This window comes from Colletotrichum siamense (genome assembly GCF_013390195.1).
Source record: "Colletotrichum siamense strain Cg363 chromosome Unknown KSG_Cg363_contig06, whole genome shotgun sequence".
Classification (NCBI taxonomy): Eukaryota; Fungi; Ascomycota; class Sordariomycetes; order Glomerellales; family Glomerellaceae; genus Colletotrichum; species Colletotrichum siamense.
Genome location: NW_023501019.1, coordinates 4,766 through 144,263, shown reverse-complemented (window position 1 = coordinate 144,263; position 139,498 = coordinate 4,766). Strand labels below are relative to the sequence as shown.

Genomic DNA, 139,498 nt, shown 5'->3' with positions numbered 1-139,498 from the left:
AACCAATCTTTTCTCAAGTTACTGCGTACTCAATTTGGAAGTCAATAACGTTCCGGACTTCAAAGTATCTGGCAACCGGCTCAAGGAACCAGTACTTATGTTCCTAGCTTTCACAAGCTACCAATGTTCATAAGCATTATCAAGATTGTTGGTACTTGTGATATTCATTATAATCCAATTTTTAAATCTAATTCGAAGTCGTGTTTCAATATCGCCGTTGGATTGCAACTCCGTCAATGATAAGAAATACCATACAGAGAGAAACGACATAGGTTAGATGTCTTTTGATTCAGGAATGGAATTCAGTGGTTATTTCAAGGCCTCTTAGTAGAACTTCATGGCTCGCTGGCAGCGGCTGTGACAATGCCCTTTGGATATCATCACACAGAACTTTCCATCTATTCAACCCTCGAGTCAACATCCCCAAAGCCCCAGCAAACACTTCTTCTTCTTCACATGCCACCTCTCCAAAACGACCTCCAATGGCCACAATCCAGATCGTCCATCATCGCACAGACATCCCACACGTGTCCAACGCCAAAATCCCCCCAAGCCGTCTCTCACAACCGTGCCCTCCATCCCGTCGGCCGCCGCCAAACAGCCCAAAACCGAGCGCACTTGCCTAGCCTGCCGCCGGTCCCCTCCATCGCTGCTGGCATCCTACAACCCCCCCTTCCACCCAAAAACCCCGACTGCTCCCCGACTACTCCCCGAAGCCGGCGCTTTCCCAGGCATCACCTTGCCTCCCGTTCCTTTCCTCAATTCCAAAAAAGCAATGACGTCTGTCCGTCGCGATGACTAGCATACGCCGGCCGATAACATCAGCTGAACCCGAACTTCCCCCCAACACAACTGGTGTCGGAAGGCAAAAAGGAAAACAAGATGGTGGTGCGGAGGCATGCAGCATGCGGCTACAGCCGAAGCACATCATGACTGACCTCACGGACTTAAACTTCCCTACCCTGACGAGATGCTGCGGCCCTGAAGACATGGGAAGAAGCTGCTGCAGTCCCAGAAACAAGACCCAAAAGCAAGAAAGCCTGGACGGACTGCAAAAGCAAGCAGCCATCACCCCGGACGGCAAACAATTTGTAAAAAGAAGGAAAAGCAAAACGGCGCCCAGCCCAGAGGGAAAGAAGCTCGGTTCAGCTCACGCCACCGTTCGTTCGTTTCGACAAGAGGATCAACCCGGCAGACTGGACGCCGCAAAATAGCCCGTTTCTGTAAGGGAAAAGAAGCTCAGACCGCAGCCTAAGCCTCTCTTTCTCAGTCTCCCCCCCCCATCCATCCCCATCCAGCCCACCAAAAGCCTAAACGCCGTCTGTTCCTTCCCGCAGAGGCTGGGCTGGGAAATCCTCTCCATCCCTTCCGTCCACCTTCCCGGGCTGCGCGGACGGACGAACTGCCAAGGCCCAGTGACGATGGAAGACATTTGATTTCCCGCGGCCATGGAACCAGGGATTCCCAAGGACGTCGACGAACACCTCCCAGATCAAGTCTAGAACACATCTCGAAACTAAAGACCTCAGCCCCGTCGCAAGTGTCAAAGATATCACGCCAGAAAGGCTGAGGTGAACTTGTTCTGCTGCTGCTTCGGCATCGCCCCCCCGCCTCATGATACCATTGACCCCGCAGGACCAAACCTCACAAGAAACGACGCTATTCATCCTCTTGAGTGTGGGGTCCAGGCCGGCCGGTCTGGTCTGGTCTCGCTGCATTCTTCCAGCAAAAGAAGTCCCAGCCATAAATCCGAGACACTGCATACCAGCTCCCAGCGCCTCACAGGCACCTTCAGATGCAAGCCTCCCCCGACCTGGAAAACCGGTGAGGCAGGCACACACAGGTCAGCTCCTCGCGAGGTCGCGACAAGACGGCTGGCGACATGAAGCTTCTGCACGCCGACGCCACATCCCCGTCATCTCCTCCCCCAGGATCTCCATGAATGCCTACCCCGGCCGTGCTTTCGCAAAGGCAAGTAGGCCCGCGGGGCGGAAGACGTCGAAAAAAAAAAAGAAGCAGTTCAATTTGGTTTACCGCGCATGATGCTGAGACCGTCAAAGCTGGACGAGAAGAAACTGGAATAAGAAATGATTAGTTGCGTCAGAGAAACAAGGACGCAGGGGGCATGCGTTTGCGCCGCCCGGCAGGGTCTGGGGTCGTACGCCACAGTGTATGTAGCCTGGAAAGGAAGAAGAGCAAAGGGGAAAAAGGAACAAGGCAAAAGTTCGTCCGTCGATGCCTCATGACGGCGGTCCGGAGTATCACGGAATCGGCGTCCGATGTATGATGCCCGCCCGGGAGATGAAGTCGGCCAACTAGCCTTCTCTGCAAAGCAAACCTTCCAACGCCACCCACAAAGGTGTATGTCGCAATGACCTCGCACAGCCGGCCGGGGACGACGGAGTACAAGACGTGGTATCTGTCGTGCGCGGCGTCTCAGGGCTGCAGTACCTCATTGCCTTAGGGCTGCCTCGTTGCCGGGCTTTGGATGACGGGCCTGATGGTGTCGAGTCTCACAGACGGAAACGAGGTGCATGACGGACGCGGTCGCAGCCTGGATTTTTGAGGCAACATTTGGCACAGAGTTTGATAGCTTCACATGAGGACACCAATACGAAGAGGAAAAGAGAGACATTGGCGATTAGATGGTGTAACCCACAAATCAGGGGTAGGCAATGTCGTCAAGGCGTCGCGGCGATGGATCACCTGCCAGGTCAAGTGGACGGATGACTGAGCTGATTCAGGGCAGGAATGCGCCACCATCAAATTGGATAGAGAAAACCGACTTCGCGTTGAAGTTGGTTGCTGCACCCCGCCGGGGGTTCTCGGCGGCCTCGGAAGTTGATGATTACTCGATACGGCCATGATAAGGGAGTCTCGTAAGCAGAGACCAGGTTTGAGATCTGACAAGTCGCACTTGATAACCTCCGAACTACAACTTTTGTGTCACCCGAGAAGGCTGTCTTTCTCTGAACCCGCTGTCTCTGGTCGAATCAGATTCTTGGGTCATTCGCTGTGCCGTTCCCATAGGAAGACATGCTGACGGGCCATCACCGCATCGACTGCTGCGGACCCCGTCGAAAGAAGCAGCGGACAGTCGCACAGTCTCGGTGTGTTTGAATGGCAAGCTGCAGGGTCGGTGGAACGAGGAGCGTTCAGGGAAAGGGGTGCATACGGGCTTGTGACACCATGCTGACCTTCTCGCATCTCAGTTGGCTCGCGAGGCGCAAGCGATGCGCCATCCGACTTTCCTGCTTAGAGCCCGGCAGATCCATCATCATGCACATATTTCAGACGGAAGGTTGCTTGCAACCGTACCTCGTTCTGGGCCAGTCCAGGGACGCGTCGCTGACGCCTGATCAAGTTCGGTTCCACATGTGCGGTCAACAGATGGGCATCTGGAATTCCAGTTGTATGGAGAGGAGGGTGCGTTTGGTGGTGAAGTGCTCGTGCTAGTCAGCGGCCGTTTGGCGGCCGCTGCAAGCCCGTCGATCGTCCGTTTCAGTTGGTCAGCTCGAGTAGCTGTCTCCTAGCGACGTGACACACGCAAGCTTGCAAACGCCGCACTGAAGTACGTAAAATAAGGAAGCCATGCATGTGAACTCCCACCGCCCTGATTGTAACTGTTGATATGGCCAGTCGTTGGGCATCAGCCAGGTGAATACCTGTTCGGAGGGGGGGCGGAGAAGTGAGCCAGATGGCAGTGGACCCCCGAGTGTCGGTGATCGAGATTAGATCCTGTAGACTGCGGGAGATCTGCCGCATGATGCTGCGTGATTTGGATGGGCCAGACAGCATCATGTCGAGCATCAACGACTGGTTGGCAGACTCTCGGCCATTATCCGTAAAGTTTTCGTGCACATGTCCTTGAGATCATGTCGGGGCTGGATGCGATGTTGGGAGCAACGCGGTGAGGTAGCTTCCGAAGCAAGTTTGGGTGCTTTGGGAGCTAATGAGCAGCTAGTTCCTCGGGCACCACCTTCATTGACGAGCTAGAGGTGACTAAGACATGGCTGGCGGCTAAGAGGTACTCCTGGTGGCATTCTCTGACCCAGACGTGACAAGAACCTGGGAAGAAGCAAACTGAGGCCCCTCCAAGACCCGAACCAGCTGAGAGGAAGAGGACAAGCAAAAAGAAACAACCTGTTCTGGGGCCATGAGAACATGTCACCGCGGACTGTGTCTGTCTGTTGACTGTCTCCGCCATCGACATTACGTGGAGTGTGGTCGTTGAAGATAGCGGGGCGCAGCGGTGGTTAGGCGCTGTCAAGGGTGTCCTTTCCCCCAGGAATCTGGAATTGGCTTCTTCCTTGCTGCGAAACCAACGTGTTCGGGTTCTTGGGTTCAGACAGCAGACACCGACTTTTCCCGCCGGGACACTCCTGCTTCGTGAGGTCCCGACATTTCAAATGGCAAGACGAGGTGAACACCGCTCGATGCCTGTGCCCTGCCACTCCGTACGCTAGTCGTCGATCCAGCAAGGCTGTTGAATCTGAGAGATTCACAGACGAAGCTCTGGCGGCGGTGGTTGGCCAACTCGGCATGAATCACTTCTTCTAGTGACCCAGCTGATTGACAGCCCAATCCCTGCCCCCGTGAGCCTTGCGTGCCGCTCCCACAGCGGAGCTCGTGATGGCGCGGGTCTGTGCTGCAAATAGACTGTCCGAGGCGATGGAGAGGCACTGACTATCTCTCTGCTTGACGCCTTGCCAGAACTAGCATCGCCTCAGTCAACGTAGCCGATCGCCCAATCCGTCGTCATGACACTTGTGGCAAGCAAGGTGAGTAAACGATACCAGGCAATCCATGGGTCGACGCTGGCTGAAAGGTGGCTGGTGTCCACCTAAAGAAGCTTGCTACTCCGTGCGTTTGGAGCTGGTTCAAGGTTTGTTTCGATCTCGGTCTCAACGGCAGCTCGCGTGTTCTAACGGGGGTAGATCGGACGGTGTCGCCGCTAGAATGACATTTGTCTGCCTTGACAAAGACGCCTGTCCAGGAACATGGTACGCGCCCATTTAGCGGTGTGATGTAGCATCCGAACTGTGAAGCATGAGCTCTCCAATTAAGGGAGCGAGGATTTTCCCATTGTCTCTAAACACGGAGGCGATGGTTTATTACGTAGGAGATACCGAACCCACGAGAATAATGATGGGCAATGAAGCTGACGCGGTGGTCGGCCGAGATGTACATCAGAGGCCCGAACCCTTGAGCCAAACAGGCATCAAGCCTGCACGAAAATCCTGTTGCTGAAGATCTTCACGACTCGTGTGGAGATTAACAGGTGCAGTGAGCGATCGTGAAGTGGCATGACGAGACCAAGAGCTCGTTATTGCTCGTAGCTTTGGCCCCCAACTGCAGTGGCAATGAAGACAGTCAAGAGAACAAGACGGCCGCCGATGGATGCGAAGTTGGCAATATTTGATGAATCATCCACCTCTTCATTCCCTGCGAAAATCCCCGAGTCTGCAGCGGGCTCTGCAGCGGTATGGAGGGTCTCAGGCCCTCCAAGAGGACCCCTTTCGGTTGAGGATGGGGACGCTCAGAAGACGAGCGACGAACCACGATCAAGATGCCTGCCGGACAAGAAATGGGAACGAGACCCCACATTCTAAGTCCAGCAACCAAAGCCGCCAAGGGCAAGGAAGGTGAATCGCAGACGAGTCGAATGCGCACCAATGAGTAGAGGGTTGCGCCGAAGTGTTGGGGTGTGATTCAAAGTACCCCAAAGTACCTCCTGAGTGTCTCTTTCCCCCCGCTAACAGCTGTTTGGCTTAGCCTCTTCTTAACCCTGACAGGCGTGGTCAGGGATTGCGTTATTGGACCATGGATCTAGGGTTGAGCCAAGTGAAGACGCCAAAGGTGAGAAGAGTGCGGTTCCGCTGTGAGCCCGACTGAGGTTACAATGGGGGTTCCTCCAGCTCTATTTTCCGTCTCTGCGTGGAATTGGCCAACGAAGGTTGATTGCAGGAGCCCAACTATGGCTCTCAGATTCACTATGACCGACAGAAAGCAACGCGGGCTGCAGCGCTGCAAAGCACCGCACAGTAGTAGCCCCTCGCCGCCGTCGCCGCACCGCCTGCACATTCGCGGGCCCTGCAGTTGAGCCTTGAAATTCCATGGTCTAGGGGACCACCAGGAGAGGGGAAGAGACGCAGCATCGAGATTGACCTCGAACCAGTTCCAAACAAACAGCCATGATTCATCCATCGGATTTGTTGTGGACGGACGGGAAGTTGTAGATTGGAGTCGATTGCGCACTGATGATGATCCAATGTTGGTGGAGACCAGCCGTCGACGGCACGCACCGTCTCGCAAAGTCAAAAAAGAGACGGGAAGTAGCCAGATCCGACAACGGCCCAAGCCTCGCGCTCGGGCGTCACAATTCGCATTCATCGGTATCCTTTGTTGCTTCTCCAGTCGCACGCTGACGAGACGGTGCGCCGTAGCGTTTCCCGTTTCAACCCAGTAAATCGGTGTCAAGAGCATCGCCTCTTAGGGTGACCGACGGTTATGGTCCTTCCTCTAGCGAGAGAAAAACGCCTTTCCTGTCGGGCTCATGAGCATCATTGTCTAATTTTCTCTTCATCATCCAATTATTCGGTCGTATTCGCATGTTTGTGATATGTGACCATAGGCCGGGGGGTGCTGGCAAACTTGCGCTGGGAGGACTAACCTCGTCAATCCAGCCCAAAGACTAATGGTCACCATCGTGAGATGTGCACCACTATCCGGCATAGACAGTTTGAATGAGCCTCAGTGTAGACAAGGGGTCCCGACGTCTGGATTTCCGTCTTAGGCAAACCGACAGGCCGCTGTCAGATTTCGACGGGCGGGGGACAGACAGTGCACGGCGAGGTACCTCGTCGTCCGGGGTTGGGACGAGTGGCTGAGACATGCATGCAACTCCTGCCAACGGAGGGTGGGCGATGGCAGCCTCAGCCTGTGGCGCTCACATAGAGCTTCGGTCATGGTTCTGAAGCTGGAGGCGCGCGTCGATTGCGCCTGGAGGCTTACGAGTAATGTCTTGACGGAACAACAATATCGATAATCAATTCCAGGAGCAAAGAGATCCCAATTTGCGGTTGGTGACGCTGATGGGTTCTGCAATGGCCTTGTTGGATGAGCGGCGAGGTGTGCAGAGTACACAGGGATACGTGACAGGCCATCATGATGAGATGTGTGTGGTGCAGCTAGGCCGCCGGCAAGTCGAGCTACGGGTAGCTTCTTCTAGGTTAGAGACAATCCTTCTGCTTAGGCTCTTGGGCCTCTCCTACCCTGACGATTCATGAGAACGAGTGCGACGCAAATCGTACCTGGAAATCGGGTCGGAATGTCATGATCGTATTGTTTCTTTCTGGTGCCCGTCCCGTTGCATTGGACGCATCTAGCACCCGTAATACAACGCGTACGTCTCAGTGGCTTTTCCCTCCGTCAAGACCCGGATGAGCATGGGGAAAGGCCTGTCAATTGAAGCCATCGTGGACTACGACAGGCCATGCCATGCGGTCCATGGGTTGAGACCCTTGATGAGGAGGCCCCGACTGGCTTGCAGCATTCGTAAGCAGGGTAACGCGTAGTGGACGATCAGCGGGCAGCGCCATGTGCAGTGTGGAAGGATGGCCGAGCGCGTGTGGGTAACAGGAGCATCAGACTAACTCGATGTGCTTTGTTGCGATGCCCCGAGGCTCGGGAAAATGGGAGAGACGGGACATTCGGTAGTCGCATGCGCTCGAGGGAGATATGTCCTCTTCGTCGGGTCAATGGGCAACGTAAACGAAGGTTTGGAACCGATGCTTTTTGCATTCTGAGCGTGGGGGCGCACACTCTCATGAGCAGCGAAGAGAACAAGCGCCAGCGCCTGCTCCGAACATGACCGGGATCTGAAGGGCATTATGATTAAGACGACGGCCCTGTAACCCCTCCCCAGTCGAAGCAAACGGCTCGGCGCACATGCCGCTCAACGTGAGCGCTTTGCCGAGAGCGCATGAGAAGTGACCAATGGTTTGCCTAGCAGCCAATCAGGCAGAGCATAGGAGAATGCAGCGCCATCCGTTCCATGGTTGCGGATTGGCTGTTCTCACTTGTCAGACGGTGAGGTTGCTCTGATGGCGTCCAAAGTCATGTAGCTCCGGAGCTTGCAGTAGTCTGTCGGGGGGACTCGGTGATTAAGTTGCGACTATGCAAATATGCTTTGGGGGCAGAAATTGTTCAGTTGTAAAGGGCCATGCCCCGCGATATCGAACCTTATTAATCATGGGGGGAAAACGACATGGCGACTGGAGGTTGAGAAGAAGACCGACTGACCAGCGGCGGAGGTGATTTTTCCACGGCTTATTTCCGTCCTCTAGCTTGTGGGACTCTATCTGTAACATGCCTCGCAGTCGAGCAAGACGTCTTTCTCGGCGGCTCGGAAAGCGGGTGAAGGAAGAGCTGAGGCACGGCTGTTGCCGAAGTGGGAGGTGGCCAAGGGACTCTCTGCCTCGGTGGACAGTGGAGCGTTCTCCGTACTGTAGTGTAAGTACCTTACTCCAGACTCGGTACTCTACGGAGTATGTGATAAGACATGGTCTGTTGAATAAGGTCTCGTGGGCAGCCAGACAGTTTGCCAGTGTCTTGACGGGTACACACGGGCAGCTTGCTTTTTGGTCATGCAGCCCCAGGATTGCGATAAATAGCCGAGTTGGAGACGGCCAGAGAAACCGTGACGGGTCCATTGCCGGCCGAGGCGTGAGACATTGACAAGGTCCAAAGAGACAAAGATCTACTCGATCGGCGATTTACGGGAGCGAGAGACCAACGACGGCCGACGGCACGAGATGGGCGCGGCTGGATGACTCGAGCGCCTTGTCTGTCGTATTGCAAGACTGTAGGTCGAAGTAATTGGAGAGGGCCGTTGGATCATGGGACGTCATGGGCGTCAGCGAGCCTCTGGCAGCAGCAAAGCGACGGCGGGTCTTGTACGTGGTTTGTGCTCCCTCAGCGGTAAGCACAGGTCCGAGATGCTCAGGGAGAGATTGAGTCTCTGTGCCAACCTTGTTCGTTACCAGTCCTAAGCGCGTTCAGTGGTTTCCAGGGTCCGAATTGCGAAAAGCAGTGTCAGATGAGGCTCCAGATGCAGATCCAGGCGCAGAGGAGACCGGAGCGGGAATTGAGGGCGGGTTGATCCAGAGCATGGGGGCCCAGAGTGCGTGTACGAATAAAGCAAGAGTTCCTCGGCTTGGCGTGCGATGCCTGACAGAGTCAACAGGGCTCGTACGGTCCGATAATTGCCGGGATACTTCTGGGCAGAGTCTTGGTGGAAATGCAGCTCGGTCAATGGCCGTTGGGGAGGGAAAAGAGGAGGAAACTTGTCGTCGGGATGGAGTCCGGGTCCGACGAGATTGACACGAGATTGACGGGACGGCTGCTGGTTGTTGCTTTTATGGTTGCTGCAAAAGGCTGCATGATGCTTGCTGCTGTCTCTGTTTAGGGTGCTGATGGGTGACACGACAGGCAGGATTGGATGTGCTGAATGGATAGGATCAACGCCAACGACAGTGCAGCGGAATTCAGGTGAAGGGAGCATCAAGCCCAAGTCCAATCAGAGCACAGGGTGGCGGTCGACCCAGCGGCAACTCTTCCGTTGGAACCAGTCGACGACTCCTGTGGCATTGTCTCGTAATGAGGCATGCATCGTTGGTACGAATAAGCGCAAACATTCGACACGGGGCCTTTGCTTTGCTGCTTGCAGCAGGGGATGGGGGTAGAAACGAAGTTGTCGTGAGAGGCTGCCGTGCCGTGGCTTCGGAGAGTCAGGTACAGAACGGAGTTGTCTCCGGGGAGAAGGAAGCAAGGCACAGCACCGGCGAGACGCGGCGAGACGAGACGAGACGAGACGAGACGAGATGGATCATAGAGACGACGGGGAGGAAAGTACATACTCTCAAGTACCTACCTGCCTGCAGTTGTAGTATATTATGGATATTACCTTGCAGATGGTAAAGGAAGGCGCGAGGCGGACAAGTGGAAGAAGGCACAAGCAAGCAGTGCTTTCCAACCGTGCCAACATACCTTAACCTGGAAGGTATCTTATCCGTAGGCTGTCCACCCCACCTTCCCTTCATCTTCACCATCCACGTCCACGTCCACGTCCACATCCACTGCCACTGCCAACTTCTCAAGGAATGGAAGGAAGGGTCCTGACAGCAGCTCCACAGTGCGGAGGGGCTCCTGCTTGATCACGGACAATCATTCACTTCAGCGCTTGCCATTCGTAGGTACAGGCAAGGGAGGAGGCAGGCAGGTGCAAGGTATTGGGGCTGCCTGCTGGGGAAAGAGAGGTAAGGTACCTTAGGGGCAGGCGCAGGCAGGGGGGCGAGGACGGCCCATGCCAGACCACAGACCAGGGCTCCTTAGTGTTCTCCAGCCAGGGCCACCTCAGTGAGTGTGCAGTGTGGTGTCTGCACCGAGTGGCCTCCACTGTCTGATTGACTGTGGAACCCCCCATCGACAGCGGCTGACAGTGGGGCAGATTGGTCTTGGAGTCGCAGCCGAGTGCGCCAGGTGCACAGTGCATCGTCGCAAGAGACGCCGCCCTGCTGCCCTGCTGCCCTGCTGTCAGTGGCAGGGCGGGAAGGAAGACAGCGGAAGGGAACGCACGCACGCATGTAAATCTCTGCGATCGACTCTCGAGACGGGAGGTCACGGTTGCACGTTGTAGACTGCCTGCTGGGTGCTGTACTGGGCTGGCAACGGTCGCAAGCACGGGCGCATCTCCGTGGTAGGTGCTGCCCTACTAAGGTAGCTAAATGCCTTAGGTGCCTGCCCGTGTAAAGCATGCACCACGGAAGCTGCGGGAGAAGGAATGGGCAAGGACTGGGATGGGAAACACCCGACTTCAGGAGGTACTCGGGGCAATTGGAACATCCGATAACAATGAATTATACTGGACTCGGGCCTAACAGAAAGGAGCGGAGCGAGAGAAGAGGAAGCAAACATTGACACCGGCCCAGGCTGCCAGGAAATAAGAAGACGATGGGCGCATCTGCACTTTCCCATCCGGGTTACAGAAGGAACCTCAGGTATCGATCCAAGTCTAGTCAGATACAGATAGTACGTATCGGAACTTTATGGCACCGGCCTGCCTAAGCCATCTCAGGAAGGCGCAACCCGACCCGACCTCACCTCACCTCGATCCATTAGAAGTGTGAGCTGAGGCTGGGACCTGCCTTGCGAATGGAAGAATAGTAGAAGGCGCATAGAACAACTGGAGCGGCGGGAGGGCAAGAACGGAACGCAGCACCGACGATGGAAAGGGGAGGAGCCGATGCGGGAAGCTGGAACCACCGCAGTTTCCTCGCCTCGCCAGCCGATGCTTTGCTTTGGCGAGAGATGAAGAAAAAAATTTCTTCCATGGGTTTCTCTCTGGTGCAGCAGCAGCAGCAGCAGCAGCAGCAGCAACAACACAACGTGCATCGTCACCTCGCCATTGACAAGTCACGTCCCTCCCCGTCTTGCCTCCGTCCCCATCTGGGACGGGAGCTCCAGTGTCCTCTCCTCTCCATTCCCAAGGGATTCCTGTTTCCTGGCAGCTGCATCGATACGGCGCAGCCCTTTCTTCCTGCACCATTCTGCCCCTCTATTCGTACATCTCTGTCTCGCTCCTCTCCCCGCCGTCTTAGCTTCAAATGCTTCAATGGATTGTGGGATCAGGGTCGCCCGTCGGCCGGCGCACCCAGGCAATCGTCCACAGCATACAGCATACCTACAGCATACAGGATACAGGATACCGCATACCGCATACAATGGAAGACAAGAGTCACCAACCACACACCTGGACCACACAGGACACAGCATCGCGTCCGAAGGGCCCGCAAACCGCTCCGCAATGTACAATGTTCAACTTGTTGCCCGCTCTGCACCTCAGTGTCCCCTCCCGCACCACCGCCAAACTAACTCACCTCAGCACGCTACGGAGTCGATCCTCGCTCTAATTAAAGTGCCTTCCCACCGACACCGAGAGACTGACTCCAGCCTGCACTCTAATCACGGGGTCAAAGCTCGCCATTGTCGTTCGATTATTCCATATTGAACTCTGTCCGACGGAGACTCGGCCACTGACGGCCGCTACGGCACGGCGTCTACGGTCTTGTCTTGTCTTGCCCATGCTCCCTCCCAATTCCCAAGTCTATTCCCGACGAACCCCCAACGCAACGACCACGACCCCGACCGTTGATCCTGGCACATTTCCTGACCTCGACATCCTGGCCTAGTTTCCGATGGCTGTCGACAGCCCCAGCTCCTCCAGCCCAGAAGCAGCCAATGCAAGCCAGCCCAGCGCGGCGCATTGCAGTGACAACTCGACACGACGCGATGACAACGCAAAAATACTCTGCGCCTACGCCTGCGTCCACCCTGCCAGAGAGACTCAGAGACACACACAGAGAGGGAGACTCAAGCCGACAAATCGAGGTTTCAGGTTCCAATGACGCGGATCCTGCCCTTGACTCGACCAACGAAAGTTCTCCCAGCTTCTTGCAAGAGCAGATCAATGCATCGCCAGCAACAGCCTGCCTTGCCTCGCCTTGCCTTAACTTCCAGGTTGCTTGAAGGAGTCAATACCTACTGTCTGTCAGGATGAGCTCTGTCAGATCTCTCATCCTGACCGCGCTCCACCGAGCCGGCCATGTGTCTCTGCCCAAGGGCAATACCAATCATGCAGAGCTCAGGCACTTGCGACAGATTCTCCGACCTACCCAGTTGTAGCAGCCAACCTAGCGGCTGCACACCGCAGGCGTCTCCGTGGTTGGCTGTTGGTCGGACGGAATGGATCGAGAAAAGAACAGACGCATTGAACCCACCGGCCGATCCCTTCTGCCCATTCAACATCCACCGCACTCCCACGGCACGGCATTTGGGACGAGGCGACGACGAGACGACAGATCTTCCGGCACCGCCTAAACCTTCACCTATCCCTCTGACTGGTCGACTGCTGCTTGCCAGTGCCGTCCGTCACACACACCGTCACCTCAAACATGGCAACCATCATCATCATCATCATCACCGCCCTTCACCGCACCATCGGCCGTGATCCATCCCACCCTCCGTGAACAAGATTCCGCCCACAAGATCAGGCACACTGGCCTTGGTACCTACGCCGCTTGCTGCTGCTCGGGCGACTCACACGCTCCCAACACGCACCACGCCCGCCGCAGTCGAGAGACTCCGGAGAAGCTGAGCTCAGAGGAGTCAATCGTCTTTCCGAATCAGGCCGCCTGCATATGCACCAGACAGGCCTCAGAAGCGTGACCCTCTCTGCTAGAACCCACCATGATATCATGGTACAGCCAGCCTCTGCTACGCACTGCTCAGCACCACTGTTCCGACACATACGAACAAGTACCGGCCAACATTGACTCGTTTTGTGCCCGAAATGGAGCGCGCTACCACCGCGATTCCGCGAACCGAATCCTCGACGCTGGAGATTTTCAGCAAATCGAGACAAATCAAGACATGGCAACTTCAAAGTCCTTGACCCTCACCTTTGACCCTTTCTCCGAGTCCCGCTCGCTATCTCTGCCTCTGGAGTCGCCATCTCCTCTTTCCCCCACACTTCCTCGACACGACGCGACACGATACGATGCAACCTCCTTGTCTTACACCGTCAACGTTGTTCGCTTCGCCGTCTTTGGTCACGTCGTCCGTCGTTCAATGGCCCAAGAGACGCCGCAGCGCCGAACCATCCCTGTGGCGATGGCGCGACAGCCTCATCGTGGTCCTTGATGCGGATACTACCTGTCTTCCCTACGCATATGACCCATGAGTCGTGATTCAGGGTCGGCCATGGCTCATCTCTCTCATGTCTGCATCTCATCATCATGGTTGAGCAGGGCTCATCTCGCCGTGCACGCATCGCATCCATGCCCCATCGACATGCCATGTCTCTTTCTAACTTGAACCAAGCACTGCACCGCACGCTATTCGTACCCTCACCCTCCTCCTCACCTTGACCTCTCCCACTTTCGGTGGAGTCTCCGCGCTGCAACGCTCTTTCGAGCATGACTTGGATTGGGGGGTGCGCACAGTCCATCTTCTGGCTAAGATGATCCTTGTTAATAACAGAAGAAATTCTACGACGGCGAATCACAATGCCTTTGGACATCGTGGGGATGTGTCGTGCGGGTAGCGACCTAGGGTACATGACGGTACCTCACTGTCACTGGCAGGGATGGTAGGCCAGTCGACGCTAGCAACGACCAGGGCTGATGGACGGCAAGGGTACGGACTGGAGACGACCGGAGGCAGAGAGGGGCCTGAGGAAGAGGAGCGGGCTGGTCGCAGGAGCAAACAGGACAATGACCAGAGGCATCCATCGTGTCTCCTTCGCTCACTTGCTCGCTCGCCCGACTCGACCCTCTCTCACTCGACAGATCAGAAGAGGCACCGCAACGCATCGTACCGCACCACTGCATCGCAAGTGGGGAGATGTCGCCAAGGTCCCAAAAATCCACAGTGCCCATCCACCATCGACGACAGCCAAGCTGACAGCAATTCCGCTCTGCTTTCGCTCCCTCTGTTTCTTGTCCCATATACAACTGCTACTGGGCTGGCACTGGAGTTTTTATTAGCATCATCTACCTCACGGCACCGACGGCACAACAGCACCTGTCTGGTCTGGGGGCGGAGGAGCAGACGGGGTGGGCTGCTCTTGGCACAGTCGGTACGACGTGAGACCTCACCTCACATCCCACACCGTTCTTATCCGCCCATGTCCATCTACTATGTATCGTATGGGAAACAATACTCCCCTCCAACTCGTCGTCGTGCACACCTTGCATGTGGGGAGCTAAGGTGCTAGGGGACCTTTAGTGCGTGTGGGAGAAACATCGATTCTCTGCACGTCGTCCTCGCTCCTCCAGACAGACCCTGTCGCTGTCGAGACTTCCCACCCACTAGCAGCGCAGCTATCTGCAGATATGTATGTGCATATCCCGCCCCTCGAAAGCGGCTGGCCCATGTCTTGTCGTCCAACGACCCTCATCCTCTCTCTCCCACCTTGTCTCGACGGCAAGCTGGTTTCCAAATAAGACCCAGCGATCATCTCTCCACCCTCTTCAGCCCCTCCATTCCACGACGGCTCCTCAGTGATCAGCCTTTCCCTTCTTCTTGAGCGGTCCGCCACGGTCTTGATCTTCAACAACTTCGCCGACCTCGATATCCTGCCGTCTGTTGGTCTGCCCCCTCGAATCCGTTGTCGACTTGGTAGGCCACTTCTGCCACCTGCCTCCCCACCTCGTCTCCGAGGATATCCTATGGCCTTCTGGTCTTGATATCTGACTGGACTGCCCGGCTCCCGATTACCCGCCACCGCCTCGTCTGTCTACATACACAGCCGACTGGCACCGCAACCTTTATTTTGGTCCTTTCTGTGTTGGCATGGTCTCGTTATTGACGAGCCATGGATTCGAATGTTTTGCCAGTCGTGTCGGATGAAGGAGATATCTCTTGGTCGGATAACCACAGCAATTCTTCAGACGACAACATGAACGACAACACACTCTACCCACAATCGCCTCCCTCCCAAGCTGCGGCTTGGATGAACGCCACCACTACTCACTCGCACACTGGTCAGCTGTCTCCCATCAGCACCGGCATGGACAACGCAGCGATGGACCATTCTTGCGCCCCGACAATGGTACACTCCGCATCCTCGTCTTGCACTGATTCCTGGAGCACCGCCAACGCTGATGCCTTCGACGGAGACGACGCTGACAACGATGTCGTGTGGGAACAGGGCTCAGACGACATACTTACTGTACCCAAACTCGAACCACTTGACGATGATTTCAAGTTAGATGATGTAAAGGAAGCACCGCTCAACACGGCAGAGTCCTCGTTGATCTCACCTACAACTACCCAACCGAAGCAGAAGCGACCTAGAGGTCGACCTCGCAAGCACCCGCTGGCGCCCGTTGTGAACCCTAGCAAGGTTACCAAGGGAAGATCTAAGACTGGGTGCATTACTTGTCGAAGGAGAAAGAAGAAGTGTGACGAAGCCAAGCCAAGATGTGAGTAAACTGTTCGATATGTTGAGGGGCTAGCTAACGTCATGGCAGGCATGAACTGCGAAAAGAACGCCGTCGTCTGCGAGGGCTACCACGAGAAGAAGCTTTGGAGAAGCGGCAAGGAGAAGGCCTGTGATGGTGAGTGTCACTGATTGCCCTGGCTTTTATCGACACTAACAACCTCAAAGATCGCATCGAAGACTCGGTCGTTTTCACTATGCAGCCCCTGTTCAACGGCGTCGACACCACTGAAGACAAGATCTTCTGGAGACACTACGGCGTTCACCTCAGCAATGTTCTCACTGTGGAGGGCGAGGCAAAGAACGCCTTCAAAGACATTATTTTACCGCTGGCAAACCTCCACCAAGGTGTGATGCATTCGGTTCTTGCCATGAGCAGCAAGCACATCGACTTCGACACGCCCTATGGTGCCAAGTTGCTTCAGCAAAACCCAACGACCAGCCGCGAGGCACTACAGGAAAGATCTGACTATCACCACAACAAGGCGATGGAATCATTCTATGCCGACATCCGTCGCTCCGAGGAGGAGAACGCTGATGGGCAGACCATATCCACTGCTCGTTTCGCCCAGATGCTATGTCTTCTGGTCACCACCCTGATTGAAGGTAACCCTCATGGTGAACACCGGGTCCATCTCCGAGGGTACAAGGAGCTTATCCAGCAGACGCCCCCGGAGGACACGGTCTTTCTCAGCTTCATCCAGGAGTTTTTCCAATATCATATCTACGCCGACGAGCTGTTGTGGCATCCTGCTATGGACGGTCCTCGTCTGGCTTCCGAAGACTGGAGTCCCTTGGTTCCCATCGAGTCCCCTCGGCTCTTGGGTGTCGCCGATGGCCTTTTCCAATACCTTTGCCACATCACTACACTGAGGAACGCCATTCGCGAGAGCGTCTACCGAGGATCTGAGACGGTTGTGAACTACCACATCTTGTACCGGGCACAAGAGATTCAGGAGGCCATCGAGCAGTGGATGCCCATGTGGCCACCGGGCGACAGCAGGCATCGCGTGGGACATGTCTACAAGCACATGATGTTTTTGCATCTGTTCCGAACCATTTACCCTCCCACGTCAGCTGAGAGGAGACCATCCGTGTTTTCCGTGGCAACTTCGATTGCCACGTCGACCTCGTCGTCTTCTTCTCGCCGCCACTCGCAGATCTCGCGTCCATCGACCGCGACGAGCTGTGCGTCGTCCCCTGGACTCAGGCCTTCCACTGCGGCAGGATTCCCTTTGAGCATGCATCTCAAGCGTGATCCCAACTCTCGAGGTCCCTCTAGGACGAGCTCCATGCACGAGTCTGACGCCGGCTCTTCGAGTTGTGCCGTCATCGACGAGCAGCGTCCTGCGTCCCCGCCACCCATCCGTCGCCCCCCTCAGCACGATAACCGCATCACTTCAGCTGTTGAAGAGTCTTTGAAAATTATGGAGGGCTTCAAGCCTTCCGACCCTGCCTTGACTCTGCTGCTGATGCCTTGTCTCGTCATCGGAGCGACCTGTTTTGATCCAGCACAGCAGGAGCGAGTCCGGACTGTGGTCCGATCGATCCGTGGCTACACTGGTCTTCGCAACTGCGACCGTGTTCTCGACGTGCTCGAGGAGCTCTGGCGTCTCATGGACTTTGGCGACTGGCTCTCAGTTTGGGATTGGCAGACCGTCGCGAGAAACCAAGGCCTCGACTTCTTGTGCACTTGAGCATCTCACCGGACAAGAGGCCACGCTCAACCACCTCATCGCTACCCATCATCTCTCGCTCACTCTCGGGCACATGCCCTGCTCGTATTGCTTTTCCGCCGGTATACCCGTGTGCTGTATTCTCTCGCTATTTTTCCCTCAGTACTTTCATACCATCCATCTGGGTCGGCATTCTTGAGGTTGGAGTTATCGGACGAGGCATGTAACGGAGACGACATCATGTACAGGGGGGTCACTGCATTCCACACTTCATTCAATGGATGGCAGCCGAGGGTGAAGACACTCTCGGGCTGGAGAAGCCAGATTTCAACGGTCGGAACTTGCGGAAAGCATCGGGTTTGGTACTCTTTTGCGTGTCAGCTTGGTTGGACTCGGACTTGGACTTGGTTATCTTCGGCGGCTTGTTGCTTCGTTTGGCGTTATTGTGTTTTACTGCAATTTGGGAGGTTGGCTCTTTTTTCCACAGTCGGCATATCTTTTTCACTTTTTTTTTTTTTTTTTTTTTTTTTTTTTTTTTTTTGTTGGGGGGGTAATTGGGATAACAGGCAGGGGATCAGGTGATCGATCTATGGGTGGGCGGCTCGGACAGTGTCCGAATCTGATTTTATTGCACACATTTGTTAGCACATTTGCAAGGAGGACTCCAAGGCAATTGCGTCGTGGGTTCTGCGATGAGCAGGCCCGCGATGCAGATTCAATACACAAGCCGCGCGCAGGCTTTTTTCACTGCGCGCCTGTCCTCGACACAAGTTTTCGCCAATTGCCCTATCACAGTGCCTTGATTACACGCACGTGGCCCATGTTTGCCTGTCATTGAGAGGGGGTCCATCTGCAGATTACCGACTCATTGATGGGCATTCAGTCAAACGTCTCAGGTGGCCGTCTGCCGCCAGGAGGGAACCGAACCGGGGGGCGCAGAATCTCCGCGCAAAGAGACAGACCCCGGGCGGCGGACGGCACGTATCGCGACGTTGGGAAACGACGAGCCTCACTCAATCGGGCCGGTAGGCCGTTCGTGCATGTCCCGCGGCTTGTGCAAGAATGGGCAGATACGGACCTTGCGGCATCTCGGGTCTGTTGAGGAGGGCGGGCGGCCCAGCAAAGGTCAAGACAACGGACGGGAACCAGATGTCAAAACACCGTCGTGAGTTGAGCATCTCTCGTACGACGGACGCAGAAGGGTCCTCGAAGGGCGAAGATCTCCATGGTGCTAATGCGCGTCTGTGAGCCGACTTTCCACCGAGCTTTCTGCGTGTCTCCCTCGGTCTCCGTCTCTGTCTCTTCCATGTCCCAGTCTCTATCACTGTCCCTGTCTCTGTGTCTTTACCGCTGTCGCTATCTCCGAATCTGTGTCTATCGCTGTCTCCGTCTCTTTGTCTCTGTCTCTCACGGATCCCCTCCTCCTTTACTCTGCGTCTCGCATCTGCGGGATTGATTGCGATCGATTCTTTTTTGGGGGACGTACAGGCTGCAGACTCCGCTATGGAGCGAAACCATGCGGTACATACAGTTACTACTGCTACCTACCTAGCCTGCCTGCCTGCCTCCTCGCTCCTCTATCGTACAGCTCCAGTAGTGTAGAGACTGGAGAGTCCCAGTCCCAGTCCCAGTCCCAGTCCCAGTGTGCAGGGTCTAGCTATTATTTGCTTCTGTGGATGTGGCTCCACTCTGAGATTGGGGGGGGGCGAGGAGGGGAGTTGGAGAGATTCTGCAGGCGGACGGGGCCCTTTTTTCCTTCCTGAACCCCGAATTTAAAATCGCCTGCGCTGCACCGCGGCCTGTGGTTCTCTGCTGCAGCCAGGGTGCTTGTTCGTTCTCTTGTCTAGGTTTCTCTTACTTTTTACTGGTTTACTCGAGCTGGGGAGGGGGATACGGACGGAGTAGGGACAAGGGATGGAGTGCGTGCTTTTTTCTGCTTCTCTCTTCGCGTATGCGTGTCTTTTGGATGGAGGGTTTGGCCGATGGGCGTGGCCCCCAATCTTGCTTGGCCGTTGGCGAGCTCAAGCAAGGGGAGTGAGTGAGTGGTGGGCACGAATCGCATTGCGGATCGCGGGAGAGATGAAGAACTTGCTCGTGTTAGAACCCCGGGGTTGCGGGATGAGGGGACACGGAGACGGAGTGCACTCCGCAGAACCAGCTCATCTGGGGCGGGAGTTAGGTGGCACTTGGTGCGGATAGAGCTCTAAGCTCGGTCTCGCTGAAGAATCAATCAATCCCCCAGGGTGGGAAGACGCGGGATGGCGCGGGCTGGGCGGACGGATGGGTTCAGATCTGTCTGATTTCTGTTTGCCACTGGCGAGATGCTTAGACTGGTTCTATCGCGGTCTCGGCCTTAGTGGTGACGGCCTTCAGCGAGCGGGTGATGGGCGGTTGAGGGGATCTTCCCTTTCGCTCTGCCGGCCGGGCAGGACAGGGATCGGGAATCTGCGCCATCTTGATCTGAGGTGTGGCATGCGAGATGGAGCTCGTGATTGGGAGGATGCGAGTGGGCAAGGTTTAGGGTACATGAGACAGTCTGAACCACGTCTTGAGCCCATCTCTCGCTGAAATTCTTCCAAGATTCTATTTGACGTGGTTGGTGTACTTTGCTGTGTGTACTTCGTGGCTCCCGGGATTTGTCAAGGGCACGTTGAAGGAAGGATGGGAGGGTTACAGTGGCATACAATGCTGCGACATAGGAAATCTCTGATTTGTCGGTGACTATCGATCGGGATCGTACATGGGGTGTCCTCGCGGCATGCTGGAAATGTAACATCATCGCCCGAACACCGCCCCTGCTGCCCCCGTCTTGGGGGTTGAAAATCTATCTTACAAGTTTTTTTTGGAAGTATCGTGATGGACGATGAGCAGGTTTGGCACGTCAGTGCGGTGGCTTTGACGCCCTGCCGTCCCCGACTCATCGAATCTCATCTCATCTTTCTCTCTTTCTATCTTGCTCCCAACCCAGCGTGATCGATCATCGTCGGATCTCTGTCCGATCTCAGGGACATGCCCTGGACGACGGCGGTGTCTCCATCTACCAAGCCCGCAATCTCAAATTCCCGGGGCCGGGGGAAGAAGAGGAAGCTCAGCCTCAATGGATCCCACAAGCATGTGCCCATCCCCCGAATCTGGCTGTGAAGAAAAGCTTCAAACGTACATGCCGCGGTCCTCGCCCTCGACGAGCTTGACCACGACGCCGTTCTTGCCGTCGCGCTTGATCTCGTACTTGCCGCCGAGGACAAGGTCCTTGGCGACGAGCTCGCGCGTGCGGCCGAGGGACTCGATGTCGCCGATGCGGACGATGGTCTTCTCGAGGTGGTCGCGGAAGCCCTCCTCGGCGCAGATCTCCTTGAAGGCGCGGTGCATCGGGACGGAGGAGGCGCGGACCTGGGCGTCGGCGGCGATGGAGAAGAGATTGAGGCGGTCCATGTTGCGGATGAAGTCGGCGCGCGTCATGATCTGCTGCGCCTTGTGCATGGGGAACGACGGCATGATGTGGCCGCGCTCCGGGTCGTAGAGGCTGTCCATCTCTTCCTCTTCGTCGACGAGGGCTTGGGCCAGGACCATGGCGCCGGACTGTGGGCGTTTGTTAGTTTGTGCGCAAAAGGAAGGGAGAGACAGACAAGACTTACAGCCCACTTTTGCTGGTCCATGACATCGTCGTCCATCTCGGCGCCGAGGATCCAGCACTGGTTCAGGAACCACGTCTTCTCGACCGCGCAGATGGACTTGCACGTAGCAATCATGTCCTTGCTCTTGGCAACGCGGTTGAGGAAGGACAGGCGGCCGCCGACGAGGTCGTATACCTCCTCAAGCTTCTTCTGCTCGAGCTGCTCGCCAAAGTACTTGACGCGGTACTTCCACAGGGCGTTGATGGCCTGCTGCTTGGGCAGGTCGCGCACCGACATGACCTCCATGCGGGTGGCCAGCTGCTTGAGGCGCTCGTAGACCCAGTAGTCGTCGGTGTTGAAGACCATCGTGACGAGGTTGGAGGCGGCCCACTGCTCGGCGCGCTGCTGGAGCAGCTCGATGAGGTCCTTGCCGTCCTCGTCGTCGCGGATGAGGTGCATCTGGTTGATGATGACGACGAGGGGCTTCTTGCGGGTGGCGCGGTTCTTGAGGGCGACCTTTTCGAGCTTGTTGAGGGCGCGCTCGATGTCGAGGAGGGCGGTGGTGTCGCGGGGCCCGCGCTCGGAGAAGTAGCCGCCGATGTAGTCCTCGTGGAACTCGAAGTCGAGGGCCTTGCCGAGGCGGATGCGGACGATCTCGAGGTCGGCGTGGGCCTCGAACATGGCGACGCCGTCGCCGTCGATCTTGCGCATGGCCTCGATGAGCATGCTGCTCTTGCCGGTGCCCTTCTCGCCGAGGATGAGGAAGTAGTGACCGACCTCGGAGCCGTCGACGATCTTGTCGATGCGGGCCTGCTCGGGGCGCTGGACCCAGCGGTCGTCGGCCTCGGCGGCGGACTGGGGCACCTCCTTGCCGATGGCGGCGAGCTCGAGGACGGGGTCGCCCGGGGTGAAGGCGCGCGTCATCTTTTTGAGGACGATGCGCTTGTAGGTCTTGTGGTAGGCGTAGCCCGCGATGGCGAAGCCGGCGGCTAGGACGAGGATGGAGGCGAAGGATGTCGCGGCCGACTCGAGCATCTTCTTGGGGAGGGAGTCGCCGCCGCCGCCATGCTGGGATGTGTCCTTGGGGGGTTCTTGAGAGGTACGGTTTGTATCTGGGGATGTTAGTTATGGTCCTGCCTGGTGAAGTGAGGATGATGTGAGAGCACGAAGTCTTCGCTTGAAGGATTCAGCCAGATAATGACTTGTCTACGGCACCCATCTCATGACCTTCAAACTTTTCATGGATGAGGATGTAAGGCATGAGCTCGTCGAGATGTCCGGCTGCGATGTTCATCTCGCGATAGCCTCACCATATTGAGCATGGGTGAGAGCATCGCAGCCTGATCTGATGTGTACGGCATGCGCATGCAAAGACGGCCAGATCTGTCAGCCATCTTGGCTTGCAGCTTAAAACGCCAACCGAGAGTGAGATCCCTGCCTCTGCATTCCCAAAGGAGAGAACAGTGTCAGATGGCCGATGCCCAGCCAGCCTCGCGCATCGACGACCCGGGACTCCTCATCATCGCACCATCAATCACATGCACGGCACCAGATCGAGCAGAATTGATCAAATGGCGGCCACCAATCAGACGTAGACAGGACGAGAGAATGGGAACATACGCGCACCAACGTACCGGACCTTCGTGAGGAATATGTGGAGAAGCAGCTCCGCGCCGGTGCCGTGTTTGCCGTTGCCGTCGCTGCCGATGCTTGGAAGTAATGCGGGTGAGAGTGTGCTGCGCGTGCGTGTGCTGACGCCGACAGCCCCCAAGCACCACGCGTCCCGGTCCACCGGGCCCGAGAGGGTCGCAGCAGCAGCAGCCGACCACCCTTGCTCACCGAGGCCATGGTTGGGATCTGACGGGCATGCAGGGCCAGCTGCGGGCTCGTAATCTGGTGGTGATGTGTGTTTTTTGGAGGTGAGGATTAGAGTTGGCGATGGAGGGGGGAGGGCGGCGCCAAGTTTGGGTGACGGGGAAATAAATGAACGAGCAGAGAAGGGAAGGAAGGGACGGAGAGGGCGGAACAGACCAGCCAAGGTGCGAGATTTTGATTGTTATGGATCAAACTGACAGCAGACGCAAGCACTGACTGAGGTGACTGACTGGCGTAGCGTAGCGCAACGCAACGCAACACTGCACGAGCACACGCCCACACGCAGAAAACAAAACAATGGGAAAAAAGGGAAACGTCACCCAAATCGCATTCAAGCCACAGACAGTGACACGGCGGGAGGGGAGGGAGCCCTCTGTCGTTCCTCCCAATTTGAGACTAGAGATGGCTTCTCTGTCCTGATTCCTTGGCACGACCCATGCTCTGCTGAAATGTGCTGAAATCCGCTGCAAGAACCGGTTGTCTGCTGTGGCGCACCGACCGATGCCAAGACTTTGGGCCAATTGAAAGGCGGTCAGCGGGAAAGGGAGGTGGCTGATGCCCTGATTGGAACGGTGCACTGCAGTGGCCTGTGGGTGCCCTGCTCCACTCTTTTGGCAGTCACTGTTCCGGATTCAGGCTGCTGTGGGGCACTCAACGCTGGACACCCTCCCTGAGGTCACTGTGGCTCGGAACAACTCCGCGGGCTGAGTGACGATGTTGATGATGGCTTCAGAGACGTCCGAAACCTTCAAGTAGCTAGACAGTTCATGAATTGATGTTAAAAATGAAATTTACATAGTAGATTCTATCGTTCATATAATTTTTGTCAATGATTCTCACCTTGACTTGTTGAACTTACGCGGCATGCGATAAGCTGCTTCTTAAATAAGATGACGATATAAAAGCAGCAAAAAAATTCTCATAGGTCATGTTGTCTCCTTATGAAGTCGTCTTTAAGTCGAAAACCAGAGTTAGTGACGCCGGAATCATTCTCGACCATTTTCTGCCTTCAATAGTGGTCACAAACCTCATAATTCTCAAACTTACTCTTGAATGCTCTGCTTGTCGTGGAACTACGCAGTCACGAGGCTCCCTCCTGCCTCAAAGATCTTCAACACCCCCAGAGAATTAGAGGCCGTGGTTCGACAGGTCCAAACAGCCTTGAGTTTCCTCACATCACACCGGCAATCAAAAAGACTTGTTCCATCTGCAGAATAGCACTCCTCGGAACGACCCAAAGGGGGCAAGAGCGACAGCATACCTTAGGTATAACCCAGAACTCAATACAAGCAGTTCCCGTGTGAATATCGGCGCGACAACTCTCCAATCAAAAGTTACAGCCCCAACCAATGCAAAGCGTGCTTCATTTGTCTTGCTTATCACTCGATAGCGACGAACCCAAAGGTCAAGACCAAGAGGGAGGCCGGGACCCAGGGCTCGGGGCTTGGCCAAGGGCACACTCGGCTCGCTGTTCTGGAAGCTCATGGAATTCGACTCTTGAAAGAAGACCGAATTTGGCCTGTCTTTGAGTCTCTGCCTTACTGGGTAGGTACCCACCAGGTAGGTACCGTAGGTAGGTAGGTAAGGTAGGTAACCTCAATCGAGTCACGTGCCTTTGTTGTCAACCCTCGACAACAACTGATGGGAGCACCAATCAGAGGCTGGCAGCACAGCAGCATCAAGTTGTGAGAGAAGGAAGACGCGTCTCTTGGAACAGAATGGGATGCATCCAGGTCGGCAACGGCTCCCAGTCTGTGATGACATGCGCTGCTACTGGTTAAGGTAGTTGAATATCAAATGCACCATGAAACTTGAAGTTATATCTCATAGCTCCATATCCTCGAAAATGCCTATGATTCCGAGATGGATTGATTTCATTTTCATCTCAATCCATGTTGAACCAGCTCTTCGAGAGCGTTGTAGGGGTGGTTACTCGAACGTCATGCAGCAGCAACATCAACACCACCACCCACCCGCATCGAGAACATCACCAACTCCGGGTCCGTGCACCCACCCAGCTCGAGTTCCTTCCCAACTTCTCAACCCAGGCGCCCTTCTTCTCTCAGTCGTTGTTTTACATTTCGTGGCCGAGTGAAAATTCTTTCCTGGCGCGTTGAAAACACCAACTCTTTTCTTCCAAGCTCCCGACTTTGCTCCTTCTCAGCTTCACTTCCTCAACCACCTGGCCACCCTTTCGCCCCGTTCAACTCGCGTTAAAACCACAAGCTCTTCTCATTGAAAACAACAACAAGAAGACCACTTAGGTATTTTCATCTCATCTCATCGATTTCTCTCCAAAGACTAACGATCCGAAAGCGCGTTAAAACTCGGCGAATCTCATCCCCTCCCTCATCCCCCCTCACATCCCATCGCGCGTTCTATCCCAATTGGATCACGACTTCATCCCACTCCAAATCCCTTGATGATACAGCACTCTCTGGCTCTGACTTGGAGATCATGGAACCTCCTCGAGTGGCTTCTACTTCAAAGATGGATTCCGATTCCCCGATTGCTTCTCCAGGTGGTGGTCCGTCTTCTGAGTATCCAGGACCCGTTCCACAACAACACCCTTCCCATCTTCCTGGCGTTGGGTCCCGACCCACGGTCAGCACCGATGTGTCCGATCTCACCCCTCGACCTTCTCCTCGCTCGGGAATTCTGCGAAGAAACTGTCCTCGACCTCCGCCCATAAGCATCCCTTCGGTAGAGGATGACATCGAAGACGACGAAAAGACCGAGGTCCCTCCCACCTCCCCCGAGTCTCCTGGACTTCCCACCCCTCTTCTTGCCGGATATCCTGGCCGCGAGATCTCTGGTGCCAAGTCTGATGGCCGAGAGTGGGCTTACGACTGGGACTCTCCTCCTGTCTTGCTCTATCCTGACGACCTCTCCAAGACCGAGTTCCATGAGCACCCCCTGGCGCGACACATCGAGCTCGAGAAGGGCTGGGAGCAGGGTCGACTTGCCTTGTACGGCCTCATCTTGCCAGCCAAGATCGACAACGGCACTCCCACCTACACTTGGGAGTCCGACGATGAGGAGGAGGAAGATCGTACCAAGGCCGTCATCCTGGCCAAGACACCACGCAGAGCATCTCGACCCCCTCCCCTTCGCACGCCCGCTCCGGCACCCGCCATGAATACCGAGCGCCAGCGCACCCCATCCAAGGTTCTTCAAAAGGTCAAGACCTTTGCCAACTTCGTCGCGAATGCGGACATGGAGAAGGAGGTCCCTGAGCTGCCAACCCTCAAAGAACTTCTCGACCAGTTCGGCATGCCTCCCGGGACCCCAGCCGAGTCGGCGCCCAGGACCTTTCTGCGTCCCACCAAGTCGAGCAACTCGCTCCGTCCCAAGACGCCGACGAAGCTTCCAAGCGCGACCAAGCTGCGCAACAAGAGAAGCGCCACGGGCATCACCAAGATCCAAATTTCCGACCCTGTTGCCCCGGAGGAGATGAAGCGCGTCGGTCAAGAGTTCAGCGAGGCTTCAACCCGCAGCCACCGCCCGAGAACCAAGACTGCATCTGAGAGTGATCGAATCTCGAATTACGCTGCATCCCTCCGCAGCCCCTCCAACTTGATCTCACCCTCCATCTCGTCCAACATGCCACTGTACCTTCTTCAGCCCGCGCACCCCACCGTCTTCAACGGCACCAACGAGCCTCCCCCCAAGTTCCGTCTCGCTCGTCCACGGCTGGCGCCCATGGAGTACGCCCGGCAGTATCTGCTCGCCAAGGCCAAGGCAGAGGAGCAGGGAGAAGAGTGCACAGTCCAGAAGCCGGACACGACGTGGTGTTGGTCGGAGCACTACAAAGAATTCCTCATTATTCCCTCCATTCCCAAGGGTGTCACCAGAAACTTCCTTCCAGATGTGGAGGAAACCGACCCTGAATGGATCAAGAAGAAGAAACCGGTTGCAGCCACCAAGGACATGGATGAGGAGGCTGCAAAGCGACGTTCGTTCCAACCACTTCCTTTGAACTTGGCCCCTTCCTCGCCCCTCCTGCCAGCTCACCTTCGCACAAGCTCACTTGCTTCCACTACCAGCTCGGACCCCAAGCGCGATTCGCCCCTTGATGCATTCACCCTCGACCTCCCCAGAGCTGCTTCTTCCGACCATTGCCTTTTGCAATCAACCAAGGCTCTCATCACTAACCCGACCGCTCCGATTCCTCGCGCGAATACTGATGTCTTTGTCGCTGTGCACACAACCAGCGAGCGTGAGTACAGAAGTTCTTTCACCAGCTCTTTCCCACCCCAGTTCCTTTCATCCACTTCCCTGGGTAGAGACAGACCCTCCAGACAATACCAGCATCCACCTCTGCTGGCATCTGAACGGGACTCAAGTGCTGCACCTCCCACCCATGCCTTCACAGCTACACTTGCTAATCATCAACCTGTTCATCCTCCTGTTCATGAACAACAACTCACCCCCAGATCGGCCACCTTGAACAATGTTCCCCCTGACTTCCCATTCGCTCGGCCGCCCTCGGTCGCCGCCTTGCGGAGAGCAGTTAGCCCGGCGGTCTTCACACCTTTCTCGACTCAAGATGTGCCTGCTACCTCTCCTGACCAGGACTCTTTCGACGAAGATGACGCGCGCAGCGAAGTCACCGCGGTGTACCGCCCAGGATCTGCACTCTCCTCTTGTACTGTCATTGGCCCCAGCTCACCTGTTCCTAGTACTGCTGACCGCAATAAGAATGATATCTCACCCAACAGTATCAATTACGATGAGTCCAACTTACCTCCTGCGCCGGTCTCCCCTTTGAGTAGTTCCCCAGCTACTCCGCAGACGAGAACATTTGCACCACTGCAAGACACTCGGACTCGTGATACATGGGATGACGCTCTGACCCGGCGGTCCAGTGACGAGACAGTCCAGCAAAGTATCGCCGACGAGGGAGTTGACTGTATCGACTTTGCAGACACTTCATCAGTTTACTCACAAGACAGTGTGCTCACAGCGATTCACCGCCCTGCTGCTGGTCGTCGCCCTACTCCCCTGGACTTCATGCCCCAGTCTGAGAGTGCTGTTGAGCAGGAAGAGGACTTGACCCCGCAACAGCTGCCCGAACCTTCATCTGCCGAGGCTCAAGCGCAGCCCGGAACCTTGGAGAACTCAACCACCATCCTTCGCCCAGTGTCTTATGTACCCAACACCGAAGTGGCCCAGACTTACACTGCCAGTGAGGCATCGCAGGAATACCAGAACGATCGTCGCTCCCGGGCTTCTACGCTTACCGTCGACAGCAGCTACACTCATCGCATGCCCAGCCAGGATGGCCGCGCCTCCAGAACCTACGAGTCTCGCATGGAAGCCGACCTCCGTCGCATGCGGGCCGAAGAGAGGCAGAAGATGGGTCGCGCCTCGTTTACCAACACAGATGACCGTCAGTACGAGGATATCCAGAGAGTCAAGCCTCGTGGTACGCGGGCCTCACATGCTGGCAACTCGCAAGACGCCGCATCGATTGCTTCAGTAGCATCTTCATCCACGTCTCAACGCGATCGCTACTCCACATTCTCTGATGCCGTATCTGCTTCAACCTCGGAGTCGCGCCGCTCTCAGGCACTCTCCTTCACCTCGGTCGCTTCCTCAGACCGTTCGATAGCCAGCAAGCCCCGCCGCTCCCGCATCGACACGCCTCAAGATGCAGCAGCTCCTTTCCGCGACCCTCGCCTGCCGGCCCTCGACCCGGTCATTGAGTCCCCTTCCCAGTCTCCTGGCCTCAGGATCTCTGCAACTTCCCCCGCCATCAACTCCACCGGTCGCCCGCGCAAGTCTTCTCTTCCCAGCAGGCGCGACTCTGCCCAGCAAGGCACCGACTCTGAGCTTCCATCTCTCAAGGTTCGCAGACGCAGGCCCGTGGCCGACTTGGATCCCCTTCCCGCCTCCCAGGCTTACCCGCAACCTCTGCGCTTCAGCTCCCTCAAGAGTCCCCCTCCCGGCGCCGTCCCAGGCCAACCCAGCACCAACATCACTCGCTCTTCTTCGCGACTCATCACCGACATTGGCAAAGAGCTCGACCGCGAGATGAAGGACATGCTCTCGCCGCGCACCGCTGATCTTGTCGCCCAAGAAGCCAAAGAAGAATCCCTGGAGGAGAGCAACGTTGAGACGCCCACCCGTCGCCCGCCTCGTCAAGTGCGCTCGATGAGATCGCTCCAGCGTTTCGACGCGCCCAGCATGCCGGCACCCAGCAAGCCGCTGCCGTCGATCCCGCAGCCCAAGACGCGCTCAGAGGCTCCTAGTCGCCCGCAGACTTCCGGCCCTGCCTTTGTCGACGTTGACTTTGGCCCCGGCCCTGTTGTTTCGCGGGCTCACCCTCCTCTTCCTCCCATCCCGCCTCCCCGCGTCGCTTCTGTTCCCCGTCCGCCTATTCCTACGGTTACTCCCCTCGTCTCCCCGACGATCCCTCCTTCCCCGTCCACCGGCTCCGTGTCCGTCACCCACAACGACTTCTCGGTCAGGAAGGACCGTACGATCCGACCTGCTGCCTCGGTCGCGGCTTTCGGTTACCGTTCTAGTGAGTACCCCGCGAATAACCTGCAAGCAAGGATGACGATTACTGACAGCGATACAGCCCCGACGGTGGACCCCATGCCAGCCCGTCAAGTTCGCCGCTTGGAGTCGACGGCCAACCTGCAGCCGCCTCCCGTGCCCCCAGCCCCGCCTGTCCCCACGTCGGCGCGCACCCGCATCCTGGGCAAGATGGCGTCCATGGCCGAGCTCAAGCACCGGCGGGAGGTGGCCAGCTCCGCAAGCGGCGGCAGCAGCGAGGAGGCCGTCGGCATGCGGACCTTCCTTGGGGAGGACGTTGTTCCGGCTGCTGCGCCCTCCAAGACGGAGAACAGCAAGAAGAAGTTCTTTGGTGGCTTGTTCCGCAGGAAGAAGGATGGAGAGAAGTGAAAGCGTAACCAGGAATCAGGAAAGGAACCGACCAACGGGAAAGAACTGTATCATGGCAGGGAGGTTTGGCGTTTTCGGTGTTGGACTAGGATGGACTTGTTGGTTTTTAGATAACGATGTCACGATAGGAAAACAACGTGTGGATATATGACATGCTGCGTCTTGAGGTTCTTGTGATGTTCCTGCGTGTTTGGTTCGAGAACGGAGGATTTACTGACCAGCACATGCTTATTTACTTACGCTCATGTGGCGATCCATACTAACCGCCGACAACAGGCAAGCTCTTGCCCATCAGAATTGGGATGAGGAAGGGCCAGATGGTCCTCTGCTAACTTACCTAAGCCAACATCGGTGGCTTTGTTCATCATTTCAAGAAAGCGCTGGTCTAACCTCGCTCATTCCCCTCGAGGAAGGTGAAGATGGAAAAAATGACATAATCGAGGTCGCTTATCTTAGTGCAACGCGGGTTGGAAGTCGCATCTGAGCTTCCTTCCACATTCCACGGCACTGGAAGGTGGCCCAAGCTTCCCACCTGCCTGGTCAGCCAGCCATCCAATCCCAGCCCTCCATTCCAGAAAGAGGCCCCGCCGGTGGACCCGCGTTCCCGTCGCGTTGTATCCACCTGGGAAACTGCACCAGGCAAATCACGGTAGTGCCTTCTCTCAGCGACCCGTCCATGGATGGCCTCCCTGAGAAAAAAAGTTTCCCCGCCGGTCACACATCGTGTGCATTTTCACATCACACTGCTCGACCTTGACGTCTACGTCGACACCAATTCGCCCCCCGAGGAGCTCCCCGAGCGAGCTGCCTTGCGATCGACCACCTCTAGCTCGGAAAATTTCTCTTTTGGCCGACGCCCTGGGCAGCTGTTCGCCCCACGCACGCAATGTTCAGCTCCATCTCCCGAATCCTCGGCCGCACTCCGCAAAAGAACTCGTCCCCCGGCCCGACGAGACCCTCTCCCGACGACCACGATCGACAGCCCTTCCCCTCTACCGCTCCTCCTGGCATCGACCTTCAGTTCTCAGAGATGTCTCAGGATTGGGGTCGCACAGATGACGCCGACAAGGACGACGAGTACGACGGCCCCGATGGCATCATCGATGAGTACCCCGGCGACGCCGCCACCGATGCTGCTACCGATGACTACGTCGACCCCTTTGCAGACATGGCCGCGTTCTCAACCCAGGTGAACGACGAAGACGATGCCGCCCCAGCCTACGAGTCCGAGCCAGCCGAACCCGAGCCCAAGGCAAAGAAGGCGAAGAAGGCAAAGAAGAGCAAGAAGACCGAAGACAAGGAAACGCGCAAGTCGAAGCGCAAGTCCAAGAAGACCGACCCCTCAAGCTCTGCCGATAAATCTCTGCCCAGTCCGACTACGAGCGGGCGGGAGGATGCAAGCGACGACGAAGCTCAGTCTAGCGAACGACTCGAGCTCAAGGTCGAGCCGGGCACCTCGTCCATCCCCGTCCCGGAGAAGAAGAAGCGCAAGCGCAAGTCTTCATCCAAGGCAGCGGACGCTGAACCCGCCGAGGCCGAGAGTGCCAAACCCAGAAAGAAGAGAAAGACCCGCAAGCCCTTGGAGGATATCGAGGACGACGAAATGGAGACGCAGCCTGAGGAAATGATCCCCGACTCACCCTCCACTTCTCACGAGGTGGTTACCAAATCGGAGCCCCATTCTGTCGATGTCGACCAAGACCTTACTCTTGACTACACCCTCCAGGACGAGCCTCAACAATCCCAGCTTGTGAGCGTTTCAAGACAGCTATTCCAGCCTGCGAAGGGAACTTCTACCGCAGCCGTGTCCATGAGCGACGACGATCGCGAAGTATCGCTGTCCTCGCCCAGTGTCATTGCCCAGAGGCGCAGAAGCATGTCTCGCGGCTCTCAGATTTCCACGTTTAGGCAGGGACTCTCTAGAGAGTCAACCGGTCTGCCCGACAGAATCTCAGAGGCTGCGGAGTCGGCAGACGAGAATGAAGCTGAAGATGAGCCATCCGAAGAACATGGAAGCGCAGCGGCTGTTTCGGACAACTCGGAAGATGAGTCGGCCTCTGACGCTGCCGGCGATGTCAGCATGGCAGATGCCTCCGCGGTTGCCTCTGGAGCTCTTGTCGACGGGGAGTCTCAAGACGATTTCGCTGACCAGCTGCCTCCCTCCTCTCAGCCGCCCAGGGAAGACACGCCGAGTGCCGATGAAGACGCCATGGACGTTGACGAGGAAGTCGCTGATGCCCAGGAGGAATCTGAAGAGCAATCGGAACCGGAGGTTGAGCAGCCTCATCTGCCAACGCCAAAGAGAGCAACTGCCCGCAAAGGTGCAACAACTACCACGACAGCCACTCCCGGAACCGCCCGCGGACGTAAGGCCAACCTTCTCATCAACATGTCAGACGCGAGCCACCAACCTAGCTCGGCACAAAAGTCAGCTCGATCCACTTCATCCAAGCGGCAACGCTCCAAGCCCACCTTCTTCGCCCAGGACGACGAAAACGAAGAAGAGGAAGCGGCTCAGGCGCCAACCTCGCCGGTGGCCTCTACGCAGAAACGAAGCAAGAAGGCCGCGTCCACCTCGGAGCCCAAGGCTTCGTCGGAGAAGAGGCCGAACTTGAAGGCGCGTTCCTTGAAAGCACAACCTTCAGCTGCTGCGACGCCCAAACCGAAGGCAATCCGGCGTCTGCAATCTAGGACTCCTTCATCCGCCCCGAATCTGGGCGGCTTGAGGGAGGGTCAGTTCAGCATGGAGGAGATCAACCGCCTCAACGCAAGGCTCAAGCTGTACCAAGAACGACAAGGGCTTTCTCGAGAGCAATTGCTCGGCGTGATTCACATGAAGCACTCCAAGTCTGCTGAAGATAAGGACAAGGGCCCTAAATACGATGGCGAACTTTTCAAAGAGTTTTGGGACTTCGTTAGCACCGCCTTTCCGGACAGAAAACGCCAAAGGGTCATCGACACCACTCGACAAGAGTACCGCACGAACATTCTGCGAGGCGGAGGCTGGACACCGCAAGAGGATGCCAAGATTCTCGAGCTGCACGAAAAATACAACGGATCATGGGCGAAGATTTCTAGTGAAATCGGTCGATTACCTACTGACATTCGTGCCCGCTACAAAAATTACCTTATTTGCGGTCATATTGGCAACGAGCGAAAAGCCTGGACAAAAGACGAGGAGCAGGAACTTGTTGAGGCTGTGCTCACCGTCGCCCGTCGGATGGAAAAGCCCTACCGCCGCGAAGTGACGAAACCCTTGGATTACGTCAATTGGCAAAGCGTCAGCGATGAAATGGGCCGAAAACGCACCCGTCTCCAGTGCAGCAGGAAGTGGAAGCAGATGAAGATTGAGCTGACCGAAGCCGATCTGCGCGGATCGATGGATGATGTGCCGTGGCCCCTGAAGAAGTGCCGACTGCAGATTCGAGAAATGGCACCGGAGGACAAGTACAGATTGGTCCAGTCGATCTCCAAACAAGCTCCGGGCCCCGACAGCGCGATCAAGTGGACGACACTAGTTGACGTCCAATTCAGGAGGAAGTGGCACAAGGATACTCTCAAGCTGCTGTGGTTCCGTCTGAAGCAGCAGGTCCCGCAGTGGAGGGAAAAGACAGTTAGAGACTGCGCCCGCTTCCTACTCGATGACGCTGCAGAGAACCATCCTGAGGGTTCCAAGTTCCTCACTGGCGGAGACGACAACTTGGATGCGGACAGAGAGCTTAAGGTCATCTCTGCCACCCGGAGGAAGGCCAACAAGGGCAAGGGCAAGCAGCCAGCGAGGGAACAGTCGGTCACCGGAAACGAGCTCAGCACTATGCTGATAACCGCGAGTGATGCCGAAGAGGATGAGGAGGACGATGAGGACGACGAGACTCGCGCCTCGAATGAGGCGACGATACTCACACAAGACGATACCCAGTTTTCAGAGTCGGCATCCACGTCGCCGCGACTTGGAATCGCCCCGTCGCTACTACCCCCAGGAACACAGCAGGCTAATTCGGCCGAGCCCAGCCCTGCGAAGAAGCGGGTCAGGCTCTCGCGGGGAAAGACGGCGCGGGGCGCCAGCGAGGTTAATGAGGAGGAGGACGACTCCCAAAACGGTACACCGACACAATCACAGTTTGGCGACCGCGCAATCCCTGACCGTCTCACGGAAAAGAAGATGGTGGCCAGGCAGCGCAAGACGTCAGGTAGAGCACAGTCGGTAGCCTCGATGCAGGTGGACTCTGTACAAAACAGCGATGTCGACGATGACATGCCCGAGATCCGGGTGCCCCCCTCGACGCAGCCGTCTAGATTCAAGGCCATCAACAGCAAGGCGGTGGCATCGTCATCGCAGGGCAACTTTGCCCGCAAGACTGGGTCAAATGTGCTTCCCGGAGAGCCAGTCGAGGTGACTGAAGAGGTCATGGCGGCGTTGGCTGAGGCGGAGAGCAGCGACTTCAGCGAGGAGGACGAGACTACGGAGGCTGCACCGGTATCTGCTCGGCGCAGAAAGTATAGGAAGCGTCCGCGCCGGGGCGAGGTGGCCGAGTCCCCAGCCTAGGAGGCTGCGTCTAAGGGCCGACCCCAACGGCGCGGTGCGCAGAAGCTAGTGAAGAGACGCAAGTCAAGCGGATAATAGCACGATGACGGTTGGACTTGTTTCCTAGGATTACACACCCGGGCTTGCTAAGCCGGTGAGAGTGGATGCGTGTATGTTCGGTGTTCGGGCAGAGAGCGCGGGTGACGCGGAGGACGGGAGTGCCGGTTTTCTGGGGCACGGCGGGGCGTGACACGTTTTTGTGGTCACCGGTCACCGATTTGCATTGTTTTCACCACATGTACCAATACCTCACAGACCGAGTCGCCAGGACTCGAGTGACATTTTCGTTAGTCGTCAGGTCCGTATCCGTAGTACGGTAAAACATCGTTATGTTGATAACTTGCCTGCGCGAGTTTGTTCCCTGCATTTGGGGGTGTCGAGTCGTGAGGTTTTACGTCACCGGCCATGACTCGTTCGTCGTCGATGACGGGGCCGTTGAGTGGCCAGTCGCGCGCCCGGGTTGAACCACAACGCGATAACGAACGATACGTTGAAAAAAAAATCTTCAGTGCCAGTGTCGTCATAGTTCTTCTCGGCGGCTTTTGAAGAATTTTGTTATCTCCGACCTGACGTGACAAACGCCCGCCCGCCGCCCCATCGCACGCTCCCGTTCCGCGCCATTCGCCGCCGTAGGGCTGTAACACCGACGGTCTTGGAAGTTGGGTGTATGGATTACCCGTTATCGTGAGGCGGGCTGTTTCCGGAGCTTCAGGCCTCGTCTGTGTTGTCAAAAAATCGGGGCTTTGTGCGGTAGAGATGACGGCAGATGAGGAATGCATGCTGTTATGGAGCTGGAGGGCGGAATTGCACTGTACGGCGTCTGTTAGGCGCGAAGCCGCGATAGGTGTTACAAATCGCAACCCGACGGTTTGGGTTTTGGGAAATCTGAGCGTAGTCAACCGCCATGCTGCGTCGGCCTGCGCCGCATCTGGTGAGACGTGAGATCACGGGATGGGTGTAAGTCGTTTCCTCGTTCTTCGGCTCAGACCCGGGATGCCGGGCGATACGCGCGAACAAAGACGACGACAATGTCGGATCATCACCCTCGGCGCCGAAGATTCTCGTGACGGGAGGGACCCCGGGGCTGGCCGGTGGAAGGCGTGGCCGTGGCGTCATTCGATTCCGCGGCGGAATTTGAGGAGTCTGGGGTCCTTTTCTAGGACGATGCGGGTGATGCTTCTTGTCTGGTATTTTGTGATATGCAGAGACACGGCGGTTGTGATTGTGGGTGGTGCCATGCAAGGAACATGTCGGTATCTGTTATCTGACAATCTGGCAGCCAGAGACAGATGGCCGGACCAGTTCGCCAGCCAGCCAGCCAGCCAGCCAGCCAGCGAGAAAAAAACCAAGAAACACACAAGACTGAACACTGGAACTGAGCAAAGCAACGGAAAACATCCGATCAGACCACGGTGGAGCGCGGCGGGAATAACAGCGGGGCGGGGGGCCACCTGGCGGCGTGGCCGCATTTCGGGCTCTTTCTTCCCAGCGTCCACTCTCACCGGCGCGGCCAGCAGACCTGAGCAGCACTGAGCACGCAGGACCTTACGGGTTCCACTTTCAGGGCGCACGTTTGAGAAGTCGAGCCGAAGAGGGGCGAGAATTTGCGCGATGGGATTCTGCGAGTTTGCCATGCTGGCTGTTGCTGTGTTGGTGACTCTCTGCTGGTCAGTGACATTGAGTCCATCATCTCGGTCGAGCTCAGGACGAGGCGGTGGAAGAAACGGCTTCGGGAAAGTGCACCGCGAGATTTTTTTCATTGTTTGAGCTTATCTCTTGTGAATGAGATGGTCTGAATGTTCCCAGATAAGGATGATGATGACGATGTTGATGTTGCTGCAGGGAGACATGAACATGAGCATGAGCATGAGCCTCACCTCGGCCTCATCTCGCACACATCGTGGATTCAACCCCCCCTCTATTCCCACTTCTCATCCAATACTATTACCACCAAAACCAAAAACTCACCAAAAAAATTCTACAGTCTCGCGTGCACACCACGACTGCGCGCACCGTCGCTCAAACACTGGAGTAGGTAGGGAGCTGCCCTCTCGCGCAGTCTTCGGCCCTTTTTCACGCGGCGGCCGTCTTGCTCCTCTCCGTACTCCTCTGGCGTGCCCACACCTCATCAAGCTCAGGCCGTATCGTCGCGTCCAGCGCATTCTCTCTCGCTGCATCTCCCAGCACGAGGGCGCGCTTCACCAGTTTTTGACGGGTCTGGCTGGCCGAGTCTCGGTCTTTTTCTGGACTCGAGGTCTGGGAAGTAGGGAGTGCCTATTGCGTTGAGCCTCAAGGGGGAGGGAAGGGTAGCAGGGTGTGCCGGTGAGGCTGCCGCGGGCCCGTTTTGGGAGTGGGGGGTTCTTTTCGGTGTTATTCTTTGTATGGATTTAACTCTGTACTATGTAATGCGAGGAGCGGTTGAGTGAGCCTCATCTTCTTTGGTCCAAGGTCCAGTGCAGTCGACTGTGGTCTTACCACAGAATACGAATAACCGCCGCAGCTGCTGCTGTAGCTGTTCATCAGGCCAGGTGATGAAGGCTTCAGGGTAGAGTACAGAGTACGGCCACTGCGGCGGCGGAATCGCAGATCGGGAGCTAAAACATGAAGCCACAGCTCAGGGCGCGCCGTCTGCGGGCGGCATCTGATTGCCGGACGGACGACGGCCACTGGCCAGGGATCAAGCAAGCAGGGGGTGAGATAACGAGACAAGGGGGACCAAAAGCCAATGCAAAAGCCAATGCCAGCAGCCAAAAGTCATCTTCTACACTACCTTTTGAGCACAACCATATCCGATTTGCGGAGGTTTACGCCACAACGTGGAATATTCTTTTTATGCTTCGATAGACGCAGCATCGTAATGTTGTTTATGATATCTAGAAAAGCTTCCATCAGAGGTCGCACGAAGATTGTCAACAGACTCAATAAAAGTCAAGCCTCACGCCGCGCTGCTGCAGTCTGCAGAGCGCGGCGCCAAAAGAAGTGGGAAAGCAATGGAAAGATGCTCGGGACAGGGGAGGGGTTCAGGGACAGGGGGTACTCTATATTCGGACCTTGCGTGGGCTGGCCATGGATGCAGCAGCGAAATGTCACGATGTGATGGCGCTGTCTCTCTCAGGTCAGCCTGTATCGATTTTGATGGTTGGATTATTGATAACAATCTTGAGATGCCACTGAAGAGAAACTCAAAAATTGATTGACGCCGAAAGATTGAAAGAGCATCTGCAAATGTTATTTTCCAACGTGTGTTGTTCATGAAGCATCATTATCAGTACATTAGATACCTAGAGTAGACAGAGGTACATTCAGAGGAGCATGCCATCTGGCAGATGGCAGATGGCGCCCGTGCGGTGGATCTGCGAGGCGGAAGCGGCACGGTACTTGCAGAGTTGCGAGACCACCATGACCCTGTTTTCCTGTCGGTTCCTTTCCGCTCGTGTTATTTTTTTTTTCTCTCTCTTTGCACACCTGCTTCTGTCAAAGTGAAAATTCCTTCCAGAGTTTTCTGTTTGGTCTTGGCCGATCACCTCGTCTGATGTCGGCGGGCGATCTCATGCTCTTTCCCTCGCCTTGGTCCAAGAAACAACGGCTGGTCTGAACAGCCCAGAGACCAGGTACCTGACTCTTTCCCATCAATGATCTGTCTGTTTGCCCCCCTCCAAAAGCTGGTTTTTGTTTGGCGGTTGCGTCAATGTCAGGAACAACGGTCGTCGGTTGCCTGCCACGCTGATGCCATGCTTGCTGCCATGTCGCTGGCCACACACACACACACACACTACCTTACTCAGGCACAGGGTAGCTTAGCTGTGTGCACCTGTCCGGCCGTCTCCCGTCCCTCCATGTAACCCTGAAGAGAAAGAGCTTTGACAGTCGACAGAGAGATAGATGTGCCTGACGTCAATCGGAGGCTTCGGGATCTCCACCCAGCCGCGGGCCACGGCGGATCATCTCAAGCCAAGCAGGGCTCGTCCGCTAGGCCAGATTGCGAAGACGCGACCTCCGTCGCCAATTCGCCAAGCTGAAAGGGTCCGATTCGCCATGTCCATGCTGGAGCCAATTGTGGTTCCCAACCGAGTCTCTCTTCGGCGAATTCCAGCCCAGACCCTGGACGCTGCAGGGCATCCCGAGCAACAGCTACCGCAGTCCTGCCAGCCACGGTCCCCTCTCGGCGGGATCATGGGTCCTGCTGGGTGGTGGTGACTGGGTCTTGGCTATCAGAATTATTGCCCTCTCCCAGAGCCTCAACTCGAGGCACTCCCAGAGCGGCTGTCCCCTCTTAGTGGCCGAGCATTCGACCGAACAGAGACTGGTCAGATCCAACGACCGATGGGATGGACGGATGGAGGTACCTGGTGTCCGTACCGGTACTCTGTACCCTTTCTCCGTCTTCATCTCGTTGCCATCTCCGAAGGTACCTCTCCTCCCTTCACTGTGGGCATCGTGATCAAGACAGTGTCACGGTATTCCCACGGTCTGGCCAGAACCAGCTCATTGCCTCCCCATATCCCCTCCTCCCACAGTCCACAGACGTACGTTGCTGCATTGCCCAGGTTTGGCCCGCACGCTTGGTTTGCTCGCCCACGGGCCCCCGACTTTCACTTGTGCGTTTGGCAGTGGGGGCCTTCTTTGCTTGGTCAGAAAACGGAGAAGAGAAGGTGATCATGAGGCATGAAAAGCACCTTTCCACCGGCGCGGGTGTGGGAACATGCGCGGAGGCGAACGGGGGCCTACGGGGGAAGACGGGGTGAGTTTTTTTCGAGAAGCTGGTCACACGTCCAAAAGACGGACTTTGCTGCCCCAGTGAATCTCCAGTTTGGCCCTTCAACCCAGTCCTTGGTCTTGGTTTCTCCTTACACACTAGTTGCAACCTTGGGGTGAGGTGGTGAATGGGGAGACTGGTCCTTCCCGTCCGGGAGAGACCACGCATCGTGTAATGTACACTCCAGACTCCAGTGTGCCCCTTCCTTCCTCGAATACAAATACACATTTTCGCTCCTTCCCTTCACTGTCCTGCTCCTTCCTTCCCATACTCATCACATCTAATCAGAGTTTTATCTCACCTCACCTCACCTTCCTCCCCCTTCACCTCTTCCCTTTACCACCTCCCACCCACAACAACAAACATCAACAACACAACAACAGCTGGATCGTGAAAAACCCATCCATCTTCCAACCATCATCAACACCCCGAACCATACACAACATCATCACACAGCAATACCACCATCGCCCAAGGGCCTTACAATATGCATTTCCCCAAGTTCGGTGGTAAAGACGTCGAGCACAAGGACCGTGCCGGCGACGTCCAGTCTCCCGATGCCGCCTCCGCCGACATCACGGCCGAGCAGAAGGTCACCTTCGCCGCTGCCTTCCTCGGCCTCGTCGCCTCCATTGGAGGTTTCATGTTCGGATATGTCAGGTATGTCTTGCTTTTTTCCATCCCGTCGGCCTCAGCCCGAGACTTTTCCGAGTCTTCTGAGACCCGACTCACCTTAATCCGTTTGCTGCGACTCCCCGCTGACAGACTCTCTCCTCCAGTGGTCAGATCTCCGGCTTCTTCCTGATGGAAGACTACATGGAGCGCTTCGGTGAGCTCCAGTCCGATGGCTCTATCGTCTTCTCCGCCGCCCGCCAGGGTACCATCGTCGGTCTCCTCTGCATCGGCTGTCTGATCGGTGCCCTCATCGCCGGCAAGCTCGCCGACACTCTTGGCCGTCGCCTCACCATCTCCGCCTTTGCCTTCTGGTCTTGCGTCGGTATTGTCATCGAGGTCTCCTCCGAGAAGGCCTGGTACCAGTTCGCCATCGGCCGCCTTGTCAACGGTGTTGGTATCGGTGCTCTCTCCGTCGTCGTCCCCATGTACCAGTCCGAGTCCACCCCCGCCATCATCCGCGGTGTCATCGTCTCTACCTACCAGCTCTTCATCACCCTCGGTATCTGGACCGCCGAGATGGTCAACTGGGGCACCAACAAGAAGGTCGGCAGTGCTTCCTGGCGCATTCCCAACGGTCTCGGCTTCGCCTGGGCCTTGATCCTCGGTGCCGGTATCCTCCTGCTCCCCGAGTCTCCCCGTTACGCCTTCCGCAAGGGCCGTGAGGAGGAAGCCCGCAACACCATCGCCAAGCTTGCCGGTGTCGAGCCCAACTCCCCCTCCGTCAACGCTCAGATCGACGAGATTCGCGCCAAGGTTGAGGAGGAGAGCGAGGGCGTCGACTCCATCTTCGAGATCTTCACCGGTCCCCGCATGCTCTACCGTACCGTTCTCGGTGTCGTCCTCCAGGCCGGCCAGCAGCTCACCGGTGCCAACTTCTTCTTTTACTTCGGTACCACCGTCTTCTCCGCCACCGGTCTCAGCGACTCCTTCGTCACTCAGCTTATCCTCGGCTCCGTCAACGTTGCTTGCACCTTCGGTGGTCTGTGGATCGTCAAGAATGCCGGTCGCCGCATGGCTCTGATTGTCGGTGCCCTCTGGATGATGGCCTGTTTCTTCGTCTACGCCTTTGTCGGCCACTTTGCCCTCGACCACAACGACCCGTCCAACACCCCCACCGCCGGCGCCGTTCTCGTTGCATTCTCCTGCCTGTTCATCGCCGGTTTCGCCACCACCTGGGGTCCCCTCGTCTGGGCTGTCGTTGCTGAGCTCTACCCTGCCCGCTACCGTGCCCCTGCCATGGCCCTGGCTACTGCCTCCAACTGGCTCTGGAACTTCCTCATGTCCTTCTTCACCCGTTACATCACCGACGCCATCGACTACCTCTACGGTCTTGTCTTCGCCGGCTGCTGCGGTGCCCTCGCCATCATCGTGTTCTTCTTCGTCATCGAGTCCAAGGACCGCACCCTCGAGGAGATCGACACCATGTACGTCCAGAAGGTCAACCCCATCACTTCCGCCAAGTGGGTTCCCCACGAGAAGCGCCACGGCGCCCACGAGTCCGCTTCCGCCAGCGACGCCGAGAAGAACGAGCCCGCCACCGCCTAAGCTCTCTGCCAGCTTGGAGCACCAAAACGAGCACATCACTTCTTTTTTCTCGCATGGATACCCCCCCAATCCTTGGGAATGCAAAAGTTTTCAGGATTGTAACGTGGATCACGCATCGTCAACTGCATCTGCACTTGCATGCATCATGACTCTCCTTTGGAGTCTGTTTCTTGTATCATAGGTTTTTTATTCAAGTCATTGCGACGGCGTTGGGAGGGTGGCATTCTCTGTTCATGAGGAATGAGACATTAGTAATACACTTTGAACACATCACAAACATCTCTGGGTGCTCCTCACTGGTGATCTCCTCCGTTCTCGTCCCAGTGCCGATTCGTGATCTATGCCTTTTCCAACACGGGGATATCGGCCTTTGCCCGCCGACAAGCTGACAGCCCCATATCGCCGTGATATCCGCCACCCCGGCCCGGGTCGTCTCGTTCTCGGGTGCTAGTCATTGACATGCCGCAACGGCCATGAAAACAGGTATATTTCGGCGGGCTTTCTTGATGGAAATGCCAGGTCACCTCCGCCGACTCCGACGCCCCATGCACGTCGAAACGTCACGATCGAATCCCTTCGGACATTCGCCGTTGGTTAGAGTCACTTCTCCGGGACTGATTGCGGGACACGCTCTGCGTCTTCGGGATCTAGGGGAGGCGGTTGGGGATTGTAGATCTCGGGGGGCGTGGGAGGCGCGGGAGGCGTGGGGTCGTATCCGGGGTCTGGCACGGAGGCACGCCGCGCGGGACCGGGATCGGGTGCGGAATGGGCACGCAGTTAAAATGATGTAGGTAGGGCTGGTATTTCGCAGAGGGTGATTGGAGCGCTTTTGACCTAATTAGACCCTTGTATGCTGCCAGATGGCTTTGTTTGATGGGACGAATATGTTTTTGTGGTTCTTTGTCGGAGATGTTCTGGTACAACAATGTATTGATGAATTGATCATGCCTCGTGTCTCTTAAACGGAGACTGTCTGTCCTTGTTTGTGCTCGATGAGAGTTCGTTCCCGTCTGACCAGGCTTGTGTTGTCCGTTTGATTCCTTTCCGTTACCAGTCAGGGCCCCGAGAGCTAGGCTTTGTGTGGCATGTCCCCTTCATTGCCGAATATTACCCTGCTATCTCAAAAGAAGCTGGGGTTGGGTCGGTCTCCCTATTGATGATTGCTCCCTAGAAAACTAGCCTCAAATTCGCGGATATCAGTTGCTCCGATAAACGGGACATTTGCCCTAGAGGCCGAGCAAGGTCTGCCTTGGAACGCCTCGAGATCATGAACCCCATGACTCTCTTTGAGCTGCCTTTGGTATCTTTCCCAAACTCACAATGGCTTGGTCAATGCATTGTGATAAAGTTGGTCATCCCTCCTATTCTGACCCAACTTGTTTCTGAAATACAGCAATCCATAACTTGCAGCCGTTCGTACCTCCCATATCTCCCCAAACCATCTCTTCCAAGAAGACACATGAGCTTGGTAACAGTCCACTGGCTCTGGTGCGCTGGCTCTGGGTGCCCACTCAAAGCCATGAACTCCATGAAATACTCCTCGGGCTGGCTCTCGCGCCATGCTCGGTCCAGCCACATGTATCCCAACGGGCGTTTTGCCTCGCAGTCACCGTGAGCGTCATGCTTTTCGGCATCATGGCGGACCTCCGTCTGGTTTGAGTTGGAAAGCAGACGAGCCGACACCGAGGGGATTGCCATATAGCTGCAGTGCGTCGGAAACACGGCGTAGAGTCCATTTGAATCCGCCTGCCTTTCAGGCGTGAATGCGATGAACAGGTCAGTCGTGCTCGCCAACAAGCTGAGGAACGGAATGTTGTAGAACGAAGATGAGAAGCTGGTGGGAAATCCGAACTCAGCTAGCTGGCACGGCTTCCGCGCTCGATGGCCGGGATGCGCTGCTTTGAGGCGAGGTATACCCCCACCATAGCCTCCTCCAGCCATCTGGTTTGTACGAGCTTTCCTCAGCAAGTCCCTGTCGAAGGTGACGCCGCAATCCCATCCGAGCCAGGACCAGCTGGGAAAGTGAGGATTTCGCAGTTCTGGATGATGGAGCTCGGTGCGCCAGCAGAACGCTTGATCAAACGCACAAGTCGGGAGGCCGTAGTGGAACACGGACTGTTGTCCATCCATCATCCCCTCGTACCGTTGGAAGACTGCCTGGAATGCTGAGATCTTGTCCGAGTTGTCTGTGAAGCTGCACTTTGAATAATGTTCTACGGCGGACACGAAGTACTCCAGCCCCTCTCCTTGGGGAAGGGTGAGAAGCCCTCCGACAGTCCGCGAACTGCTGGACGCGGTTTTGGTATCCCCGGCCTGCAGACGTACGCCATCAGTACTCACGACAGCCTTCTGACACTGAATGAAGATGCCGCTGGTCGTGAAGAGGACTGCTCGGTGTGATAAGGCTCGCTCTTGGTAACACCATCCGCGGCTACCCCAAGGAGATGATTCCAGCAGCGCGTCCAGGTCGTCGACGGAATGGCAGATTGTCGTCGCTGCTGCTCCAGAAACAGGGTTCGGAAGAAGCCCTTCATCGGCATCAGGGGCTGACACCGCAGCGATTGTGAACTTTGCTGCTGAATAAACGCGACGCATCCGCAGAATCTGAAGTCTCGTGTCACGAGTAGAGTCCTGCAATATGCAAAGCGCATCGACCCACAGGTATCTCTCCCCGACTTTCTCGCAGAGAAGCATGGCATCCATGATTGTGGTAGGGATCTGATCCCAAACTTCGTCAAGCCCACGGTCCTGGGAGAGAATTTGGATGCTGGCAGTGGTCAACTTGGGCTGCTCGATGCCGCCCCATACGTAGGATAGTGCAGCGAATGTGCACCCTTTGGGAAGACCAACGATGCATCGTTTGTAGACGTCGATGACTCGAAATTGGACCCCAGAGAATTCCTGCCATTCCAAAGGACCCGCATGGCAACTTCGATGATCGGGGTTATCTTCGCAGGCATGCAGCCATCTCTTGATGGCATCCAAGTTGGCACCCGTCATTGTGGATGGTCTTGATGGTCTTCTCCGGCGCACTGTGTTTGTCGAAGTTGGTCTGTACTGGTTTGGAACACAGTCAAGATGCCAGCTCGTCTGAGTCCTTCCGAGGTTAGGCGCCCGCCTGCTAGCATCCCACCACGGCGGGCAATCGACGTTGTCTTCTTGCCAGAGAGTCTGGTACAGTTCCCGAACGCGTTTCCATAACTCATCGTCCCATCGACCGTCGGGACTAACGTCATCAGCGTGTGTCTCATAGTGAGAAGACACCTGGCAGGAACATACTCGACTTTAATATTCCTGGGCGAAAGACGATATGCTCGCAGTAGCACGCAGCAGAAAACCGAATCGTAGGGCTTCCGTGCTGTTCCCACGGAGCCAGCACTATTCTGCTTGCTCAGGGAGAAAGCATCATGTCCGTAGTCACCAACTCCATTGAACACGATGCCGTCTTCAGCAGAGGCAACAGGGGGAGTTATGGTGCCGGACATGCGAGTTGGTCCCGTAAGGATGACATCGCAGGCCTCCATGATGAGCCTGGCATCATCAACGAGTTGAGGCCAGATCGCCTGCCATTCCGCGACGTCCCAATCCCCGACCTTGAAGGAATGCGTATATCTGAACCACTTATCGTTAGCGATGTTCAAGACGAATTGAATTCCATGATGCTTACACAGCTTTCTGGCTTGCTCCAGGCATTTCGGCGCTGACCCCGCAGGAGCCATTTACGATGCATCGACGTCGGATTTTGGAGCATGGGAATAGAGCTGCAAGGTGGGCTCTGAAGGATCATGTTCGGCAGTGTTGGTTGGCTGTAAGTGCCTTGTTCCTCCACATCTTAGCGATAAATCCCTGGCTTGCTAGGTAGCGACCCGCCAGGGTCTTGACGGTCGCTTCAGGCGGCTACTTCATGGCAAAGAACATGAAGTGATGAGATTATGTAGTCTGGGAGGGGCCGAAGGTATTTCATTCAGTCTATCCTGCTGATTTAACAGACCCAACCGCCGTCGACATTGTAAACGGCACCAGTAACAAAAGAAGCCTCATCGCTAAGTAGGAACGCAATAACACGAGCAATCTCAATCGGCTCTGCCCTACGCTTCTGTGCAGTAACTTGCAGCCCACGCTTGACATCCTCTGGGTTCTCGCCTCTTGATAGCGGCGTGTTGACGGATCCTTTGCCCTTGTTAGCTGCCTCCTACTTGATGCGTTGGATATGCTGCCATTACTTACCTGGTGAAACGCAGTTTACACGAATGTTTTGGTTCTCTTTGGCCGCTGTCCTCGACAGGTTGATAACGGCTGCTTTGCTTGCGCAGTAGGCGGCATTGCCAGGTGCGCCAAACTGTCCAAATGTGCTTGCCGCCGACACCTGAAGCCGGGGCTGTTAGCGCTTGAGCCCGCGATGTCAGCGCCTGTGTGACTTACAATGCTTGCGCCGGCGGACATGGCCTTCAGCTGGGATCGAATGCAGTTGAACACGCCCTTAGCGTTCACAGCGAAGACGAAATCCCAATCCTTGTCCGTAAGCTCTGCTACGGGGGTGGCATGGGTGATGACACCAGCCATGTTGACGGCGCCGTCCAGCTTGCCGTACTTCTTGACGGTATTTTGAATCCATTTGTCCACTGCCTCGCCATCTCTAACATCGACAACCTCATAAATATGGCTATCGCTATCTGGCAAGGAGGCAACCGCCTCTTTGAGGGATGATTCATTAATGTCTGCCAGCGAGATCTTAGCTCCGCGCTCAGCTAAGAGCTGAGCCGTAGCAAGACCCATGCCGGAGCCAGCGCCGGTTACAGCGACCTGCCAGCAGGCGTCAGTGGACCAACATGGGATGGCGGATGTGACGGACAACAACGTACCACTTTGCCTTGAAACGAAGCCATATCTTATTACGAAGTTTGGAAAAGCCAAAAGCGAGATGAATACTCTCCTAATGTCCTTGGAAAAACCCCATGCCTACATCTGCTCCCCAGAGTCTTATAATGACGCGCATCAGAGATGAGGGCGACAGACTGACCGTGTGCACACCCATGTGTACATGCCTGTGGCAGACATGGCGTAGCAGGCCTCCACATGACTCAAACAGAATAGGAAAGCTACTCCCGGGGCAACCAAATGCGATTCAAAACCAGGCGAAAGGACAAACAGAGACGAGCTCTTCAAGCTATCGGAAAAGCTCAAGACGGTAAATCTGCACCCCGCACTTCGTATCTCGACTCTTCATGCATATGCGGGAGACATCCATGGAGGAAAGTGTTGTCAAATCGCTACGTCAAGACATAATCTACCTTTGCCGCCTCCGATCCTCGCTTCCCCTCCCAACGCCCCTCGATGTCCGCCAACGAGTCACTGAAGATCCGAAGACCGCTCCGCCGCGCCCAATCCTTGAACCATTGACTAAACGACATCCGCACCTCCGGATCCTCCGCCTCGCTCGCGGCAATGAAGGCAGGCCATACGAGTCTGGCCGAGCCATACCCCATCTCCGACTCGGTCGCTTCGAATCGGAGCAAGCAGTCACGAACGCCTATCACCTTGTCCTGCAGCATGTCTGCCTCCACGTCGTATACCTTCCGATAGAAATAAATAGCCAATGCCAGTTGCATGGCTTGCGCAAGGTTATCAAGTAGCTGCTGGCAATGCTGCAGCTCGGGATCCGTGATCAACCCGTCTGCCACCACGTGGCTGGGTTTCCGCTTGAGCTGGTGGATGCACTTCTCGACAGACTTTGCGCGGCTCATGAACTCCTTCAGGCCGGTTGCATCAGAGAACATCTCATCGTCCTTTGCTCTCCCTAACCGGATGACGAGGGAGAGTAGAAAGACGTGGATCTCGGGTATCCCAAAGATTTCCGGGTACAGTGTTGCGGTCCATATACCAGGTATCTGCAGGTGCAAGTCGTTCTCGCCGACGTCTTGATCCTTGATTCTCTGCATTTCTTGGTCGAGATTAACCCATTCTGTCAATCGGAACGACAAGCTGTCGAGGCTGTAGGAGCTGGCGTTGCTTGCTTCAATAGCCTTGCGGACATGTTTGCGGTGCTCAGACTGGATGCTTCCGGGAAATGTGCTCTCGTGTAGCAAACGCTCAAAGGCGTAGCAGTGGTGGAGTAGCCGAACCTTTCGGGACTTCTTGCGGTTGAGGCCTTTGACGCGGATAAACCTCTCTGCCTCGAGCAAGTAGCACTCCGCTTGATCTCGGTTCCCAGATACGCTGGAGATCTGGACCATTGTCAAGATTGCTATCAAGATGGACTTATACTTGGCTGTCTTGGGCACATCGTAGGCTGTCTGGAGCATGAGCCGGACGTGCTGACGTGCTCGTTGCTTGTAGCTCTTGGCTTGCTCGCTCCACTTTCGAGAGTTGGAAATGCCGCCGAGACTCGATGCGCTGATGGCTAGTGTGCCGTAGAAAGCAGTAAGGCTGGCGTGGTCCATATCCTCACCGAGGGTTAGAGCAGCCAGGCAGCTCTTAACGTAGGGAATGAAAAGAATATGCCATGGAGTTTTGCTGTGGCGGAAGGGCGTGAAGCCCCTGAGGACTGTGGTAGAGTAGTGTTTGAGCAAGAAGACTGCATCGTGAGGCACGTTACAGTCTATGGTGGGAGGTATGGAGGAGCTTTCTGGTGTTGCTAGTTGCTGGGCCTGTGTTTCTGGGAAGACATTGGAGAGACATGTGTCTTGTGGCGTGATCAGTGCCTTAGGTGACTGTTGAAGTCCTGAGAAAGTGATGTCGGTAATGTCTCGGACTCGATCCAAGTCTACCGGTGTGTCCCACCAGTTTCCTACATTTGGTAGGTCGCTCATGTTCCACCATTCATTCATGTTCCACCACTCTGTCATGGGACTCAGCTGTCGTTGATCCAATCTTTCCAAGCCCGGCCCTAAGGGTGATGGGATCTTTGTCAATGGCGGATCTTCGGGCGGTGCCAAGAATTCTTCATCGGCTTCCTCGGGAATGTCCTCGAATATCCCTTGGGTGGATTCCGCGGTAGCAACAACTGAGAAGTCCGACTCGGGGCTAGACATAGGCAAATCTTTGACAGGTTTTGCTGGTGACTGAGGTATCCTGAACACTCCGAAGGGACCTCGGCTGATCTCTATGTTCTGAGATACTGGTAGTCTTTCACACTCATCCTCTATCTGCGCAATGTGCCAGAGAGTCAGTGCTGGTGGGACGCTCGAGGTGAGTTTCTCGCTCATAGACTCGCGCTCCTCCTCCGTGAGTAATGGACGCCGAAAACGCGACATACCGGAGCTTGGAATATCTTCAAAGTCGAAAAAGATGTTTTTCTCATAACCACTACATGTCAGACCCGAGGCCTCGCACATAGAACACGTCGGCCGCCCCTCGTCGCACTTCATCCTCCGGTTCCGACACTGCAGCTGGTCAGCCAGTTGATCATGCAAACTGGGCATCCCGCGACCTGATAGACAGGGTCGCACGACGTACCGTACCACATCCGCCAAACGACCGGCTGCGGCGGGCTTCCGTGTCGATAAGCCGCGAGGCACGGGGGTTTCTAGAGGTGGCGGCCATCATCCGAAATGAGCAGTTTTTCCACAGGTTTCACTTGCTCCCGAGTGCAGAAAGGGAACCAAAGGAGGCCAGGGGCTCAACAACTCAAGGTTGTCAACACAACATAGATATGGAAAGTTATGTCAAGCGGCTGAGTCTTCGCGTTCGTTGACGCCGAGCAAGGACATGCCATCGGAAGGGAGGAGGGTGGAGAGTCGACGCGAAGAGATAATGCAACGTTAGCGTATCCGCCTGAGCGGAGAGAGATAAGAGCGGGGGATGCCACACCAAGCCCCATAATTAATCTGGGGTACATGTCCGCGCCCTGATACTGGGGAAGCTTTCCTATCTCACCCGGCCCCTGGCTGGTTGCGAACAGGGCTCGTCGGACTTATCTTGTCGACAGGCGCGTTCAAGGCAACTCTGCAGCAAGTGACATGACGCTAAGGGGTACGTTGGAAAGTAGGGAGCGATATCTTGGCATTTGACAAGGACTCAGTCGTTGGCCTCCAGGCTGGGTTGAAGCTGACATGGCCCGTGGCAAGTTTAAAGAGAGAATGCCTCGCAACCAAGTGGCCTGTTCACCGAATAATCAGACATCATCTCATTTTTGTACATGAATGTTCGTCCAATATTGCCTCGAATGCATCTTTGATATCACAACTACCACATTACCAACATGGCTTTGGATCACGACAAGTCCCCCTTTTCGAAGGAGGCCATCTCTTCTGACGACAATGCCAACGATGAGAAAGTTCAAGACTTCGGCCGACTCGAAAGCCATACCCAGGGAGAATCACAGTTTGTAGGACAGGGAGGCACAAAAAGAAATGTCAAGTCACGACATGCTCAGATGATTGCCATCGGTGGCAGTATCGGAACTGGTCTTTTTGTCGGTTCTGGCCAAGTCCTTGCGGCAGGAGGCCCCTTGTTCCTCTTCCTGGCGTATGCTTTAACATCTATCCTGGTGTATGGAGTTGCCACGGCGGTCATGGAAGTTGGAACATACCTCCCTGTTACCGGCAGCTCAATGTCCTACTACTGCAACCGTTACGCCTCACGATCTCTCGGATTTGCTCTCGGCTGGCTTTACTTCTACTCCTTCGGAATCATCCTCGCATACGAAATCACGGTCGGATCAATTATTATAAACTACTGGTCGAATAACGTTCCTAACGCTGTGTGGCTCACGCTCTTGTTGATTGTCATCGTTGGACTCAACTTTTCCCCGGTGGCCGTGTATGCGGAGACCGAATTCTGGTTTGCCAGCCTGAAAATCATCCTCTTCATTGGCCTGTTGCTTTTATCAGTGGTTCTGATTCTCGGAGGAGGCCCCAGCGGCCAGCGTCTGGGATTCTACTACTGGGTTGATCCGGGAGCAACGAAAGAATACATCATCACGGGCTCTGGTGGCCGTTTCACCGCGTTCCTCTATGGATGGGTGTTTTCCGGGTTCTCTTTCTACTTCAGCCCAGAGCTCATCATCATTACCGGCGGAGAGATGCAGAACCCTCGGAAGAATCTTCCTATTGCGAGCCGGAGGTTCTTCTACCGACTTATCATTTTCTACCTCCTGGGGTCCCTAGCAATTGGTGCTATTTGCAACTCCAACTCCGAGGGCCTGACGTCAGGAGCCGGCAACGCAGACGCATCGCCTTGGGTTATTGCTATCAGGAATGCAGGAATCAACGGGCTCCCCTCCGTTGTGAACGCAGGAATTCTGACCAGCGCATGGTCTGCTGGTAACTCCTACCTCTACATGGCGAGTCGGTCTTTGTACTCGCTTGCTGTTGCAGGCAACGCCCCGAAGATTTTCGCTCGCTGCAACAGCTACGGACTCCCCATCTACGCTGTCATTGCGGCTAGTTGCTTCACCCTGCTGGCATACCTGAGCGTTTCTTCAGATGCCGGAGTCGTGTTCAATTGGTTCGTCAGTCTGACAAACACTGCTGGCTATACATCTTGGATTTTCTGTGGTCTCATCTTCCTTCGCTTCCGCAAGGCTTGCAATGTCCAAGGCATCAAGGTTCCTTACCAGTCATGGTGCCAGCCGTACGGCGCGTACATCTCCATGGCCTGCTTCACTTTCCTGCTCTTGGCCAATGGCTTCACAGTCTTCTACCCTGGCAGATTCTCGGCATCCAGCTTTTTGACGGCTTACATTGGCATTCCGCTCTTCATGGTCATCTACCTCGGCCACAAGCTTACCGTTGGCAAGAATGACCCGTGGCTGTATGCCCCCGAGACAGTTGATCTCACATCGGATCTTAGGGAGGTCGAGGCTGAAGCTGAGTGGTGGACCAACTTGGAGAAGGAAAAGGAAGAGAAGGCGGGTCCAGCCAACAAGGCTTGGCGCATGGTGTCAGCGATTTGGGGATGAGTCAAGCACTCAGAGGGAGGACATTCCAATGTCACGGGCAAGTTTAGCGTCGCTACCCAGATCAATACACGTTTATCTAGCTGCTGCCCAAGATCAACCAAGCTGCGTCTCATGTGCAAGGGGAATCTCTTAGGTAGAGACCTCGAATTCCAGCTCGGTTTTGTCAGGAATTGCATGCATTGTGACTGAACGCATGACACTGTTGTGCCTATTCTGTAACTTGCCAATTGACTCGATAACCGCGGTCTAATTTGGAACGTATCCGAAGGATGGTGGTCAGCCAGCTACATGCCAGCGCCTGTAGTGCGCATGCTCACCTGACGAATCATGGGCGATCTTCCGGGACTAAATCCCTATCATGGAGAAGGTGTGCAACTCTGGCACCCCAGTGATGTTCCGGCAAAGTTTAAGATAGGTGATACTTGTTATCTTTCTATCAGTGGTGGAATTGATGAGGCATTTCAAAGGGGAAAGCCATCCCTTCACGCTAGGATGGGTTGGTGGGCAATGCGGGGGAGGGTCCAGATCGGCGACCATTCTTATCGCCGCCTGCTAATTCTAGAGATGGAAAGTTATCCCCTCGACCTAAGTCGCCTCCCGCGATAGGCCCCACTCGATCGATCAGCTGTTTGTATGCCATGGATGCATCAGGATACTGCGATGGGAAAGTTGTGCAGAGACCTTCTCAGCAGCAGAATTTCTGACATGATCTTGGTGACTACATCTTGGTGCGTGAACATGTCGTTGAACAGCTATTTAGACAAGTCCTGAACTTCAATCACGCAGCCAACAATCGTTTACTTGCTAAACTGTCTTACAACTCCAATTGAGTCTGTCTCTTACAGTCTCTAGACCCCGACATCTTCCCCATATCTTTTACACAGTCGCAGACATGGGTTCCATTCCGACACCAATCAAGAAGACCTTTGATGTCCTCATCATCGGCTCTGGTCTCTCCGGCCTTGCAAGTCTCCACCATATCCGCAAGCAGATGCCCGATTGCCGTGTCCAAGTTCTCGATAACGGCGCGGACGTCGGCGGCACCTGGTTCTGGAACCGGTATCCCGGATGCCGCTTTGACTGCGAGTCCGTGTCTTACGGGTACTCTTTTGACAAGGAGCTTTTGCAGGAGTGGCACTGGAAGGAGGCCTTCTCTCCCCAACCCGAGACGCACAAGTACATCCGTCGCTTCGCCGAGAAGAACGACTTGTACAGCCACATCCAATTCAACACAACTATCAAGTCCGCACGCTGGAGTGACAGCGATCGTACATGGACATTTGTCGACCAGGATGGAAATCAATATGTCACCACCTTTTTCTTGAGCTGCATCGGCTTCCTCTCCACGCCATCGCTTCCTGCTATTCCCGGCATTGAGAACTTCAAAGGCCAGTCTTTCCACACTTCTAGGTGGCCAGAGGACCTAAGCTTGAGCCGCGACTTTGCTGGCAAGCGCGTCGGTGTCATTGGTACTGGCGCAACGGGTATCCAGACCATCACCGCCCTTTCGAAGGAGCCCAGCATCAAGTCTCTCAACGTGTTCCAGCGCTCGGCGACCTGGACCGTGCCTCTTCGCAACTATGAAATCTCCGAAGAGAAGATGGAAGAGTTGAAGAACAGCTACGACGATATCTTCAAGATCTGCCGCTCTACTCCTTCTGGCTTCATGCATATGGCTGATACCCGCAAGACTATGGAGGTCTCAGACGAGGAGCGTCTGGCTCTTTGGGAGAAGCTTTACAACGAGCCAGGCTTTGGCAAGTGGCAGGGCGTGTTTAGCGATGCCTATACGGACCGTCAAGCCAACGAGATGTACTCCAAGTTCATCGCCGACAAGATCCGTCAAAGAGTCAACGATCCCGAGGTTGCAGAGAGCCTGATACCCAAGACCTACGGTTTTGGGACTAAGAGAGTGCCCCTCGAGAGTGGTTACTTCGAGGCCTTTAACCAAGACAACGTTCATCTTGTCGACTTGAAGAAGACACCAGTCGCCGAAGTTACCTCAAAGGGCATCGTGACATCGGATGGCAAAGAGCATGAGCTTGATATTCTCATTTATGCGACCGGATTTGACGCCATCACTGGCTCTTTCAGTGCGATTGATTGGCAAGGCAAGGACGGTCGTCCATTGATCGCACCTAGCGGAACACCCAAAGGCGATAAGGCTGTCTGGGTTGACAATAGGCCCTATACCTATCTTGGTATGACGGTCCCTTCCATGCCTAACATGTTCATGGTTCTCGGCCCGCATCAGCCGTTCGGTAACGCTACGCGAAATATCGAGCATGCCGTGCAGGTAGTTGTGGATCTCTTGAAGTACTGCAGAGAGAAAGGTTACACGTATGCTGAGGCTACGGAAGAGGCCGCAGATGGATGGACGGAGCACGTCTTTGAATGCAGCAAGGGCTCTTTGGTCAATGAGGTTGACAGTTGGATGACCGGTGTCAACACCAACATTAGGGGCAAGCAGGTTCGAAGCGTGGTGAGATACGGCGGTTCAGCACAAGAGTTCCAGAGAAGATGCAGGGAAGTTAAAGAAGCTGGTTATAAGGGTTTAGTCTTGGCTTAGAATTGATATAGCGCCAACTATTTCATTATGTTCATCTTCATTCACATTGCCACTCGTACAGCCTTCAAATCCTGAAGCGATGACATGATCTTACCCAAATCTCGCCAATTTTGTCTTTTTGATACCGCTTTTGTAACGACCATACACAAGTTGACTGGATGACCACTTGTGTAGTCGTTGGGAAAGAACATCACCCCTGGTTGATAATGATGAGTCGAGGTGTGGCATCGAATGCATCGCCTAGATCTGCTTCTTTGACACGCCAAGGGAGTGACCTATCCGTTTCGACCTCGCCCTGAATGCGCCTCCTCGGGTTTGGATTCTTGTTACCCGCGGAAGAAATGTCATCTCTCCGATTTCGGCCTCCATTGCATTTATGACGGCTGTCACTTTCCAGTGTGGCACAACCTCTCCAATAGGTGATAAGGTGCATCGATTTGCTGGCTGATCCTTATCACATTCGCCTCAAGGTCTCTATCATGACCCAACCCCGCAACGATGCAAAAGAGAGCCCCGCTTCCGGGTGTCATACTTGTCCTGCTGATAAGCATGGTTGACGCGTGACAACGCGGGTAGGGCGGGATGGCCGTAGGCGACCCCGCGCAAGACGCAGCGGGCGGGGATCTAAAACCGAATGTGGGGGCGAGCGACTCTTCATTTCAATCAGGAAAGTCCTTCCACGGAGGGGCAGTAAGTCAATGGAAAGCTACTCCAAGTGGCTTTCTAGATGTAGAAAGAAATCCAGGGCAAGTTCACGATGCCAGAGTATTTAATTGTAGATAGAGTGTTATACGCAACACGACATGTTCGTAGCATGTGTCTCCATCTGAATCTTTGACTGTGCCATCAACCTGAAAGCTACCGCATCAATACCTACGTCTCGGTACTCCGCACATTTGTCTTCTCATTCTCTCCAAAACCTTGAATACGAAATGGACGTTCCTGGCTTCGCCTTGGTTACGGGAGCTGCCTCCGGCATTGGGAGAGCATGCGCTAACGCCTTTGCCCAAGAAGGATCCGCTGGCGTCGCGCTTCTTGATCTCAATGCTGACGCACTGGCTACTGTCAAGGCTGAAATTGAGGAGCAAGTCAGCAAGAAGCAACAAACCGGAGCAAACGGCAGCGCAAAGCCAATTCAGATTCTTACATATCCTGTCAACGTCGCCGACGAAGCGGAAATCACCCGCGTTGTCAACGATGCAGCTGCCAAATTTGGCAGACTAGATTACGTCGTCAACGCCGCTGGTATTGCGATCAAGCATGCTGGTGGTGCTGCATTCGCCAAAACAGAGGACTGGCAGCGAGTTCTTGACGTGAATATCAACGGCACATTTTACGTCCTTCGAGCAGCCGCGCAGATTATGCTTAAGCAAGAGCCAATTCTTTCTACTATCGATGGCAGACCCCTCCAGCGTGGCTCTATTGTCAACTTTGGGTCTATTCAGGGTGTGGTTGGCATTACTCTGTCGACTGCGTACACGACAACAAAGCATGCAGTCATTGGCCTTACCCGCACTGCGTCTGAAGATTACGCTAAAGATGGCCTGCGTATCAATGCCATTTGCCCTGGATACACGGAAACTCCCATGACAACAAAGAACCCTGAGGTATTGAAGGCTATGGAGGAGAGAGTGGCTAGTGCGGTGCCGATGCAGAGGATGGGCCACGCAAAGGAGATCGCGGACGGAGTCTTGTATCTTGCCGGAGGTCGGAGTTCCTTTGTTACCGGGTCTGCGTTGATGGTTGATGGAGGCTACACATCGAGGTAGTGTTCGTTTCACATCCTTGGAAGGGATGGAACGCTGCGCTCGGGTCTTGAGGTTTCTGTGTTATACAACTTCCCGAATAATACCTTCTATGCTTTTCAATTGGGTTTCTTCCCTGTTGAATTCTTGCCGATTGCCGGTTGAACACTGCTTTCGGAGCATGTCGACATCCGCATTTGTGGACGCCATCGTTGACATTCGACCAGGAAAGTTCAGTGATGAGATGTGAGTCGCCATGACTCACCACAGAGCTCGCTACCAGCCGAACAAGGCTCTAGTCAAACCCAAAATCTCATATCTACTCCAGCTTTCGGATTAACCAACGTTGAATCGTGCGGGTTTCAAGTCAAACCCGATCATTCTCAAGCATGTTCATTTACACAGGCTCGCAACTTCAGAGGTCCGAACCGTAGTTGAGTTTTCGGCATGTGGCGCCACCTTCCGATGCTTGTCGCTGAGCTTAAAACTTACGTTTTGACGGGAGATGTCCAAAAAACATACCTACGCCCGATAATACTTGATATGATTCGTCAGTAGGAGATGATGGCATTGACGTGCCCAGGGCCGGTAGAGGCCCCACATCTTACCGAGATGCATCGAGTTCGAATTCCATTGCCCCTAGATTGAAGTCATGAAGCCGAGGTTCAGGCAGCATATAAGTGTTGGGCAATTTGATTCACAATAAGAAAATAAGTAGATAATCATTGTTCCCATTAAGCCAATCGAAATTAAACAGTCATGGTACGAGTTGCGATTGCCGGAGGTTCTGGAGGCCTAGGCCGTGTGATCACGAAGGCCGTTGCTCGAACTGGGAAACACGACGTGTTCGTACTTTCACGGAGAGTAAGTCCATGAAGGCTTTTATCGTGAATATGCATTAACATTGTCACACAGTCTCTGAGCATCTCCGAGCAGACCATTGGTGTTGGGTGCTTGACAGTTGACTATAGCAACGTTTCTCAGATCACCGGTCTCCTGGAAAGCAACAACATCGAGGTTATCATATCGGCCATTGGGATTGTGTTCGAAGACTCGTATCGTGCGCAAATGAACCTTATTGAAGGAGCTTCTCGTTCGACAACTGTCCGGCGATTTGCACCCAGCGAGTTCGCCCTTGATTACGTTCAAGGCGTAGCCCAGCATGTGTTATTCGACCCCGAACAGGAGTATCTAATGACTAACTTCCGTACCAGAGGTTATCCTTTTCCCGTCCCCGGATCTCAGATGTACAAAGCTGCCGAGTACAAAGTGGAGACCCTCCAAAAGTTGAAGTCCACCCAGATGGAGTATACTAGATTTATATCCGGATTCCTGATGGACTACTATGGATATCCCGCTGTACCCTGCCCCGTACTTCCATTAGCAGTTGTGCTAGACGTGGAAAATTGCCAAGCAGCAATTCCGACCGACGGCAACTCGCCGGTGACGCTCACCCATTCAGAGACGATCGGCAGGTTCGTGGCAGCGAGTCTCGACATGCCTTGCTGGCCCAAGAAAGCGTTGATTATTGGAGATACTCTGACTTGGAACCAAGCTTTGGAAATCGCGGAGGAGGCTCGCGGTACGATGATCCCGTCTTACAGCAGTTGCAAAGTCTGACGCAGGATCATAACAGGCAAAACGTTCGACGTCAAGATCGAGTCTCTCTACGACCTCAAAAAGGGTGTCATAACGGAGCTCCCCGGGAACAAGCGGCGATACATGGCCTTCCCAAAGGGGATCTTGGAAGCGGTGCTGTGTGTGTGGAACATCGGCTTCGTTCAGGGCTTCTATGACTTGGAGGAGGGACTGGTCATTCCTGACAACATGCTGAACCAAGTGTTCCCGGACGTCCCGGTGCTAGGCTTCAAAGAGTTCATGGAAAGATGCTGGAAATAGTGAATGAACCTAGCTTATGAGAAAAAAAACATTCAGCTATGTCGTTGCAGATTGCTCCCGCTCATACCGACGACATGGCCTGCGCGACGTTCTGGGGAGTTAACATCAGCTAGAAGCTCTTCCCTGTTGGCTCACTAAGCAGCATATCGGTGTTTCATCACCACTGAACGCACATTAACTTTCCGACAAATATCCCACTTCAATTCAGGCAAAAGTCTTAGCTGTTTTCGGGGATGGTTCGTAACTTTACCCGAGTCCACGTCCGCGGGGGTGGATCTCGGCCGACATCGTGGTCCTCGCCAATTTCCCCCCATCTGCCCCTCATCTCGAATCATTCGTTCGGCAGCTGCGGGGCATCACAAACGCCGCCGGTGGGCACTGCGGCTTTCGCGACATCCGAGTGGTCAATTCTGCGCAGCAAGTGTCATATGCCGCTGTTCGTGGCATCGCTTTTATCCTGCGATCTCCATCCATCGAGCCATGGCAACAGGAGCAACTCCGCACGCGGGACGCAGGCGCATGGTAGTACAAAACCGAGAAACCTTTGACGTACCGTCGATTACCCCTCACGGATTGCTCTGTTCAACCGCCAACATTCTTCGTCAACGACTATTTGGCGACATCTTCACTGGTCGCTGAATTCAAGAATCAACCCCCTCCAAGAACGTCAAAATGCCCTTTCCAAAGACAGAGGGAAAGTTGGTTTACGCCTACGATGCTGAAAAGGTTTGGGTCGAACCATGGGGTCCCAACGCATTCCGAGTTCGAGCCACCAAAGCCCGTGAGATGCCTACGGAGGACTGGGCTCTGCTGAAACCAGAAGATACCGATGTCAAGATTACCTTCGATGAGCAGGGTGGCACCATCACCAACGGCAAGATCAAGGCAACCATCACAACAGGTGGAAAGCTTTTAATGTGGAATGCCAAAGGGGAACTGATTCTCGAGGAGTACTCAAGGCATCGTCGGGATGTTTTGGACCCCAAGTGCAGTGCCCTTGATGTCGAGGCTCGCGAGTTCATGGCGATTGTTAACAGCAATGACTATCACCTGACCGCCAGATTTGAGAGCGTCGACCCGGACGAGAAGATCTATGGAATGGGTCAGTATCAACAGAGTTTCTTCGACATTAAGGGCCACGATCTGGAACTCGCCCACCGCAATTCCCAGGCTAGCATTCCGTTTGCATTGTCATCGCTCGGCTACGGATTTCTCTGGAACAACCCGTCTGTGGGAAGAGCTATTCTTGGACGAAACATCATGAGTTTCGAGGCCAAGTCCACAAGAGCTCTAGATTACTGGATCGTGGCCGAAGACTCACCTTCCAAAATCGTCGAGGCATACGCCGACGCCACCGGAAAGGTTCCAATGATGCCAGAGTATGGTCTAGGGTTTTGGCAATGCAAGTTGCGATATCAGACTCAAGAAGAGCTCCTTGAGGTTGCTCGAGAATACAGAAGACGCGAGCTACCGATTGACCTCATCGTGATCGACTACTTTCATTGGCCGAAGCAGGGCGAATGGAAGTTCGATCCAACATACTGGCCCGATCCCGACGCTATGATCAAGGAGCTGCAAGAGCTTAAGATTGAGCTCATGATTTCGATTTGGCCGACAGTCGACCATAAATCCGAGAACTGGGACGAGATGGTCGAGAAGGGATATCTCATCCAGTCTGATAGGGGCATTCGCATCGCCATGAACTTCCAAGGGGACACCACGCATTTCGATGCCACGAATCCAGAGGCGAGAGATTATGTCTGGAAGAAGGCCAAACAGAATTATTATGACAAGGGCATCCGTGTCTTCTGGTTGGATGAGGCCGAACCAGAGTACACCGTGTACGACTTTGATACCTACCGATATCATGCGGGATCCAATGTTTCCGTCGGCAATATCTATCCCGTCGAGTATGCGCGAGCATTCTACGAAGGAATGGAGGCAGAAGGTCAGCAGAACATCGTCAACTTGATCCGCTGCGCTTGGGCGGGAAGTCAAAAGTACGGTGCACTTGTCTGGAGTGGCGATATTGCTTCTTCGTGGAGCAGTCTGCGAAACCAGGTAGCAGCCGGCCTCCACATGGGTCTTTCCGGGATCCCTTGGTGGACCACGGATATTGGAGGCTTCCACGGTGGTGACCCTCGCGATGAGAAGTTCCGCGAACTGTTCGTTCGTTGGTTCCAATGGGGTGCTTTCTGCCCAGTGTTCAGACTTCATGGATGCCGCGAGCCAGAGCAGCCTCAGCATGGTACAACCGGAGGTGCTGAGTGCCACAGTGGTGCGCCGAATGAAGTATGGTCATATGGACCTGAAGTCTATGAGATCTGCAAGAAGTATATGTTCCTTCGCGAGGAGTTGAGAGACTATACAAGGACCTTGATGAAGCAAGCTCATGAGAAAGGAACGCCTGTCATGCGGACTCTGTTTTATGAGTTCCCGGATGATAAAGAAACTTGGAGCATTGGTCAGCAGTACATGTTCGGTGACAAGTACCTGATTTGTCCTGTATTGCACGCCGATAAGAGGAGTATCAAGGTTTACCTGCCCAAGATCGATGGCAAGTGGAAGTCGCTTCAGAAAGGCAAAGAAGACGCATACGAGGGTGGTCAGTGGATCGATGTCGACGCACCCTTGGATTGGATGCCGGTATTCAAGAGAGAGTAGAGACTACTTCCACTCATATCAATTCGTTGAAATCGAGGGAAATTGAAATTTGTCCATCGAGCTTCGCTTCTAAATGCATCAATTCAACATGCGATCAAACTTAAACCTGACGCTACAGAACGTACTCCCCAAATGCCTTGTGATGGCGGACACCTAGTACAGATGATTTGAGTTTTGATATCTGGGCTGGTAGTAGGTATAGACGACAAGAGGGACAATAATACGGACAGTAAGAGGAATCTAAATAGAGACGAGAAAGATATCGACAAAAGTACAGATGATAAGGATAATAGTAATAGCTATCGGAATAACACACTGCGCTCAATGTAAGTAGTTATCCGCCTAAATGGCTAAAAGTATCCGCCCGGATCGCAACACTCATTACTCATTACTACGATATCAAGTGAGACAGTTCTCAACAGTTCAAACATCGGCGATCGAATCAAAGGCAGGATGCGTGGAGTCAAACTCAATCAGCTCAAGTCGCCCGTATGAACGTTCGTTTTGTCTAGACTTTTGCACAAGAATACCACCCCAACACTCCTGGGAGTCTGTATATAACAGAAGACATTGTACTTCCATCCTACCCGGAGTCACAATCTCTGTAGGCCAAACAAAGTTCTCGAAATGTTTCTTCCCATCGTGACTTTGAGCCAGAGTCAACTGGGCATCCGGCCAGAACACCACAGTCTCGTGGTTCAGGCCGCAGTGGCAACCAGGTTGAATTGCATGATGGCACCGATAGGAATCGTCGTACATCGGAATTGCAATATTCGATTCAACCTGAGCTGTGTCTCCAAAAAGGCTGAACTGCAGTGTGCAATGTGGCTGGGTTGCCGTCGAATTTCCGCGCAAGAGTAGTCGATCTGGTAGATCTAGCATGACATTCATGAGCCTTCCCCGAAGTGGCAAACTGCAACTGGAGCTAATGATGTAGCGAGAATCGTTGTAAACTTTTGGGTAGTTCACTGCTAAAATTTCGGCATCGAAAGTACGCCAAAAAGATCCGCGAATCAGACTGTACGTGATCGGACGTTCAACAGATGCCAAACTCCAGGACGGCGCCTGTAGTTCGGTGCCAATTTTTGACATGGGCAAGAAAATAGTTTCATTCCCAGTGGAATTGATACCACCCCTACCAAAAAAGCGCCAAAGAAGTCCTGGGAGTATATCTACTTCCCAAACTCCGGCTAAGCATCGGTCTTCGCTACGATGCAGAATTTATATGGCCATGGCTAGGGTGGCCAGAAGCCGGTCCTTTTCGAAAGAGATTTTCGAAAGAGAGAGACATGGTAGTGAACTGCTCGACTATGGACGTGTACCAGTATTCGATCCGATGCGAGTCAGTCCACAGGTAGCATACTTCTAATTGCTGCCATATAGTAATGGCGTCTTGGAACGTCTTCGGCATGTCGTCCCATGGAACTCCATCCCTTCGCATGGCGACATTGCTTTTTGTTGTGACACATATCTGTTGCTTGCCCCATCGATGGCTTAAAGCGACGTATCGCTCATTCTCGTGGTTCGTTTCCGAGAGACGAAGGCAGCGTTTCGATTCGCCAAGATAAAGAACTCTGCGCGGAGGCGGCGTAACATCAGTAGCTCGGCAGGCCGTTCCTTTATGTCACTCGTTACAATATTCAATTCAAGAGGCGCCAAGATCAATGCATTGATGAGAGTTAAGACATTTCGACACTGGAAGAAGATGTCCGATCTACAAACTATCCGTCAACTTCGGCGGGCCAAAAAGCTCCAGGTTTGGTCGAATCAGACTGGGATTGTTTCCACCGGCTTTGACGTGATATGTATCTCGCTGAAAATCCGTCGGAAACTGTTGTTCTTGTGTGATAGCTAATCGCAGAATCGTAGCAAGTGGACATGTGATTAGACTAGAATCTCGATTATTGAATAGTCGATACTCCTCGTAGTTGAAGCTTTTTCCATTGACATCCAATGTCTGCAAATGCTGCATTCGTCGGGAACATGCCGGGAAAGCCGCGCACCCATTATTGTGTGCTTTTGCTATTCTTGAGCACTTGATGTTGTGTGCTTGCAAGACGACTGTTTCTCGATTGAGCTCAGTCGCATCTTATGTGCTTCGAAGGTGTGCTAGACCGGCTGACTGGCATCACTAGTAAATTCGTTTCGTGGAGGCGTGCGAAGTTCCCCGAAATCATGATTCGTCACATTATTTCCATTTTAACTGCGTACAAAAGAAGCTAGCCTAATTCGGGCTGCTCTTGATGATTCACGCGTCAAGCAAGACGCGTTTGGTAACTAGTTTTCTCAACCAGGACTGAGATGAAGCTTCCAACCGGCGTTCCTCATCCAAATAGGCTCTTACTTGAGCTTCCAAGTTTCCTTGATGAGGTCGGCAGCCTTTTCACCAATGCCGTAGGCCGGCATCTGCGTGTGGCCACCGTTGAGGGTCGGCATGATACTGCAATCAGCTACACGCAAGCCTTTGACTCCTTTCACAGTGAGGGTATGGTCCACAACAGCCTTCGGGTCGTCTGCCTTGCCCATTGCGCAAGTACCAGCAGCGTGGTAGCCTAGTTCGTGATCTTAGCAATCATTCAAGGATGTTAGGTAACTGGTGGAGAGCTCACAGGTGGTTGCGTTGTCTTTCACGTAAGGAATCCACTCCTCACGAGTCGTGTACTTGTGGTGTACAAGTTCGCTTGGCCAAGAACCCTTGACGATACCCTTGGTACCCTTGCCTTGCATGATGATCTCATTACCAAATCGGCACGCCTCAGCGAGGACCTCGACATCAAGAGGGTCGGCAAGGTAGTTGGTATCGACGACAGGGACCGCGGTGGCATCAGTGCTGCGAAGGGTCACAGTGCCCCGAGATTTGGGGGCAAAGAGCTCGGCGATCATGCTGAAGGCATGCTTGTTGTCGACAGGAAACTTATCAAACTGCTTGGGCCCACCGTAGCATTCGGTGGTGAAGAACTCAATGTTGGGTTGCTTCGGCGTGAGACCCATCGGGTCACGTCCCTCTTCGCGAGGGGCGTTCTTCCACAAGTCCGAATCGGCGAGACGGTCATCTAAGCGGGCGTACGCAAACGCACCAAAGGGAAAGGTCGACAGAAAGCCCGCCTTGTGGTCCTTCCAGAGAGCATATGTCTTCGCAAAGTTATCGCCGTGATAAACATGATGGTCGTTGGTCAGGCCCTCCTTTTCAGTCTCGTAGAACATGAAAACGATCTTGGTGCTCCTGTAAGCAGAAGGTTTGACACATATGTGAAGGAGGTAGACTCACAAGATGATCCATCAAATTCTTACCGACACCGGGCAAGTCAACCAAAGTCTGAATGCCGAACTTCTCCAGCTCAGACTTGGCACCAATGCCAGAGCGATTCAGGATATTGGGACTGCAGTAGGCACCGCCGCTCACAATGATCTCTTTGGTTGCTTTGATGTTGACGGGGGTTCCGTCGGGCTTGACTGCACGGACGCCAGTAGCCTTGAGCTCCCCGTTGACGTTCTCGATGATAACCTTGTCAACGTGCGTTTGAGTCATGAGATGCAGATTATCCCTCGTGTTGGCGTTTGTAACGAAGTTGGCTGCAGTCGTGCGAGTTCCCTTGTACACTGTTCTAGGCGCATGGCCACATCCATGAGGGTTGTTTCCATGGGTGAACATGTCGTGATCAAGTGGGAGTCCCTTGTCAACCATGGAGTCCATGATAAGGTTGGAGATGGGAGCGAGATCGTGCGGCTCGATGTCGAGGTGGCCTTCGGTGCCATGGTCGGAAGACGCCTTGAACCAATCCTTTCCGTGGAAGTTCTCGGCCTGCGCAAATTGCATGTTAGACATGCGAACGACTAATGAGGAGAGCGGAGCAATCAAAGGGTCTCGGATTTACATGCCTTGCGGATATACTTGAAAAAGTCTTCGCCACTCCAGCCCTCAGCGCCCCAGTCATCGTAGTCCTGCTTGGCGCCTCGAATGCATAGAGTACCATTGCATCCTGAGCATCCACCGAGAAACTTGCCCCGACTTAGCTTCACTTGTCTGTTATTAACAGCAGCCTTGGGTTCGCTGATGACGTTCCAGTCGGTCTCCTTGTCGAAAAGTTGGGACCAACTAGAATGCGAAGCAGAGCTTGTGAGCATTGAACGATAAAGTGAGTTGCAATTCCAGTTCTTTGACTCACCCCCCTGTCATATGAACATTCTCCAAGTCCTTGTTGTGTTCGCCAGCCTCAATGACAAGAACGCTGGTGTTGGGGTTCTCGGCAAGTCGGCTAGCTACAACGCAACCAGAAGTGCCGCCACTAGAAAACAGAGACAGCCAGGTCAGTTTCCGAGGAGCCCCCAAAATTTGTGTTCTGTCCAAGTGCCAAGGACCTACCCGCAAATGACGAAGTCGTAAACGAGATCTTGAGGAATAGAACCCATGTTGAAAGTTCAGGACTAAAGTCGGGATGATTTCGAGAGAATTGGCGAGAAAGCTTAGACAATGACGAGAAAAATGACCGATGCACCCCTTCGAGTGGCTAGGTCGCGGATTCTTGTATGCACCCTCTCACGCAATGTCTTAGACCCGCGTCCGATTCTCGCTTTCTCCTCTCGCACGTATCGACCTCAACCCCCCCCTCATCTGACATGCACCAACCTACTATCTACCCCTTGAGTATGCTGAGCTTGCCCTCATACGACTGGGGAAAGCTGCGCCGTTGCCAAGTGATGGCCATCTTCTCCAAAAGGAAACTGAACCGCTTCAATGGCCGGTGGTTTCGGTGGTAATGGTCGCAACCTGCAGGGTCTGACAGAACCATCTCCACCACGGCTGGGCCGATGTCTGGGGTCCCCGCACACGCAAAACAGCTTTAACCACTGTTGGTGCTAGGATTGCGTGTGTCTTCAGCGACCGTCGTGCATGAGAGCACCCACAGAAGTAATACAGCAACCGGAAGCAACTCCGGGGTCGATCCTCTGAAGAACATGCACGAACTAAGCCCATTGTGAATATCTCAAGACCTTTTGTACAGCCCCAACGACGCTTCGACATGGAAACTGTCCGGCTCTATGCCGGGTTTCGCTGGGCGACAAACTACCGACCGACGATCATCATTAGTGAGACTTCATGAACCAATGGGAATGCTGGTTGCAAGGCATCGCAGGATGCAACTTCTAGGGCAGTCAAAATCTCTCACATTCACAGCCCAGAATGCGACAGTTACAGAAGTTGCCCCTGGCCCAGAACGAAACGAAGGCAAAAAAGGGATCGGGAGGCTCTGAATATGATCCTTCTCAGGCGTGTTTGAAAGGTTCTTCGTCGTACGAAGGCTTGCCTCCTTCCTCTTTCAGTAGGGATGAGGCGTACCAAGCTTCCTCAAGACCGTTCAGGTTGCATCCTGCCATCGAATGCTCCGATACTGCAGGTCATGATCATAATCCGTAATTGGCATCGAACCATTAGGGTGAATAAATGCAACATCGTCGTTCTAGAAGACCCTTGATATTCTGCAGCAGTTTTCTTGGTGATATTTCAGCGTTCTCGCAACATGAAAGTGAACGCGAGCAACTCGCACAGAAATGCACCCAAGAGTCGTGCTTTTTGAGTTGTGGAGACAAGTTGACCATTGGAGCCCGAGAACTTCCATCAAGGTCTGGGGTGCCTTTCTCCCCCGTGGGAAATCTGGAACGAGCAGAATTATGAAGCTCGGGATATGGGGCCGGACGGGAGTGGCGCCCACATCACTTCTAATTTTGACTGACTGTTCCCTTTCGCCGACCGACTGTGGGCCGTCTCCATCTGTGTTTACGCGACGAATCTGATAAGGGGGGTTGAATCGATCAGGGATTTCCCACAAGAGGAACCAAATCCGCGTCTGCATTCAGCTTTGACAGCATCGCCAACTAGCCTACCAGACAACTGGAAGATGAAAACTGTTGACCCATTTTACGGAAATTGTGAGCAATTGTCATGCGTGACTATGAGACCTGCGGCTGATGGAGAATGCACACGTACCCTTCATGGCCTGTAATATTTCGTAATATGGAGCGAGACCCCTGCTGGCAAGGCCATGCCCTTGGGGGTCTATCTTGGCGATAATACCCTCGACCATTCAATTGCTTCCGTTTGGTCTGAGAAATTTTTCAAGTGGTCCTGCGGATCACCGCTCTGGCGGATGCTACGTTGTGTTGGACCAAAGACGCACGGAGACTGGGCCCTTTTCACCTTCAGCACACGGATACCAAGTACTTATGGGTCGGAATTGAAGAGTCCAAATGGATAACATTGCTTGGCTAACATTAGCCCAGACTATCTGATTCGTTGTGAATAGTGATGATCAGTGCGAGCTCAGACCTACCGGTGAGCCGCCAGGGAATTGTGAATGTTCAAGTCAACGGTCATATCCTTGAGAGACCAGGAGAGGTGTCCAGATTTGGAAATGCTCAGTGGGCGCAGGAAATGCGCTATGCCTGGGATACGTGCAGAGCAAGGACTTCATTGCTGCGCGATGCTCATACAACCACCGCCGAGCTTTGGCTTATCTCGCCGCAGGAGCCAACATGAACAGCTGGCCGACTCATATTCCATGCCCGCACGTGGTTATCGGCTGGAAGGAATATCGCGGCGGCCCGATTCTTTGCCAAGACAGTACATTGTTGCCTTGATTCCCTGGGAGCCTGATTAGAACGATTTCCCCGTCGATCGCTGCCTGCCCAAACAGGAGAGGGCATTGTCAATTGTGACTTGCCGGAACTTCGGATCCAAGGATTGTCCTTTTCAGTAACACCCGCTGAAGACGTTATGTCGTTTCGGGGGCTAATCCCCTGTCAATCACACACAGGGGAAGCAGACTCGATCCTCGTCCAGATGGCGAGAAAACGTTGTACGTAAACACATTTTGATCGAAGGAATGCGGCTTTTAATCCGAGGCGCCCCGAAAACTCCCACCGGCCTTGTGTCGGTTATTTTGGTGGTTCTGACGGCTGTTGAGGGTGTTTTGCTTGGCTGGCCTCTTCACTCCTTTCGTGTCTTTTCCTCTTTCACAATGGCGACTCCCTTCCAGACTGAAGCCTGGACAGAGTACGGTCTTGGTGTAATTGTGATTTTACTTCGAATATTCGCTCGCTGGAGAATAATCGGCTTCAATTGGCAAGGGGATGACTATTTTGCAGTTCTGTGCTTGATTTTCTGGACTGTAAGTCACACCAATCATATCCCAGACGTCTTGGACAGATTGCTTACCTTAACTCTATCTTGCAGTTAGAACTGTGCATGCTGGAGCTCATCGGTTGGTCTGTCCCTTCCCTGCACTTGTTTAGTTCAACGTCTAATTTGTGCCCCTTCAACAGGTCAAAATGGAACCAACATTGGGATTACCGACGAAATCGGCGCGACTCTGACACCCCAAGAAATCGCCAAGTTCGAATTTGGCTCGAAGTGCCTGCTGGCGGGATGGAACTTCTACGTTACTCTTATTTGGTGCTTGAAGGCTTGCATTCTCTTCTTTTTCAGCCGCATCACGTACGTCCTTCCTCCGTCTTTACCACCTACTCTATAAGGAGTCGAGCTGAACATGGGTGTTTACACAGACTTGCGACAAGACAACAAAAGATCGTGAAGTGGACTGCTATAGCGACAATTTTAGCGTATTGTGGCGTAATCGTTGTTATCTGGGGGCATTGTACACCTGTGCAAAGAAACTGGCAGGTTGTGCCATACCCAGGAGACGAGTGCACTTTGGCCGTTCCAAACTACTTGAGCTTGGTTGTTCTCAATGTAACGTAAGTTCTTTTGCTTTTAAGACTAATTTGTGGGAAGGTTTTGGGGCTAATGATTGTTCAAGGACTGATATGTGCATTGTTTCAATTCCATTGCCTCTTCTATGGACGGTGAAGCTCAGTATCAAACGCAAGCTCGCCATTGGTGTCCTACTTTGCTCGGGAGTTTTTGTCATGATCGCTGCCTTGCTACGCTGCATTCTGTCGTTGAAAGATATTGACGGGATCAATGTCAGCACCATCTGGGCCATCCGAGAAACTGTAAGCAAGATCTATCCTTTGGAACTCCGAAAGGTACTGACTTGTTGTTCCCTGCCAGTTTGTTGGCATTATCGCCGTGAACGCAGCTTGCATCAGACCTCTCTTCTCTTCGGCTCACTGGCTCAGCTCGAGCAAGGGCAGCAGCAGCGGGGCCATGAAGTACACCGGATCAGGTGATAGATATGGTCATCAGCTGGTCACGATTGGAGGTGGCGGCCAGAGCACCGACCGGTCTATGCCTGCAAAGAGAAGGCACAACAAGTACAACATGACCGAGTTCGATAACAACTCAAGCGAAGAGCATATTGTCAAGTCTTCCGAATCCGCCAACTGGCCTCAGGCTAGCGGTGACCGCGACGGAAGCTTGACAAGTAAGTCTAGTGGTCAGCATGGTGGAATCATGGTCACAACTACGTACGAGGTAAAGCCGGCAGAAAGCCAGCGATGAGTGTGTGACAGATCATTTCATCTATGGCGAAGCTTAGTTTCCGGAACGAAGAGGATCCGACGGGAGAAACCGAAGGCACGTAGCTTACGTCCTTATAATCAAGCTAAGAGCTAGCTATTGTATCTTTCATTAATACTCATTTGCGATGCCCACCAACACAGAATCAGTCATTCAACGTGCATCCTACGTTGGTGTTCACTTAAGTCTTCCACGTGCTGCTTGATGACATCGTAGCGTATTATTGACGTTCGGGAGATTGCCGAATACGATTGTTTACACGAGTTGCTGACCCTTCTTGTACCTGCATATTGACGCTGTTTGTATGTTCGCTTTGATTGGCACGGGAGTGAATGACAGGCGAATATTACCCTTCTGAGATCGAATTTGAAGGATGACTCGCAGGCTGCATTTAGCCGGCGGGGTGTCCAAGTAATTAGACGTGATAGACGGTTGACGATCGTATCCTGCAAGCCATTTTGAGAACTGTCCTTTGTTTCTCCACGAATGTGAAATAGACTTTGTTGCCCAGAGTAGGGCGTCGGGGATGGGCGCAGACATACCTGCCCCACACACTTCGTCTTCCCCGCAATGTCACTACTCCTCATTGCATCACGAGCGTCGGATTTTGGCCAGCAATCAGAATGGAGCTGCAAGGTGTGCATGACAGGCGGAAGTGCAGTGTCATCAGAGGTAGTCGACTTACAAGCGAAATCTATAAAATGAGACTGATGCCTTGAAAGGTCTATCGAGGGAGTTATGCGTCGATTAAGCTTGGGTTTCGAAACTTCCATAGTCACACAACACATGCCTTGTTTATTGCAGCATTGCTTGCCACCGCAAGCAACGCCACATCCTCCTTTGATGGAAGTCGTTACCTCTGGTACACAAAACCAACAACAGAATGGGAACAGGGCGCTCTTCCGATCGGCAATGGACGACTCGGGGGAACTGTTTGGGGAGGTGCAAACGAAACCCTCACCATCAACGAAGATACCATCTGGTCCGGTCCTATCCAAGACCGAACTCCTCCCAACGCCTTGGCGACCTTACCTGTGGCTCGTGAGCTGTTTCTCTCTGGCAAAATTACCGAAGGCGGCCAGCTTGTGTTGAGGGAGATGACCCCGGCCGAGAAATCCGAACGTCAGTTTGGATATTTCGGCAATTTGGATCTTGACTTCGGGCACAGTGGTAACTTGGAGAACTACGTGAGGTGGCTTGACACAAAGCAGGGTAACTCGGGCTCCTCGTACGCTTTCGACGGAGTTAACTTCACGTGTGTATAGTCTTTTCCGCGTATTGAATACTCTCTCTAACGATACTTAATGATAGGCGGGAATTCGTCGCGAGCTACCCAGCTGGGGTGCTCGCCGCTCGTTTCACTTCCAGTGAGGAAGGTGCTCTAAACCTCAAGGCTAGCTTCAGTCGACTGGCAAACATTTTGGTCAATGTTGCATCCACTGCAGGCGGCGTCAACTCAGTCACCTTGATGGGCTCTAGCGGACAGCCTCTTGATGAAAACCCAATTTTGTTTACTGGTAAGGCTCGTTTCGTGGCACCGGGAGGTATGCAGAGCCCCTGAGTTACAGTACCCGCTCGTTCTAATTTAAAGTAGCGAAGTTCGAAAACGATGGTTCCGTTCTCAGGATCACGGGAGCTACGGCCATTGACCTGTTCTTCGACGCAGAGACTAATTACCGCTTTGCGTCTCAGGACGAATGGGAGGCTGAGATTGATCGCAAGTTGAACGCTGCACTGACCAAGGGTTATTCAGACCTAAGGGATGAAGCCCTCAAAGACTCCAGCAGCCTTCTTGGACGGGCCTCGATTGATCTTGGCAAATCACCGCGAGGACTTTCTGCGTTACCCACGGATGAGAGAGTGGCCATAGCCCGGAACGATTCAAGTGATGTTGAGCTGTCGACTCTCACTTGGAATCTCGGCCGCCACATGCTCGTTGGAGCTTCACGAAACACCGAAGCCGACATAGATATGCCCGCGAATCTCCAGGGCATCTGGAACAACAAAACCACGGCTGCTTGGGGCGGAAAGTATACTATCAATATCAACACCGAGATGAATTACTGGTCTGCCGGTCCAACGAATCTGATCGAGACACAAGAACCTTTGTTTGACTTGATGAAAGTGGCCAACCCAAGAGGCAAAGCCATGGCGAAGGCCATGTATGGCTGTGGCGGCACAATGTTTCACCACAATCTGGACGTTTGGGGCGACCCGGGTGCGACTGACAACTACACATCTTCTACCATGTGGCCCATGGGCGCCTCATGGCTTGTACAGCATATGGTGGATCATTACCACTTCACGGGCGACAAGGCATTCTTAGCAGACGTTGCCTATCCCTTCTTAATCGACGTGGCTACGTTCTATGAGTGTTATACCTTTGGACACGAGGGTTATCGAATCACAGGTCCTTCGCTGTCACCAGAGAACACTTTTGTCGTCCCGGGCAATTTCAGCGTGGCTGGTCGCTCGGAGCCAATGGATATCGACATACCCATGGACAATCAGCTCATGCACGACGTTTTTAGTGCAATCATCGAGGCGGCGGACATCTTGGGAATCGATGATACCAACCAAGACCTGAAGAAGGCTAAAGATTTCTTGCCTCGCATCAAGCCTGCGCAAATTGGTTCCAAGGGCCAGATCCTCGAATGGCGCTATGAATACAAAGAATCGGCGCCTAGTCACCGTCATCTTTCACCTTTATACGCTCTGCATCCTGGGAAAGAATTCTCACCATTGGTCAACGAAACGCTGTCCGAGGCCGCTCAGGTTCTACTTGACCGTCGCAGGGAAGCGGGATCAGGAAGCACAGGGTGGAGTCGCACGTGGATGATCAACATGTACGCTCGATCGTTCAGAGGAGCGGATGCATGGGAGCAGGTGAAGGGTTGGTTCGCTACATTTCCCACCGCGAACCTATGGAACACAGATAAGGGATCGACATTCCAGATTGACGGGAACTACGGGTTCACGAGCGGTATCACAGAAATGTTGCTTCAAAGTCACACGGGTACTGTGCATATTCTTCCTGCTTTACCGGGTGAAGCCGTGCCAACGGGTAGTGCAAAGGGACTGGTCGCAAGAGGCAACTTTGTTATTGATGTCGAATGGGAGAACGGAGCCTTCAAGAGAGCAGGTATAACATCGAAGATTGGAGGTAAGCTGAAACTTCGGGTTGGAAATGCCGAGATTGTTCTTGTCGATGGAAATAAGTACACTGTTGAAATTAGGACGACTGAAGGGCAGGTTTTGGAGATTACGCCAGCTTGAGCTTATTTGCGTATGCCAGATTCCACTAAAAAGTGGTATTTCGCTTGTTGTATGTCCTGATACGATATAGCAAGCCTCAGAGCTTTGGGTCTTGGAGGGCGTTTCCCCAAAGGCAGGAATAAATGGTCAGCTTGCTGCTCTTCCCTCTTGGCGAACCATAGATTAGTTCATCAGGCAGACAGTGAATAAGTCATAGCTTTGAAGAGGAATCCATGATACGGACATTCACTCAGTCGAATTAAGTGACGCGCTGCTAACCCTGTCATTGAAGCGTCATGATAGCTGTAAGATCGGACGTCAACGTTTAAGTGTGTGCAAGATCTATGAGAGAGGTTCTACATATGCTCCTCGCCAGGCTAGGTCAAGTAAGATGTACATGCTTCAGCAGCGTTCCACCTACCGTCTTCGACGTTCTAGCCGCAACAGCCACAGTGACTTTGCCTGCGACAGAGAAATTCAAGGCATCCGCAAATTCAGGTTCCATGAGAGCCTTTTGGACATACTTCCGCCTGTCTATTCCCTGATGTTCCGACTGCCACATTTGAGGAGCTGCATAACGCGACCAACCAACGAAGTCAGTTGCGGCATGGGGAATGCGGCAGTAATGCCACTCTAGCTCTCGTCGCGTACCAGCTTGTGGTTGTTTTATAAAGAATAAAAAGGACTCGATTATGTGTTGGAATTCCCTGGAAAGCTTCAAATTGACCAGTGTAGCTCCTAAAATGTCCGGAGCTGTGTCAACTGTATCGGCAAACCAGTTTGACTCGGCGTCTCCACATGCGCTTCTATCCAAAGCTGATTTTTGGAACCGAATATCGACTATACTTGAGGTTCCCAAGAAACTGCCCACAGGGAGCGTCTTAATTTCGACGAATTTGTCTCTTGTATCAAAGGAGAGTAGAACCCCAGCTTTGGCTGACGCTGTTCTTGCGAAAGGCGTTGCTTCGATCACACGACGGCCCGTTCTGTTGGTTGGCACAAACATATCCATAGAATGGGTTTTCAGTCCTCTTGTGTGACAAAGATGAATCGGGACTCCTGGATAAGGACACCTGATAAATCGACCTGTGGTTGGATCCCCTGACAGTAACACACCTGTATCTTCGTTTTTGTGTATGGTGTCAACATTGAAAATGCCGATATATGATGACCAACATGATAGCGTTCGAAGTTGAATCGATAGCCCCGCGTTCGTCGTGCTGTATGGCTGTGGCCTATTGTTTGATCGAGGGGTGAATTGAGATGCTTCTTCGAAGGCATGTGGGCGAGACGCGAGTAGACTGCCCGTACCAGAAAATGCAGACCAAGACCAGCAGAACAAAGAATGATCGTCCGAAGCCTTCAAAATCTCTTCTTGCAGTCTCATGAAAGCCCGAGACCCCTCCCCGTATATCAGAGGCATAGATATGCCGAAGATTCCAAGCATACAGTATGCCATATCCTCAAGTCTGGTAGTTTCGCGGCGAGCCAGCCATGAAAGCCTTTCACCAACGGATGCTTGGAAAATTGGATGAATCTGGTCATTCTCCCACCGATCTTGCCACACCGTAGACGTGATTGACTTTGAATTGAAATATTTGACGTCGATGCCTGTAGCTGAAGAGATGTGACGTGCCAGAGATGACCTTGTGCCAATGAGCGACCAATCGGCTGCGTAGAACAAAACCTCTTTGGGAGCCAAAAGCTCTTGCAAAGTCCAGCCTCTAGTGAACCACCGGCTACAGGAAATACCCTCTGCGTCGAAGTTTTGCCCAGATGTTGGTATGTCGGAGAGATACGCAAAGCACACTCCCGAATGGAAGTACCAAGAAAACATTGAGTTGATGGCTTCGGTGAGCTCTGATGAGCTGCTCTTATCGATACAATTCGTGTCCACCCACAGGAAGTTATATTCCGCACCACGTGCCTGGGCGCATGCATCCAAAATCTTCTGGTATCCTTGTTTTTGGGAGGCTAGAGATCGGTCGGTCCAATCCTGAAATGTCACTTCCCCGCAGCTCCAAGTATGCGACAAGATGGCGTAGTCAGGAGTATCGCTGCCGAGGAATTCCTCGAGTTCCAGAGTTTGCAGATTGATAAGCCACATAATGTCGGAGTAATCGAGCGTATGCTGATGCAAATCAATAGCGGCGACTATCGCGATGATGGCCAATGAATGTCAAGTGAGGGTGAGAATTGATTCCTGTCGGTGGATGAAGCATCAGACGTCAGACCAACCGCGTAGGTGACGACCCCTCTTTGGGGCTCCATTGATCCTTTGACGCAAGATAGCGGGGTCCATCCTGACGGAAGTCTGACAGCAATATGTCTTGCCCGGGCGAAAACACCGATTCGCCGACATGAAGCTGTCACTATCTATTCTGATGGAAGCACAAGCTTTTGATGTACTTCATAGTAGTCGATTGCATCTCAGGCGACCTGAACGTGCCGCCAACATTCCCGATTGCACATGCTGAATTGCCATTGGAAGACCGAATGGGAGCTCTCGAATCCGCAATAACGACCGCCAAATATTGAGTCAAGAAGCACGCGAATGACGATGCTCATCGTCCGAGTTCCGGCGATCCGGGCCGTAGCCCTGTCCTCTCCGACGATGACTTGACAGGGGCCCCCCGTATCCGAAGACATCGCCTGTTAAAACAGTTTCTTGGGGCTTGGGGCTCAATGAGATTGTCAATAAAGTTGAGACAGCTTGATGATAGGTAGAATTTCTCCCCTATGCTTTTAAGACACAACGCAGGTCTTATCCTGCCTGCCAGGCACATACGTCTGAAAGGATCTATTGTCATTCCGCCGGGAACTCTGGGCCACCATGTGCGCACATAAATCCTACTAGGACGCACCAGATTTGGAATGTGCAATTCTGTACAAATGAACTGACAATACTTCAGCCACTGCGATACTTCTCAATTGAGAACAAGCCAAGTACTTTGCATAAAGAGAACCTATAGCCGTTGGCTGTGTGCTGTTACGGCAATGGTGCCCCTTTTCCAGACCGCATAACATTCATCAGTCGACATCCACAATTGCTTACCTGCCTCGTATCGAGAGTCAGCCTAGCAACTAAGCTCGTGCGAGTCCCACTCTAGATCCCTGCGAATGATACCAACCCACGATTACTTTGCTATTTTCGAGGGTCAACACCGACGAAACCCACAATAACTTCTTATCGGTTCGCCCGGACAAGCAGCATCAGGGGAGAGTTGTATTTACTCGATGCAACAATGGACCGATGGGTTATCCCCATGGTCCACCTTCAGCCTCCGGTTTGAAATAAGACTCCGTTTTCCCCGGAAATCAATCTTTTGCATCTTTTGGTCCCAACGATCTCATCGTCCACGACCAGTCACTCGTTTTTTCCGATTTCAACCAACTAGACGGTAATAATACTCATAATATTAATCAGTCAATATGTTGTCACCAAAGGCCATCACCACCCTGTTCAACTTCATCCTGTTGGCCTCCGCGGCCCCCGGAAAGCGTCAATCCACTGGCTCCGGATCCTGCACCGATCTTCACCTCTTCTTCGCTCGTGGCTGGAACGAGGGCTACCCCGGACGCCAACAGTCTCTTTATGAGGCTACCTGCACCGGTCTTTCCAGCTGCGACTACGAAGACATCCTTTTCGATGCGTCAAACCCCTCGGGTTACCCTAATGCGGTTGAGGAGGGCCGAACCTCCGGCGTTGCTCAGATCAAGGCCTACGTTGCGAAGTGCCCCGATTCCAAGATCGTCCTGAGTGGCTACAGCGAAGGTGCCAATATTGTTGGCGACATTCTCGCTGATTCGGGCCTCGATGCCACTTCCACGCCCGGCAGCAAAGGTTAGTTTGTTGGAACAACGTTCCAAGAAGTCGGTTGCTAATCCGTCCCAGTTTGCGCTGCACTCCTTTTCGGTGACCCAACCCACATTGCCGACCAAAGCTACAACGTCGAAGCCGGATCCACCTACAGCGGCCAAATGGCTCGCTCTAGCTCGTCTCTCGCCAACCTGAACAACTTTTCTAGTGTCCTGCGCTCTTGGTGCAACGGCGAGGACACCGTCTGTGCCTATGGTGACGGTACTCGCACGATGGGCGAGGATGCCCACACCAACTACTTCCAGCTGTACACAAATGATGGCGCCGCCTACATCAAGGAGAAGTGCGTTCCCTCTGGAACCACTCCGACCGCGACCGCGACATCCAGCATTCCCGCCCCGACTTCTACCGGTTCCTTCTGCACTTCCGGCAAGGTCAAGTCCGGCCTGTCGGACAACTACAGCGGCCTCTGTGCCTTCGCTTGCTCCAACGGATACTGCCCTGACGGTGTCTGTGAGTGTGCCTCTTACGGCGAGCAGACCACCAGCCCGGGTGGCGATGGACGGGACGGATGCCCCGCCACCGGACTTGACGACAGCTACAAGGGACTTTGCAGCTTCAGCTGCAGCCACGGTTACTGCCCTACAGGCGCTTGCGAGTACTGTTAAACTTTGGAATTGAGTCAATAACGGTGCGATGGAACGCTATGGGTTACGAATTTGAGACTGAGAGTTTGAGGAAATTAAACCGATCGGGAGCACTCTTTGTCATGTAGACTGTTTCGAGATTTGAAGGAACGTAATGACCCTCTAGCACATTGACAGAAACACCCGTGAAGTCTTCCTCCGTAGAACTAGGTGAACGCAGTGTTAAGAAGCAAAGTGCTTCTTTGCCATTGAATTTGTGCATAATGCAAACAATGCAACACGGTGACTTTTGGAATCTAGCCCACCTATCGATGCATAGCCCGTGCGGCTCCACGACGGAGTGGGCCACCTTGTTTGCCAATTCGTTGCAGATGTTTGCAATGAAAAACCACTCCAGCGTTGCGATGCTGCGCATCTCAATGATTCTAATGATAGAGCGGGAAGCAGGTTTTGCGTAATCCAGGAAATCATTTCAAATGATCCTCATTGCCCACAAGCATGTCACGATGATGGGCCCCGCTTAGGCGTCAGACCAATTGGAGGTTCCGGTCTTTGTGATGATCGTGATCTACCCGTCTCCCCGGGACTCCCGGCACAACCACCCGGGCTGTCTCGCTGGATCGGAGTGACGAAGGCCCGGGCGGACGCGCACGCGTAGGGAAGGTCTTCCAGATCAGTAAAAATTTTAAGACAGCCTGCCAAGGAATGTGCGGATAGTGGGATCCAACGTACAAACGTCAGAAGCCAGGGCGGGCTCACGATGTGGTTGATGATCACAGCTGGAGCCGCGCCAGCTGGCAATTGAATGAGCTTGAGCGAAGATGCAGAGCGGTGGCTGAAAAGCTCTGCACCAAGTGGAGAGGAAACAGCACTACATGGAAGATGGGACCGCGGCAGTCAAGTGTGGGGGTTGAAATCCTATGGTATTCCCGGGAGCCAGCTGCGTGCTTGCAGTGTTTGCTTGGATGGATGTGGACATAGGTCTTGCTGAGAGCGTGACAGCCCCGTGTGAATGAAAACTAACATGGAAGAAATGCCATGTTAGAATGCATTGACGCGCGTTTGTTGAAATCCTCTCTGGCTTGATAGGCAAACAGTTCGTTGGCCTGGCCATGAGCCAACTGATGCTCATAATGACGGCACGCCAGCTGCAAGAAATTCTGTGCGTCCTGGTGTGTGGAGCCGAGATGCCGGCTGGATCCCATGACCAGCAAACTTCGGTCGCAAAAAGCGGGATCCCGATCTTGTCGTTCATGGCGGCTCAACCAGGCGGGCACGTTTCAAGCTGCAAACCCAGGACAGCCTGGTGACAACAAACACTTGGTTCAGCGCGGCGCGCTCTGTTAATTCAGTTGACGTCAGCCGCGTCAAAGACATCCAACGCTCCTCATCCTTCAGTGGTGCTTTCTTGAGGCTGCGACCGGTGATCCTTATCATCCCCTATCGCTTATCCACATATTCGCGGTCCCGGTATTCCGTTGTTCGTTTTGCTTCCGCGCCGAAACGTGTGGCGAGCGTCTCCTCAATTCTCATCCTTTCAAACAACAAAATCAGCTGTACTGGCTCAGTATCCTGTGGGCCGGCGTTTCTAATTTTGTGTCGATGGCTGATGATCGACAGTAATCGACAAAGCCGTTCCGCTGTTCCTGCAGGACAGAACTCTCTTTGACGATTCGGACAATTCGTGAAGGCAAGCGAGGGAGAGGTGCCAGGCCTCTGGGAGCAGCCATAACTCTATCAAACTCATGTCAGACGAAGTAGCTCCCGTCCTCCCGACCTGCTCATGTCACCCCAACTTCCGATGCACCAAATTTGCCAGGTTGTCACGTCTCTTCACCTGCAAGCGATGGGATGGAGGGAATACAGGGGCTGCTATCCCTGCCACAATCGCTAAACGTCTTGTTGACATCACCGATGGCCATGGGATTCCCTGCCATCCACGCACGTTTTGCGGGGCGAGACAAACCGCCAACGTCTTGGCCCGCAGAACCAACAGGGAGTGCTTCCCTCCCTGATGTCATTAACCCACCAACCGTCTGTCGCAATCACGGCACAACGGCATCGCAGCGCCTAAACAGGCATGGCATTCTCACGGCGGACGGTCTAGGCTCTCCAATTGTTCGCCAGCCGGGCCTGGTGGAAGCGTGAAAATCTCCCAAAAAAACCGGGTTGTGCATCTCGGCCCTTTCTCATCGCCAACGATTTCGAGCTATTGACTGCAGAGAGGAGAACACAGACACACAGAGTCACCGCCCGGCCGCGTAGTACGCGTCAGACTGGAGCTGCTGCCCAGCCTTGGTACCATCAAACGGGAGGTGAACATGGATTTCAACTGACACAGGCGCAAAAGCTCCGGCTCGGTTGGTTCGACCTGGTCCACAAGGATGATGAAATCTGTGGAGGGCGATGAAACCGCCCGTTTCGGTGACCGATCTTTATGTTCCAACGTCTTTTAAGGCGGCTGACCGCCCCCGCTGCGTTTCTCACGATGGTTCTAGCCAAACACTACTAACAAATTATCTTAATTATTTGCCCGGTTGCTTCTGAAATGGCGCCGTTGCAGAGTCGCCTCCTAGCTGGCTTCGGCCTCATCTCTGCAGCATTCGCCGCCGACTCAGTCCTGTCCTTATCGCTGTCCGAAGATGTTCCCTCCGACATTTCTGCGACCGTCGACCCGTCGTTTGCCGGCTTCGGTATCGAACTTGACCATCTCTACTACTTCATGGGAGACGAAACTCCCAATGACCTGACGATAAACCTTCTAAACAACCTTGCCAATTTCACCGGCAGACCGGCGCACATGCGATTGGGTGGCAACACGCAGGATTATCTGATTTACGACGATTCGCAGGACGACTGGCTCATTAAGCCCAACCCGAAGCCGACCGCGCCGGGTGATGTCCCGGCAGACAATTTCATTGTCGGTCCAAAGTTTATGGAGATTGCCAACCGTTTGCCCAAGGGAACTCCCGTTACATGGGGCTTGAACTTGGGATACGCCGAGTCGGACTACATCGAGAGGCTGACGACCATGGCGACGCAAATCATCGACCGATGCACCAATCTCAACCTCGTCTCATTCGAATTCGGAAACGAGCCAGACCTCTACAACTACAACGGGTTCAGAAAGGGATCTTGGTCCGGCTCGGTATATGCAGAGGAGTGGCTTGATCGAGCACGCGCCGTTTGGGAGGAGGTCTTGCAACCTAAGAACCTGCAAAGTAACTTCTTTGAGTCTTCCGCCTCCACCGCTTGGGTCACTGGTACCGGATTCGAGATCAAGGACTTGGAGAGCTACCTCGATGTCAAGGCCAACAACTCAGACAAGGGATTCATCACCAGCTGGAACCAGCATAACTACTACTACTTCGTGGGGTCGTTCCCATACCCCTTGACCCTGGATTACATGATGCACTTCGACAACACCAAAGAGCAGTTCAGCACGATTGAGGGTCAGCTAGACCAAGCAAAGGAGACGCCTTACCCTTTCGCGTTGAGAGAAATGTCTGTCGTCGGGCCTCTCGGCGTGGAGGGATTGAGCGACACTTTCGCTGCCGCCCTATGGACCTTCAACTTCCTTCTTTACGCCGCAACACTCAACATCACCTCGGTTCAATTCCATATGACCTTTGACAGCAACGCCAGCGCTTGGCAGCCAACGCGCATGTTCGGCCGGGATCGCTTCGTTCGCCCTCTCTACTATGCCTTCGCGGCGTTCGGCCAGACTCTTGGCCGATCATGTACCGCCCGCATCGCCGAAGAGTCGATCTCGAACGCTCCCTCTGGCTATGCGGACTACCTCAAGGCTTATTCGGTCTACCAGAGCGACTCCCTTTCTTCTGTCGTTTTGCTCAATGGCAAAATTGCCAACGTGTCTGACTCATCCAAGTCCAACATTACGGTTGACTTGACTTTCCCGACCTCCCTTGCGGGCGAAACACTGCACTTGGGCTACTTGACTGCCGATGGATCAGACGCTACCCACGGCACAACATGGAATGGCATCAGCTTCGAGCAGGACAATGCAGGCACGCAGTCACAGGTTTCCAACGAGGACATTACTGTGAAGGTCGCAAACGATGGCAAGGCAAGCATTCCTTTGCGGGATGCCGAGGCAGTCGTCGTAAACATTGGCGCTAGGGTGGGTACTTCTGAACCTGACCCCACGGCATGTGATGCTCTCACATCGGCGTCTCCAGGTGTTGGTACTGCGACGACGTCTACACCAGGCCCGGCTGGAGACCCCAGCAACTCTTCAGACGACGGCGACGACAGTGCTGCCACAAGTCTGATGCATGGGAAAGCAGTTTATGGATGCATTGCGTGGAGTTTGGCATTTACTCTGGGAGTCTTGCTTTTCTAGACTCGGTTATAGATATGATACCAGGTCCTGTTTGGGGTTAGGCGTATGTAATGGACATAATGATCGTTTGCTTTGTCATGAATACACGATATCTTTATTGGACAGCTAATTACGAATAATACGAATCAGAGTGCCAGAAAACTGTGGTTCATTGCGATACATTTAGAACAATAGGTAGCAAGTACCCTCCTCAATAAGGTCGGGTACAAATTCAGCATGGCTCGTTTCGAACACTTTTGGGGGGCCTGGTCTTGAGAACCGTCAGAGAATATGCAACGGAGACTTAGTGATCCTAGGGAAAAGTTTTTGAGTTCATGGTCATTGATGGCGGGCAAAAAATCAAGCTTGTTACGACCGGGTCGTTTTGGCTCGAGCAAGAATTTGGACAAGGAGGTCATGATTTCGAAAACACTCAGCTTTCCAAAACCTTTCCGCCCAGGCACATAGTCACTGGCGTGGATCCCTAGTCTTTAGGTACGCTTTATCTCTTTTCCTGGTCGCACCTGAAGATCGAGCCAACGTTGGCTTGAGATATTCTACCAGTTCAATGCACAGGCCGAGAAGCATATTTATCTGTAGCGACGATTGGTTTGAGACATGCATCCGCGACTTGTACAGCCGGGGCATGGAGCTGGGAATGAAATTCCTCGCGTTGGGCTCTCCGCATTCTTTCGGTAAACCAAGACCCCTGACACGGGGACATTTTCGTAAAGCTAATAAATAAGGTTATAACATATGTTTTGAAGAAGTATATACACGAAACCACCACTTAGGCCCCCATGAGACGCATGACTCTTCCACAGGAAGTCAATTCCTAGAACCATCAAGGTCGAGGAAGTTCTTATCCATCATAGGGGCCGAGTTGCCTCCTCAGTTCGAGAAACCTAGCACTCGCCCGATTTGGTGCCGGGACCAGAGTAGAGCTGGCAAGGGGTCTTGGCGTCGGTGCAAATGTTGACGAGCGTCGCCTCATCGCCAGTGTCCTCGTTGATGCCAGCAACCTCGCCACCTCCGTAAGCAGATACACCCTCAATGCTGACGGTGCGCTTGCAGGCATCGCACTGTTATGCTGTTAGATACATCAGGCTGTCTTCGCAATGTTTCTGATTCACTTACAGTGCCGCAAGCTCTGTAGACCTTGCCGTAGTCTTCCGCGTAGAAGTTGGAGATCTTTCTGGTTGTCAGCCGATATTTGTTGCATTGTCCTTCAGAGAATCAAACTTACGCTGACGTGACCGCAGCCGTTGTGCTGGACTACCTTGTCACCGGCCTTGTAGGCACCTCCACCGATGATTCTGGTCTCGGTGCCAGCCTCATCTTCCTTGCTGTACGGGAAACCATCGTCAGCGCTACGTCTCTCCACATCGAATAGCTCATGCTTGAAACTTACATTGAAATGGCATCCTCGCACACGTCCTCAAACCAGACATTCTCAATTGTGCAACCACCACCCAAACAGTAGACTCCCTCCATTTGGTCCTTGCCAATGATGGCGTTCTTGAGAGTCGCGCCCTTACGCAGGATGAAGACGGCGTCCTTCTGGCCGCCCTCAGTCTGGTCCTTGCAGGCACCGGACCCTCTATCAAAGCGGGCCAACTTGCCATCGTAGCTCTCGCCAGCGGCAACTTCGATGGGAGCATCGCTGCTGATGGTCTCGGTAGCGGTAGGCAGAGCATCCTTACCAACGCAGGCGGAGACAACGGGGAAAGAAACGGCAAGAGCCGCGAGCAACTTGAAGGCGTCGGTGCGCATGATGAATGATTTAAGTCTCGAAAGAACGGCGAAGGGGGTCAATGAGGTGCTATGGAATTGAAAAGAGTGAAGATATAGAATTGAAAGCTTGTGCTGATAAGACTGAGCTTCAATTCAACGACAGTGGCCGACTAGCACTTTATACCCGCAGCATGCCAGTTCGTCTGCCATCTTCAAGGATGTCACCGACTGGCGGGAACTTGTTCAGACTCCGCGTCGATTCTCGAGACATCAAGTCAAGAATGAATTAAGGAGGTCTTGGCCAGCGAGGGGAACTTCGCAGTGTCCTCCACAGTCGCATTCTCAGTGGTATCCACCGATTGGAGCCATGGATTTTGACGTGTCAGTGGGGAGGGGCGGCAAGTCATCCATTGGGGTAAGCCTCACGCTACACAAGCAATCAATCTGGGAAACAACGTTCATCTCAATTTGAACCTCACACGTGGAATTTTGAAGCGTTGAAACGTGCCGAGTCTTTCTAACCGCGCACAGGCAAAACAGATAAGATCACCAACAACCTTTAATGGCGTCGATTGCCTGAGTCCCGGTGCCAACAACGGGGCCGATCATTGCCCTGTCCGCGCCAAGGGGCTCGGCACTGCCACTCTTGGCACGGCGCCTAGACGAACTAGAGCTTCATATTTAGGCAGGAGGCCGCTGTTAGAAGTCGCCGCTGGGCAGAGAATCATGAGGTGCGCTGCCGTTCCAAGGAACAACATTCTCTTGTTGGAAACACCAAGACTTTAGACGAAGAAAACTTCTGAGTTGTCCGGCCGGGGTCGAAACACTGCTGCAGCTCGCCTCGACAAACATTACTTTAATTGTTTTCTGCGATTCTAGATACAGCAAGGCACCAAAAGAATCTATGCTGTAGCGCACTTCCCGAGTGTCGGAAATACTGACATAAGTCAGGAAGGACCGTTCTGATTTTGATCTACCTCACGTGCGCGCGGGTGACTCGCAAGAAAGTCCACTTGAATGCGGTTCTGCGTTGATCTCGCCTGTCATGCAATGAGAAGTGACTTCGAGTTGCCTCAGCGGAAAGGCCTTTCTGTAGTACACCGTCTGTACTTGTCAGACTGTCTAAGGTGGCTGTCAGCAGTATGGGTTACGCGGTATTGACGAAAACCAAGTCCCGGATTAAGTATCAGTGTCTTGGCACAACGTGGAAAAGTAATGAATTGCAACGCAGTCATCTGATAATTCGATCGTATCGCGTCCCGTGTTTGACGTCTTGTAATTCCATGCCGCTGGACGAGGTACTTCACATGGACAATGGAGATCCATGTACATTGGAAGACAAGAAACACAGGTGGCTCGTATTCACACCCGCTTGACAAGTGCAAGCAAAGGAAAACGTTCGATAATCGATACAGAGTAGTGTTTCGTGCAGCATAGTCACCTTGACAAGACCCTATCTCTTGCGCGGTTCTAAATGGGATCCGTATCATTTGGGACTGGCTGAGAAACAATTGACGGATGCCCACCTGCTTTTAGAAGATCCGATAGGTGCCGCTGACGTAGCAAGGTGCAATCCCACGAGTTCGAAACCGCTATCGATCTCGTTTTGTTTCGTTTTGTTCAGGGGAAAACAGCAAGCGCGCAAGCACCCATTGCAGTGCATTGGTTGAAATCCCGGGAGCAGTTCCGCCTGCGCCGAGCCATCGAAAGGTGGTGCCAAGAGCCTCCCCCACTGAAGCACCCAACAATACACGAATGCCAAGAATAATCGCGGCAGCTATATTGCCAAGGAGGTTGCATTCATATCTTGCCCATGTTCAGTATTTGCCTTGGCGGCCCATACAAACAACTTCTGCTGATGAGTTTATCAATCAGATTCCGGTGTTACGCCTTGGGTCCGGTCATGAGCGTCACACAAAGTACCTGTCTCGGCGACGCTGGACATACTTTTATTCCTTCAACTGAAATGAGTAGCAAATGTAGGTCTTTCATACACGCCGGAAACATCAGGAATGATGCCGAGCTCGACCAAAAACAAGATAATCCCACAGAGATCGAGCAGCAGCGCTGAAGAGATTTGGCCGCTGTGGCTGATGAACAATGACATAGACTGAATTCAAAAGCATGATCATCAGGAACCCAATGGAAGCGGGTAGAGCCACTCTGCGGGTTTGGCCTCTCCCTACATATAGGAGCTCATCGTTCTTAGACGCTCGTCTTTAAAAGTAACAATCATGGTTTGGATTTGTACAAAATGTCCATAGCCGTGTCCAATAACGTCATGCACAGCTAGCTGTGTTCATCCTTAGAGCCAAATCTGTCCGCCATCATGGTGGTAACCCTCAACCGCACAGCTTGCCACCATGTCTGCTCGCCGCTCGGGTGCTGTCCTACTGTCGAAATATAACCATCCACCCCTCTGGCATATTGCATCTCAATCCGATAGGCATCCTCGGTCTGATTTCGAAGCTCGTCGATGTGCATACCTCTTCTGACTTCGTAAGCTCGCAAATACCCCGCCAGACCGTTCTCCAGGTGTCGGATATCAGTACGACTGAATCCCTCTTCTGGGGCGCATTCATCCAAAATCCTTCGGTGAATCAGAACAAGAGCTCTGATTTCAGTGAGTACTCCGCAGGAAGGACAAGTCGGGAACAGCCAGCATCGTTCTTCGTCGGAAATGGACGGGCAGCACGCATGACCTGTATTCCCGGCCCCGCAAGTGCCGTACATATGTTGCAACTTGACCAAAAAGACAATCCGTGAACAAAACTTGTCCTCTCTCTGCGTGCATGGATTTCCTGGTTTGTATGCTCGATGCTTGGGGTCACATGCATCCCAAAGCCCGATACGCCGATAAGTCGCAAGAAGCAGCATCATTGGGCATGTTCCATCTTGGCCGATTTCGCAAAGGCTTCCCAGCTTGCAGTGGGAATGAAAGTCGCCGGGACCTGATACTATCTTCCAATCCGTGATATGATGGAGCGTGTTCATTGTTGCCGGGATGTCCGTTGAGGTTCAACTATCAGCATTAGTTTGTGACACAGCCACGGAGTACGAGATCCTACTTGCTGCTTACAGGCACGGGGATTTCGGAAATTGGGCATTGCCATGTGTGGCGGGTGAAAGTAGAGAACAAATTGCCCGCAGCGTCTGGTTCCGCACCACCTTTTATATCGTAGTTGATACGACTATGTTTTTCTCTCCCTTAGAATTTCATTTCATTTCGGTCACGCCACGCTGCTCGCATGTCAAGCTTCTTTTTGAACCCTTCTTTCGACCCTTACATGCTCCCCTTCTAGCCAAGCTTGAGCCTTTTGTCTGCCGTATAGCAGATGGGTTTTTGGTTCTAAAGGGCCTTTCCTAGTTTTCATTTGGAGTTGCAACATGAGCGTCGCTTTGACTACAGTTAAAAATCTATGTCAGTGGGGCTCGCGTGGTAAAGTGACTTCTGTCATCCATGTCAATAGCGAGTCATCTTTGATATTGCCGCCGTAGAAGAAGTGTAGAAGCTAACAGTTTCTATCGGTTTTGGAAGCAAGGGACTGAAAGTGATTGAATGTCCACTGATCAGAAGAGGCGTACCGCTGCGAAGCGGCTGTTCCAGAAAGACCTTGTTGTGGCTTGCTAGTGTTCCGGATCTGAAGGGCGGCCCACAGGCGACAGCCCCTGCGGACACTTCGCGACGCAAGGGCTTGATGAAAAAGTTGATCGTGAAGACAAGCCACAAGGTAACGAGACGTCTCACTTCTTACAGCAAAAATAGACTATTTCTAATTCTACCAGTGCCAGATTTGTTCCAGCTTTGCAATGAGTAGGGAAATATGTTAAAACATCGGGTCGTCAGGCCGATCGGCAGTGCTCCGGTATATCGCACCCCACCTCCGTTATTTCGGTCTCCGCTGTGGGGCCGGAGGTGGCTGTCGTAGTCGGATGGATGTGCTGATGGTGTGGCTGGTCGGTACCTGTGTCAGTTTCTGTGCCATTGGGGAAGCGACATCCAATGTGAAGGCAAAATTGCACGCGGCGTTCGCAAGCTAGACTTCACGTGCGTTTGGCGCTTTGGTCAGTTCGGAGATCGACGGCAACAGTCGGCAATCGAGACCCTGAGGGGGTGCGGAGCAGAGAATCAGCAAGCCATGTTCATCTTCCAATAAGAGGTAATCAGAGCATGCACCGTCTTTAAACTGATCCATTTGATGTAGTAGCCGATAATTGAAAGGTCCCCGCGCGCGATCTACATTTAATGCCCGGCTTGCAGACTGTGGGTATGTAATCGCTCAAGTCTGGCCATCCCCGCGACCTCGGGCTTGAACGTCAACTGCGCCCTTCGGAAGTGAAAATCAGATATATAACATTGTGATCGAAGCTGACGCAACTCATCGCTGTTTCTCAACATCATCGGCGACCTTAATCCTCCGCGATATTTCGGTATGGCGGATATTGCAAGCCTCAACCGGCACCTTGCTTCGTTGCAGGCAAGCCCGACCACCATTGACCTGCTTCGAGACCTGCATACGCAAGCGCTCACCGAGCCCCCATACGTCAGTACGGACAATCAACCCGTCTCTGTCGCCCTTGACAGATTTGTTGCTCTTGAGCCGGACAAATGCGCTCTTGTTTACTTGCTGTTGCGTGCAGCCGGCGCGAGATACGTTGTCGAAGCCGGGACCTCCTTTGGCGTTAGCACGATTTGGCTTGCTCTTGCCGTCGGGCAGAATGCGGGACTCCAAAACTCCGATGGCATTGTCATCGCCACAGAGAACGAGCCAACCAAGGCTAGCAGAGCCCGAGAGCACTGGAAGCGGGCCGGGAGAGATGTTGAGAAGTGGATTCGTTTGAAAGAGGGGGATTTGCGGGAAACACTCAAGACAGATGTTCCTGAACAGATTGACTTTCTGCTTCTGGATAGTAAGTTAAGTCATGATCTTGAGCCAAACATGTTCGCTGTGCATCTGACACAAGCCATTCGCAGTCTGGTCAGCTTTGGCTCTTCCCACGTTGAAGGTTATCAAGACTCGATTGAAGCCTGGGGCATTGATTGTGGCAGACAATGTTGTCTCTAGCAAGGATGGATACGCGGATCTCATTGCGTACCTGGATGACCCCAGGAACCGATTCAAGACTACTACTGCGCCATACTCTGGCGGGCTCTTGGTAGCAGTATATACCGGCAATTAGTTTACAGAGTATTGAGAAACCTTGAACAATTGCGATGGCTAGCTTGAGGTTCCCCGAAAACAACGGTCGGAGAAAAACAGATTCTCTCACAAAGATTGCAGTAGTCCTTCATGCTGAACGGCCCAGGAGCCGTCTTTCGGAAACCCAGGGGCATGCCCCTTAGAGCCCTCCCAGCCGGCTGCCATATAGCTGATCGCCAGAAGAAACCCGCCGTTGCCGGGAAAGTACGGAGGCGGAGATGGACCTTATATGTGAATTTGTTAGAAATGGTGGCGCTCACAGGAACAGGACTGGGATCGATAGGTCGTGACTCACTTGGTCCAGATCGGTGGGCAAAGCCCTGGTCACCGAATGTCCAATATCCGAAGTTTGTTAAATGATAGATGGCGCGTTCGGGATTCCCGACTCGTGCAGCATTGATAGCTAAAATGTTTCGGCCCCAGCCTCGGATCTGATCATCACCCCAAGCCTCCCATACTTTATCGGCCGTTCTAAGGCCAACGGCAGGGTCCACCTAAAGAACGAAGACAGTCAAACATTGTGACAAGGATATAGTAGGAAGGATTTCTTACCAGCGGTGTGTCGGGCAAGATTCCCTGAAGCATAATGACACTGCGCGGATCCTTCTTCAGCGTTGGGTCATCCCACCATGATGCATTCAACCCGCCACCAACCCAAGGGGCATATAACCCTTCAAATTGAGGTGGTGGAGCCATACTATCTGCCACGGCAGTCCATCTGGGTGGGCATCCTTCTCCAAGCCTTTTTTTCCAGTTACAGGCGGATGCAAGTGCCCATTGCCAGTAAGCGAGTTCGTATGACAAGTTGGAGATCTCGGTTGGAGAAGAGTTCTCGGTAACCCCCTGGATTGGGGGCCCAATGTCATACCTACCAGTTTGATTGTTGAGCCACGCAAAGGATGCCATGTAGTTGGCTGTTGCTGTGATGACACGATCCCATCGTTGAAGGGTCTCGTTGGTTGGGGTGGCTTTGTAGGCCAATTCTGCCAGATACATCGGATGGGGCTGTTGCCACTGGAGAAATGCGCGCGTCTCGCCAGGTGCAATGCCTTTTGTGACAAGCTCGGTCATCTTGGGCCACCTGGCTCCATCCCAGCCCATCTTGCGAGCTCTTTCCTCCGAGCTAGGTAAGAGACTTTCGTACACAGACGGGAAGATTCGATCAAAATATTGTTGTCGTCCCCACGTGGCCCACTGAGCACAATGCCAGATAACCATTTCGAGATGAAACTTTCCCCACCAACCGTTGTAAACAAGGCCACTTTCTTGCGGGGGTTGGCCAGTAGCAGCGCTATTGACCCTCATCGCGTACTGAGAAAGGATGATACGCCGCTGCAACTCCGTCGCATTGGGGTTTGTCGACTTCGTGAGATCCACAAAGCCTCCTTCCTGCCAGTAGTTCAGCCACCCAACAACGTTTCTCTTTTGTATCTCTGATGGCAGCGATGGAATCTCCAATTTAGGGCTGTAATGAGCAGTGAAGATCAGCTTACTCGGGGACATATAATCCTGAGAAGCATCTCTGGGACGTACGGTATAGCGATGGGCGGTTGTTCCGTTCTGATCTTCGTTCTGAACCTGAGCCACGCCGAGTGGTGTTTGATGAGGCCACCGTAAGTTCAGGTAGTACGCCGTCTCTTGCATCTCGTGGTAGATGTGAGCTGAGATTTGTTGGGAGAAAGAGTTGTTGACGATTGATGTTGTATGATTCCGCGATGACTTTAGGTCATATGTTCCCATAAAAACCTCAAAGTCTGATGATTTCTCAACTTTGTGAATTGGGGGATATGGGAAGTCGAATAAGACGCTCAAGTCTCCGGTCGAAATCAAGTCGGATTGAATTTCGAATGCAACAGAGTCTGTCTCGAAGTCTCCTTGCGTAATCACTGTCGTATGGTGTCCATCGATTTGGAAATTGGAGACGATCGTTCCATTCCAAGGATTGAGCTCCTGATGAGGTTTTGTGATTGTAGACAAAGGTTTATTCTTGTACGCGAGGCTGATCCGACCTAAGTTGATTCGGTTGGGGTTTGCGCTGAGCCATTTCGAAACTTCCGGTAATTCTGGATCTTCGATGTCATAGAAAACATCCTTCCCGTGTGTCTCAATTGCTACTCCATGATAGTCGCCAATTTTCTCACTACAAATCCAATGGAATTGCACCGTCAGATTTGGCCTGCAATCCGTAATAAAGTAGGCATGAACACTCACCCATTTTCAGGAAGTCTGTCTTTGTGCCAGCCCCAACTTCACAATGTATTGAAAGGTACCAATGACTGGGTTCCGGTGATGTCCACGTTGAATGCAAAGTCGCCGTTACCAACTTGAAGTGGTGTAGTTGCATTGTCAATGTTTGTCGGCACTTCAGTTCTGATGACTTTGAACGATTCAACAATCGCGCGCCTGAAGATAATTATTTAATACGGTTTCCTGTATTTCCGGTTCATTAAGGAAATCTCTCACCTGTCAATAGCCGTTGATGCTAATACTGGCAAGAAAAGAAGACATATGCGGACATGCATCTTTGTGCGACTTCATCACACCTAGGAAAACACTTGCAGTGCCGCCGTTCCTTGACAGATGTTGGAAATAACTTTGATCTTGAAAGAAAGCTTTGGTAGTCACCGGATAAATGTTAGCGTAACATATCCGAGAAGCTTGATTGACTTTACATCCGCCTCCGTACTTCGGTGTAGCTACTGCCGAACGAGGGGTAGCACCCCCACAGCTACTCGTCGTCCGACTGGGGACCCGTAAGTTCAAGACGAGCACCGCGAATGGGATTCACTGTGACAACCTCAGAGTAGTGTGGTTCAAGCGAACAATTCACTCGTCGATCATGCATTCCGGAAGGTCCGGAATATGCATGGGCACGCATCCGGGTTTAGGGCATACGCTCACAAACAGAGAAACACAGTACATGCCGAGAAAACAGCGGAAAATTAACTGAGGAATGGCCCCGAGTCATAGATTCTCAAGTGACGAATAGATGATGTGTATTTCCTCAGAGTCCTAGCCCCAGTGGACGGTGGAAGACCGACTTATGTCTTCAGGCCGGGAGATTGGCGTTCCTGTATATGAACTGTGCAATACGCGCGTTGAACTCGTGTTCTCTCTCCCAAAGCGGTATATGGCCGCATTCATCCCACACAAAATACTCCGGCCCGTCTCCAAAGCCTGTCTTGAACAGATCAAAGTGAGGAAATGTGATAGTCTCGTCCGCCGTGCCGTGCATGACCATGATCCGTGATCGGCCTACCAAATCGCCCATTTTAGCCAAATCTTCTGAGCTTTTGAAATGCCATCCGGCGGCTACCGCTTGAAGGAGAACCCCTTTTCTGCGCGATACGTCTGTTTCGTCTTCCCGCTCCGCAAGCTCTTCTGCGACGAAACGATCGTGATTATTTGGAAAACTGATATTCGCATCGAGAGACCCGGTGTCCACGGATCTAAGAAACTTGTCGCTGAAGATTCTGCGTGCTTTATTGTCCAGCTCTGTATCCAATCCAGATGGGAGAAACATGAAGACGCGCTGCATAGTGTGGTCCAGAAGAGGTGTGGTTCGAACCAGTCTCGGCGCTGATGAGATCAAGATGAGTGACTGGACTCGCTGCGGTATTAAAAGGGCTAGCTCCTGCGCAATCATGCCGCCGAGACTGATGCCAGCAATATTGATGTCCTGGGGGTAGCTTGGTGAATCCGAGTCGAGCCACCCAATTTGCTTCATCAGCTCCAGCACATCTCTTGCCATCTCTGCAGTACTATATCTGCAGTTAGGCTTGCCTGATTTTCCGACTCCGCGATTGTCGAATACCAAGCAGCTGTACCGGTCACCGTGATCATGACCAAAGAAACGCGTCTGCCGTTTCCACATATTCCTCGTCGCCCCAAGACCCATAATCCACACGATTTTCAGAGGCCCATTGCCATGGACCTCATACCAGAGTGGAAATGGACCGCCAGCCCGATTGTCTGCCACGCTGACAAGCCCCGATTCGGCAGATTTGAGGTTCCACTTTGTCGTTCCAAACGCAGGGTGCTGCAACACATCTGCCGCTGACAGATTGACAGGGCGTTCGGTCATCTCGGAACGATCTCCCTGAGCCGCCTGACGATTAGCGGAAAAGGGGAGAAGGCTCGTAATTTGCTGTAGGCAGCTTGTCGCCATGAAGTCTGAGGATGTACCGTTCTTACAGTACTGTAATTGGAAAATGTTTTGGAAGAATTAGATAGATTCTTTCTTTCAGCGAGATCGCAACATTTGGGTAATGCTGCTGAGATATCAATGCCGCACGGGGCGCGTTTCACGTTTCAAGCCGGCCGAGGCAGGGAACCTTTCTTCCTTCTTTAAAGCTTACTTTCTTTCCATTATGCGCCTATCAATAAACAAAAGTCAATTCATCGCTCTGTGGGTCAACACATGTAGTCTCGTCGAATAACCCGGTGCACCTCTAGAGTTGTATTCTCGGATGTCCTGGATGTGGCGAACGACACCCAAATGTCCACTCCGAAGCCATGTTCAGCAATGCATTCTCACAGAACCACTAGCGAGGGACTTTCGCAGTGAGAGGTTGGCAGGTGACTGGGTTCACGATCCTTTCGTCTGGCTTCAGGTGTTCTTATTCGCTGATTAGTGACTGGCCAGTAATGTCACACTGAGCTGACAATAATCACGTGTGGAGGCCTTCGATCAACTTCCCCGCTTCGCAATTATCCGTAAAACTCCATTTCAACCCGGGTGGTCCTTTGAAGGAGACATGTATCCCAGAAAGCGGGAGGCAATCGATTATGAACCAAGAAGACGCGATGGACAGCATCTGCACCAGTTGTCACTGTCACAAAACCTTTCCATGGGCCAACTGCAAGTTGCCTTTCCCACAAGGCTACGGGGTTGAGCCGCTCGAGAAATGGTTTGCCAGTGCTTTGGCCGGTGGCTGCTCTTTGTGTCAGCTTGGAACAGCAGTCGCGAAGGACGCGATAAGCAAGTTCGGCTATGATGATGCATTCGCACTGTCGTCCATGTTCGACAACGAAATCGATAGTGTCATCCGGTTGACACTGACGCTGAACTGTGGTAGTGATGAGAATATGACGAACCAAGTCCGCATGGTTATTCTCGCACGAGACGGGAGTGTCATAGGTCAGTCTCTATCTGTAAATTACTTTTGTTTCTTCGCAGCCAGAAGCTTTTCTTGGCCGCACTCCTGTGCAATAACTGACGTGGTTGACCAAAAGCTAAGATGACATCAAGACAGCGATGGTTACCACCTAGAACCATACAACCCCATTTTGAACACCAACGCAACGAAAGACTGCATTGAACAAGCGCAGGAGTGGATGAAAAGCTGCTCTTCATCGCACTCTACGTGTCACATAAGACAGAAACCTCTACCAACGAGAATCGTTGATGTGAGCGTTGACCCGCCCCGACTACAAATTACCAACAACGAGCTTGGCAATTTTGTTGCTTTGAGCCATTGCTGGGGCTTCTCCATCGATGGCGCCGGTCCTCCAATGACGAGGCGTAACAGCATTGGAACACATGTCCGAGCCATCGATCAAGTCACTCTTCCACGCAACTTCAAAGACGCCATTGCCGTGACTTTGGCATTGGGCTTCACGTATATCTGGATCGACTCTCTTTGCATCGTGCAGGATGATGGAGAGGATTGGGCGAAAGAGGCTGCCAGCATGAAGAGTGTTTACGAAAATGCCGCTCTCGTTCTAGCAACCAGTTCGTCCGACAACGTCTCAAGAGGGATATTGCGGGAAAGGTCACCGTACAAAGAGGGTAAGCTGTCGTTTGACACGTGTGGCGTTCCTGGTTCAGGGGCAATCACATACAGGGTGATCCCTAACCATGCTGGATGGGAACCTGTGGTGCAGGGTCCCATAGATTCCCGTGCTTGGTGCTTCCAGGAAAGATTGATGGCTAGGAGATATCTCTCTTTTGGCTCACATGAGATGCTATGGGAGTGTCTCGATGGCTCTCGTTGCGAATGTGGTTACAAATCGATTTACTACAACGTGGCCTCTGGACGCATCCAACATAACACTCAATCATACAACATCGAAACTCTCATCAAGGAAGGCCGGGAGGAGATGGCGTTCGACAGCTTCTCACTATATGCTGTCTGGGCACGCATCATCAGGATTTACTCACGTCGGCAACTTACGCATCAATCTGATAAGTTGGTCGCGATAACGGCCGTCGCAGATCGCTTCCGAGAGGAGCTCGAAGATCAATATCTTTGGGGCTTGTGGAGACGAGATTTTCTGTCTTCTCTCTGCTGGTTTGCTCTCCAGCCAGGCGATATCAGTGCACCCAATATGCCTTCGTGGACTTGGGCTTCTATCTCTGCGCGGATATCCATGTACTTTGAAGCTCACGACAAGGACACAGTGGCAATGGCTGAAGTTCTGAAATATCCCGAACCTTTGGAGAGTCAAGAGCCCAATGATGTGGCAACGCCGACCATAGTTCTTCGTGGACCCATGGTCGAGGCTATTGTGTCCATTGAAGATTCTGGGCTCGCTACGCTGGATGTCCTGAGTGCAGGACATACGGAACCTTTGCCAGCAAAGTTGGCGACATCGGATCTGTGGCTCGATGTTCCACTCGAGACTGGAACAATTTCTTGTGATCACGAGACAACGACTAGCCAGAGAGCTCTCGATGGTGTCCAGAGACCAGGAACGTTCCCAGTTTATCTCATGTCTATTTTTCACCGGCAAGGGAAACTCTCCCCATTCCTCATTCTCGGTCGCTCCCAGACCAGCGCGAACCATTTTCGCCGTCTGGGGTTTGGACGGGTCCGCGATCCTGAGGGATCTGAGACCGGATTCTCTAGCAAATGGACGGTTGCCCAGGCCATAATTATGTAAATTTTCGATGGGAAATCGCGGAGAGCCTGGGGTTGTTGTTCACCTTCTGGACAATGAAACATCCCAGTCGTGGTCTCATTCTCACTTTTGGCGCATCTCAGGCACAGTATACGTTCAGGAACATGTCGCGTATTAATACAAAAAGGCTATTGTCAATTCCCTTCTTAACTAATACACAAGCCGAACACCCATGTCCCTAGAACCACAAACTTGAACTTGTCGTAGGCTACCCAAGTCTAGTTTACCACTGCTAACAGGAATCCATCAGTGATAATCCTTCCCCTGTGCTCGGTGTGAGCCGTAGATACCATTGGCACGAGCGTTGCCCTGACGCGAGCATCCTTCCCGACCTGAGTAAGGAGTGATTGCTTGCCGTCCTCTGTCGCGCCGCTGTCCAAAGCATTCCAGACAACATTATCGACATAGATGCACCCTTTGGGTCTGGTTAACTTGACTGCCCAGTCAAAATACTTCTCCTGTTCACCCCAAGAAGCATCAACAAATACCATGTCAAACTTGCGCCCCTCCTCTGCAAGCCTTGGCAAAACATCCAATGCAGCGCCGAGTATGATCTCGGCGTCGAGACCATCCAGATTCTGGAGGGCGACGTCTCGGTGCTTCGGGTTGATCTCAATACTTGTGACCTTTGCACCAGTCTCTGCAAGCCAGATGGTTGAATAGCCTCCCAGGGTGCCAATCTCAAGGACGGTTTTTGCGCCCAGAAGCTGGCACTGAATAGCAAGAAATTGCCCCTGTAGGGGGGCAACCTCGATGGATGGAAGTCCGTTCTGCTCAGAGTTGATGATTGCTTGGTCAAGTCGACGGTTAGGCTGCAGAAGTGTGCCTCGGGCTAGAGTCTCGATGGCCTTGATGGCTGTTACGGTGTCTCTCTCTGCGGTCGTCATAGTGAGCGTGCGGGCGAGGTATCCCTAAGTAGATTGGCTGTCTTGATTGAGGATGTGGAATTCGTTTGGAAATTTCCCACCCCCTCAGAACTTAAATAGACGGCTAGTTGAAGTGTGCAAAGTCGGATTACGAGTTCTCTGCTGTGCCACCGGATGCCTGGCTCGGGCATACGAGCAAGGAGATAAGACGCGGTACCTCTCAAGATGGTCGGAACTTCGGAAATAGAAACTGTTGTGAAGAAACAAGTGATTACTATCATTGGTGGTTCAGGCTGGTTGATCATACTTGCCGCGTGTCTGACGGCCGGCGCGGAGCAAATGTAGTGTCCATCGCCGAAACCTGGTCTTAGCAGTCTAATGATCTTTGGCTGGAGTGAGTAAGCGGAAAGCATAGTAGCCATTTCTATGTAGGTATTTTTGAGTTTTAACAGCATTGACCTTGATAACACAAAAGGTATCATGGATGCCTCAAGCTCTCTAAGGTGAGCGTTGCCAAGTGTATCGGCGATGGTGGGGCCGAGTCCGATTGCGACCGCGAGCTTGGCAGCCGAATTTGCTGCCGTGTGCGACAGGAGTGCGGGCGACTTCCGAGTGGCGGACTCTTGAGAGTGGAAAGAAGGATACATACCACCTATGAGTTTCGACAATGCTTTGACGAGAAAGGCAAGCGGATGAACGGGGCGGTATGGGTAGGTAGGCCTGAGCTAACAGCCGAAGACCTCTCTGTACAGAGTAAGATGGCTCTGGCGCCTGTTGGCGCCGCAATATCGACTTTTTGTGGGATTCCTTGGGTACTAGGTACTTTCATGTGAAAGTCAACACGGCCGTACTTACCCAGACTGTTTTCCATCTAGATTGCATCTCTGACAGTGTGCTGAGGGGGGCAGCTTTTGTTGATATATGTATGTTAGGTTTTGAGACAGGCCATTCAACGACGGAATCGTCGTGAGCTCGAGATCGATAGCGTTTCCCCTCCTCCCCCTGGCCTGAGAGATTGGGGTTGTGCCGGTCGCCGACTTTCGGGCGACGACCGAATTTCCTTTTGCGGTACCCGGGCACTAACAGCCAAAAAGCGACGGTTTGTACGTATGCGTGACATCCTCGGAAGACATCCACAGTACCATTGCAGGCCAATCGGAACATCCGAAAAGAAGTGCCGTATGGTACCGTGCGTGAATATTCAAGCGTGTTGGCGCGAGTCGTGTTTGCTGTCTGAGCGCTTGCCGAACCCGCTCTGCCGCGCTGTGGGCTCATCCGGCGGAGCATTCCACACTTGTAGACGCAATGGACGCAGGACAACTCGCCAGGGGGGGCTCAACGGCAAGTCGCCGCAAAGGATCGACTTCGAGAACAACACCAGTTGCTAGCCAGCGTAACGGGTCAAAAGGCATCAGCGAATTCTATCCGCTGGCCTGCGCGCATTGAGATGTCTCAATGTGACATATAAGCCGTCAGGGCGGGGTGGTGTCGCATTCCACTTGCGCCAAAGTTGCTACAAACCTTTCTGACTGTGATTTGCAATGCGCAAGATACTTCAGGAAACGTCACTGGTTGTTTTCCTGTGATTAGAATCCAAGTTTGAGGATGGCACGGCCCAGAACCATTACCAGACACAAAAAAAAAACGTCGCGCAGATCATTGGAGGTGGTTGGCAACGAATTAGTATTCAATGCTGACCTGTCAGCTGGAATGGTATTTTGAGTTCCCTGAAGATTGTACACATTATTCGAAAAGAAAGCCCATTTTAATCGTCAGTACCCTCGTTACCGCCAAGCTCGTGATATCCTATACCATGCTGTTTCCGCCGCGCTTCTTCTCAACTTCCATACCAAACTCCCGCTGGACCCGAATTGCACCAAGTCCTCCTTTGTTGACAATCTGCTTCTGACTGTGGTCGTCGGGCAAGCTCTCACTACTGTTGCCATCCATGTCCCTTCCGTATACCCTCGTCTCGACGCCGGAGCGGCTTGCGTTCGCAGTCCCTTTCTTAGTCGGATCCCTTTCGCCGAGTTCCAAATAGCTGTTCTTGACCGCGCCAGATGCAGCGGGATCCTTGGAGGATTTATTCTTCGAGCCAGTAAAGGATGTCAGGCGAGACAAGGCGCGTTCGAGAAGTGGACGACAAGCAGGAAGGTTCGCGACAAGCATGCCGATGCCGACTTCGGCCTGTGCCCAGGCAAGGATGATACTGAGACCCTGGAGGAACTTCGTCGAGTCGTTCAAAAGGAGAAGGTATTTGAGTCGGACGATGGGTGCGATGGAAGCACTAACTGCTGTCAGCGAATAACTTGAGGATCCGGGGTTAAACATAGGGGACGCACAAGAAGCCAAGACCGAGCAGGCCAATGACGGAAGCCTTGATTCGGTTCGCCATCTGGAGTCTCCAAATGAGGGCGAATGGGAGAATGGCGAAGATCCAGTCGGTTGAAATTGAGACAGCTGCAACAAGGAACGAGAGGGCGGTTTGTATTTCACGAGGTTGGCATGTTCCTTGCATAAGCGGGAACCAATTTTTCCTGCAATGGTCAGTAACGCATCCAACAGGCTCCATGGGCTTTGGAACTTACTCAACCGGGCTACACTGGAAGAAAAGATACATCCCAGTGCCACCAGTGCAGACTGTAACAAGTGCTAAACACGTATAGATGACAATTTGAACCCAGCGCTGCCCGTTCGCGATACGGAGAAGAGTGAAACCGATAGACCATTTCAAGGTAACGAGGGTAAAACACCAGAACTCTTGAAACACATAAAACCACTGCGCAACACATCAGCAACCTAGCAATAAAATGGAAGCCATCTTCATGATTTACGAAGTAAGAGTTGGCCTGCTGTTCTGGTGTCAAGGTTGAGTCGAGCTGACCAACGCCACTCCAGGCCATGCCGATCAAGCCGACTTGAGATACCGTCCAAACCGGCTTCAAATTGTCAGTCAAAACCTTGCTGGAATCTGCCTGATGGAACATACAATGGTAGCTACCATGGCCCAATCGTCGGGTCCCCACGCCTTTCTCTGTGTCCGGATCATAAATCGCAGCGCCATACTGATGATGTCGAACGGCAGCGGCACCAGGACCGCTGCGGCCATGTCCTTCGAGGTTGCGGCGCCCATGGTGTCTGGATTGACGGACTTGCGATCACTGAAGAACCGGCTTCGTGCTCCACGCGTTGGTTTGTCGAAGGGGATGAAAGGGCCACAAAATAGCGAACAGACGAGCAACGACCTACCGACCCAGAAAACTTATAAGAGAACGAGATACCAAACAATAGCCAGCATTTGCCAATTACTTAATAGCGTCTCGGTTCTTTTTTTAAGAGACGAACCTGCACAAAGTATCCACAAACCCCAGCCCCGAGACCTCTGCCGCCTAGTGTGGCACTGTGGCAAGGAAGGCCTCGAAGTCTGAAGGAAGCGAGCATGGAAGACTCTTCAAACCCCTTGCCCAGCTCAGACTCTCTAATTTCGACGGCATCCCATCGGGACTTTCTTTTATTAACCTGCCAACCAATCAAGACATTTGCCCATCCCTCGACCATGGATGGCTGGTTTCTTTCGACAGGGAACGTCTGTCCTCCCCTTCCAGTCTCACGTGAGTTCATACGCATGTGTCCGTCATTCTTGCATGTCGCATGGCACAAGGAACATGACGATACTCTCGGCTTTCACCACGATTCTACTTGTCGAATTTCGTGTGGTCTCCGTCAGAAGATTCGTGGCAGATGGTCTACTTTTCGAACTTCCGTGCCGTTCGTCTGTGCGATCACGATCTTAGCGGCAGCTTGGTTTGGGAGTCTAGCGGTTCCTGTCGATGCTACGCGAGATCGGTTGGTTGTGAACATACCAGCTCCTTTCATCCGTCTGGTGTCGCATTTATCCCACTGTCCCGAAACGTCTAGCCTCCATCTAAGGGAGATCGATACTGTATTTGGCAGATCCTCTTCCGAGGATCGGGGAGCTCTTTAGCGGATTCCGGCGGTGTCAACCTGCCTAGCGACTTGGCTTGACCCATGATGGTGGATCCAGCTCTCCAACACGGTTTGCTGGAGTGTCAGTCGGTTACTTGGCCGACCCACGCAGCCGGGCTGCCTTGCTCACAGTATGCAACTGCGGTTGTTGATACTCGTGGAGTCGCGTATTTCAGCTGTGTCCGTAAACCCATAATTACCCCTCTGTGAATGGAGATGGGGGCCACTTTGATGAGAGATTTGTAAACTTGCATTGACGCTTGGTCTCCTGGAAGTAGGAGGTGTTTGCCAACGATCAAGACGAGATATGATAAAGAAGAGATTTGCATTCTGCATACTTTTCTTCCCCGTATGGAGTTGCTTCATGACCTTTGTGGTTTTGCCCAGCGACTGGTGAAGTTCGCGAGGTTTCATCGGTAGTTTGTAGACATTGAGATCGGCAGGCGCCTTTGTCGGTTGACGTGGCTGCGTGGAGACTTTAGGTTGTTCTTCCTGCCATTATCCTTGTCTAGACTGCTCTCTGGAATCCACCACACCATGCGGCCCGTCGGCATTGATCTGTGCACCAAGTGGATAGAGACGCACTAGAGACAGGAGAGAGACAACTGTCACGGAGGAGAATATAAAATGCGTTCTCTATCACGTGGGGGAGGAGATAATATCCTCCGCGTCTCCCCGCCGTCACCCAAGGTTAATCATCTTTCATCTTGAAACTGAATCGCAAAAATGGCTCCTCCTTTCAGGGTTTTCGAGGGCAAGCTTGCCATTGTCACTGGTGCTTCTCGCAGTAAGTGAAATTAAGGTTCTGACGTTGGCCATGGGTCGCCGTGGCTAAACACGTTTTTATGGCATCACAATCAGCTAACTCGTCTTGAAGGCTTCGGCGCCGTTCTTGCCGAGCACTTTGCTAGCAGAGGTGCTAATGTTGTCCTCAACTATGCCACTGAGGGTTCCACGCCCAAGGCCCAGGCACTGGCCAAGGACTTCGAGACCAAATACAACGTGAAGGCACTTCCTGTTCAAGCCGACCTCAGCAAGGCCGACGCTCCTCAGCAGCTTGTTGATGCAGCAAAGGCGCACTTCACCGATGCGTCTGGTCGCTTCCAAATCGACATCATCGTCAACAACGCTGCCACTGTCAACGCCCAGGGTATCGACCAGCTGGACATCGACCTCTTCCAGCAGACTTTCGACTTGAACTGCAGAGCCCCCGCGCTGCTGATTAAGGCTGCATTCCCCTACCTCCCCACTGACCGCTCTGGTCGCATCGTCAACATTTCCAGCGCCACTACTACCTGGGGTGTCTGGTGGCAGACGTCCTACGCTGGCACCAAGGGTGCTATTGAGGCCATGACCCGTGTGTGGGCTCGGGAGCTTGCGGAGAGAGCTACCGTAAACGCTGTCGCCCCTGGTCCCATGGACACGGGTTTGTATTCTGGTCTGCCCGACGAGCCTCGCGAGGCTCTCCGCCCGTTGAACAACTTGACCCCTCTTGCGAAGGCTCGCCCTGGCGTCGACAGCCAGGAAGTCCTCGACTTGGCCCAGAGCATCGGCGGTCGCCCTGGTTATCTTGAGGAAGTTGCCGGCGTTGTTGGCGTCTGCTGCCTGCCTGAGAGCGGATGGATGACAGGTAACCTGGTTGGTGCTAGTGGAGGTGGTGCTTTCGTTCGATAAATGCGATGTATGAGATATGATATAGCATAGCGATATTTGCAGTGAGGATGCCAATTTTGAGCCCAGGTGTGACAATGCACTGGTTAGGGGGGGCTAAGCATGAATTTCAGCATAGACTGGCACGAAGATAATTCGTCGCAATGACATTACAACATGGCCCGTCTACTCTCCTTCACTCCGAGTACATCTGATCCGTCATCTTCCTCAAATGTTGACCATATGCTGTTTTTGGAGAACCATGGATTTTTTCAAAACCAGAAGCAGCGTGAAAGGGCGCAGGTCCGGAGAAAATGTCGGTGAAGCAATCATGGCAGTGCAGCATATTAGTCTGCAACCACCTGTTGGAACCGGGGTCTGGGGAGAATCACCATTACAGTGGAGTGCCAGCCCCTTGTCGAGTTGCCTCGCATGTCTGTTTGCACCAGAGCCATGTTCATAGTGCCGGGAGAGCTGTTAAACTTTGCAAGGGTTTACAGCCCCCGCGGCCCCCGTGTAGCATAGGTAGTTTTAGGGCCGTCGGCTAACACCCAACGGGAAAAGATTCTCTTGAAGACCATGAAGGAGGGATTTTCGTCCATCAGCCCCCACGATTGTCTTAATGAAGCCAAGTGATGCTACGAATAGGCGAGCGAATGTCAGCTCACATCGGTTATGTGCCCGCATCAGAATGCAATTCGGGTTTGTGTATTCGTACTTGGCCCCTGTTTGGTATGCTTCGATCAGTCTCCGACGACGTCTTAGGCACCAATTGCCAGAGTTCTCTTCCTGCGGCGGCAAGCGAGGCGAAGGATTTGGATCACCGCCCACGCCAAGCTCCAGCTCCCCAGTAACGTCTGTGCAGCCTTGAGATCACCTGATCTTAGCCATGTCGTCGGCTGTGGGACACCTCGCAACTGGCCTCCCGAGGAATGAAAGCTTGATACAATAGCTAGGGCAGCAATGCTACGCCGTAGATTGGGCTCCGTGAATGGGAAAGACTCCTATGATTAAATCCCTTGCCATGCTATTCACGAGTTAGCATCCAATTGCATGAAACGAATTGATGCCCTGCCTAGTGGCTATGGATGATGTTGCCCTTCGCCAGTGTCCATAGCTTTGTGGCCTAAATATCTTCGTTGCAGGGTGTAAAAACGCCTTTCCCAGTCTTAACGCTTTTACCACTCCCGCTACACGTAAGAACAGAACGGAAACTTGAATTCCAAGAGCACTTGTGGAAGCCTCTAACATCAAAAGCACATCCCGACGTAATTGAACGGATGTATCACTTGAAAAAAAAGGTTAAGCAGCAGATAAGTCGCACTTTGCACCTGCGCTCAGCAGTACTGGAAGGACAAAATCTTATTATAATATAACTCGAACAGAAGTGAATGCTTGCCGTCAACTAAGGTGCTGATAATTCAAATGCCTAAGCCCAGTGAAATATTTCATGTTCAACTTTACACCTACAAACGACGACCGCTTCGTCAATTTACATGTCCGCCTCTTCGTGATCAAAACCTAACATCAGCAACTTCCCTATGTAGTTCACGTCAACCAGAAGATATTTTCTAAGAAGACACTTTCCAGCCGGTAATCTGAGAGCTGAGGGTCCAGTTTAGTGAGGAATTAGCACGTGTAAACCATTCTATTGGCATGGAAGGAGGCAGGACTGGACTGCATAACATATTCAGTAAGTGGTACTCTTGAAGTGTTTTCAGCTTCTTACGTCTAGTATAGGGCTTGTCTTTTGACATTCTATGGTGTTATCAAACGACAGCAAGGCCCATATCGACACATAATAAAACGTTAGGATGATTAAAATTTCCAACTATGTATATGGAAACTATTTTTGCAAAAGTATTTGCGTGATGGCAAGAAAAGGATAGTCTTCTTTGTAGACTCTTTCTTCTCTTCTTAGTTTTCTTTCGCAGTTTGCCGCCTGGAAATGCTCCTTTTTGAATGCTGTGTGACTCTGACGGGGATATATGAAGATTCCAGGTGTGCACACAGTAGTAAGCATGCGCACCTTGGGTCTTCCAGTCTAGTTCTTGTGTCTTACCTATAATGAGAAGTACAAACCCACGGGAAGATTGACAGCCTAACTTGCATTTGGCCGTAGACATGAAAGTATGCGTAGAGGGGTGGGAATGTCAATGCTAGTGGCTAGTCCTGCTTCAGCAGTGGTTTGCATACTTCGACGTGATTTCGTTATCCTATGATCATACATATGAATATTCCGTCGCATTTAATTATTATAGCCCACGATAAATACTACTGCTGCTGTAGCTCCATGTTGATGTCACAAATAGTTCGAAAAGACTGAAAGCAATAAGTGTTTATACGTCCCCCTTGGTTTGGAAAAATAGATCGTAACCAGATAATGCTGTGTCGATCACACCCAACACACCAAAAGACTTGCTGATACCCTGAAATGGACAGTCTGGAGGGGAGCTACGTCAGCCGCACCAATGGTCACGGTTAAATCATACCTCTCACTAAGCTTCTGTCAAAATTCCTGCCAGAATATCAACTGAACGGAGACAGGATGATCCGCCTCAGATTTTCCGGCGCCGGTTTGCCGACCAACCGATATTGTCCGTCTCGATAAAGGGTCTTCAACGTGGCCGATGCGTCTTTATCCATTTGCCCCGCCTGCAGTCTGGATGCTCGCATGAACGGACCCGTCCACAGTTTAGACTAAAAGCACGTGGCGTATGACAGTCTCCATGTCCTTTCATCCAGCGATGTCGAAAATCGATTCCTCAATTTCTATTTTCAATTTCCCCGTCTGTGTGTTACGATCTTGCCGCTCAAAGTTGACGGGGCGCGGGCTACGGCCCAGTTCCCCAAGTCAACATATCACCAAGCCGAGCCGCTCCATGTGTGCGTAGCAAACATCGCGTCTTTCAGCACAGCAGTAAGGGACGATGCCATTGCTCGGGAATGCCCATGCTCGAAAAGTCCGATCAGATCTGTTCTGGAAGGCTTTCTCCGGAAGACCACCGAGCTTATGTGCTTATGCGCATCCGACCAACGTTCGCGGTTACATGATCGACTGGTAAAGCTTCTAGAAGCTTGAGTCTTCGGTGTTATGGAAGATACGTTCCCGCGAGCCAGACGCGGTTAGTTGGGCGTTCGCGCGCGAGGCCCACCACACCACCCACAGCCGAATTTCCGACTGTCATGCAAGGACCCTCTGCTGCTCGCTGGCCCACAAGTGCATGCAAGAACTTTTGACGAGGCCCATAGTAGAGCTCGTCCTCGATTGCTGTGGCAGTGGACTGATGAACCACACCGGGCGAGAGAGAGCATACGATTCTCCCAGTCTCACTCAGCAGACTCGCAGACAGAGACTAGGCGACGCCGAAGGTAGCATTTTAATGACCTGTGCGGCATGCTACAGCGCCCGACAATGTTCCTTTGACAGTCCATGACGTCGTGTCCTCGAATCATGTCCTCGACAATTCGGATAACGAAGATGCTAAGCATGCGGCTTACCACCCGTAGCTTGGCGATGGACTTTCAAGCATTGCCAATCTTCGCCAAGACGGGAAGGTCGCAGCCCTTGGAATTGACGATACATAATCTCGGGTGCGACTGCTACGTAGTAATTGGACAGCCTCAACCGCTCCTGCACCAAACCTACCGCCGCCCGTTGGTCTGCATCTCGTGGCGTTTGCGGAGTAACGTGGTGAAAAGTCCCCCAAACCCCGGATTCAGTATCTTCGCCCTTTCGACCTCGGCACCAGATGCATTGACTAATGTTGGAAAATGCGCGTAGTCCAATCAGAGAGTGCAATCCAAGGCCGCCTTATTCCCCTTAACCTCGCTTGGCGCCACCCGTTTCGGCCCTTTTGCCAAGCAGTCCACTAAATTCCTCGTAAACCACCCGATGTGTCCGTTATTACCACACAAAAGGATCGGCTCACTCGGCCGAGTGGAGTCCGGCACCTGTGTCGGTGTTCGGTTTGTGGCGCGTCTTCGCAAAAGTTCCTGGGGCGAGCATCCAAGTCGGGCAAAACTTTTCGCAGGCGGAACAAGATATCGCCTCGAAGACGTCGGAGTCGCCCGAGGGTAAGGGCATTATTAGTGATTAGTGTAGATACTAATGAGTCTCCATCCTCCCCACTGGCCAAAAGCTGCTCTTGGATCTCTTCTGGAAATTTTCTTCTTGTCTTCTTCCTCACACCGAGTCACCTCTGGTTCACCTCATGCTTCGGGTCTAACCTTTCGAATTGCGTAAAAATGGCCCAGAACCACGAGGATACCGTGGCCGAGTACGTAACATTGCGCATATCGTCGGCTCTCTGACGCAGTACTGACTGTTTCTGTGCAGGCTCCACGAGACGTTCGGCGAGCGTGTGGCGCACGATATCGAGAAGAAGGAGCCCGTGTCTGAGAAGGATGCCGAGTCTGGCCCAACTCCTGACGGAGCCGAGCCCAACGAGTACGAGAGGGGCACTTTGCGCCGTGTTGGAGAAAGCCTCCCCGCCTCCGCATTCCTGATCGCCGTTGTTGAGCTCACGGAGCGCTTCACCTACTATGGTGCGCAGGGTCTTTTCCAGAACTACATCAGCAATGACGCCAATGGAGTCGATGGCCCGAAGGGTCTCGGAATGGGTCACCAGGCTGCGACAGGACTGAACCTGTTCTTCCAGTGGTTTTGCTACGGTATGTGGAATACTCATACGAATTCATGAGCAAAGAAGAAGTATTAACAAAGACGTCTAGTCACTCCTATTCTCGGAGCCATCATTGCTGACCAGTACTTGGGTAAGTACAAGACCATTCTGGTCTTTTGCGCCTTTTACTGGGTTGGTCTTGTCATTCTCTGGACGACATCGCTCCCAGTCGCCATGGCTAATGGCGCTGGCAAACCCGGTTACATCGTTGCAATTATTGTCATCGGTCTGGGCACCGGCGGTATCAAGTCGAACATCGCGCCCTTGATTGCCGATCAGTACCAACGTCGTGTCATGGCTGTCAAGACGGAGAAGACCGGCGAGCGAGTCATTATCGATCCAGCCGTCACGTACCAGCGCATTTACATGATCTTCTACTGGTGTATCAACCTCGGATCGCTTTCTTTGATGGCAACGCCCTTCATGGAGAAATACAAGGGATTTTGGACAGCATACCTGATGTGCTTTTGTGTCTTCAACGTCGGCATCGCTACTCTGGTGCTGCGTCGCAAGACTTACGTCAACCGCCCGCCTCAAGGATCTGTCATCACTGATGCCTTCAAGGCTCTCGGCTTGATGATTGCCTCGCGCAACATGGATGCCGCGAAACCATCATGGCGTGCAGCTAATGGCAAGGACAAGCCCGTCCCATGGAATGATCATTTTGTCGACGAGCTCAAGAGAGCACTCAGAGCTTGCAAGGTCTTTGTCTTCTACCCCATCTTCTGGGTCTGCTACGGCCAGTTCTCGACCAACTTCGTCACTCAAGCCGGGCAGATGGAGGGCCATGGGATGCCGAACGACTTCATGCAAAACTTCGACCCCATCTCCATTTTGGTCTTCACCCCAATTCTCGACAAAGTCGTCTATCCGCTCCTGCGCAAGGCTGGCATTGAGCTGAAGCCCATTATGCGTATCACGATTGGCTTTTGGCTCGGTGCTCTCTGCCTCGCATATGCAGCCATTGTCCAACATCTTATTTACAAGGCCGGCCCGTGCTACGAAGCTCCGGGTGCCTGTCCCGAAGGATTGAGCAATGGCGCTTCTCTGCCTAACCATGTTCATATCGCCGTCCAGACCCCGGCGTATGTGTTCATTGGGTTGTCTGAAATCTTCATTTCGGTTACCGGTCTCGAGTATGCCTACACCAAAGCGCCGCCCAACATGAAATCTTTCGTTCAGAGCATCTATCTGTTCACCAATGCTTTCGGCTCCGCCATCTCCGAGGCCCTGGTGTCCGTCGCGGTTGACCCCAAGTTTTTGTGGATGTACACGGGAGTTGCTTGCTTCTCTTTCGTTATTGGATTTGTATTCTACTTCACTTTCCGCCACTACGACGCCGAGGAGGACAAAATGTATGATCTGGACCGCGATCAGCCAATTCTGACACACGACGGTGTCAAGCAGACCGAGACAGACGAGTAGATGACGCGGGCATCGGCTTCATATGAGTTTTCAAGGATACTTGTGGGTTCAGGTTGTATATGATGTTGATCACGACATAGTTCAGATGTATGATAGTTACGACGCCCTTGAGAAGGCTACATAAATAGAATACCCCCTTAATCAGTGAAACGCAGCTTTCGTAGAGGGCAGCTTCGAAAGCTTTTTTCGTTTCTGAACTGGAAAATCCACGGCCACGCCTGTCATGACTGACATGAGTGGTATTCTCAGCTTCTCGCTCCCATCCATATTCACTACCACTAGCAAAATCACGCCTAGCGGTACATGCATGCCAAGCAGACTTATTCAAGGCCGAGGTCATCTTGATGGACTTTGAATATGATTATGCAAACTGCTCAAGTCTGACTTCGTCTGGTCCGATATGTTAATTTGATTCTTTAGTAGACCGACCCTTTTCTCTGACAGAATTCGCGCAGTCTCATTCTTCCGTTGCCAAGAGGATCTGGCCCTCCATGACGGTATATTGACCATCGATGATGCAAGCAGATATGTTCCGCAGCGAGTCTGAATAAATCTATCAAAATCATGCATGTAAAATTTCTTCATCTATTCCGATGTGACGTCACGCTTAAACTGATACCACTGCTTCCTTAGCTGTGTAAGGCCTTAAGCACTCATCCCAGAAAGTGTACGTCTCAGGTTGCACAACCTCCCTAACAGCGACATAGTCGTGGCCAATGTGATTTACGCAAATGTTGCTCTATAGGATGCCACACCTTTGCAGGGAATCAGCTAGGGACTTGACAGCTTCGACAAGTCTTGTGTCATCAGAGCCTACAAGCAAGCGGATATGTAATGGTGCAGATTGAATAGCTTGAGACTTTTCTTTCAGCAGGTGAATTGGGGGACTCAGGTTGTAGTACTTCTGATCACCTTGTAAAGTGTCCCACACACGCTCCCTTGGCTCCTCGGCAAGAGACCTCAAAACGGCAGGACCAATTGCAGGCACGCCTCTAAACTGCTCGGGGAACTTGAATGCTAGATGCAGAGCACCATATCCTCCCATGGAGAAGCCTTAAACCCCCCTTTTGTCGTTTGTGTGAAATGTAGCACCAACATGCGGGAGCAAATCGTTCATCAAGACATCCTCTATGGGGTATTTTCGGTCCAGAGAGTTGATTTACCAGCCCACTGGAAGAGCCTGAGGCATGATCAAAATATTTTGTGTCATGCGGCCGGCTCTCATGGCCTCCTTGTACAACCATGCAGCTCCGAATCCTTCGCTCGCCCTTCTCATTCCCCCATGCAGCCAGAAGAGAGCAGGATAGGTGGTAATTCTGTTGATGGGATGGCCATAGTCATCAGGCAACATGTGACAGTAGCTACCCTGGAGTCCGGTTCCACGACAAATGGTATCGAACAGTCCGTAAGCGATGCCCTGTGGAATTTGAATTTCGGGTCGAATCCCTCCGAGTCCTCGCCCCAGACGACCCGATAGAAGTGATGCAGTCGCAGCGGCGTCAGAACGAATGCGCCACGCTCCAGAGTGTACCCGCTCGGGATGACTGCGTCGCCCTCGTCGTGAACGTGCCGGCCCAGAGTGAAAGTGACGTAGAAGCGGAGAACCTCGTACCACGTGGCCTGCAGAAGCGGGACTCATCGAAAACGCGGCAGAGGTCGATCTCCTCGTCGCTTTTCTCCACGAAGCTCTCGGCCTCCATGTGGATGGAGGTGGCGAGATGGCCGTCGCCCTCGAGGAGGTGATTGAGCATCCAGGTCACGGCGGCGGTGAGATTGGGGCCTAGACCGGAGATTAGGAGGAGCTGGTGGTCGTTCCACCTGTTTGGCCCGGCGCCGTGAGATTCGCAGAGGTTCCTGAGACGGCGGAGGAAGTCGGTGGTATCGTCGGGTTCTGTCTGGCTTCCTGGGCCCACACCTTAGAGGCGTCCGCGGACGAACTCGCGAGTGATGAGCGCCTTCTTGTCGATCATGAATAGAAAGGGATTATTCAAGACTGATATATTGCAGAGGAACACGCTGTGGGGTAGGAAGTTGTTAGACAAAGAACTTTATGTTTCCCTCCAGGATTCACTTAATCTTACCGCAGGTGGGCAATGAAGTCAGTTTCGCTAAATGGGACGGTATTTACTCCTCAGAACAACTTCCCAATGCAACTAGTAATGCAGTTGAACACCCAGTCAACTTCCCTCCTCCACACTTTTTACTGCGACCTGCTATTAGCAGGCTACAGCGCACTACACTAGAACCTTAACGCACATAAAACATACTATTAACACCCTTAATCACTTATTATAATAGCTTTATAGCTACGTGTAAGTACTATAAGTGCCTAACTTAGGCTTAAATTATTAGTTTAGAACCTTTCCCCTCCTCTTACCTCTACTAAGCTATTATATCTATACTCCTAAGCACCTACTATAGTAGAATTATTACCTCTTAATAGCTTTAAAAAAATAGAACATATAATAATTACTACTAAAGTATAAAAGTTATTCTATCTATTTAATACTTATTAATAAACTTATTAAATAATTATAGTATATTTAAACTAGTTAATAAAAACCTATAGGGGATAACTATAGAAAGTATTTAGTAGTATTATATAGAAATTTATTACTTATATTTAGTAAATAGTTATTTTTAAGCTCTCTTAAAGTAATATAGCTATAAAAACTTCTCTTTAAAGCTAAAATAATATTATATCTCCTTCTAAAATACTCTTTATTAAATAAAATATAGTAACTAGCTTAGTTTAATTATATAGTATTTAGAAGCTTTATACCTTACTAAAACTTATTATAAACTACTATCTACTTTTATAAGCTTTTAAAATCTCAGTATAAACTTATAAAGCTTTATTATATACTTTCTAAAATAGAATTACTAAAGCTTTAAATATCTTATTAGTAGATATTATTTATATTTTATATACTATCTTAAGCTATATTATTATTTTATATTTTACTTCTATAAAGAAAGCTTTTCTTAAATAAGTAAAAGAGATTTATAAAACTATAAGTACTTAATTTTTTAATCTCTCTTAGAAATAGTATAAATACTTTATTAACTATATACTTATAGAAATCTCTAAGTATTTAAATAACTTTACTATTATAGTTACTAAAAAAATAGTTAAAATTAATATTTATAAATATATAGAGCTATACTTAGTATAAACCTACTTAATATAAAAAAGTATAAACCTTATTACTTAAACTTAATCTTAGATTATTATACTATTTTAACCTTATAAAAGCACTAAATAGCGCTTTTTCTATAAATCTACTTATATTTACTTCTTATTAGAGAAGAAATAGGTACTTATATTTTATTTTAATAAGTACTAAAAGTATTATATTAGTTATTTCTATATTAGATCTTACTATTATAGCTAGTATAGTTAAACTAATTATATTAGTATTAATATAGCTTTAACCTACCTAAATAACCCTAAATACTTAAATTATTATAACGCTTTCTCTATAAACTATAGTAACTATATTATTTACTTTATTCTAAAAGATAGTATTTAAGTTATACCTTTAAAGTGCTAATTATAAAAAGTTTAATAAGCTACTTATAGTATATTATTTATACTTAAGCTTAATAATTCTTTTTATAACCTACTTTTAAGTATTCCTACTTCCCTAGCTTAGCTTAAAATAGCTTAATTAATAATTATTACTAATAATATAATACTATCTAACTATAAAATAGCTAATACTACTTAAATTATTATAGAGGATAACTTCTTTATTTTAAACTTATTTTTAGAAAATTTTAAGCTTAAAGATACTAAAACTAAAATACTAAATATACCTCTTACCTCTTAATCTTATTAGAAATAAGCTTATATTATTAAGTTTAGTAGTATTACTTATACTATAATTTATTAGAAGGATATAAAATAAGAAGCTTTTAAAGAAAGCCTAAAAAATAGTAGCTTATTATAGCTTAACCTCTTTAAACCTTAAAAACTTATAACTTTATAAGCTTCTACTTCTTACCCTCTTTATAGCTCTATTTATAGTACTACTTTATACTCTAAGGAATTAGGTTATTATAATAATATATAGTAAATCCCCCCCTTTAAGGATAATATCTCACTTTAAGTAAACTTAAAGATACTACGCTAGAGGTTTATATATTATATAGTATAATATTAAGTATAAAAACTCTATAAATTATATATTACTATAAAGCTATACTAAGAAGCATATTAATATAGTCTTAATATAAGAACTTTATACTAATAAAAAAAAAGGAAAACTATTCTTTATAAACTACCTTTTCTATAAAATATTCTACTTTATTAATACTTAAGAATATTATAACTTAAATACTATTTCTTAAGTAATTATATATATTAGGAAAAACTTAAAAGCTATTTAGACTTAGCTTTATAAAACTTATAACTTTATTTAAGTATAAATTTAAAGTATAACTATTCTAAATATATATAAGCTTAATATAGTAAATAATAATATTATTATTTATATTTTTTAGTACTCTATCCCTTCTTACTTCTTTATTAGTAGTAATTAGAATACTATAGACCTCTCTTAAGCTTTTAGTATGAGAATTATTAATAATAGCTTAAAAATTAAAACTTAAGTAAATTAGAATAGTTTTTCCCTTCTAAATAAGCTTAGAGTATTAATATATAATACTAGCTATACTATAGATCTATCTTAATCTAATATTTTACTTACCTTAATAAAAATAAATTTTATTTTTCACTTTAGGGTAGATTATAAAGCTATTCTAACTTATATCCCTATCTTTTTAGCTTTAAAACTAAGCTTTCTAGCTTAAATATAAATACTAAATAGTAAACTTAAGCGATTTACTACTTTTTATAAATAAAACCCTCTTTTTATTATTACTATTAGTAACGCTAGCCTATCACAGCGTTAATTAAGCTAGGCGCACCTTACGTAATCAGTAATTATATAAGGCACTAGCCTCTATAATTAACACTATAATTGCAGCTACTACCTCTAACGCAGTTAACCTCATACACACTACTACTAATATAGTTAATATAATATAATATTTACTACCTATAATGCCCTACTAGCTAGCTAGTCCTATAAGACTAATACTAATTAGTAGTTAACTTTATAGTTACTACTATATAATATATTAATTAACTATAGATTAATAAGGCTTTAGAAGAGGTAGTCTTATTAATATTTATTTAGATCTATTCTGCTTAGAAACGCTTAATTAATTAACTTATACTACTAAAGTAGTTATAACTTCGAAAAGATAGCCTATTTCGCTTAAGCTACTTTAAACTTACCCTCCTCTAATCTCTAAGAAGAGTATATTAATATTAACGTTACTAGCGCTAATAAGATTAAGTAATATCTCCTTATAGTATTAATAATAGTAGGATCGTAATAATAACCCTTATAGCCTCTAATCTTATACTTAATAGAAGTAGTTATAATATAACTTAAGAGATAGTCTGTTTCACTTAGAATGCTCTTAGTAACTACTCCTACTTCCTACTTAAAAAGCGTCTACTATACGCCTAACCCTTAACGTTAATATTAACCTATTAACTTACTCTTAACTACTTTACTCAGCCTCCTACCCCTTATAAGCAGAGTTTTCACGCTAAATAAGTAAATAAGAGATTACCCTGCTTTTAATAGCTTTTAACTACCTTCTTCTTCACTAAGTTAATATTAATAGTAAATAGCTACTTTAAGCTTATTTAATAATAACTACTTATATATATAGCGTATAGTATATCCTACTATAAGATTTTCCTATTATTTAACTACTAAATGCTAACTACTAACTATTAGCTATAAGAGAATTTTTTACTATCTTTTACCCTTAATAACCTACGCTCCTTCTATAATACTATTATATAGCTTTTTTACTTCTTCTATAATACTACTATATTATCTCTTTATCTTTAGAACTCTACTACTTTATTAATAATATTACTTATTAAACCTACCTACCCTCTTATTAATACTTATCCTTAGTACTCTTTTCTATATAGTTAACTAACTTTTAGTCTATTATAGAGATCCTTCTTAACTTTTATACCTCTATTTTTAACTACTATTAAGCTATATTAAGTTAAGTAAGAGTAATAAAGTAGTAAATTATCTACTAAATAAATAAGCCTTAGCTACTATAATACCTAGTAAGCTCTTTATAATTATAGTATAGTAATCCTTACTTATAATTTAACTTAGTACTTTGCTCTATTAGGAATATTAATACCTACCTCTTTATACTTTTAATAACCTATATAACTTCTTAAATAACTATTATTAAGTCTCTTTAATTATATCTAAATTATCTACTATAGCTCCTCTAGGAAACTTTCTAAGTAACCCTCTAGCTCCCCTAGCCCCTCTAGTACTTCTAGCTAATAACTACTTTATCTCTATCCTTATTAGAGTTTATAGTATAATTAACTATAGTATTTAGAGTAAGCTTAGCGATATTAATATAAAATTAAATATTACTACTTAAGGTTAAGTAGCTTTATACTTCTTATTTAATATAGAGTATTACTAACTTAATAACCTTACTAATTTTGCTCTTTAAGGTTAAGCTTTTACTAATTTTAAAGATATATTAGAATCTACTTTTAACTACTATAATAAGGCTACTATAAAGGAATTTAGGGACTTCCTTATTACTAATAAGGTCTATATTATATAAGATAGTAAATCTATTACTTTTAACGTCTATACTACCCTTTATTAAGATTTTTACTATTAGTCTAATAAGGATATTAATAATAAGATAGCTAAGTTTCCCTCTCTTAAGAAAGCTATTAAGAATACTAACTTCTTTAATAATATTAAGAGTATTAAACTAAAGCTACTAGTATTTTTTAGTTATACCTCTTTATATATAGCTCTATCTTTTAGACTAATTTAATATAGATTAAGCTTTATTAAAACCTACTAGTTAACTACTTTTACCTATCTAAGAAGCCTTAATATTAACTTTAATAAAGGTAATACACTTAACTTTACTATACTTAATTAGCTATCCCCTTATTAACTTATAGATCTTATAAAGTTATATAATAATAGTATATAATTTAGAGGTAATATATATAATATCTTTAACTTTAAGCTTCTAATCTTTAAGAACTCTTATATTAAAGCTAATATTAATTAGTTTTAAACCTTAAGTGCTTTCTCTATTATACTTAAGGGTAAAGTACTTAATTACTATTATAATAAGCTTTATAGTAATAATATACCTATTAACCTCACTAGATTAGTTATTAAAATTAAAGCTTACTTTAAGACTAAAAAGTCCTATTAAGTATATCTCTCTAAATAGTATAATACTACTTTTAACTATATAATCCTTAAGAACCTTAATAAAACTAAAATAGAGTACTTTAAAATAGTTTTTAATAAGCTTATTACTATTTAATATACCCTCTCTACTATCTATTATTCTAATAATACCCTCTATAACTAAGTTTTTAATACTTACTAAAGTATACCTAAGTATAACTATACTCTTATAAGCCCTATTAAGGATTATAAGAGTATTACTAACTAGCTTAAATTATCTATTAGTATTATAATATAAAGCTAAGCTTATAAGCACTTTATAATAAATCTAGCTTTAGTTAATAATTAATACTAAACTAATTACTAATATAATAGCTATAGCTATAGCTCTTAATTTAGCTATTATCTATATACACCTTATAGTTAATATTACCCTCAACTTATACTTCTTAAATCTAAAAAGAAGTGCTATATTTATAGTAAAATAAGCTGCTAATTAATAAAGTACTTTACTAAAGATTATTATAAGGCTTTTAACTACTTTAAATAAATATATATTAATAAAAACACTTCTACCTCTACTTTTAATTACTTTTTAGTATAGTATAAAGGTATTAAAGGTATTAATAACCTTCTTATTAATAGCTATAATAAGGATATATTAAACTACTTTAGCACTCTTAATATTAATAACTCTAACGCTAAAGATAGCTAATATAGATTAAAGGGCTTAGATAATAAAAATTAATAATTTCTCACTCTTTGCTTTACTAATATTACTTTTAATAGCTTTAAAGTTACTAGTATATTAGGTAATAACACTACCTTCTACGCTATTATTAAGTAAGATTAATATATTATAGTTAAGCTTAGAGAATATACTTTATAGTTCTCTCTTAAAGGAAGGTATAAGTTAATAATCTTCTAAGGTATTTTATTTAACACTAATACCTCTAAATATTTAATAGTAAGCTAACCCTAAATCCTCACACTTTAATAATTAATACTAAACCTTAAAGTTAATACTATAAAAGTAGCTACTATTAGATTTAGCCTTAATAACTCTATCTACTTACTAAGATCTATTAAAGTCTTTATACTACTTAGTCTTATTACCTTCTATATTATACTAATAAATATATCCTTTTTATACTACCTTTATAATATAGATAAGATAGAAGTTATATTTAATAACCTTAATAATATTATAAAGTAGAAAAACCTTAAAGTTCTAGTTATCTATAAATAGAGGTATCTTTAGATATTTCTCTAATAGGAATAGTTAATTACTTACTACTACCTTAGTGAGGTTAAACTTTAATAACTCTATTACTATTTTAGCTACCTATTAATTATTAGACTTTAATATATCCTTACTAAAGCTAAATATAAGGTTAATAAAAACCTTCTTACCTATCTAACTAAAATCTACTAATATTATTAACTTTATACTAATTAACCTAAAAAGTTTAAATTTACTTTTTATAATAACTATAAGTTTAACTATAAGATCTTTATAGATATTATATATCTTAATAGTAATAGACTAATACTCTATATTATTAATAATACTACTAGCTTTAATATAGCTTATTTCCTTAAAGATCTATTAGCTTAATATACTTAGGAAGTTCTATATATATACTAGATTAATATATACTAAGGCCCTCTAGATTTTATTACTATAGATACTAATACTAACTTCTATAGCTATAAATTTAAGTATACTGCTTATACCTTAATAATCACTATTAAAGAAGTCCTTATTAAAGCTTACTATAGTATTAATAAGGTTAAATATTACTATACTACTTTATACTATACCTATAATATTATCTATACTAAAGACCTTTCTATCCCTTATAAATAAGCCTTATAAATAACTATTAAGATTATTAATAATACTACTAAGCTTAATAGTTTAATCCTAACCTTACTTATCTTTAGCGCTTACTCTTAAGTAACTAAAGATTTAGCGCTATCTCTAGGTATTACTAAGCGATAGAAAGCTATATAAAAGGCTACTAATAAACTCTACTATATATATACTAAGTGCTAAGTCTCTAATACCTTTACCCTCTATAATAGCTTAAATATATTATTAATACTAGCCTTCCTACTATAGTTAGATATTCTTATATAGCGTGAGAATAAAGGTTAGGCTAGCTTATATAAGCTTCTCTCTATTAATAGGGAGGATTATATACTTAACTTACTTTATAAGCTAAAAACATTTTAATTAACTTATATTAAGCTCTTTTATAATAACTTAGATAAAGATATTATTAATACTAACTCTCTACTAAACACCCCTAAAGTACTAATAATATTAATAAAAGAAGACTAAAAAGGATTATTAATACTAGTATTATTATTATTATATTAATATAGTAAGCCTTATAAGGGAGAAGAACGCTTAAGATTACCCTTAAGTAAGCTATACTAAAGTTTATAAAGATAGATACTTATAGTAAAGATAGTTAATATTAACTCTACCCCTAGCGTTAACTTTATATTAAAGGTTAGTAATATTAACACTACTGCTATATTCTTTACTACTAATAAAGTCTTTATAACTAATAAGGAATATACTAACCTTAACTTAGCTATATAGCTCTATAAAGTAGGTAAGATTAATATACCTAGCTACCTTTTTAAGTAATCTAATAAGATTAAAATTAAAGGACTTATTAATTAAAGCGTCTTTAAGATAGTTATATATAACCCTATTAAGCATATAAATATCTATATCTTCTAATTATAAATAGTTAATAAGATTAAAAGTAAGAATACTAATAAGCTTTATAAGAAGTCCTACCTTATTATCTAAAGATACACTAATAATAGTAAGGAAGTAATTTTAATATAATCTCTAATAATATAGCGTATAAGCTAACACTTTATCCTTACTATTACTTTATAGTTACTACTTTCTAGTAAAATCCTCTAGCTTTATAATATAATATAAGTATATATCTAGTTAGTAATAAAGCTTAATAGAATAATCCTTATATACTTACCTACTTAGATTTATAATTAATACTTAGAAGGTATTATTATAAAAGTTATTAAGCTGCTCTATAGTATTACTAAAGCTAATACCTATTAGTAGGCTATATATAGCTATTATTATAGAGAAGTTCTCTAGATAGTTACTTTAAGCTATAATCTCTACTTTTTAGTCTCTTCTACTATTAACCCTAACTTTATAGTTATTAGTATATAAACTAATAACACTTTAGGCCTCACTAATACTAATTTCTCAGCTTATAAGGATAAAGCTCTAACTAAGGCCTTATTTATAGCAAAAGCTAAATAATAATTTATTATTAACTAACTACTAACGTTTAACAGTAGCATTATTAGTATTAATAAATTAGGAACTATTATCCTCTACTAAAAAAGTTAAGGTAAAAAGCTTACTCTTATTAATACTAATACTACCTCTAACGCTATTAAGAAGTAATATATTAAATAATATATATATAGAGCGTATATTATATTAATCTGCTAGCCTAAGGTATACTATAATCTATTAACTACTACTTAGTATTAAGACCTCTCACTTAATAATATTAAGGCCTTTAATATATAACTATAGTAGTAGATAGCTTTATTAGTATAAAGGTTAATATTTATACTTATTAACTTATTAACTACTAAACTCTTTATCTTTATTAATAGCTTATTTACTAATAACGCTAACCTAATATTACAGCTTAGTTTCACTATTATTCTCACTAATAAGACCTCTTTTAATAAGAATAAATTCATAATTAATAGTAATATTATCTACTTTAGTTTAATAAAGAGTAAGTAAGTCACTTAAAGCATACTAGCCTCTAAAGTCTATAGTATAATTACTAGTATTAATATAGCTTATACTATCTCTATAACCCTCTAAATAATTACTAAACAGCTTAACCTACCTCTAATACCTACTATTATCTATACTAACTTATACTTATTATATAAGTGCCTTATTAAGCTAAGCACTATAAAGGAGAAGCGTTTAATAATTAATATTATAGCTTTATAGTAGTTATATAAACGCTATAAGCTATATAAAATACGCTAGATTAATAGTAATAATAACCTTACTAACACCTTTACTAAAATAAAACCTAACTAATACTTTATATGCTTCTTTAATATAAACTTAATAATAATATAGATAGAAGGATAGGTTATATAGGCTTAAGTAGCGCTAATTACTAGCGCTAGCCTAAGGTAGGATTAAGCAATAGTTATAGAGTAACTACTGTAGTAGGGGTTATAAGTAATTATAGGTAATTACTATAATTACTAGTAATTACTGCTTTTTGCGTTATATATTATTTAATAACTTCTTTTTAAATTATACTATAGTTACTATTAACTGCGTTAATACTAGCAAAAAGAGAAAGTTACTAGTGTTAGTAATACTAGCTTATTACAGCGTTAATTAAGCTAGGCGCACCTTACGTAATTAGCAATTATATAAAGCACTAGCCTCTATAATTAACGCTATAATTACAGCTACTACTTCTAATATAGTTAACCTTATATATACTACTACTAATATAGTTAATATAATATAATATTTGCTACTTATAGTGCCCTACCAGCTAGCTAGTCCTATAAGACTAATAATTACTTTAGATATAATATTAATATAATATAATACTACTACTAAATCTATTTTCTACTACCTCTTATAAGTGATAAATATTATAATTTATTTACTTTAATATACTTTAAGCCTAACTATTTTAGCCTAATAGTTACCTAAATACTAAAATACTAAATAAAAATTATATAAAGCTTAATATATTTAATCTCTAAGCTATAAACTATATTTATACCTCTCTTACTCCCTCTATAAAAAAGAAAAGCTTATTAATATAAAACTTTAATAAGCTATTTATACTTATAAGTTAGCTTAATATTATAGTAAAGTTAACTATATAGTAAATATCTTTAATCTTTACTATATAATAAAATAATACTAAGTAAGGCTTAACTTCTATTTATTACCCCTAAAAATTAGGGATAGAGTAATTAAGTCTCTTATTATAAAAGTATAAGCTTTTAGAAAAACTTTACTTAAACACTTTTTAGCTATAGATAATATTTAAGACCTAAATAATATCTAAATCCCTCTTTACTTTAATATTTTATAGGATACTTCTATTTCCCCTACTTAAGTAGCTATTATAACGCTTACTATAAGTATTACACTTAAAGTTAATAGTATTATTATTTATATACTTTAAGCTATTTAACTAGTTATAGCTAAGCTTATTTAAGCTCTTTTCTAAGCTTACTTAACTTTTAGATACTACTTAGAGATTTTTAAAAAAGCTAAAGTAGTTTTTATACTTAAAGAGGGGAAACTTCTAACTAAAGTTACTTTATACTATCTTATATCTTTACTCTCTTATTTTAGAAAAAGCCTTAAGCGCTTATTCACTTAGTATACTATTTATATAGTACTATTAGCTTAAATTATTAGCGCTTAATACTTTAAAGCTCTCCTTAAGCATAACATAATTAACTTTACTACTTATATAACTTATAAAATTAAAGCTACTTTTAAAGCTAGTTTAATTACTTCCTTTATTATACTTAATACTAAAGGTACTTTTAATACTATCCTCTATAATTACTTCCTTATTAAGCTATATAAATAAAGATAGTTAGAACTTTTTATCTATTATATTAAGTTATTTATAACTAAATATTAGGCCTAAATTTATATTAAGGGTACTATTTTAGAACCTTTCCCCCTCTACTATAAGTTTCTTTAAAGCTCTCCTACCTCTTCTATCTTATACTTACTCTACTTAATAAAGCTTCTACTATAGAACCTTAACTTCTACTTTAGTTATACTAATAATATCCTAATATAGACTAAGTCCCCTTCTATAGAGGAAAATGCTAAGCTACTTATAGCTAATATTACCTATATTTTATACTAAAGTGCTAAAAATAAGGTCTTTTTTAAGCTAAAGAAGAGTAAAGCTATCTATATTTTATAAAAATATAAGCTAATAAACCTTCTAATTAAGGCTAATAGCTTAATAATAACGCCTAAGGATATTATAAAGTAGCTTAAGGTTATTTTTAACTATAAGCTTATTTTCACACTATATATCTAAATCTAAGTAAATACTATTCTAAAGTATACTAAATTTTTTTATAACTTAGAGGTAGTTTATAGAAGCTTCCCTCTTACTTTTATATATAAAGCTATTACTTTAATTATTATTCTTACTACTATTTATAGCGTAGAAACCTAGTTTCTTAAGCTTTAGAAACCTAATTATATCCTTACTTAGTAGTACTTTAATACTACTCTAATAAAACCCTTCTACTTAATAAACTAAAAAAAGCATCTCTAGCTTATTAATAGAGTAATTTATATTAGTATTTAGGGAGTCCTACTTATATAGTATATTACTTCTACTGCTATTTTATACTATAAATCTAGAATCCTTCCTATAGATATTATACTTAAAGCTTATTAACTTTATTTTACTATAAAGCTTAGCTATCTTAACCCCTACTACTTATTAGTCTAATACTTATATATTTATCCCTCTAACCCTTATTATAGATTTATATAGCTATAATATATTACTATAATACTCCTCTACTACTCTTACTTTATTTTAGTGCTCTTATAACTTCTAAGCCCCTCTTATCCCCTAAAGAAAATAGCTACTACTAAATTTAAAACTTAGCTTAAAGATATTCCTAAAAATAATATTATTATATATATTAATAGATCTAAACTTAAGTCTAAAGATATTAGTTATAGCTATATTATATTCTTAAGTGAAAAAGAAGAGAAAAAAAAGGTTAAAACGCCCCTTATATAAAGCTCTTAGCGCTTAAGCTTTACTAAAGTTTTTAATATTAAAACTAAAGCTATAAACCTTAAGCTTTATATAGTAATATAGCTATAAAGCCTAATAAGTATAATTTATATCTATATTAATAACCTTAGTATTATTAACACCTTAGAGGGATATAGTAATATACTTTTATCCTTATAAGTAACTATTCTTTAGGCTAAAGAGTATATCGCCTTAATAACCTCCTCTATTTTTATTTACTAAGTTCTTAATTATAAAGATATTCCTAGAAATAAGTTAGCAGATATACTTATAAAATAAGAAGCTTTAATAGCTCTTCTTAACCCTATCCTATTAGCTATAGTAGCTACTATAAAGTATCTAGTGCAGAAGAAAATTATAAAGTACTATTAAAAGTAATAATATATAAATAAAAGACCTTAATATTACGCTTATAATAACCTTTAGTTAGCGTTTTAATACCTTTTAAAGCTAAAGCTCCTATAAAAACTCTTATACTACTTAATTACTACTTATTTAAAGTATAGCAATTTTAAGATATATTATAAACGCTTTACTTAGAAGTAATAAGGTATTTAGAGATATAAATATAGAAAATAGAAATCCCCTATATATATAGTATTTTATTATTTAACCTACTTAAAGAAATTTTAGTAGCTTTAGCTACTAATTAATAGTAAACTAAGTTTATTCCTATTTAAAAACTTTAAGTACTACTAGAGATCTATAATTAGTAATCTAAAGTAGTTTAAGAAGTTTAAAGAAATTATAAGTTTCTTTAGTAGTTAAAACTACTAAATAGTCTATTTATATAGACTTTTTAGCTAATAACTTTCTTAAACTCTACTATATTTTATTTTACTTTAATTTTTTAGCTTAAATAATTTAAATTATTATAGGAAAATATAAAAATTAACTTACTAATTTTTCTAAGAAAATCTTAGTTTTCTTAATAAAATATAATAAGCTATAAGTAATTTTACTTCTTTAGGAGCTTATAAGTAGCTTAAGTCTTAGCTTTAGTTACTAACTAAAAGCCCCTTACTTAGATTTTATAATAATACTAGCTCTAGCGTAGTAAAACTTAAACCTCTATAGTACTAGCTTTAGCTAAGTAATATACACTAGAAATAGGGGATACCTATATTATTCTTAGCTTAAGGTAGCTTCTAAGCTTAGAAATACTATATATAAGAGGTAATTAACTAGAAGACGCTTAATTTAAGGAATAGGAATAATATATAGTAGATTTATAGATATATAAGCTTACTTTATATAACATATACCCTAGGGAGCAATCTAAGCCTAGCTTTAACGTTAAAAAATAGAATAATAATAATAATAACTTAAACACCTAGTTCTCTAGGAGAATACTCCTACTATCTTCTAAGAGGAGATTTAATAGAATCTTTGCGACTATATTAGAAGCTATTAGGGCACGTTTCACCTAATTAGCTCACATATCGTTCTGCATATAGTTATCTATCTCCATGAGATGCAGCTAAAGCTTATAGACAGGAATAAATTCGCCCCAGAAGGCGCGCAACAGTTTTAGTTAAACTTGCAGCTCTATAGGTCCACCTCCATAAGTAGTCTGCGCAAATTCTAAGCGAGGTTCTATAAGGAAGAGAAACTATTAAGATTTAGTTAGCGACTTTTTGATCAGATAGAATGAGGCTAGTATTAACCTTACCAAATATCTGCAAAATAATCGTGACCACGCCTCAGATACCTAAAGAGGTGTCTAACGATAGGAATTCTTGATTAAATGGAATGGGGATGCTTCAGCTGCGCAGCCTCTGCGTCTGGGCCATAACAGAGAGCCTCGTGACGTTAACTTCAGTAGTGCAGTGCAGCAGAGAGTAAAACGCAGACACAGACAAACATAAAAGTCGGGAGAGGCCCATAGGCCTAGCATATGCTCTTCAACATCCTATTTTCCAGCCAGTTCCACCATAAAATCTTTCGCTTTCACAATCGCCTTCTCTATCCTTTCCACAGCCTCTGCAAATAATCTCTTCCAACGCGGCCTTAACTGCAAGGGCTCTAGAAACAACTGCCAGCACAATGTCAGCAGAACAGCCAGGCTAAAGCCGCCCCTAAGTAGCAGGCTGGCAGATTGCTCCCTCCTAAACAGGGTGATAGTTATCCCTTCACCCATATAAGCCAGATCAAGAAAAACTACTTACGCTTAGAATTAATGATAATGACCCCGCTTTAGCACCAACGTCGCCACCAAGACGGTCACCTTTAGGACGATGTTCATTCCGCTTTTTCTCCCAGGCGGCAACAAGCGCAGTGTTGAGGCAGAACCAACCCTTAGTAGAGGCGCCATTATAGTCTCCCCATCTAGCTTACCCATATATACGACGTACTGCCCTAACGCTGCAAAATACTACTTTAGCGCCTGCGGTTGCGAGGGGTCACGCCAGTAACTACAACTGCTCCGACGCCAACAGTAACCTTAACTACAACAGAGGTGGTAGAGACGTATTACGCGCAGCAGCAGGTGCAGCGGGGGCTCGAGGTAATGAACAGGTAGTTAAACACAGGCCTCGCGTGACGAGGATCAGCCCCAGGCCGGCGAGGGTATATGCAGATTACACAGGTCGTTCAGATCAACTGATTTCCCCGCTAGAGTTATTAGTAACCTGCTATACCAGAGATACCAAAGTATAAAGAAAACTTAGAAGAGGTAAAGTGTTCAACCTAGTTAATAGATTCTCCTGAGTACATAAGTTCCGCTTATAAGAATCAATATAATATAGAATGTATTAGATAAAGTCGGCATATTCTCCCCTAAGCGATTAAAAGGAGTGGTCTATCTTATTAGCGTAGCATTAGATTTAGCGCAGCACGACGTTAATTTAGTCGACAGTCTGCTTATATATGCTTCTCAGAGCAGAAGCTATTCGCACAGCATTATTACTAAGCACATTTTGAAGTACTAAAGCCACCTACTCGCCAGTATACCCTATCTGCTACACCATAAGTCTTACAAGCCACTCCAAAACCTTAAGACGTCTTCATACTAAGCCTTCCTCGCTCTCAATCTCTTCTATGCTTAGACTCTACTTAGCCTGCAGTTGCTCATCTAAAGTATTTACGTAGATATCTTTTCTCCACCACTCACCCTATAAAGTCAAAAATATCTAGGCATTATCTAGCGGGAAATTTAAGATCGTGAAAGCCTGCAAAAGGTTTGATGCGCCTGCCTCTGAATGTAAGTTCTTCCAACGATAGAAAACATTATCATGCGAAGAGAAAAAGACCGCTCACCTTTAGATACACTCTTTGCATCAGGCATATCCATTATCAACTTAAAAGAGCTGTATCTACTGAGGCTAGTTCCTAGGATGAGCCTAGGGCTCACAGCGAGTACTATGGCAGACCCTTTCAGCTAACGTTACTACTAGTAAGTATTCAGCAGCTGCACAAACTTAGTTTCATAATAAATCGTCCTGTCTTTAGTACTAGCGCCCCTAAGTAAATCTTTATCTAAGACGCTTGCGTGGTTTGGTTAGTGGGAAGTTATATTTAGGGGATTAAGGAATATACTAATATTAGGAACGTTGCAAACTGCTTTAGAGCTTATGAAAATAATATGCGATTGCGATTTGATAAGCTTATCTCTGAGCAGGTAGAGGAGATAGTATTACGCTAAATTGCAGATAATATTAGCTTAAAGATTAGTAGCTTTAGGGACTTCTAAGGAAGAGGAGCTATATAAAGATAATTCATAATATATAATTCGCACTAATTAGACCTAAATAGCCCCTTCGCCTCAGCGCCCTTATATACTAAAAGTAATAAATAATTTAATTATTCACTGAAATTACCACCTAAAAAAGAGTAGGTCTATAAAGACTAGAGGTAAGATTTATTAAAATCTTACTAAATATTATTTATTAAACTTTCTACGCCTAAAATATCTATATTATAGATATACTTAGAGCTAATAGTTAGATATCTTTCTTACTTAAATTCTTAGCTTTATATACTAGAAGTAATAAATAATTTAATTATTTACTAAAACTACTACTTAAAAAAGAGTAAATCTATAAAAACTAGAGGTAAGATTTATTAAAATCTTATTAAGTATTATTTATTAAACTTTTTATACCTAAAATATCTATATTATAGATATACTTAGAGCTAATAGTTAGATATCCTTCTTATTTAAGTTTTTAGTTTATAGAACACCTAGTTAAATTAATAAATATTTAATTAAGTTTTAAATAATCTTAAACTACTAATAGTAACCTATTTAGTCTAAACTAATTAATAATAGTATTATTAACTACTTATATACTAAAAGTAATAAATAATTTAATTATTTACTAAAACTGCTACCTAAAAAAGAGTAGGTTTATAAAAACTAAGAGTAAGATTTATTAAAATCTTACTAAATATTATTTATTAAACTTTCTATACTTAAAATATCTATATTATAGATATACTTAAAACTAATAGTTAGATATCCTTCTTACTTAAGTTTTTAGTTTATAAAACACTTAGTTAAATTAATAAATATTTAATTAAGTTTTAAATAATTTTAAACTACTAATAGTAACTTATTTAGTCTAAACTAATTAATAATAATATTATTAACTACTAACTTATATAAGTATTCTAAAGAGATATTATAATCTAAATAATATTAGTATTAGCTTATTTTAACCTAATTAAATTATTAAATTTATAAATTTTATTCTAATAATAACCTATAATAACTTAATAGTTAGTATACTTTATTAAGAAGGATAAATAAGATATTTTTAATATTCTTATACTAGAAAATATAAATAACTTTTAACTTTATTTATAATTATACTTTAAGACTAAATAAAGCTATAAATCTATTTATAATTCTTATTAACTTCTTACTTATAATATATAAAGAATATTAATATATAGTTATTATAGATAAAGTTATTTTATATCTAAGAATATAGTATTTACTTTTAAAATTAGTAGAGAGGAATAGTATATACGCTTATATAATAGGAATTTATAGAATTATTTAAACTTAGGACTAACTTAATAATATTTAATGTTTAGCTTTTATAATAAAGCTAATTCCCTATATTATACTATTAGTTATAAATAGAATCTATTATAATATATATAGTTTTATATATTAGTAGATTTAAATAATCTAAGCTTATTACTATAAGAAATATAGATAAATTAATACTTAAAAAAGAGGTAGTAATATAAAAAGCTAAATAAGTAAAGTTAGGAGTATATTATAGATAGTTAGTATATAATATTAGAGATTTTATATATCTTAGTATAATAAGTAATAGTTTAAGGTAGTTTAGGGATAAATAGCTAATAACTCTCTATAAAGTGTTCTAAATAGAAATCTAACTTAATAAGTAGTTACTTATATTTAAGATCTCTAGAAAGTCTAAATAGAATATATAAAAATAAGCTATAATAAGTTAATTTATATTATTAATAAAAAACTTAAACTTAGCTTATAGCTAGTTTATATAAAATAAATAGTATATTTAAAAAAGCTTAATATTAATATACTCTTTAATATAATAGCTCTTATTAATAAAGATAAAGTTATACTTTAAGTAATATAAGTAATAGTTAACTATATATTAAACTAAGCTTAAGTAATATCTACTCTTAATATTATTAGGCTAGTTATACTATTTAAAGTATAATATATAGAAGTATATATTAAACTAAGGAAGCTATTTAATAACTATATAGAGGATAATATATAAATAAAATATAAAAGTATATAGCTAAATCTATTATATATTTAGTTTTATATATAAGAAATAGATAATAATAAGTAGCTATTATATAAATTAATACTATTATAAGGAGAAGTATAAGACTTATTTAAGTAGATAGTAAAAATAGCTAGTATAAGGATAAAATATTAAATATAGGAGAAGTTAGAATATATAGCACTTAATATACTTATTAGTATGCTAAACTACTAGCTAAAAAGTAGAAATTATAATAATACTCTTCTTAGTACTTTTATAGTAATAAGTATTACTAAGAATAGTAGCTAGGTTTAGATTATAAACTATATAATAAAATACTTAGCTATTATTAAAATAGTATATATATTAGTAATCTATTAAGCTTATATTAAGCGTTATAATAAGGTTATTAAGCTAGGAAAATCTCTAGGTAATAATAAAATAAAAGATATAGCGTAAAGTTTATTTTAGTATATATAGGTAAAAGTATAGTAGTTTATAATATAAATAATAAATAATAAGAATATAGAGCTAATACTAATAGACTAAATTCTTAAGATATAGATATATAGGATATATATTTAATATAATATAGTAGTAATTAATATTATTAATTAGGTTAGTAATTATATATTATATAGATAGATATAGTTTAAAATAAGGTAGCTATTAAATATATTATATAAACTAGTTTAAGAGATATAAGAGCTGCTTATAAAGCTAATAGTAATAGAGGATTTAAGTTTAATAGATAGTCTTAAAAGTAATATTTAGTTATAACTACTAGCTATCCTATAGTTATTAATTAAAAATAACTATAGTAAGATAAAGCTTAAATACTTATTTCTCACTAATAACTATAATAGCTAGGTTTCTATTAGAGATAAATAGCTATTTATATAGCTAGTATAATTACTTACTACTATAGAACGCTAAGGATTAAGTAGTAGTATAAGTAATAGTTATAGAGTAATAGATTAACTATTCTAGCTATTAGCTATATAGAAGTTTAATAAGATATTTAAATAACTCTATAAGTAATTATAGATATTTCTATATATATTTAGTATATAGCTAATATAAGTAAGTAAGTTTATAAATCTATAAATAGTTAATATAGTTAATAAGGGTGTCTATAATATTATAGTGTATAATAAAATATTATATTTTATTATAGTATACTATAAAAGTTATTAGATAACTAAGTAGGTAAAAGTGATCTACTAATATCTCTTAAAGGAGGTTAATAAGCTTATTATATAATATCTTTAGCTTATCTTACTATTTTAATAAGAGGTATAAGGTGTTATATATAAAGCTAGTAAGTATAGTGCGTTTATATAGGTAGATAATATTATCTAATAGAGAGACTTAGAAGCTAGTAGTATAATAATAAGATTAAAAGAATAAAGTAGTAATAATATAAATATTAAGGATAATAATAATTATAATATAAATAAAGATAAAGCTAGTAATAAAAGTATAAATATAAGTAATTAGATATAAAAAGAGGAGTAAATATAAATAATAGATAGAATATAATAAATTATATAATAGATTAGTATAAAACTACTAAGATATTAAGTTAATATAAGTATATAGTAGTATATTATTATTAGTATTACTAACTACTATTTAAATAAGTTATTTAGCTAACTAAGTAGAAATAATATTAATATAAGATTAAAAGAAGGGATAGATAAAGTTAAGAATAGCTTATAAGACTTATAAGTAAGGTATAATATATAGATAGTAGGTATAATCTATATATATTATAAAATAAACCTAAGTATAAGGTTAAAGGTAAAATATTATATATATTAAGGTTAAAAATCAGATTAAATTACTTCAAAATATTTGAAAAATAATACCTCTTACTGTTTTTTTATATATACTGCTGTTATTTTATAAAGGATTAATATAATTTACTAGTTAGATATACTTTAGCTCTAAATAGGCTTAGTGCGTAATAGAAACTTAGGAGGGTTTAGCATAAGTAATAGAAATCCTAATTAAGTATAGCTATCCCTATATATTCTAAGAATTGCTTTACTTAATTATTAAATTAGGACTTATTATATTAATCTATATTTAATATAGCGCTATTACTATATAACTTTACGCTTTATAGCTTATTTTAATAATAGAAATCCTAAAAAAGTATAGTTATATTATTTTTATTACTATTTAGTTCTAACTTTTTACTTATTATCCTCTTATTCTTCTTATTATTTTATCTCTTTTATAGCTTTTTAAGATTTATAAACTTAAGCTATTTAATTTATAAATCTTGAACCTCTATCTTTATATATTACTTCCTAAATATATATAAATTAGAGACTATTAACTTATTATAACCTATAAATAAGGATAATAGTTAGTTAACCTACCTTAAGCGTTAGGCAGCTAGGACAGGACATTTATACTATAATATTATAGGAATAGCAGGAACTTACTTAGAAACAAAAGAACTATAGTATAAGTTATATAATAATAAGATAAGACTAAGTAAATAGTATAGATCACTAAGCGTTTAATAAGGACTATTAAGTGCTTACTAGTAATTACTAAGCGCTCACTAATACTTAGTTAAGAATTAGTAGCTAAATAAAAGAACTATTTAAAACTTATATATAGTATAACCTTAAGCTTAGCTTATAGTTAGACTTCTATAGCTCTTTAATAATTAACTTAGTATTTATTCTTAAAATACTCTTAGCTTACTTTTATTATAAATTACTTATTAAGCCTAAAACTAATTACTTTAGTCTCTAAAGACCTAATCTACTATAGCTTATAACCTTTAACTTAGACTATAACTTAGTGTACTATTAGAATATATTAATCCTTAGCTTTTATTAGTAGATCTTACTATTAAATAGCTAACTATAACACTTTAATTATTCCTATTTAGTAAGTTAACTATTAATACCTACTAAATAATATAAATAAGATATCTTCTTATGCTTCTACTAAATCTTCTACTTTAGGATCCTTATTTTCCTTATATAGCTAGCCTTAAAGCTTAATATAGAAACTTACTAATATTAAGGATTATAATATATTAAACCTTAAGTATAATTCTAATAGAGAAAGTTCCTTTACTAAAAAAGGATATAAATAACTTTAATATATTATTTAGAAGTAAGAAGCTAAGACTAAGGAAATATAAACTTTTATTAATAAGAGTAAGTAAGCTATAAATAGCTTAAATAAATAACTTTAGAATACTAGAGAAGCTTATAAAAAACTAGAAAAAGGTATCTATAGAGATACTAACCTTAAGAAGATTTAGAAACTCTAAGGAGAACTTAACACCTTTTAAACTACTACTAATATTATTACTACTCCTATTAGAAAATACTAAAAACTTAAGCTTAACACCCCTATTACCTATAATAGCACCTCTAAATAACTTAAACTATACTTAACTTAAATTAAGACCTATTATAACTTTTACTATAGTAACTTTATTAATTAGATAGAGAAAGTTATCTATATAGCTACTTACTTTTATAGATAAACTTTTAAGTAGTTTAAACCTATCTAAAAAGAATTCCTTAAGTATAAAACCCTAAATAAATACTTTATAGAAATATATAATATCTATAGTAGCTTTTAAAGATTTAAGGACGCCTTATAATCCTTTTTCTAAGACCTAAATAAGAAATACTAAACTAAATATAACCTTACTTAGTTATAATAAACTAAATTAGCTATAAAATATATCACTTAAAGTATAAAAGGTTAGGTTTAAAGAAAAATAATAAATAATAAGTACTTAAAACTTAAATTTTAATATAAAATATCTTTTTCTTAAAATTAATTATTTAATATTTTATAACTATAATATAATAAAGTATTTTAATAAATATATATTATTTCTCTTTATAAATAAATTAAAATAACTCTAATTCTAATAAAGCTTAAAATTAAAAAAATATAATTAACTTATTATTTAAATATTAAAAGTAAAAAAATAATATACTTTATACTTAAGCTTTATTTTTTAACTAAAAGTAATTAAAATAATATACTTTATACTTAAACCCTATCTTTTAATTACTAAAAATAATTAAAATAATATACTTTATACTTAAGCTTTATCTTTTAATTACTAAAAGTAATTAAAATAATATACTCTATACTTAAGCTTTATCTTTTAATTACTAAAAGTAATTAAAATAATATATTTTATACTTAAATTTTATCTTTTAATTACTAAAAGTAATTAAAATAATATACTTTATACTTAAGTTTTATCTTTTAATTACTAAAAGTAATTAAAATAATATACTTTATACTTAAGTTTTATTTTTTAATTATTAAAAGTAATTAAAATAATATATTTTATATTTAAGCTTTATCTTTTAATTATTAAAAATAATTAAAATAATATATTTTATACTTAAGCTTTATCTTTTAATTATTAAAAGTAATTAAAATAATATACTTTATATTTAAGCTTTATTTTTTAATTACTTTTCTTCCTCTTTTTACTCTTCTTATTTAACTTTTATAATATCTCTCTCCTTAATACCTCTTATAAATACTAATAATAATAAGTTTAATACTTCTTTTTTTTCTTTTCCCTCTTATATTTACTATAAAGCTTATATTATTTTTAAGTTCTTTTTAACTCTAACCTTATTTATAATACTTTTTTTTACTATTTTATAAAGATCTTATAAAAATAATAATTTTTCTATTAAAATATAATAAATTAACTCTATCTTTTTCCTCTTTTAAAACTTAAAAATCTTATAATCCTTTTTATTTTTTAACTATTTATATTATAACTTAATATTCTTAAGTAAAAATACTAAAATATTTAAACTAAGAACTTTAATAAGAATTCTAAATATAGTAAATCTATAAATTAAGTTTATAAACTTCTTTCCCTCTCTTAAGCTAAGCTTTTTATAAAATAAGTAGCTAAATAGCTATTTACCTCTTTCTCTTATTAAATACTAAAGCTTTCCCTTTTTAAGAAATCTTATAACTTAAGTAATTTAAGCTTTTTCTCTTAGAAAATACCTCTTAACTTTATTTACTTCTTCTATAGCTTATATTACTATATATAGATCTATATCTATATAGTAGTAATCTTTATTCCTAATAATTTATTAATAATACTTTTCTATTACTTTATAAAAAAAGCTAATTATAAGTATTAAGCTTTATTAAGCTTCTCTACTAATCCTTTAGCTTTCTATACTATATTACTTAATAAGAATATAGCTCTAATACTATATTTAGCTAATAAGTAATATAATTAATCTTTAGAAGTAGCTCTAAATATTTAATAGAATATAAGCTCCTTAATATAATAATAATTATTTTTTATAACTTTAATCTTATATCCTTATTTTAGCTCCTTTATAATATCTTAAAATATAGCTTAAAACTAAAATAATCTTCCTAACTTATCCTTTTCTTCTACTTAAATCCTAAAAGCTTTAAGTATCCTTAAAGCTTATAAAGTTAGCTATAGTTACTTAAGTAGTTTCCTCTATAATAATAACTAGCTCTTAGTTTCTCCCTCTTCTCCTACCTTATTTATCTTATTATTAGATATTTTATCTTTTTCTAAAACCTTATTAAGCTTAATATCTATATCTAAGTATATATTATTATATTACTCTCTAAAGTTTATAAACTTATTTACTATAGATAAATTATTAGTAAAATTAGCTATATTATTATATTATTAAAGTTTTAAGCTATTTTTTTAGTACCTCTTAATAATTTTTTAGACTTAACCTTCTAACTACTATATATAAGAAAACTAAAGAAGACTTAACTAAAAAACTACTTATAAATAATATCCTAACTATATCTTAAACTCTCTAAGAATACTACTAACTTTATAATATAAACTATATACTTATTTATCTTTATTTAGCAGTTTAAGTTATATTTAAATATAATAATAAATTAGCAAAAATGCTTACTCTTATATATAGCTTTTAATAATATAGCCTTTATCTATAGAGGTAGCTTAATTATTATTATAATCTTATACCTCTTACTTAATAATACTAATTATAAGTTCTTTAATAACTAAGTCTTCTTAAAGTGTTACTAACTATTAAATATAATATTATTAAAATAAACAGCCTTCTGTTTTAATACTATCTCTAATAGATTATAAATATAAACTAAATCACAAAAAGATAGATTAAAATATTAGAAAATAGAGTAAAAAGTTAAAATAGTAACTATACTACCTTATATAATATACCTCTAACCTTTAAATTACTTAATATACTTAAAGATATATATTTCTATTACTAATATATACTTTTAGCCTTATTAATATATTAATCTATATAGAAATTTAAACCTATTTAAGATTTATAAATAGTAAAAGCCCCTCTATATATAATTTTATAAATCTTAAATAATAGATATCCTAAATATACTAACTAAAATAAATAACTTTAATAATCACTAAACCTAAATAAATATATAAAATACTAACTACTTATAACTTATAATAAGATATAATATAACACTTTTACACCCCTCCCTTTATAAACTAATAATAATATAATATTCTATACTAAGATAAAAGCTAAATAATAATCTAATAAAAGGATAAAATAATATATAAGAGGTAATATAAGTAGGTATAGCTTAAAGCTAAGGCTAAGGTATAAATATAAAAGGGGATTATAAAGGCATCTTTATCTATAAATTAATAAATAAAAGCTAGATATAATAAATAGAGGCTCCTTATAATACTCTTTAGCTATATATAGAACGCTATAAAAGATAAGATATAGAAGTATATATTTAAAAATAATAAAGTATTATTTAAGAGTATAGATATAGATATAAATTAATATATAAACCTTTAGCTCTACTATAAAGTAATTAAAGAGATTATTAAGTTAGCCTACCTACTTTAATACTATTATCTTAATACTTATTTAATATATATACCTCTTAAAATAGCTTTTTCTATACCTCATACTAATATTAATAATAATATTATAATTAATCAGATAAGGACGCTTTTATAAAGTTTTAATAAAAAAACAGCTTAATATAATAATAACTTATTTAAAAATAGCAGAAGTAATATAGATAATAAGGCTAATAATAGTAATAAAACCTACCTTAACCTTAAGTATACTAACCTTAACCTATTTACTAAGGATTATAAAATAGATAGTAATATAAATAGTAAAAGTAGACTTTCTATTATAACGCCCTTAGTTATTCTTATAACTAAACTAAAAGACCTACTAATATATATTAATAAGTAGCTCTTAGCTATATAGGTTAATAATAAAATAATAACTAAATAATCCTACCTTATATAAAAGATTATTACTATTACTTAACTTAGTCTTATCTTATATTAAAGCTACTTTATAATAAGAGATAGGACCTAATTAAATAATAGAGCACACTATTTTAACCTAATAAATAATAATACTTACAGCTTAAATAATATCTTAAGTGAGATAGAGAGTAATACTAAGTAGATAAAAGATACTAAATACCTAAAAATAAAATATAAAGATAACTTAATATATATATAGAAATAATTTCCTTATTATAATATACTACTAAAAGTAAAGGTCTTTAAAGCTATTACTTATAGTAAGAGTTTACCTTACTACTTACTCTATCTAGAGGTATTATTAGATATAGATTATAATATAAATACCTAAATCTATTAAGTTAAGTTTAATATAAATAGCTTCTTTAATATTATCCTAAATATTATAAACTTTAAAGACTCTATTAAGTATATACTAACCTACTAGCTAGTAAGAAAGCTAAATAGAAATATCTATATTCCCTACTTAATAATAAACCTTAAAACTTATATACTTAAAAACATACTACTATATAAGATCCCTTATACTTATTTTAGATTAATCTAAAGATAGATAGTATATATTCTCTTTCTTAGTATTTATTAGTATATAAGGTTATACTATAGCAGCCTCTATAGCCTAACCTAACATCACGTCCACGATGGCTGACGTCGGAAGCCATTGAACGCCCCACCATGGAATTAGGTGGGTCCGTTGAGACAAGGGCGGAAACCGTTGTTCACAGCAAGGTGGAAGCCGTTGAGATTTTCCGTAGTAAAATAGGTAAAAGTAGCATGCAATTAAAGCCACAATCGGTATAATTATAGGAACCCAGTTCTCAGTGTTTTATTCCGTGATATGAGTCCAGAAATAGGTGAATAGGGTAGTAGATGTTTTTGTGATGTCGTCCGAATCCCCGCATTAACCAGCCAATTATATAACAGGACCATCAGCCAGGCCAGAAAGCCCGACCGAGCGATGGAACGTAGGCAGGGAGGAAAGTAGATCAAGGAGAAAGTATATGGAATTAAGGGGCAGGAAGGTGAGTTTATAAAGAGAGGACAGGAGGAACCAGTCATAAACAGTAGATAGAAGAAAGTAACCAATACATGCCAAAGATGGAGCCATTCGTCCACAACACGCAGTATTCCATTTTGATATGCACATTATGTCAGTACGCCGTATTAGCCAACGAAGCCACGGCGCATTTGCGGAATAACCATCGGTCAATCCCCGCCGAGGCCAGGAGCAAGGTCGCCGGATTAGTCGGCGATATTCCCGGCATCATCCGCAGCCAGGCCGATTTGCAGTCGTTTCAATACCCAGACCCCACGGTCGAGCCAGTTGCCCATATCGCACCGCCCCGGGCGGACGGTTTGCGTTGCCACGCATGCCGTTATGTGTGCCGCCGCGTGCGAAACATGCAGGAGCATTGCCGGGCAGAACACCGGTGGGCGAATGATTGGCAGAAGGGGGGCAATGTGCGCAAGAAAGCCACGGCAGTCAGAGATTTGCCGTGGACAACAGGCGTGCCATGCCAGCGTTTTTTTTTAACACGGGCCGCAAGCGGATGGTTCGAGGTCGGGCGGGGGTTAGGGGTGGCCGTTCAAAGCGAGCCATCGGGGCCGGGGACGGACGACACGGCGTGGTTCGTCACGTTGCACGAGAACCAAGAGAAGCGGTTCGAGGCCGACGCGCGCGAGGAGGTCAGTACAGTGGACGAAAAGTTGGAGCCGAACGGGTGGTTGTACCGCGTCGGGTGGACGAGGGATTTGGAAGGGTTGAACAAGACGCAGTTACAGGAGGCCACGCGACCAATTGAGGATGGCGAGGAGACGTTAGAGGCCATATGGGCCGTGTTCAACAGCGTCGCCGACAAGGCATGCGCAACAGCAGCACCGCACAAGGTCGGGCACGACGTGTTGTTCGAGGCGGAGCGGAAGGAGATCGGCCAGAAGCCGGTGCGGCCATTCGACAACCGCATGGAGGACGACACGTGGCAGCGGTACAAGGAGGTTTGGCGTAAGATGGTGAGCATATGGTTCCGCATGGACGAGTGGCCGGAGCGCGAGCGGCCGCCGTATCGGTTCACCATGCGTCAGGGGTCGTTGTGGGATGCGTTCACCAGCCGTGTCGAGGCGGATGTCGGCAGCAGGCAGGCCGCGCAGGCGGAGGAGGTCGAGAGGATGTGTTTGGACGCCATCATCGCCATCATCGAGGACCCGTACAAGCAGAGCCAAAAGGAGAGCGCGATGATCGGCGCGTTGGCGGTGTTGGGCATCCGCGAGGACGGCGGGTGGCACCAGGCGACGGAGTACACGACGAATTATTCAGCCGTGATCAAGGTGGCCAAGATGTTCGTCGTGTACCAGGCGTGGTTGGAGCGGAAGGACGAGGTGGTGGCGTTGACGGCGACCAAAGGGGCCGAGGCGGCGTACGAAGAGGCCAGCAGCGTGTTCCATTTGGTGCGCGACAAGGTGCGGCGGTTCATGACGCGGATGCCCGGGCGGCCGGACGACGAGCCCAGGGCGATGAATTGGATTTACGACGCGCGCACGTACGGGATGCATATCCGGTTTAACACGGTGGCGCCGGGGATGGTGGATTGGAGCGGCGACCGGATATCGTTCCGGCGGGTGCGGGTGCGGGTGTGCGAGTTGGCCGAGATGTTCCACGGGGTAGCGCAGGAGGCGCGGACGTTGTTGGCGCAGTTGGCGGTGGTGGACGGGGATGGGGATAGGGATAATGATCCCGACAGGGACGGGCACGGCGATGGGTACGGAGGCCGATCAGCGTTAGCAGCAGCGTTGCCCGCCATCAGGTGGGACAGCATGCACGACGACCACAGCCAGGACCGGCCGGGGTATTCGTTTTTACACGACGACCGCAACGAGGCGTGGGTGGGCAAGGGGAAGGGGTGGATCGCACGGCGCATCGCAGAGTCGGAGGCACGGCGGCGGGCGTGGTTAGACCCAACGCGAGGGGCGGCGGCGGCGGCAGTGGCAGCAGCAGCAGCAGCAGCAGCAGGACAGGCGGAGGAGGTCACGTCCAACCGCAGCGATAGCCACCACCCATACCGCGAGAGGACGGTGCAGGCATACAGACAGGCGTTGGAATCGTTCCGGGAGCGGTTGTGGATGTTGATGCACATGGTGGCAGGGCAGCCGGCGCGGGCGCCCGAGTTAGCAGGCATCAGACACAGCAACACGGCCAACGGCGGGGTCAGGAACGTGTTCGCACACGACGGCATGATATGTTTCGTCACGTCGTACCACAAGAATTACCGCCAGACGGGGACGGCCAAGGTGATACACCGGTATTTGCCGCGCGAGGTCGGCGAGTTGTTGGTGTGGTATTTATGGTTAGTGTTGCCGTTTTGGCAGCAGGTAGGAGGCATCATCCATCAGACGGACCGGAAGAGCGCATTTTTATGGGCGGACGACGTGGTTGTAAGGGGCAGGGCGGCGGGCGAGGCGAGCCGTGATAACACCAGGGGCGACGAGCGCCGCAATAACACCAAGGACAACGACGCCCGTGACAACACCGAGGACGACGACGCCCGTGACAACACCATCACAGACGAGAGCGCCAACGCCACCCCCGGCCGGGCGCCGTGGACGGACGAACGGTTGTGGACGTCAGACAAGGCAAGGCGGATCATGCAGCAGCACAGCGAGCGGTTGGTCGGCAGCAAGATCAACATCAGCGGGTGGCGGCACATGGCCGTCGCCATCGCCAACCGGTATTTGAACGAGGCGTTCGGACGGGCAGACGACAAAAACAACGACAACGACGACAACGACGACGACATAGGCGTCGAGGACAGCGCATTGGATTTGCAGGCCGGGCACGGCACGCACGTGGCGGGGATGATATACGGGCGGTTGTACCAGGAGGCACCGTTCGGCACGGCGGCGTTGCGGGACAGGTTCCGGGCCGTCAGCCGGCAGTGGCACCGGTTGTTGGGGTTCGGGGCGGAGGACCGGGGCGGCGGGGCACCCACCAAGCGGCGGCGGACGGCGACGACGGCGGCGGACGAGGAGTTCGAAGGGCAGCGGCGGCGGCGGTTCACGCGGTTGCAGTTAGCCAACGCCGGCGGGCAGTTGCGGCAGATGATGGGGGACCCGCGGGCGGCGTTCCGCGGCCAGCAGGAGCGGGTCATCCGGTCGATCATGCGCGGGGACGACCCGATCGTGCAGGTGACGGGCACGGGCGGCGGCAAGAGTTTGTCGTTCATGTTGCCGGCGTATTGCGCACCGGACGGGGTGACGATCGTCGTGACGCCGTTGGTGGCGTTGCGCACCGACATGGACGCGCGGTGTTCGAGGTCGGGGTTGGCGTCGACAACGTGGCGCGGCGGCGGGCGGGCCAACACGGCCGCAGCAACGGTGGTGTTCGTGACGCCCGAGTCGGCCGTCACGCAGGGATTCCGGGATTTCGTCGGGCGGTTGCAGCGGCGGCAGCAGTTGGACCGGGTGGTGTTGGACGAGTGCCACGTCGTGTTGGATGGGTCGAGGGGGTTCCGGCCGGCGTTGCGGGCGTTGGGGCGGACGGTGCAGGAGTTCGGGGCGCAGTTGGTGTGTTTGACGGCGACGTTGCCGCCGGCGGAGGAGCGGGAGTTTTTCGCCGTGACGGGGATCCGGCAGGAGCGGGTGCGGGTGTTCCGCGAGGCGACGACGCGGAGGAATATCGAGTATGGGGTTGTTGTCGTTGCGTTAGGGTCAGGGGGTGGGGGTCGTGGTCGTGGTCGTGGTGCGGCAAGCCACAGGCGCCGGGCAGAGTCAGGGTTAGGGTTAGGGTCAGGTCG

At 47.9% G+C, this 139,498-nt stretch overlaps 28 protein-coding genes across 28 annotated transcripts in view; 17 read left to right on the top strand and 11 right to left on the bottom strand.

Annotated features, from left to right (window-relative positions):
• Positions 1-13,308: 13,308 nt before the first annotated feature.
• On the top strand, positions 13,309-13,761 carry CGCS363_v009055 (uncharacterized protein; the record flags this gene model as incomplete). The annotated part of the gene is made up of 1 exon (XM_036640904.1): positions 13,309-13,761. The coding sequence occupies one exon, from the start codon at positions 13,309-13,311 to the stop codon at positions 13,759-13,761; it is 453 nt and encodes a 150-aa protein (XP_036493790.1).
• Positions 13,762-15,520: 1,759 nt separating this feature from the next.
• On the top strand, positions 15,521-17,760 carry CGCS363_v009054 (Transcriptional regulatory protein moc3; the record flags this gene model as incomplete). Its single annotated transcript, XM_036640903.1, has 3 exons — positions 15,521-16,046; positions 16,095-16,181; positions 16,232-17,760. 3 exons carry the CDS (start codon positions 15,521-15,523, stop codon positions 17,758-17,760), a joined length of 2,142 nt encoding a protein of 713 aa, XP_036493040.1.
• A 3,129-nt stretch (positions 17,761-20,889) lies between these two features.
• Positions 20,890-22,647, bottom strand: CGCS363_v009053 (uncharacterized protein; the record flags this gene model as incomplete). The annotated part of the gene is made up of 3 exons (XM_036640902.1): positions 20,890-21,318; positions 21,375-22,465; positions 22,581-22,647. 3 exons carry the CDS (start codon positions 22,645-22,647, stop codon positions 20,890-20,892), a joined length of 1,587 nt encoding a protein of 528 aa, XP_036493778.1.
• Positions 22,648-25,718: 3,071 nt separating this feature from the next.
• Positions 25,719-30,140, top strand: CGCS363_v009052 (uncharacterized protein; the record flags this gene model as incomplete). The annotated part of the gene is made up of 2 exons (XM_036640901.1): positions 25,719-29,757; positions 29,815-30,140. 2 exons carry the CDS (start codon positions 25,719-25,721, stop codon positions 30,138-30,140), a joined length of 4,365 nt encoding a protein of 1,454 aa, XP_036493037.1.
• An 886-nt stretch (positions 30,141-31,026) lies between these two features.
• On the top strand, positions 31,027-34,686 carry REB1 (DNA-binding protein REB1; the record flags this gene model as incomplete). Its single annotated transcript, XM_036640900.1, has 1 exon — positions 31,027-34,686. One exon carries the CDS (start codon positions 31,027-31,029, stop codon positions 34,684-34,686), a length of 3,660 nt encoding a protein of 1,219 aa, XP_036493039.1.
• A 5,282-nt stretch (positions 34,687-39,968) lies between these two features.
• Positions 39,969-41,701, top strand: KHT2-1 (Hexose transporter 2; the record flags this gene model as incomplete). Its single annotated transcript, XM_036640899.1, has 2 exons — positions 39,969-40,141; positions 40,261-41,701. The coding sequence occupies 2 exons, from the start codon at positions 39,969-39,971 to the stop codon at positions 41,699-41,701; spliced, it is 1,614 nt and encodes a 537-aa protein (XP_036493038.1).
• A 1,329-nt stretch (positions 41,702-43,030) lies between these two features.
• Positions 43,031-45,394, bottom strand: CGCS363_v009049 (uncharacterized protein; the record flags this gene model as incomplete). Its single annotated transcript, XM_036640898.1, has 3 exons — positions 43,031-44,927; positions 44,981-45,313; positions 45,369-45,394. The coding sequence occupies 3 exons, from the start codon at positions 45,392-45,394 to the stop codon at positions 43,031-43,033; spliced, it is 2,256 nt and encodes a 751-aa protein (XP_036493664.1).
• A 289-nt stretch (positions 45,395-45,683) lies between these two features.
• fabG-0 (3-oxoacyl-[acyl-carrier-protein] reductase FabG) lies at positions 45,684-46,587 on the bottom strand (the record flags this gene model as incomplete). Its single annotated transcript, XM_036640897.1, has 4 exons — positions 45,684-45,871; positions 45,929-46,067; positions 46,124-46,504; positions 46,564-46,587. The coding sequence occupies 4 exons, from the start codon at positions 46,585-46,587 to the stop codon at positions 45,684-45,686; spliced, it is 732 nt and encodes a 243-aa protein (XP_036493665.1).
• A 384-nt stretch (positions 46,588-46,971) lies between these two features.
• On the bottom strand, positions 46,972-48,954 carry CGCS363_v009047 (Arginine metabolism regulation protein II; the record flags this gene model as incomplete). The annotated part of the gene is made up of 1 exon (XM_036640896.1): positions 46,972-48,954. One exon carries the CDS (start codon positions 48,952-48,954, stop codon positions 46,972-46,974), a length of 1,983 nt encoding a protein of 660 aa, XP_036492749.1.
• A 947-nt stretch (positions 48,955-49,901) lies between these two features.
• put4-0-0 (putative proline-specific permease put4) lies at positions 49,902-51,602 on the top strand (the record flags this gene model as incomplete). The annotated part of the gene is made up of 1 exon (XM_036640895.1): positions 49,902-51,602. The coding sequence occupies one exon, from the start codon at positions 49,902-49,904 to the stop codon at positions 51,600-51,602; it is 1,701 nt and encodes a 566-aa protein (XP_036493667.1).
• Positions 51,603-52,494: 892 nt separating this feature from the next.
• Positions 52,495-54,171, top strand: otemo-0 (2-oxo-Delta(3)-4,5,5-trimethylcyclopentenylacetyl-CoA monooxygenase; the record flags this gene model as incomplete). The annotated part of the gene is made up of 1 exon (XM_036640894.1): positions 52,495-54,171. One exon carries the CDS (start codon positions 52,495-52,497, stop codon positions 54,169-54,171), a length of 1,677 nt encoding a protein of 558 aa, XP_036493666.1.
• Positions 54,172-55,103: 932 nt separating this feature from the next.
• fabG-16 (3-oxoacyl-[acyl-carrier-protein] reductase FabG) lies at positions 55,104-55,940 on the top strand (the record flags this gene model as incomplete). The annotated part of the gene is made up of 1 exon (XM_036640893.1): positions 55,104-55,940. The coding sequence occupies one exon, from the start codon at positions 55,104-55,106 to the stop codon at positions 55,938-55,940; it is 837 nt and encodes a 278-aa protein (XP_036492914.1).
• A 2,547-nt stretch (positions 55,941-58,487) lies between these two features.
• CGCS363_v009043 (putative family 31 glucosidase ORF2) lies at positions 58,488-60,479 on the top strand (the record flags this gene model as incomplete). Its single annotated transcript, XM_036640892.1, has 1 exon — positions 58,488-60,479. The coding sequence occupies one exon, from the start codon at positions 58,488-58,490 to the stop codon at positions 60,477-60,479; it is 1,992 nt and encodes a 663-aa protein (XP_036493670.1).
• A 2,340-nt stretch (positions 60,480-62,819) lies between these two features.
• On the bottom strand, positions 62,820-64,889 carry SDH-4 (L-sorbose 1-dehydrogenase; the record flags this gene model as incomplete). Its single annotated transcript, XM_036640891.1, has 6 exons — positions 62,820-63,031; positions 63,089-63,692; positions 63,748-64,313; positions 64,355-64,575; positions 64,646-64,765; positions 64,843-64,889. The coding sequence occupies 6 exons, from the start codon at positions 64,887-64,889 to the stop codon at positions 62,820-62,822; spliced, it is 1,770 nt and encodes a 589-aa protein (XP_036492754.1).
• Positions 64,890-67,495: 2,606 nt separating this feature from the next.
• On the top strand, positions 67,496-72,231 carry FUC95A-0 (Alpha-L-fucosidase 2; the record flags this gene model as incomplete). The annotated part of the gene is made up of 9 exons (XM_036640890.1): positions 67,496-67,645; positions 67,711-67,738; positions 67,800-67,971; positions 68,148-68,231; positions 68,294-68,489; positions 68,548-68,860; positions 69,760-70,210; positions 70,267-70,499; positions 70,550-72,231. The coding sequence occupies 9 exons, from the start codon at positions 67,496-67,498 to the stop codon at positions 72,229-72,231; spliced, it is 3,309 nt and encodes a 1,102-aa protein (XP_036493668.1).
• Positions 72,232-72,592: 361 nt separating this feature from the next.
• On the bottom strand, positions 72,593-74,151 carry HET-E1-1 (Vegetative incompatibility protein HET-E-1; the record flags this gene model as incomplete). Its single annotated transcript, XM_036640889.1, has 2 exons — positions 72,593-73,827; positions 73,857-74,151. The coding sequence occupies 2 exons, from the start codon at positions 74,149-74,151 to the stop codon at positions 72,593-72,595; spliced, it is 1,530 nt and encodes a 509-aa protein (XP_036493669.1).
• A 1,491-nt stretch (positions 74,152-75,642) lies between these two features.
• On the top strand, positions 75,643-76,698 carry axe1-1 (Acetylxylan esterase; the record flags this gene model as incomplete). The annotated part of the gene is made up of 2 exons (XM_036640888.1): positions 75,643-76,054; positions 76,106-76,698. The coding sequence occupies 2 exons, from the start codon at positions 75,643-75,645 to the stop codon at positions 76,696-76,698; spliced, it is 1,005 nt and encodes a 334-aa protein (XP_036493412.1).
• Positions 76,699-79,225: 2,527 nt separating this feature from the next.
• CGCS363_v009038 (Beta-glucuronidase) lies at positions 79,226-81,040 on the top strand (the record flags this gene model as incomplete). The annotated part of the gene is made up of 1 exon (XM_036640887.1): positions 79,226-81,040. One exon carries the CDS (start codon positions 79,226-79,228, stop codon positions 81,038-81,040), a length of 1,815 nt encoding a protein of 604 aa, XP_036493411.1.
• An 884-nt stretch (positions 81,041-81,924) lies between these two features.
• plyF-5 (putative pectate lyase F) lies at positions 81,925-82,792 on the bottom strand (the record flags this gene model as incomplete). Its single annotated transcript, XM_036640886.1, has 4 exons — positions 81,925-82,101; positions 82,157-82,210; positions 82,266-82,365; positions 82,431-82,792. 4 exons carry the CDS (start codon positions 82,790-82,792, stop codon positions 81,925-81,927), a joined length of 693 nt encoding a protein of 230 aa, XP_036492864.1.
• Positions 82,793-87,186: 4,394 nt separating this feature from the next.
• On the top strand, positions 87,187-87,934 carry CGCS363_v009036 (uncharacterized protein; the record flags this gene model as incomplete). Its single annotated transcript, XM_036640885.1, has 2 exons — positions 87,187-87,664; positions 87,729-87,934. The coding sequence occupies 2 exons, from the start codon at positions 87,187-87,189 to the stop codon at positions 87,932-87,934; spliced, it is 684 nt and encodes a 227-aa protein (XP_036492863.1).
• An 86-nt stretch (positions 87,935-88,020) lies between these two features.
• CGCS363_v009035 (uncharacterized protein) lies at positions 88,021-90,169 on the bottom strand (the record flags this gene model as incomplete). Its single annotated transcript, XM_036640884.1, has 4 exons — positions 88,021-88,178; positions 88,250-88,448; positions 88,507-90,094; positions 90,162-90,169. The coding sequence occupies 4 exons, from the start codon at positions 90,167-90,169 to the stop codon at positions 88,021-88,023; spliced, it is 1,953 nt and encodes a 650-aa protein (XP_036492862.1).
• A 2,591-nt stretch (positions 90,170-92,760) lies between these two features.
• On the top strand, positions 92,761-94,839 carry CGCS363_v009034 (uncharacterized protein; the record flags this gene model as incomplete). Its single annotated transcript, XM_036640883.1, has 2 exons — positions 92,761-93,094; positions 93,206-94,839. 2 exons carry the CDS (start codon positions 92,761-92,763, stop codon positions 94,837-94,839), a joined length of 1,968 nt encoding a protein of 655 aa, XP_036492861.1.
• A 236-nt stretch (positions 94,840-95,075) lies between these two features.
• imqG (O-methyltransferase imqG) lies at positions 95,076-95,744 on the bottom strand (the record flags this gene model as incomplete). The annotated part of the gene is made up of 1 exon (XM_036640882.1): positions 95,076-95,744. One exon carries the CDS (start codon positions 95,742-95,744, stop codon positions 95,076-95,078), a length of 669 nt encoding a protein of 222 aa, XP_036493425.1.
• A 1,785-nt stretch (positions 95,745-97,529) lies between these two features.
• Positions 97,530-98,856, bottom strand: CGCS363_v009032 (uncharacterized protein; the record flags this gene model as incomplete). Its single annotated transcript, XM_036640881.1, has 5 exons — positions 97,530-98,010; positions 98,066-98,260; positions 98,312-98,502; positions 98,558-98,662; positions 98,713-98,856. The coding sequence occupies 5 exons, from the start codon at positions 98,854-98,856 to the stop codon at positions 97,530-97,532; spliced, it is 1,116 nt and encodes a 371-aa protein (XP_036492938.1).
• A 1,580-nt stretch (positions 98,857-100,436) lies between these two features.
• On the top strand, positions 100,437-101,384 carry lxr4-2 (L-xylo-3-hexulose reductase; the record flags this gene model as incomplete). Its single annotated transcript, XM_036640880.1, has 2 exons — positions 100,437-100,497; positions 100,588-101,384. 2 exons carry the CDS (start codon positions 100,437-100,439, stop codon positions 101,382-101,384), a joined length of 858 nt encoding a protein of 285 aa, XP_036492937.1.
• A 4,224-nt stretch (positions 101,385-105,608) lies between these two features.
• Positions 105,609-107,470, top strand: PTR2-1 (Peptide transporter PTR2; the record flags this gene model as incomplete). Its single annotated transcript, XM_036640879.1, has 3 exons — positions 105,609-105,640; positions 105,700-106,034; positions 106,095-107,470. 3 exons carry the CDS (start codon positions 105,609-105,611, stop codon positions 107,468-107,470), a joined length of 1,743 nt encoding a protein of 580 aa, XP_036492936.1.
• A 1,499-nt stretch (positions 107,471-108,969) lies between these two features.
• On the bottom strand, positions 108,970-109,440 carry CGCS363_v009029 (uncharacterized protein; the record flags this gene model as incomplete). Its single annotated transcript, XM_036640878.1, has 2 exons — positions 108,970-109,324; positions 109,409-109,440. 2 exons carry the CDS (start codon positions 109,438-109,440, stop codon positions 108,970-108,972), a joined length of 387 nt encoding a protein of 128 aa, XP_036493535.1.
• A 26,369-nt stretch (positions 109,441-135,809) lies between these two features.
• The window catches only part of CGCS363_v009028 (Bloom syndrome protein-like protein), a gene marked incomplete at both ends in the record, with an annotated part of 5,011 nt that continues 1,322 nt past the window's right edge, over positions 135,810-139,498 (top strand). The window contains one exon of the mRNA XM_036640877.1: positions 135,810-139,498. This exon is cut by the window's right edge and continues 1,239 nt beyond it. Coding sequence (XP_036493536.1) covers positions 135,810-139,498 — 3,689 coding nt within the window.